This window comes from Rhinolophus sinicus, linkage group LG13, assembly GCF_036562045.2.
Source record: "Rhinolophus sinicus isolate RSC01 linkage group LG13, ASM3656204v1, whole genome shotgun sequence".
NCBI lineage: Eukaryota > Metazoa > Chordata > Mammalia > Chiroptera > Rhinolophidae > Rhinolophus > Rhinolophus sinicus.
The window spans coordinates 60,404,163-60,548,341 of record NC_133762.1 but is presented as its reverse complement, the minus strand read 5'-3'; the positions used below and the strand labels follow the sequence as shown (position 1 = coordinate 60,548,341).

Here is a 144,179-nt window from a genome sequence, read left to right as displayed (position 1 = left end):
ACTGAGCCATCCGGGAGCTCAGTGGCAGCTCAGCTTAAGGTGCCCTGTTCAATCTTAGTTGCAGAAGGTGGAGCCCACCATCCCTTACTGGACTGAAGAGTTGAACCAGCAACCTTGTGGTTGAGAGCCCACTGGCCCATGTGGGAATCCAACCGGCAGCCTTCGGAGTTAGGAGCGTGGAGCTCCAACTGCCTGAGCCACTGGGCTGGACCTCTATTCTTAATTTTTTGAGGAATATCCACACTGCCTTCCATAGTGGCTGCACCAATCTGCATTACCACCAACAATGTATGAGGGTTCCTTTTTCTCCACAGCCTCTCCCACACTTCTTATTATTTGTCTTGTTGATGATAGCCATTCTGACTGGGGTGAGGTGATATCTCATTGTGGTTTTTATTTGTATTTCTCTGCTAATTAGTGATGTTGAGCATTTTTTCATGTCGATTGGCCATTTGTATGTCCTCTTTGGAGAAATGTCTCTTCAGGTCCTCTACCTATGTTTTAATTGGATTGTTTGTTTTTTTGTTGTAGAGTTGTGTAAGTTCCTTATATATTTTGGATATTAGCCCCTTATCGGAGGCATTGTTTGCAAATATCTTCTCCCATTTGGTTGGTTGCCTCTTTATTTTGCCGATGGTTTCTTTTACTGTGCAGAAGATTTTTTAGTTTGATAAAGTCCATTTATTTACTTTAGCTTTTACTTCCCTGCCTTTGAAGTCAAATTGATAAAATCCTCTTGAACCCAAAGTCCATAAGTTTAGTCCCTATGTTTTCTTCTATGCAGTTTATTGTTTCAGGTCCTATGTTTAGGTCTTTGATACATCTGGAGTTAATTTTGGTACACTGGGATAGATAGCAGTCTAGTTTCATTCTTCTGCATATTGCTTTCCAATCCTCCCAGCACCGTTTTTGGTTCCTTTGTCAAAAACTATCTGTCCATATTTATGTGGGTTCTCAATTCTATTCCATTGGTCTGTGTGTCTGTTTTTCTGCCAATACAATGCTGTTTTGATTATTGTTGCCCTGTAGTACAAGCCAAAGTCAGGGAGTATGATACCTCCAGCATTGTTCCTTTTTGTTAGGACTGCTTTGGCTATTTGGGGTCTTTTGTGGTTCCAAACAAATCTGATGATTTTTTTGTTTTATTTCTTTAAAAAATGCCATTGGGATTTTGATGGGGATTGCATTAAATCTGTGTATTGCTTTGGGGAATATGGCCATTTTAACTATGCTGATTCTTCCAATCCATGAGAAAGGAATGTCTTTCCATTTCTTTGTGTCTTCTTCAATTTCTTTAAAAAAATGTCTTATACTTTTCAGCATATAGGTCTTTCACATCCTTGGTTAAGTTTATTCCTAGGTATTTTATTCTTTTTGTTGTAATTGCAAAAGGATTTGTTTTCTAAATTTATTTTTTCTGAGATTTCATAGTTAGTATACATGAAAGCAATGGACTTTTTTACATTGATTTTGTAGCCGGCAACTTTACTGTACTCGTTGATTGTTTCTAATATCTTTTTGGTGGAGTCTTTAGGGTTTTCTATATATAGCATCGTGTTATTTGCAAAGAGTGACAATTTAACTTCTTCATTCCCAATTTGGATGCCTTTTATTTCTTTCTCTTGCCTGATTTCTCTGGCGAGGACTTCCAACACTATGTTGAAAAGCAGAGGTGATAGGGGTAGCCTTGTCGTGTTCCTGAACGTAGAGCAAAGGGCTTCAGTTTTTCACCATTAATTATGGGATTAGCTGAGGGCTTGTCATATATGGCCTTTATTATGCTAAAGTATTTTCCTTCTATACCTATTTTACTAAGTGTTTTAATCATAAATGGATATTGTATTTTCTGAAGAAATTTTTCTGCATCAATTGATATAATAATATGATTTTTGTTTATGTGTTGTATCACAATTATCAATTTGCATATGTTGAACCATCCTTGTGCCCTGGGGTGAACCCTACTTGGTCGTGATGTATTATCTTTTTATGCATTGTTGCATTCAATTTCCTAGAATTTTGTTTAGGATTTTTACATCTGTATTCATCAAAGATATTGCTCTGTAATGTTTTTTTTGTGTGTGTTATCATTACAGTTTTGGGTAGAAGGGTTATGTTGCCCTTATAAAATGAGTTAGGGAGTATTGTCTCTTCAAGTTTTTGGAAGAGATTGAGTAGGACAGGTATTAGATCCTCTTTGAATGCTTGGTACAAGTCACTAGTGAAGCCATCGGGTCCCAGATTTTTGCTTTTGGGAATGTTTTGATTCAGTTTCCTTACTGATGATTGGTCTATTTAGATTTTCCAATTCTTTGTGATTCAGCCTAGGAAGGCTATATGTTTCTAAGAATATGTTCATTTCTTCTAGTTTATTGAATTTGGTGGCATATAGTCCTTCATAGTACTCTTGGATGATGCTTTGTATTTCTGTGGCATCCATGGTAACTTCCCCTTTTTTATCTCTGATTTTGCTTATTTGTATCTTTTCTCTTTTTATCATAATGAGTCTAGCAAAGCGATTGTCAGTGTTATTAGTGTTTTCAAAGAACCAGCTCTTTGTTGCATTAATTTTGTCTATTGTTTTTTTGTTTTCAATTTCATTTAGTTCTGCTCTGATTTTTATTATTTCCTTCCTTCTGCTGACTTTGGGTTTCATTTGCTCTGCTTTTTTTAGTTCTTTAAGGTGGAATGTGAGGTTATTTATCAGGGATTTTTCTTGTTTCTTGAGATAGGCCTGTAATGATATACATTTCCCCCTTAAAACTGCTTTCGTTGCATCCCCCAAATTTTGGTAGGATGTATTTTCATTCTCATTGGTTTCTATTTATCTTTTGATCTCTCCTGTTATTTCTTCTTTGAGCCAGTCGTTCTTTAAAAGTATGTTGTTTAATCTCCACATATTTGTGTTTTTTCCTGCTTCCTTTTTGCAGTTGATCTCCAGTTTCAAAGTCTTGTGATCAAAGAATGTGCTTGGTGTGAGCTCTATTACCTAAGCTGGCTGTTTCATTCTTCATTTCTTTAAATTTGCTGAGGCCAGTTTTATGTCCCAATACGTGCTCTATCTTTGAGAATGTTCCATGTACACTAGAAAGGAATGTATAGTCTGATGTTCTAGGATGAAGTGCTCTATAAATATCAATTATGTCCATTTCATCTTATGTGTCATTTAGAACCGATATTTCATTATTTGTTTTCTGTTTGGATGATCCAGCCATAGCTGCCAATGATGTATTTAGGTCCCCTACTATAATTGTGTTTTGGTCAGTTTCTCCCTTTTGTTCTGTTTGTAGTTCCTTAGTATGTTTTGATGCTTCTTGATTGGGGGCAAAAATATTGATGACTGTTGTTTTCTTGTTGTATATTCTCCTTTATTATTATGAAATGTCCATCTTTGTCTCTTGTTACCATTTTTATCCTGAAGTCTGTTTCATCTGATATCAATATGGTTACACCTGATTTTCTCTAAATACCATTTGCTTGGAGTGTCTGTTTCTACCCTTTCACTTTGAGTCTATATTGTCCTTGTAGCTGAGATGTGTCTTTTGGAGGTAGCATATGGTTAGGTTTAGTTTTTTGATCCAGTCTGCTACTCTGTGCCTTTTTATTGGTGAGTTCAGTCCATTTACATTTAGGGTAGTTATTTATACACGAGAATGTCTTATAATTCTTTCTGTGGTTTTTTGGTAGGATTGTGTCTCGATTGTTTCTTTGCCTTTTTGTCACCGTCTATTATTTCAGTGTGGTGGTACTCTATGATTTTTCCCTCTGTTTATTCTTTTTTTATGTTATATATTTCAGTTCTGGATTTCTTTTGAGTGGTTACCATTAAGCTTATGTAAAAGAAAGGTTTGTAAGTAGAGTATTCCCTTTTCTTCAGCATCCTTACTTTCTCCATTCCCCTGTGCCAGTTCAGACCTTTAGTCTCTTCCCTTTTATTTTTTTTGTTGTCACAAATTATCCCTGTTTATGCTGTGAGTTGATTTCTGTGCTGCAGTAGCAAGTTGTCTTTTTCCTCTTTTTAAAAGTGTTTCCTTTTTCCTTCTTTATCCTGTATGGTATGTTTAAGTGTATAGAGTTCTATTTGGTATAGGGGTTGCCATTTTCTGCTTCTGTCTGTTCATAATACTACTCATGGTTTTGTACTCTTTGCTTTTTTGTTTCAGGTTGAATAGCTTCCTTCAGTATTTATTGTAATGCAGATTATGTGTTGGAAAATTCCCTCAGCTTCTGTATGTCTGGAAAAGTCTTTATTCCTCCTTTATATCTAAAGGATATCTTTGCTGGACATATTAATCTTGGCTCATAATTTCTCTCTTTCAATAGTTTGAATATTTGGTTCCACTCCCTCCTGCCTTTAGAGTTTCTGCGGAAAACTCTAATGATAATCTAATGGGCTTTCCTTTGTAGGTTACTGTCTTCTTTTCCCTGGTTGGCTTGAGGATTCTTTCTTTGTCATTAATTTTTTATAGCTTCCATACAATGTGCCTTGGAGAAGGGCTGTTGGGATTGAGGTCATTAGGTGCTCTATTTGCTTCTTGGATTCGAGGATCTGTTCTTTCCATAAATTTGGGAAGTTCTCATTGACTATTTGTTTGAATATACTCTGTTCCCTTCTACCTTTCTTCTCCTTCTGGTATGCCCATTATTCTTATATTGCTCTTTCTGACGGAGTCAGAAAGTTCTTGTAGAGTTCTTTCATTTCTCTTAACTCTCAAGTAGCTCTCTTCTTCCATCTGTGTCATTTCCAGATTTCTATCTCCGTTGTCACTGATTCTTTCCTCCATCTGGCGAGCTCTACTACCTAAGCTGGCTATTTCATTCTTCATTTCTTTTATTGAGTTCTTAATCTCCAGAAATTCTATTTGGTTCTTTTTTAAAATTTCAATGTCTTTGGTAAAATGTTCACTTTGTTATTTGATTGTGTTTCTGAGTTCATTAAACTGCCTATTGGTGTTTTCTGGCATCTCATTGATTTTTTTCAGAACTGCAATCTTGAATTCGCTGTCATTTAAGTCACATATTTCCATGTCTTTAAGTTCATTTTCTGGAGACTTTTCATTTTCTTTCTGAGTTTTCTTGTTACCTTGTTTATTCATGGCAATTAATGAATTATTATTCCTCTTCCTTGGCATCTATAGGAGTGGGTTCCACAAAAGGTTGATAAGAAGAGGCCTTTCTTTTGTTTTCCAGTAGGTGGTAATAGAATGTTTTATTTTTTCTCTGACTGCATATTTTTATTCTCTCTTACGTTGTTGTGTTATATTTTCTCTGCACTGTTCCAGCTTCTCACACAATGGAGGGATTCCCTGGAAAGCAGGCTTCTCCTCTATGATCAGGTTGCCTGGGTCACAGGGCACCACCTCTGTGGGGGGATGTGGAGGGCTCCTGAAGTTCCGAAGCTCTTCTCGCGCCAGTTTCAGAGCCTATGTGTTTCAGCTGCTCTGTTTACTCCTACAGGTATCCTCTCAGATAGGTGGAGACTGGGGCGGGGTTGGTTGTGAGAGGTGGCCCAGGGCAATGGCAGTGACCACCAGCATAGCCATTCTGGCACCCAAGGCTCCCTCCCCTTCACCAGAACTAGTTGGGCTGCGAGTCTGTGGCTGTGGTCTGCAGTGCTTAGCACTGCAAATATTCTGCTCTTTTTATCTGACACTGCTACTGTTCTGCTTCTAGCCCTGGGAAGGTGGGGGTGGGATGAGCTCTGGGATGGTGGGAAGGGGGAGGCTAGGCTCAGTGCCTATGCCTTCCATCTTCTGCTTGGCAGTGAGGGGTTAAAACACCGTTTTCACCCTTCTTCTGTCAGTCTTTCCTCTGAGGTCTCTGTCATGAGCATTGGGTTCAGTTGTGTTATATGATGATCCCTCAGGTGGGACTGTGGTCCATAAATGGAGCACTGGCAGTCTGAATTATTCCCTTTTCCATGACTGTGGTAGCTCTAGGATGAAGGGAGCTCGAAACTCAGATGTCCATCGGCACTCTGCAACCCACGTTGTGGCCCATGTCTCTGTACTTCCCTCTTCCACCTCCCCTGCTAGCCCAATTTGCCCACCTTTAGATGATTTCAGTTGTGCTTCTCATAGTCTTGCCTGTCTGCTGCCCAGGGAGTCTTTTGTGGAATTTTAGGTGTTCAATTTGTTGTAAATTCCAGGGAATCTTTCAAGAGGCTCACCTCACGCCATCATTTTTGTGATGTAATCTGTATTTGGTAGATTGCTTGCCTCCATTTTGTTTAGTTATTTTTGTTGAGCTTTGTTCTGTTCTTTCATTTGGGACATCTTTCTTTGTCTCCAATTTTGGCTACCTCCCTGTATTTGTGTATATTAGGTAGGGCTGCTTTGCTTCCCAATCTTAGTAGAGTGGCCTTTTGTAGTAGGTGTCCTGTGGAGCCCAGTGGCAAAGTCTCCCTGGTCACCTACGCCATGTGCTCCAGGTTTGTCACTTGTGTGGGTCGTGTGTGTCCTCCTGTTGCAGTTGAGCCTTGGTTGTTGTTTTCATGTTATTGGGAGGGATTGACTCTCAGGCTGATTGTTTGTGAAGACTGGCCATGACTATAATGGAGGAGCTGTTTTGCAGGGGCTAACCCTATGGAGCAGGATTTGCTTCAGCAGGGGTCTGGTGCTTTCCCAATCTACTCTTTGGGTGTGTCATCTGTGGAGGCAAGCAGGTGGTGTTCCAACTAGGTCCAAAGCTGGCCACAGGATATGCCAGCCCTAGGGCCCCCTGGGAGAGGCCCCACCACAGGCCAAGTTCATCCACAGCCTGTGCCCTGCCCAGGGGCACCTGGCATGAGCCACAAAGCAATCCACAGATGGCAGCCATTTATGCTGGTCTTGGAGGTGCCTGGGAGAGGCCAGGCTGTGACATGAGGCCAGCTGCCTCTAGGGTCAGACTTGGGGCTGCTCAGTATGAGGTATGATGTCACATCCCACGCGATGAGAGTTGTGGGGAGAAAGGAGGGTGGCACAGGGTTAAGAAAAGACAGTAGTCATGAATAGAGTTTAATTGGGGAGGCCAAGGGACCCCCAATCTCAAGGCTGGGCACCCCGGATTGGGCCTAGCATCAGCTTTTATTAGTTAGGTGGGGAAGTAAAGGAGATAAAGCTTGTCAATCTCAAGATCTGTGAATTCCATACATCATAATAGGAAACTGATTCAAGTCAATCACCCTTGCCTGCAGGCAGCTGGACCATAAGTCTCAACTTCCCCAAGGGACAAAACCTATATGCATATGAATAGATGGAGAGCACCTCATTGAATCACTTCCCTTGCAGGTTTTGGGAAGGAATGCAGCCACAGAGGCTGAGGCTTTCCTTAGCTTGAGGAAGGTGGGGGGCTGTGCCCACCTCTGTGAACCCCATGGGTTCTCCTGTTGGTCTCCACTCGACTGTGCCTAGCTTGAGTTGTTCCTTCCATGAGGAATCTTACTCGTCATTGACTGTCCAATCATCTTTCTGGGACCAAACAGGGAGGCATAAGGTGCAAACAAAAAGGTTTAGCAAAGTCCCTGAAAGGATCCATCTTACAAACTCTCCTTTCTTTGGGGGCAGATACAAGGAAACAAATGGTTAGGCTGCTGCATGGCTTGCCAAGTATGAGGCTTGCCAAGTCCAGAAGCTGCTAGTTTGGTTTTTGTGAACCTTTGAGAGATTTTAGGAAAGTCCACAGCATGAGCCAAGTCAGGCGCTTTGTATGGGAAAGCCACTGGAATCAGTTTGGGTGGGATTGAAAGTTACGAAGGTCAGGTCTCAGGAAATCACCAGGGTGACATGAATAGTGTTAGCCAGGTTGATGGAGACTCACATATGGTGGCCATCTGCGTCTGCACGCCAAGAGGGGGGAGGGCTCAACAGAAAAAATAATGGATTCTGCCAGCACTTCCTTCTGGGAGAAAGCTGCCCCTCCAGTTCTTTCCCTGAAGCTAGACAATTCAGTTAACCCCCTCCACCCCCTGTATGTCCCTGGTGCCAGAGCGAGTGAATCCATCAGGGAGTAAGTCTGCGAGCAGGCCCTTTAAGTGGAAAACCTGGGACTCCTGCAGCCCTCCATTTCACTCAGCCATAATCCCTGATGGTTTTCACAATCAGAAGTTGTGGGGACTTCTCTCCCTGTTACTGGAACTCTGAGCTGGTGAGCCTGGTGTGGGGCTGGGAACTCTAGCTCCTCAGGGGGAATGTCCACAGCTGAGATATCCCTCCCATTTTCAACTGCCACTTGCAGGTGTGAGACCAGTTCTGTCTCTGCCTGTCCTACCAGTCTCGAGGTGGCTTCTTTTGTATGTTCTTTGTTGTAGGACTTCTGCTCAACTAGATTTCAGGTGATTCACAATGATGGTTGTTTTGTAGTTTAGTTGAAAATTTGATTTGGATGTGAGAGGAGGCTAGCACAGCATTTACCTACTCTGCTATCTTGACCAGCAATTCTGGATGACTTCAGACTTTCAAGTGAAACTCTGATGACTGGCCGTCGAGTTAAAAAAACAACAAAAAAAAAACAAATAAAGGAGAAACACAGGAACTGCTGTTAGTGCAGACACTCTGGTTGGCAGCATCCCGGGCACCTTAACTAGTGTTTCCTCAAATGCGGTGCTTCCACACTGGGCAGTCCAGCACCAATGGAACAGCACCTGCATGTCTATCTTGGCTCCCTCTGCTCCCTGCTGATCTTCATGATTTCACAGATAGTAACTTTGTTGATTATATTTTCCTACAGGGAAACCTGATAATGTGGTTGCACGGGCAGATCAGCCCCTTGGTAGAGCTGCTTTCGTCACATAGTGAGTGAGGAAGCAGCAGCTGCTTCTAGCCCATCAAGGACCTCAGCAGCCCTGGTTGAGGTGAAGTTTAGAAGGGCATATTCTTCCCTCCATCACCCTCATTCTCCCACTTTATAGCTCTGAGATGTTGGACAGGGGACATCATCTTTCCAACCCTCAGTTCCCTCATCTGTAAAATGAAATTAGCTATAGTAATAACAGTGCCTGCCACTATTGTGGCCTTAGATAATAAAATGCAGTAATGTCAATAGACTTATCAGTCCAGAGCCCTACGATGAGGTCTCAGATGGTATTCCCCCAACTCTTCATTGTTTTATTGAAGCATAGTAAACATAAACATGTTCCCAAATTATAAGCATTTAGCTCAAAGTAAAACCTGTATCCACATTGAGGAGAACATCACCAGCACCCTATAATCCCCCATACACCCCACCCACCGGCCCCCCAAGTGTAACCATCACCTTAGCTGCAAGCAGCCAGGATCTGCCTGTTTTTGACCTTCATATAGATGGACTTGCTCAGTGTGCTGCCTTTGTGGGTGGTACCTTTCGCTCAACATGCTAGTGAGGTTCATCCACAGGGTTGTGTGCAGTTGCAGATTGCTTATTCTCCGAGATGTGGATTATGTCACTGTGTATCATGCTATATTCTATTAATCCTTTCTGTTGTGATGGCATTTGGGGCTGTCTTTATTAGTGCTGCTGGGAGCCTGCCCCAGACCTGCAAAATCAGGATCTCCCTGTTAACACAGTCTCTCACCCACGGTCCCTACACTGGTCAACCATCAGTGTAGGAGCTCTGGTTGGGTGCCCAGGAGTCTCCTTGTGTAGAGGTCAGAGCCTCTGCGTCCCCAACTATCTGGATCTCATTTAGATTTATGTCCCCCTTCAGTCCAATTGCTCTGAGCTGCATCTGTTCGCAGTTTGATGGAGTAACACATGGAGGCAAGCACTATCCGATTTTGGGGTGGCAGCAGCACATTTCTGCAGGGAAAGCCCTTAGTTCATACTGATGGGGGCCTCTGCCATCCTGAGTGACAGATGGAAGGACAGGAGAGACCTATTAGTCCTGAGCAGGGCTGGTGGCAGAAAGGTGAGCAGGTTTGGGAGGCAGTTGGCTAGAAGCTGGTGTTTTAGTGAGAGAGACAAGTGTGGGGAGGGCTGGGGGAGCAGCTGCTGAGTGTGGATCTGTGCTGCTGCCAAGCCCACGGACCTTATGAAGGATTCACCTTTAAATAACCCACCTGTGTAGACACTGCCTGCATTCAGTTATAGAATAGTTACAACAGCCCAAAGTTCCCGAGTCCTTTCCCATGCAATCCCATGTGACCCCAGCCCCAGGCAACCATAGATCTGCTCTGTTGTGTGGGTCAGGTTTGCCTCTTCTGGGACTTCTTAGGAATGGAATCGTACTTATATGTGGTCCTCTGTGTCTTGTTTCTTTTGTTCAGCCTAATATTAGTCTTTGGGATTCACCAATGATGTCAGGTATATGAACAGTTGTCCCTTTTTACTGCTGAATCGTGCCCATTGTATGGATGGACCACAATCTTTTCACCACTTGTCTGCTGATGGACATGTAGGTTTTTCCAGTTTGGCATTATTACAAAAACTTCTAGGGAACATCTCTCTAGAGTATTTTTGTGGTGTTGTCTTTTCATTTCCTTTGAATAAATACATATAGGAGAATTGCTGTCTTGTGGTTAAGGATATATTTCACTTTGTGAGAAGTGCCAAACTGTTTCCAAGTGGTTGCACCATTTTTCACTCCATTAGCAGGGGTGAGAGCTCTTTTTATTCCATGTGCTCTCCAACACTTGGTGAAAAGTGAGAATACAGGGACCTTTAGTCACCTGAGGTGTAAAATAGTAAAGTAGCCTCTTGCCAGGATTGGGTTAATTAAAAGTTTGCTGTGTAGTGGGGTTCTCTTTTTTTAAGTTTTTTGGGCTGACAATTGTTAGTAAAGTTACATATCGTAGAGAGCAGGGTTCTTAATGCTTGATGCACGTTAGAACCACCTGGAAAGCTTTTTAAACTTGCCACATTCAGGCCTTATCTCAATGAATTAAATTCAGAATTTTTGGACAGTTCCCAAACATAAGCATTTTTCAAAGCTGAGGTTGAGAACTATTGTTGCAGCAAAGGTCTGCAAGCATCCAAAATACAGAGACATTTTGTAGAGGATGGTGGGGCCTGGTGCCAATGAAACAATGAGCCTCTGAAAGATAGGAACTGGTCCCAAAGCATCCCACTGCCTATAGCATAAGTGCCTGACAAAGTTTTGATTGCTGAGGCATCCATTGCAAAGATATCCACCTGGGATCAACATATTGACAGCTGTATGAGATAGCTAATAGCTAAACAATTAGATAAGGAAGCAGGCGGCATCACTTTCAATGTACTAGGACCACACAGCACTGTCCCTGCTCATCCCAGATGGATCAGATCTTCCTGTTGCCTCTCTGGACTATTCCCTCTGCCTCAAATAATAGCAATTTTTTTCCTGAGCAGGTGTTAGGGAGAAGAGCCAGAGAGGAGGTCCCTCTTCTCACTAATCTGAGTGAAACTCATAAGGGAACAACAAACACTTTCTGGGTCCTCTCCCCACCAGAAACTTCTTCTCAGTCTCATTTGCTGGTTTATCATCATCTTCTAAGTGTTAGGGTGCAGCACTCAGTTTCCATGTCTCTTCCTTTCTTTCCATGCCTTGTACAATCAGAGCCAATCCTGAGGTTGCACATCCCAAGCACTGCTGACACCCCAATTTACACGTCCTGCTCAGATCCCTAAATTTCAGCTTTAACTCTCCACCAGCCAGCTCACTGCCTCCTCTTGGGATAATAGGGTATCTCAAATCAGCAGTCAAAACCAAATGCTTGTCTCTAGTCCCCTCCCCACAAACCTTCTCCTCCATTTCACTAACTGGAAAGGAAAGTCTAGTTTCCTGGTTATTCAGCCAAAACTTTTGTAGAGGCAAAATAATGCCCTCCAAAGAGGCCCATATCCTAATCAATTGAACCTGTGAATGTGTTACCTTATATGACAAAAGGGACCTTGAAGCTGTGTTGAGTTAGGGTCTTCAGATGTGGAGATTATCCCAGGTTATCCAGGTGGGCCTGATGTCATCACAAGGTCCTTATAGGAGGGAGACAGGAGGTTCAGTGTCAGAGTAAGATATGTGATGACAAGGAGCAGAAGTTGGAGTGGTGCAGCCATGAGCCAAAAAATGTGGGTGGCCTTTCGAACCTGGAAAAGGCAAGGAACAGATCCTCCCTTAGAGTCTCCAGAAGGAACACAGCGCTGCTGACATTTTGATTTTAGCTCAGAGGGAACTGTGTCAAACTTCTAAGTTGCAGAACCTTAAGATAATAAATTTGTGTTGTATTACACTCCTAGTTAATGATAACTTGTTATGTAGCAACAGGAAACTAATATGACCTTGAGGTTTCTTTATCTCCTCTCTGTCACTCATTCACACTGACACCTAACCCATCAGCAAAGCCTGTCATTTCTGCCTCCAAAATAGTTCCAGAATTTAATCACTTCTTAATCCACACCTCCTTGTCCCCGTCCTAGTCGAGCCTCTATCATCTCTTGCCTGGACAGGTGCAGTAGCCTCCCAAGGTAACGATGGCTAGTGGTTCCACAATATCCACGTTACACTTTTTTCTTAGGAATAGAACTGATTTTCTTTCTTTCTTTCTTTCTTTTTTTTTTTAAAATTTGAATGAGAGGGCATATGGTGGCTTAGAATGAAAATCTGCATTTCTCAGCCTCTCCTGGAGTTCTGGCCAATAGGAAATACATAGAAGTGTCATATACAGCTCCCAGGAAATATGTTTAAGTGAATAAAATGGGTCCTTCCTCACCCTTTTCTCACACCTGCTGGTTGGAATAGAGAGATGCATAGGCTGGAGCCAAAGCACCACTTGGGAGCATGAGGCAGAAATTTAGGATGGCAGGGAAGCAAGATAAAAGGAAATTTGGAGTCAAAATACCAGCCTTGCTCAGCTTATCTCTGGACTTCATTTACATTAGAGAGAAAAATGTCTATGTTGTTGAAATCTTTCATTTGGGGATTTTGTGCTGGTCCCAATATACACACATATCCTATATGATCTTCCTGCTTATGCCCTTTCCCCAAGCCTGTCGCTATTCCCAGTATGGCAACCAGAGAGATTCCTTAAAACCCAAGCCAATCTCTCCTCTGCTCAAAATCCTCAAATGGCTTCCCTCTCGTACTGACCAAAAGCCAAAATCTATCAAAGCCAACAAGGTCCTGCATGATATATGATATGTGCGCCCTCTCATACCTCACCTACCTTATCTCCTCCTCCTTCCCTCATCTGTTAGTACCTGGGGCAGCCACAGTGCCCTTTTGGCTCTTTATAGAGCCTGCCTTGCTGTTCACTCAATTGGAATGCTTTTCCTCAGACACTGACAGGGCAGGCTTCCTCTTGTAAACTGAAGGTCATCATTGCCAATTCAATATCAACAGGAGTCCCCAATTTGGGGTTCGGTGAGGGGGAGACTTTATTCAGTGCAAACAGCTCAATTGTGAAACAGCACAGCTGTGGGACAGCAGGGGTGAGGTGGCCTGGGCAAGTCAGCCTTGATGTTATCGCACCACTATTGCAGTTCAGTGCTGGTGTTACATCTCGGGCCCTGTAAAGGAAGTCTTCAGTGGAAGTGATACTGCACTCCACGGAGATGGTGGTGAAGCGGGCTTATATAGAGAAGAGTCCCTGATTGGACCATTCTCAAATGAGAATGTAGCTGCGCAGCTTCAATTGGATGGGAAAAATCACAGTCCTATTGGTAGAAATATCATCCTAGGAGCTCTCTTACAAGGGTTGACTCAGCCAGTAGGAACACAATGCAGGAGACTTGGGAGCCGTCTGTGGCTTTTCACTAAAATGTAGCATGCATGAGGGACCTCTGAAAACAATGGCTGCTAGACTCTTGTTATGAATTTGAGTATAATTAGCCATGAGAAGTCCCTTCTGGCAGGTATGTTCTTTTCAGGGTCAGCAGTCTCTTCATTCTGTCACCTCACCTGAGAGAACTTCCCTGATCTTCCTACCTAAAACAGCTTACACTTCCCCACCCTGCTCTGTCCCAGTGCCTTGTGTTTCTCCATGACTATCCACTGGAGTTCTATATTTGTTGTCTTGTGTGTTATCTCCCTTCCCTCAAAGAGAGTGAAAGTTCTTTCCGGGCTGGACTTGTCCCTGCTTTGTTTATAGCTATGACCTCATTACTGAGAATTGTGTTGGTATGAAACAGGTGCTTGGTAAATATTTGCTGAATGCATGAATGAACAAATAAACTGTTCCAAGATACAGGGTGGGTCCTAGCTTTTTCAGGGAGCGGGAGACAAAAACTTGATATAGTAGAACCATGGTTTTCAAGAAACTTAGTACAACAAAACCTTGGAAAACAGAATGCTTGGAGCTGATCACTATGGGGTCTCATTTTCTGCTTTCCATTGTGGGGTAGAAGGGTGGTGACTTTTAGGACCAATTCTCACTGAGAAAGGATCTTGCAGAGCAGAAGTGTAGCAGACAGATTATTGAGGTATTTTGTTTTTCCTGAAGAAATATTTAGTTCTTCTGGGTTGTGACTCTAAACCAGTGGTGCTCAAGAGGGGTGATGTTACCCCTTAGAGGACATACATCAGTGTCTAAGACATCTTCAATTGCCACAACTGTTGGGGAGGTACTACCCGCATTTAGTGTGTAGAATTCAGGGATGCTGCTAAACTTACTCTAATCACACAGTCCCCCACAAGTAAGAATTACTCACACCCAAATGCTAATAGTGCTGAGGCGGAAAATTGTGGTTTAAATGTATCTTGTGAATACAAGGAGCATTCAAATCATGTTATATTCTGCTGGTACTGGATACAGAATTCTGTGAGACTCTTCAAGCAGGGGAAGTGAAAGTAGGATTATTTAGCTTTCAGCATAGTCAATCCTTAGTTATTTACAGTTGTTTCCATCAATTGATTAATAATCCAACAAACACTTACTGAATAGTCAATATATGCCTGCACACTGGTTAATTACATTCTTATTTCTGTCTCTTCCACCTCCAATCTGCACACCCCATCCCCCACCCTGTCACTAGACTTTTGCAGACTCATCGTACACTGGAAGCTCTTCTAATGATGAACAAATGAATGAATGAATGAATGAATGAATGAATGAGTGAATGAAATGCACATAAGTAGGAAAGGAGACAATATGGAACTCATGGAGGGTCTTAGAGTAATGTGCCTGTACTTGGGTGAGGACAACTCCAGAGGTGGGCTCAGCAGTGAAACCTTTGGCTGTGCATGGGGGACACACAGCATCACCCCGTGTTGGCTTTGTCCATGAAAAATTTCCAGCCCACGAGAAAACTTATAAGAATTTATTTGAGCCAAATCGATGATAATTGCCAGGAAGCAAAATCTCAACTGATTGAGAAAATGCTCCACGAAATGGCGGTTTGTAGCTTATTTTATACATAGAATCAAAGGAGGAGGGTTACATGAAATCTGTTGGTGATAGATTAAGGGGGTGGGAGAAAGCAAAGTGGGGAAATCTCTGGGATTGGATAAAAGTAAATCTGAGAGACAGGTACTTCTTTCACATAGGTGGTACAGGATAGTTAATAGTTCTCATAGAGATGTTAATCAGGGACAAGAATAATGATGAGGGATTCTGGACTTTCCTGCTCTGGTCTGGAAAAAAGGGATTACTGACATTCCAAGGATGTCATATTCGGTGCAAAAAGACAATAGACAGGCTCACTTCAAGTGAAGATTGACTTTATGAAGAAAGCTAAAGATCTTTGGCTAAAGATATGACTTCCTGCCACCTAGTTATGAATTTTTTTATGCTCATACCATCTTATGTGGTTATTTTCAGTCTCCTGAGCTTGTCAGTTTTTATATGTGGCTCCTTTTCCGTCCACAGCTTATTTAATCAGTACTCCGGTCTCTAATTTTATGGGGAAAATCCAAACATGAATTTTTCCCAGTTAATCCCAGACATCAGCTTCTCTTGTTGGAATTCATCTTAAAAGATGAAAAATAAAAAGACGTGATGGTTTGAAAACTCAGCCACTTTGATTCTGATGAACAAAGACTTACATCATAGCAAATCAAGATTTACAAAACAAAGCCTGGCTGGGTGGGGCAGGGACAGGAGGAAGGTTAGGAGCACATTAACAGAGCATGATTTAGCACTGGCTCCCACCCTCACTCAGCACCCTGTGAGTAACCTGATTGGCCATAATTTGATTTTCCAGTACCTTTTAGGAAGCCAACTAATGGGCTTTATGACAGACTCACTCATCCCCTCTGTCTTCTTCCCTTATGCCTTCTAGAGCGTAATGCACCCCATAACACTTTAGACGTCAGAATTGACTGAAATTAGCAGATAAGAATAAGTCTGTGTGGTTAACTTTGCCTAAATTGAATGAAAACCAGCATCCTTCCAGTGCTGGGACCCACCCTGCACACAGCTTTCTGTGTGGGCTCCATTTACAGAGCAAGTGGGCTCGTGGTCTTTAGGTATATTTACATCAGCCTTTCACCTTGGGGGATTAAATGTGCAGCTGGCAAGGGCAGGGGACAGAATGAATAAGCATAGTCAGGCAGGCATGGTGCCTGCAAGATCTGGATGCACCAAGAACACAGGAAAAATTATTCTGGTTTTATACTCTCCCTGTTTTTAGCTTAATTGCTGTTTATTTAGAGGAATAGGGCAGACGGAAAAAAGAAAAAAGGATTGAGGTGGAATTAATTCAAATGTAAGCAGTTTGCACAATAAACCCATCATAAGTTCTTCCTCTGGTTTTAGCACCAGTGTTATTTGCTCTTGTAGATTCTCAGGAGTGCTTGGGCCAGTGTGGGTGGGTTTTCACAGCTGGGCTTAAAACACAAGCAGAAACATTGTAGAAAACTAATGAGGGCCCTTCCAAAAAAAAAAATCTCTCCTGTGGAGGTAGAAAGACAGGTGTGCAGTTTGCATGAGGGTACTTTTCAAAGGAATGTGAATTCTCTTTTCCCAGCAGGGACCTTATTACCAGAGGTGGGTCCTCCTCAGTGAGAAGTCCAGGTTCTTGGTGTCTCGAGCAAAGAATTGAACAAGACACAGAGGAAAAATGGTGAAAAATGTTTATTAGAAGAGACAGTACACTCCAAAGATTTAGGAGTGGGCCAAGTACCAAGAAGAGCAGCTCAAGGTCCTTTGTTAGTGGGGATCTGGTGGTCTTATTTCTTTTCTCTGATGGGCTATTCTCCTCCAGATGCTGACCACTTGATTGACACCTGTGATTGATGAGTGGCTATTACCTCATCCCCTTAGACTGCACATGTCTCTTCCCAGAGTTCAGTCTGTAATAATGGTATTAATGAGACAGGTTAGTTAGCATGTCGTTAGGTAAACAGTGAGGTCCCTGGTGGAATAAACAAAGACAGTCATATCCTAAAACTCCAGGTTTTGAAATCACTCCTTTGCTCCAAGACAAAATGTAACAATGCCTTGAGGTTAATCATAAAATTCCTTTTGACCTGACAAACAGAGTAGATCTGATAGATAAGAATGGGTTATTTTGCTAATGCTTTCAGGATGGGCAAGCAGAACAAACCTAGTAGAGGAATTTCTTTAGAAGGTGCCATTCCCCTTCCCCAAACAGGCAAAGGAAGGCATAAAAGTAAGAGCTTTTGTCTCAGTCACTGGGCAACCCCATTCCGGACAGCCTCCTGCTTGGGAGCTCTGACCCTTTGCTTTCAATAAGTTCTCCTCTTTTTAAAATTCTTCGCCTCTCCTGGGCCCGTGTTTACATTCTTCGGTCTCATGAGACACGATCCCCGCACTCACTTGCTCAAAAGTCCCCTACATCATTTGGGGACGCACAGAGAAATAGTCCTACTTCATTAATGAACTTAACAGCATATGTATGATATTATAATGATGATATAATGAGGCTAGGGTGAGATGGAGGTCTCTGTAGCCCTCTACTGTGCAGGACCCGTCTAATTTATGGTCTGTTAGTTTTCTCACAGTGGCTAATGGGCAGATAATGGAAGAATTCGAGGGGTCTACAGGCAATGCTCCCCATAGATTGTGTTGAACATGTAGGAATGCAGAGACTCCATTATCTATCTCTAACTGCCTGCCTTATTTTCCCTAAGAGATGTGATCCTTATAAATCTCTGTGGGGAGTTGAGGGATAGGAGGTCTCTATTTTCTGTATCTGATTCAAGCTGAGAAGGGGGGTAGAGCTGTCCATACCTAATGGGGATTAATGAAACTCTCACCCTATCTGTTCTTAAATAAAAAGGTCGAAAAGAGACGTGATCAAAATGGTGGCGTGAGGTGAGCTTCTGTAAATCTCCCCAGGAATTTACAACTAATTGAACAACTATAACTCCACAAAGGACTTCCTGCACAGCAGACAGGCAAGAAGAAGAGGTTCACTACTGAATTCACCTAAAGGTGGGCAAATTGGGTGAGGGGGGAGGGAGAAGTGCGGAGATGGAAACAAGCGGGCACGACGCAGACCTAGCTGAGTGCTCCGAGCTCGCTGCATCCCAGAACTACCACAGCTGTGGGAGACAGAAGAACTCGGACTGCTAGGGCTCTGTTTATCACCCACAGGGCTGAGGGGACAGCATATAACACAGCTGAAACCAACGCTCATGGCAGAGACCTCGGAGAAAAGACTGAGGGAAGAAGGCTGAAAATGGTGCTTTAAGCCCTCACTGCCGAGCAGAGAACAGAAGCCTTAGGCACTGAGACTAGCTGCCTCCTCCCTATGCTCCCAGAGCGTGCCCCGTCCCCATCTGCCTGGTGCTAGAGCAGGAAAGTGGCAGTGTCAGATCAAAAGAACAGAATATGTGCTGTTCTGAGAACTGTGGACTGCAGACACAGATTCGCAGTCCAACTAGTTCCGGCAAAGGGGAGGGAGCAGTGGAAGCAGGATGGACTGTGGTGGTGGTCACCGCCATTGCTCTGGGCCACCTCTCACAACTTACCCCACCCTTGGCCCCACCTATCTGGGCGGATCCCTGCAGGAGTAAACAGAACTGCTGAAATACACGGGCTCTGAATCTGGTTAAAGAAGAGCTTTGGAACTTCAAAAGCTCTCCGCATACCCACACGGACTGGGGCCTGTGACCCAGGCAAACTATTAACAGAGGAGAAGCCCGTCTCCCAGGGAATCCCCCCATTGTGTGAGAAGCTGGAATAGTGCCGAGAAAATAGCACTACCGTGTGAAAGAGAATAAAAGGCTGCAGTCGGAGAGAAAATAAAATATTGTACAAACAAGTACTGGAAAACAAAAGAAAGACCTCTTCTTATAGACCTGTTGCAGAAGCCACTCCTGTAGATGTCTAGGAAGAGAAATAATAAATCAGTAATTGCCATGAATAACCAAGGCAACAAGATAGCTCAGAAAGAAAGCGAAAAGTCTCCAGAAAAGGAACTTAAACATATGGAATTATGTGACTTAAATGACGGAGAAATCAAGATTGCAGTTCTGAAAAAACTCAACGAGATGCAAGAAAACACAGAAAGGCAGTTAAATGAACTCAGAAACACAAAGAACAACATGAGCATTTTACGAAAGAGATTGAAATTTTAGAAAAGAACCAAATAGAATTTCTGGAGATTAAGAACTCAATAGAAGAAATGAAGAATGAAATAACCAGTTTAGGTAGTAGAGTTGACCAGACGGAGGAAAGAATCAGTGACATAGAAGATAGAAACCTGGAAATGACATGGATGGAAGAAGAAAGAAACTTGAGACTTAAAAGAAATGAAAGAACTCTACAAGAACTTTCTGATTCCATCAGAAAGAGCAATATAAGAATAATGGGCATACCAGAAGGAGAAGAAAGAGAGAAGAGAACAGAGAATATATTGAAACAAAATGTTGATGAGAACTTCCCAAACTTGTGGACAGAACTGGATCCTCAAATCCAAGAAGCAAATAGAACACCTAGTTACCTCAATCCCAACAGGCCTTCTCCAAGGCACATTGTATTGAAGCTGTCTAAAATCAATGACAAAGAAAGAAACCTCAAGGCAGCCAGGGAAAAGAAGATGGTAATCTACAAAGGAAAGCCCATTAGAATATCATCAGATATTTTTTTTTTTTAATTTTATTTTATTAAATTTATTGGGGTGACAATTGTTAGTAAAATTACATAGATTTCAGGTGTACAATTCTGTATTACATCATCTATAAATCCCATTGTGTGTTCATCACCCAGAGTCAGTTCTCCTTCCATCACCATATATTCGATCTCCCTTACCCTCATTTCCCACCCCCCACCCCCCACCCCCCTTACCCTCTGGCAACCACTAAACTATTATCTGTGTCTATAAGTTTCTGTTTCTCATTTGTTTGTCTTGTTCTTTTGTTGTTTTTGGTTTATATACCACATATCAGTGAAATCACATGGTTCTCTGCTTTTTCTGTCTGACTTATTTCGTTCAGCATTACACTCTCAAGATCCATCCATGTTGTCACAAATGTTCCTATATCATCTTTTCTTACCGCCGAATAGTATTCCATTGTGTATATATACCACAACTTCTTTATCCATTCATCTATCGAAGGACATTTTGGTTGTTTCCATGTCTTGGCCAACGTAAACAAAGCTGCAATGAACATTGGAGCACACGTGTCTTTATCTCTAAATGTTTTCAGATTTTTTGGGTAGATACCCAGGAGAGGGATTGCTGGGTCATATGGCAATTCTATTCGTAATTTTTTGCGGAACCACCACACTGCCTTCCATAACGGCTGCACCAGTCTGCATTCCCACCAACAGTGTATGAGGGTTCCTTTTTCTCCACAGCCTCTCCAACATTTGTTACTATTTGTCTTGTTGATGATAGCCATTCTGACTGGGGTGAGGTGATATCTCACTGTGGTTTTGATTTGCATTTCTCTGATGATTAGTGATGTTGAGCATTTTTTCATATGTCTATTTGCCATTTGTATGTCCTCTTTGGAGAAATGTCTCTTCAAGTCCTCTGCCCATTTTTCAATAGGGTAGTTTGTTTTTTTGTTGTTGAGTTGCATGAGTTCCTTGTATATTCTGGAAATTAGCCCCTTATCAGAGGCACAGTTTGCAAAAATCTTCTCCCATTCAGTTGGTGGCCTCTTTATTTTGTCAATGGTTTCTTTTGCTGTGCAGAAGCTTTTAAGTTTCATATAGTCCCATTCGTTTATTTTAGGTTTTACTTCCATTGCCTTTGGAGTCAAGTTCATAAAATGCTCTTTGAACCCAAGGTCCATAAGTTTAGTACCTATGTTTTCTTCTATGCAGTTTATTGTGTCAGGTCTTATGCTTAAGTCTTTGATGCATTTTGAATTAACTTTGGTACATGGTGACAAATAGCAGTCCAGTTTCATTCTTTTGCACGTGGCTATCCAATTCTCCCAGCACCATTTATTGAAGAGGCTGTCTTTGCTCCATTATATGTTTTTGCTTCTTTGTCAAAAATTATCTGTCCATATTTATGTGGTTTTATTTCTGGGTTCTCAATTCTATTCCATTGGTCTATGTTTCTGTTTTTCTGCCAATACCATGCTGTTTTCATTATTGTAGCCCTGTAGTACAAGCCAAAGTCAGGAAGTGTGATACCTCCATTATTGTTCTTTTTTCTTAAGATTGCTTTGGCTATTCGGAGTCATTTGTGGTTCCAAACAAATCGGATGATTTTTTGTTCTATTTCTTTAAAATATGCCATTGGGATTTTGATGGGGTTTGCATTGAATCTGTATATTGCTTTGGGTAATATGGCCATTTTAACTATGTTGATTCTTCCAATCCATGAGCACGGAATGTCTTTCCATTTCTTTGTGTCTTCTTCAATTTCTTTCAAAAATGTCTTATAGTTTTCAGCATATAGGTCTTTCACATCCTTGGTTAAGTTTATTTCTAGGTATTTTATTCTTTTTGCTGCAATTGCAAAAGGAATTGTTTTTTGTATTTCTTTTTCTGAGATTTCATTGTTAGTATATAGGAAGGCAATGGACTTTTGTGCGTTGATTTTGTAGCCGGCAACTTTACTGTATTCGTTGATTGTTTCTAATAGCTTTTTGGTGGAGTCTTTAGGGTTTTCTATATATAGCATCATGTCATCTGCAAAGAGTGATAATTTAACTTCTTCATTCCCAATTTGGATGCCTTTTATATCTTTCTCTTGCCTGATTGCTCTGGCAAGGACTTCCAACACTATGTTGAAAAGCAGAGGTGATAGGGGACATCCCTGTCGTGTTCCTGAACGTAGAGCAAAGGGCTTCAGTTTTTCTCCATTAATTATGAGATTAGCAGAGGGCTTGTCATATATGGCCTTTATTATGTTAAGGTATTTTCCTTCTATACCCATTTTATTAAGTGTTTTAATCATAAATGGATGTTGTATCTTGTCAAATGCTTTTTCTGCATCAATTGATATAATCATATGATTTTTGTCCTTTATTTTGTTTATGCGATGTATCACATTGACGGATTTGCAGATGTTGAACCATCCTTGCGCCCAGGGGATGCACCCCACTTGGTCATGATGAATAATCTTTTTACTGCATTGTTGTATTCTATTTGCTAGAATTTTATTTAGGATTTTTGCATTGGTATTCATCAGAGATATTGGTCTGTAGTTTTCTTTTTTTGTGCTGTCCTTACCAGGTTTTGGTATCAGGGTAATGTTGGCCTCATAAAATGAGTTAGGGAGAAGTGTCTCTTCTTCAATTTTTTGGAAGAGTTTGAGCAGGATTGGTATTAGATCCTCTTTGAAGGTTTTGTAGAATTCACAAGTGAAGCCATTTGGTCCCGGATATTGCTTTTGGGAAGGTTTTGGATGACTGATTCAATTTCGTTACTGGTGATCGGTCTGTTTAGATTTTCCAGTTCTTCATGGTTCAGCCTTGGAAGGCTATATGTTTCTAAGAACTTGTCCATTTCTTCTAGGTTGTTGAATTTGGTGGCATATAGTCCTTCATAGTATTCTTGGATGATCCCTTGTATTTCTGTGGCATCCGTGATAACTTTCCCTTTTTCGTTTCTGACTTTGTTAATTAGTGTCTTCTCTCTTTTTATCTTAGTAAGTCTAGCCAAGGGTTTGTCAATTTTGTTAATCTTTTCAAAGAACCAGCTCTTTGTCACATTAATTTTTTCTATTGTCTTTTTGTTCTCTATTTCATTTAGTTCTGCTTTAATTTTTGTTATTTCCTTTCTTCTGCTGACTTTGGGTTTTATTGTTCTTCTTTTTCTAGTTCTTTAAGGTGTAACATGAGGTTATTTATTTGGGAGTTTTCTTGTTTCTTGAGATAGGCCTGTAATGAGATAAACTTCCCTCTTAAAACTGCTTTCGGTGCATCCCAAAAATTTGTTTCTATGTATCTTTTTTTTTGTTATTATTAAATTTATTGGGGTGACAATTGTTAGTAAAATTACACAGATTTCAGGTGTACAATTCTGTATTACATCATCTATAAATCCCATTGTGTGTTCACCACCCAGAGTCAGTTCTCCTTCCATCACCAAATATTCGATCCCCTTACCCTCATCTCCCACCCCCACCCCCACCCCCTTATCCTCTGGCAACCACTAAACTATTGTCTGTGTCTATGAGTTTCTGTTTCTCATTTGTTTGTCTTGTTCTTTTGTTGTTTTTGGTTTATATACCACATATCAGTGAAATCACATGGTTCTCTGCTTTTTCTGTCTGACTTGTTTTGCTCAGCATTACTCTCTCAAGATCCATCCATGTTGTCACAAATGGTCCTATATCATCTTTTCTTACCACCGAATAGTATTCCATTGTGTATATACACCACAAGTTCTTTATCCATTCATCTATCGAAGCACATTTTGGTTGTTTCCATGTCTTGGCCACCGTAAACAAAGCTGCAATGAACACTGGAGCACACGTGTCTTTATCTCTAAATGTTTTCAGATTTTTTGGGTAGATACCCAGGAGAGGGATTGCTGGGTCATATGGCAATTCTATTCGTAATTCTTTGAGAAACATCCACACTGCCTTCCATAACGGCTGCACCAGTCTGCATTCCCACCAACAGTGTATGAGGGTTCCTTTTTCTCCACAGCCTCTCCAACATTTGTTATTATTTGTCTTGTTGATGATAGCCATTCTGACTGGGGTGAGGTGATATCTCATTGTGGTTTTGATTTGCATTTCTCTGATGATTAGTGATGTTGAGCATTTTTTCATATGTCTATTTGCCATTTGTATGTCCTCTTTGGAGAAATGTCTCTTCAAGTCCTCTGCCCATTTTTCAATTGGGTTGTTTGTTTTTTGTTGTTGAGTTGCATGAGTTCCTTGTATATTCTGGATACTAGCCCTTATCGGAGGCACTGTTTGCAAAAATCTTCTCCCATTCAGTTGGTGGCCTCTTTATTTTGTCAATGGTTTCTTTTGCTGTGCAGAAGCTTTTAAGTTTCATATAGTCCCATTCGTTTATTTTAGCTTTTACTTCCATTGCCTTTGGAGTCAAGTTCATAAAATGCTCTTTGAACCCAAGGTCCATAAGTTTAGTACCTATGTTTTCTTCTATGCAGTTTATTGTGTCAGGTCTTATGCTTAAGTCTTTGATCCATTTTGAATTAACTTTGGTACATGGTGACAAATAGCAGTCCAGTTTCATTCTTTTGCATGGCTATCCAATTCTCCCAGCACCATTTATTGAAGAGGCTGTCTTTGCTCCATTGTATGTTTTAGCTTCTTTGTCAAAAATTATCTGTCCATATTTATGTGGTTTTATTTCTGGGTTCTCAATTCTATTCCATTGGTCTATGTGTCTGTTTTTCTGCCAGTACCATGCTGTTTTGGTTATTGTAGCCCTGTAGTACAAGCCAAAGTCAGGAAGTGTGAAACCTCCATTATTGTTCTTTTTTCTTAAGATTGCTTTGGCTATTCGGGGTCTTCTGTGGTTCCAAACAAATCTGATGATTTTGTGTTCTATTTCTTTAAAAAATGCCATTGGGATTTTGATGGGGATTGCATTGAATCTGTATATTGCTTTGGGTAATATGGCCATTTTAACTATGTTGATTCTTCCAATCCATGAGCACGGAATGTCTTTCCATTTCTTTGTGTCTTCTTCAATTTCTTTCAAAATGTCTTATAGTTTTCAGCATATAGGTCTTTCACATCCTTGGTTAAGTTTATTCCTAGGTATTTTATTCTTTTTGCTGCAATTGCAAAAGGAATTGTTTTTTGTATTTCTTTTTCTGAGATTTCATTGTTAGTATATAGGAAGGCAATGGACTTTTGTGCGTTGATTTTGTAGCCGCAACTTTACTGTATTCGTTGATTGTTTCTAATAGCTTTTTGGTGGAGTCTTTAGGGTTTTCTATATATAGCATCATGTCATCTGCAAAGAGTGATAATTTAACTTCTTCATTCCCAATTTGATGCCTTTTATTTCTTTCTCTTGCCTGATTGCTCTGGCAAGGACTTCCAACACTATGTTGAAAAGCAGAGGTGATAGGGGACATCCCTGTCGTGTTCCTGAACGTAGAGCAAAGGGCTTCAGTTTTTCTCCATTAATTATGAGATTAGCAGAGGGCTTGTCATATATGGCCTTTATTATGTTAAGGTATTTTCCTTCTATACCCATTTTATTAAGTGTTTTAATCATAAATGGATGTTGTATCTTGTCAAATGCTTTTTCTGCATCAATTGATATAATCATATGATTTTTGTCCTTTATTTTGTTTATGTGATGTATCACATTGATGGATTTGCGTATGTTGAACCATCCTTGTGCCCCGGGGATGAACCCCACTTGGTCGTGATGAATAATCTTTTAATGCATTGTTGTATTCGATTTGCTAGAATTTTATTTAGGATTTTTGCATCGGTATTCATTAGAGATATTGGTCTGTAGTTTTCTTTTTTTGTGCTGTCCTTACCAGGTTTTGGTATCAGGGTAATGTTGGCCTCATAAAATGAGTTAGGGAGTACTGTCTCTTCTTCAATTTTTGGAAGAGTTTGTGCAGAATTGGTATTAGATCCTCTTTGAAGGTTTGGTAGAATTCACTAGTGAAGCCATCTGGTCCCGGACTTTTGCTTTTGGGAAGGTTTTGGATGACTGATTCAATTTACATTGGTGATCGGTCTGTTTAGATTTTCCAGTTCTTCATGGTTCAGCCTTGAAGGCTATATGTTTCTAAGAACTTGTCCATTTCTTCTAGGTTGTTGAATTTGGTGGCATATAGTCCTTCATAGTATTCTTGGATGATCCTTTGTATTTCTGTGGTGTCCGTGATAACTTCCCCTTTTATGTTTCTGATTTTGTTAATCAGTGTCTTCTCTCTTTTGATCTTAGTAAGTCTAGCCAAGGGTTTGTCAATTTTGTTAATCTTTTCAAAGAACCAGCTCTTTGTCACATTAATTTTTTCTATTGTCTTTTTGTTCTCTATTTCATTTAGTTCTGCTCTAATTTTTGTTATTTCCTTTCTTCTGCTGACCTTGGGTTTCACTTGTTCTTCTTTTTCTAGTTCTTTAAGGTGTAACATGAGGTTATTTATTTGGGAGTTTTCTTGTTTCTTGAGATAGGCCTGTAAAGAGATAAACTTCCCTCTTAAAACTGCTTTCGCTGCATCCCAAAAATTTTGGTAGGATGTATTTTCATTGTCATTTGTTTCTATGTATCTTTTGATCTCTCCTGTAACTTCTTTTTTGACCCAGTTGTTCTTTAAAAGTATGTTGTTTAATCTCCATGTATTTGTGTTTTTTTCCCGCTTTCTTTTACAATTGATATCCAATTTCAAAGCCTTGTTATCAGAGAATATGCATGGTATGATTTCAATCTTCTTAAATTTGTTGAGACTGATTTTATGTCCCAATATATGGTCTATCCTTGAGAATGTTCCATGTACACTAGAAAAGAATGTATAGTCTGATGTTTTAGGATGAAGTGCTCTATAAATGTCAAATATGTCCATTTCATCTAATGTGTCATTTAGGGCTACTATTTCGTTGTTTATTTTCTGTTTGGATGGTCTATCCATAGCTGTCAAAGATGTATGTAAGGCCCCTAGTATAATTGTGTTTTGGTCAATTTCTCCCTTTAGTTCTGTTAGTAGTGCTTGGTGTATTTCAGTGCTTCCTGATTGGGGGCATAAACATTGATGACTGTTAAGTCTTCTTGTTGTACAGTCCCCTTCACCATTATGAAATGTCCATCTTTGTCTCTTGTTACCTTTTTCACCTTGAAGTCTGTTTCATCTGATATCATTATGGCTACACCCGATTTTCTCGGGTTACCATTGCTTGCAGTGTCAATTTCCACCCTTTCACTTTGAGTCTATGCTTGTCCTTGTAGCTGAGATGTGTCTCTTGGAGACAGTATATGGTTGGGTTTAGTTTTTGATCCAATCTGCTACTCTGTGCCTTTTTATTGGTGAGTTCAGTCCATTTACATTTAGGGTGATTATTGATATGTGAGGATTTCCTGTCATTCTATCTTTAGTTTTCTGGTAAGGCTGTGTCTCCATTGTTTCTTTGCCTTTTTGTTGTTGTCTATTATTTCTGTGTGGTGGTATTCTATGATGTTTCCTCTGTTTCTTCTTTTATTTCAGTATATATTTCAATTCTGGATTTATTTTGAGTGGTTACCCTTAAGTTTATGTAAAAGAAAGTTTGATATTTAGAGTATTCCATTTTCTTCAGCATGCTTACTTTCTCCATTCCCATATTCGGTTCAGGCCTTTACTCTCCCCTTTTTAAGTTTTGGTTTCCACAAATTATCCCTGTTGATGGTGGTCGAATAGCCTCCTTTAGTATTTCTTGTAGTGCAGGTCGTGTATTAGAAAATTCCCTCAGCTTCTGTATGTCTGGAAAGGTTTTATTCCTCCTTCATATCTAAAGGATATCTTTGTTGGATATATTATTCTTGGCTCATGATTTCTCTCTTTCAATAGTTTGAATATTTGGTTCCACTACCTCCTGGCTTGTAGAGTTTCTGCTGAAAAATCTGATGATAATCTAATGGGCTTTCTTTGTAAGTTACCGTCTTCTTTTCCCTGGCTGCCTTGAGGATTCTTTCTTTGTCGTTGATTTTAGACAGCTTCAATACAATGTGCCTTGGAGAAGGCCTGTTGGGATTGAGGTAACTAGGTGTTCTATTTGCTTCTTGGATTCGAGGGTCCAGTTCTGTCCACAAATTTGGGAAGTTCTCATCGACAATTTGTTTGAATATATTCTCTGTTCCCTTCTCTCTTTCTTCTCCTTCTGGTATGCCCATTATTCTTATATTGCTCTTTCTGATGGAGTCAGAAAGTTCTTGTAGAGTTCTTTCATTTCTTTTAAGTCTCAAGTCTCTTTCTTCTTCCATCTGTGTCATTTCCAGGTTTCTATCTTCGATGTCACTGATTCTTTGCTCCATCTGGTCAACTCTACTACCTAAGCTGGTTATTTCATTCTTAATTTCTTCTATTGAGTTCTTAATCTCCAGAAATTCTCTTTGGTTCTTTTTAAAAATTTCAATCTCTTTCGTAAAATGCTCATGCTGTTCTTTGATTGAGTTTCTGAGTTCATTTAACTGCCTATCTGTGTTTTCTTGTATCTCGTTGAGTTTTTTCAGAACTGCAATCTTGAATTCTCTGTCATTTAAGTCACATATTTCTGTATCTTTAAGTGCCTTCTGGAGATTTTTCACTTTCTTTCTGAGCTATCTTGTTGCCTTGGTTATTCATGGTGATTACTGGTTTACTATTTCTCTTCCTAGACATCTACAGGAGTGACTTCTGCAACAGGTTGATAGGAAGAGGTCTTTCTTTTGTTTTCCAGTACTTGTTGGTAGAATGTCTTATTATTTCTCCAACTGCAATTTGTTTTTCTTCTCCCACACGGTAGTGCTGTTTTCTCTGCACTATTCCTGCTTCTCACACAATGTGGCGATTCCCTGGGAGACGGGCTTCTCCTCTGTTAATAGTTCGTCTAGGTCACAGGGCGCAGTGTCCCGGTGGGTATGCGGAGAGCTTTTGATGTTCCAAAGCTCTTCCAGCTCCTGATTCAGAGCCCGTATGTCTCAGCAGTTCTGTTTACTCCTGCAGGGTTCCACCCAGATAGGTGGGGTCAGGGGCAGGGTAAGTTTTGAGAGGTGGCCCAGAGCAATGGCGGCGACCACCACCCCAGCGGTCCTGCTTCCACAGCTCCCTCCCCTTTGCCGGAACTAGTTGGGCTGTGAATTTGTGTCTGCGGCCCACAGTTCTCAAAACAGCAAATTTTCTGTTGTTTTGATCTGACACTGCTACTGTTTCGCTTCTATCACTGGGCAGGTGGGGGCGGGGCGAGCTCTGGGAGGGGTGGGAGGGGGCTTCTAGTCTCAGTGCCTAAGGCTCCGTTCTCTGCTCGGCAGTGCGGGCTTAAACCACCGTTTTCAGCCTTTTTCCCTCAGTCTTTTCTCCGAGGTCTCTGCCGTGAGTGTTGGGTGCAGTCGTGTTATATGCTGTCCCCTCAGCCCTGTGGCCACAAGCGGAGCCCTAGCAGTCCGAGTTCTTCCCTCTCCTGCAGCTGTGGTAGTTCCGGGAAGCAGCGAGCTAGGCGCACTAAGCTGGGTCTGCGTCCTGCGCCCGCGTGGCTCCGTCTTGGCGCACTTCTCCCTTTCCTCCTCCCTCCACTCGCGCGAATCTCCCACCTGTAGGTGATTTCAGTGGGTAGTGGGCCTCTTCGTCTTGCCTGTCTGCTGTGCAGGGAGTCCTTTGTGGAGTTTTTGTTGTTTGATTCGTTGTAAATTCCAGGGGAGCTTTACAGAGGCTCACCTCACGCCGCCATTTTTTGGGAAGTATCATCAGATTTTTCAAAAGAAACTCTGCAAGCCAGGAGAGAGTGGAACCAAATATTCAAACAATTGAAAGAGAGAAATTATGAGGCAAGAATAATATATCCAACAAAGATATCCTTCAGATATGAAGGAGGAATAAAGACCTTTCCAGACATACAGAAGCTGAGGGAATTTTCTAATACACGACTTGCACTACAAGAAATACTAAAGGAGCCTATTTGACCACCATCAACAGGGACAATTTGTGGAAACCAAACCACATAAAGGGGGAGAGTAAAGTCCTGAACCGGAATATGGGAATGGAGAAAGTAAATGTGCTGAAGAAATTGGAATACTCTAAATATCAACCTTTTTTTTTACGTAAACATAAGGGTAACCACTCTAAAAGACTGCAGAACTGAAATATATGCTGTAATAAAAGAAGAAACAGAGGGAAACATCATAGAATACCACCACACAGAAATAATAGGCAACCAAAAAGGGCAAAGAAACAATGGCGACGCAGCCTTACCAGAAAACTAAAGATAGAATGACAGGAAATCCTCACATATCAATAATCACCCTAAATGTAAATGGACTGAACTCACCAATAAAAAGGCACAGAGTAGCAGATTGGATCAAAAAACTAAACCCAACCATATGCGGTCTCCAAGAGACCCATCTCAGCTACAAGAACAAGCAGAGACTCAAAGTGAAAGGGTGGACATTGACACTCCAAGCAAATGGTATCCAGAGAAATTCAGGTGTAGCCATACTGATATCAGATGAAACAGACTTAAGGGTGAAAAAGGTAACAAGAGACAAAGATGGACATTTCATAATGGTAAAAGGGACTGTAGAAGAAGAAGACCTAACAGTCATCAATATTTATTCCCCCAATCAGGGAACACCGAAATATACCAAGCAACTACTAACAGAACTAAAGGGAGAAATTGACCAAAACACAATTATACTAGGGGACTTAAATACATCATTGACAGCTATGGATAGATCATCCAAACAGAAAATAAATAATGAAATAGCAGCCCTAAATGATACATTAGATGACATGGACATAATTGACATATATAGATCACTTCATCCTAAAACAGCAGACTACCCGTTTTTTTCTAGTGTACATGGAACATTCTCAAGGATAGACCATATATTGGGACATAAAATCAGCCTCAGCAAATTTAAGAAAATTGAAATCATACCCAGTATATTCTCTGATCACAAGGCTTTGAAATTGGATATCAACTGTAAAAAGAAAGCAGGAGAAAACACAAATACATGGAGATTAAACAGGAAACTTTTAAAGAATGATCAGGTCAAAGAAATAATTAAAGGAGAGGTCAAAAGACACATAGAAACAAATGACAATGAAAATATATCCTACCAAAATTTTTGGGATGCAGTGAAAGCAGTTTTAAGAGGGAAATTTATCTCATTAAAGGCCTATCTCAAGAAACAAGAAAAATCCCAAATAAATAACCTCATGTTACACCTTAAAGAACTAGAAAAAGAAGAACAAGTAAAACCCAAGGTCAGCAGAAGAAAGGAAATAATAAAAATTAGAGCAGAAATAAATGAAATAGAGAACAAAAAGACAATAGAAAAAATTAATGTGACAAAGAGCTGGTTCTTTGAAAAGATGAATAAAATTGACAAACCCTTGCTAATATCCGAAATATACAAGGAACTCATGGAACTCAACAACAAAAAATCAAACAACCCAATTGAAAAATGGCCAGACATTTCTCTGAAGAGGACATACAAATGGCAAATAGACATATGAAAAAGTGCTCAACATCACTAATCTTCAGAGAAATACAAATCAAAACCACAATGAGATATCACCTCACCCCAGTCAGAATGGCTATCATCAACAAGACAAATAGTAACAAGTGTTGGAGAGGCTGTGGAGAAAAAGGAACCCTCATTCACTGTTGGTGGGAATGCAGACTGGTGCAACCGTTATGGAAGGCAGTGTGGAGGTTCCTCAAAAAATTATGAATAGAATTACCACATGAACCAGCAATCCCTCTCCTGTGTATCTACCCAAAAAATGTGAAAACATTTATAGATAGAGACACGTGTGCTCCAATGTTCACTGCAGCTTTGTTTACGGTGGCCAAGACATGGAAACAGACAAAATGTCCTTCTATAGATGAATGGATTAAGAAGTTGTGGTATATATACACAATGGAATACTATTCGGCGGTAAGAAAAGATGATATAGGAACATTTGTGACAACATGGATGGATCTTGAGAGTATAATGCTGTGGGGACAGAGCCCCAGAATGTAGTTTACAGGCTCTCGGCCTCACGTGGAGGAGTGCTGGCTCGGGTAGTAGATGGCCGTCAGCTGTGGCTGATTGGCCGTCAGCTGTAGCCAGTTAGCCAATTAGCCGCCAATATAACTGCTGTGGCTACGCTAGCAGAGAGAGAGGAGAGTGAAAGAGAAGAAGAATGGGGGCTAGCAAGAAGATGGCAGCTGGGCTGGCAAGTGTGGATGGCGGTTTGCGGACAGTGTGGATCCAGCCTCCATTGAGAGTATAGTGCCTCCAGAGAGAATATAGTGGTATGACTCCCCTACCTATGGCTCCGTGGGTGTTCCTTTTTGGCCTCACCATATCCTGCGTTCTTGTATGGGGAGCGGGAGCAGAGACCCCGCAGGCCGCCCTGCACGACAAATGACGCAGCAAGCAGGGTCCCCCGCACAACAAATGCTAAGCGAAATAAGTCAGACAGTAAAAGCAGAGAACCATAAGATTTCACTGATATGTGGTATATAAACTGAGAACAACAAAAGAACAAGACAAACAAATGAGAAACAGAAACTCATAGACACAGATAATAGTTTAGTGGTTACCAGAGGGTAAGGGGGTGGGGGGTGGGATATGAGCATAAGGGGGATCAAATATATGGTGATGGAAGGAGAACTGACTCTGGGTGGTGAACACACAATGGGATTTATAGATGATGTAATACAGAATTGTACACCTGAAATCTATGTAATTTTACTAACAATTGTCACCCCAATAAATTAAAAAAAAAATCCTCTATAAAAAAAGGTCAAGGTGCACTGGGAGCTTTGCTGGGACATAATTCGTACCCTGATGGCCCCTAGATGAGGAGAGACAGACATTAGTTAATAAGTTAAAAGCAGTTCCTCCAGGGATGGGACTCAAATCCTATTTATCTTAATTTCACCCAGGGGTTAGGTATGGACTGCCCTGGAGGAGTGTTAAAACCCTTTTGGTCTCTGGGATAGTGTTTGTTTATCTAAGAGTTAGGTCTGGAATAGCTTGGGGGAATGTTGGGCTATAGTGATTACAGTTAACAAGCATTTAAGTAGTCATCTGAAGCAGGGGTGAGAAACATTTTGCGATTTATTCTAGCAACAATCTTTAGTTTCTGATTATGAAACTAATTTGAAGAGTGATTAAAACCAGGGGCTAAGGAGCTAAGAAAGAAACTAGGGGAAAGGAGACTTAAATTTTCTATAGTGAGAGGACTTAAAACTTTTATAGTGAGGGAGCTCTCCCATATCACCCTCACCCCTGCAAACCTGGTTCTGTTCTCAGACTTGCTTGGGTCTGACCAATCTCGAGTGAGCACAGAGAAGTCTGGAAACCAGGAGAACCTTTACAAAATATTTTGAGACGTTCAATAAGAGGGTAGGATCTGAGTTACTAACAAATAGGAAAGAAGGGTGTGGGGACAGAGCCCCAGAAAGCAGTTTCCAGGCTCTCGGCCTCACATAGACAGGTGCTGGCTCAGGTAGTAAATGGCCATCAACTGTGATTGCATGGCCATCAGCTGTGGCTAGTTGGCTGTCAGCTGTAACCAGTAAGCCATTGGCCACTAATATAACTGCTGTGGCTACGCTAGCAGAAAGAGAGAAGGATGGGGGCTAGCAAGAAGATGGCGGCTGGGCTGGCAAGCGTGGATGGCGGTTTGCGGACAGTGTGGATCCAGCCTCCAGTGAGAATATAGTGCCGCCAGAGAGAATATAGTGGTATGACTCCCCTACCTATGGCTCCGTGGGTGTTCCTTTTCGGCCTCACCATATCCTGCGTTATGTGGGGAGCGGGAGCAGAGACCCAGCATGGTCTCCCGCACGACAAATGGCGCAGCGAGCAGAGTCTCCCACATGACAAATGGCGCAGCGAGCAGGGTATGGTGCCGGCCAAAGCTCTCCGAAGGACGGTGGAGCAGTTTGTGTGTATGAACACTCAGTCTCAGGAAGACCAGGAGGAGCAGCTGCCGGAGAGCTGGACCCCCGTGGAGGGGTGGGAGGACGTGGACTGTTCTCCCACCAGCACAGGAAAAGCCATGCAGCTGCTAGAGAGATGGAGCCCTGTGGAGAGGTGGAAAGATGTGGACGGTTCCCCAACCAGCACAGGCCGGAGAAAGCGAAGGTTATTGCAGCCCTGTGGGCTGGGGAAGTTCCTGCTCAGGCAGCCTGCATGCAGGACTTATAGTCCCAGAAGGTAACACTGGCTGAGTCCTCCGTGGGAGATGAGGGTGAGGTCCAGGTCGTCCCTCACCCCCAGGACAGCCCTGGCGAATGACTATGGACTATGGGGAATTGCCTTCCGTCCCTAATTTAATGGACAGCTTGACTGTTTGCTTGGGAACATACCACCATGTAGTGGAACTGGGGGATATTTGCTTTTGTGTCTTGACTGGCCGCCATTGAGAATATGTAAGCACCTTGATTGTGAGTCGCTGTTGTTCCAGCAGGGTACCCTCAGAGGCCCAGAGAGAGTGGCAGTGCCCTGAGAGCCCTGGTCGAGCCCAGGAAGTGTGGCTGTGCCCACAGAGAGTGGCAGTGCCCTGAGAGCCCTGGCTGAGTCCAGGAAGTCTGGCTGAGCCCTGAAGATACCCTGGCTGTGCCCAGGAAGTCGGGCTGTTCCCAGAGGGAGAGTGGCAGTACCCTGAGAGCCCTGGCTGTGTCCAGGAAGTGTGGCTGTGCCCACAGAGAGTGGCAGTGCCCTGAGAGCCCTGGCTGAGTCCAGGAAGTCTGGCTGAGCCCTGAAGATACCCTGGCTGTGCCCAGGAAGTCGGGTTGTTCCCAGAGAGAGTGGCAGTGCCCTGAGAAACCCTGGCTGTGTCTGGGAAGACAGGTGGTATCCTAAGAAGTCCAGGAAGTCTGGCTGTGCCCAGAAGCACTGGTGGTGCCCTGAGAAATCCTAGCTGTGCCTGGGGAAACTAGTGGTACCCTAAGAAGTCCAGGAAGTCTGGCCATGCCCAGAAGTACTGGTGGTGCCCTGAGAAACCCTGGCTGTGTCCGGGAAGACAGTTGGTACCCTAAGAAGCCCAGGAAGTCTGGCTGTGCCCAGAAGTTTGGTGGTGCCCTGAGAAACCCTGGCTGTGTCCGGGAAGACAGGTGGTACCCTAAGAAGTCCAGGAAGTCTGGCTGTGCCCAGAAGCACTGGTGGTGCCCTGAGAAACCCTAGCTGTGCCCAGAGAGCCTGGCTGTGTAGGATATTGCATTCACCTCCAGGCTCCTCGCACAGGGCCCCTTGCGGAAGACGCTTGTCGCGTAGATTGTGAGGCGAGAGCCTGTAGGGGTGGAGTGTGGGGACAGAGCCCCAGAAAGCAGTTTCCAGGCTCTCGGCCTCACATAGACAGGTGCTGGCTCAGGTAGTAAATGGCCATCAACTGTGATTGCATGGCCATCAGCTGTGGCTAGTTGGCCGTCAGCTGTAACCAGTAAGCCATTGGCCACTAATATAACTGCTGTGGCTACGCTAGCAGAGAGAGAGAAGAATGGGGCTAGCAAGGAGATGGCGGCTGGGCTGGCAAGCGTGGATGGCGGTTTGTGGACAGTGTGGATCCAGCCTCCAGTGAGAGTATAGTGCCGCCAGAGAGAATATAGTGGTATGACTCCCCTACCTATGGCTCCGTGGGTGTTCCTTTTCGGCCTCACCATATCCTGCGTTATGTGGGGAGCGGGAGCAGAGACCCAGCAGGGTCTCCCGCATGACAAATGGCGCAGCGAGCAGGGTCTCCCACATGACAAAGGGTCAACCTGACCTAGTTAAAATTGTTATAAAATAAACACAATACCTTTTCCTCAGGTCAAACAATGCCCACAGGAGGAGCTTGGCAGCTGAGAAGAGTGAAATCAATGAAGGAACCAAAAAACCCAAGCACTTGATCCTTACTTCTTTCCTTCTTTCTTTCCTTCCTTCCTTCCTTCCTTCCTTCCTTCCTTCCTTCCTTCCTTCCTTCCTTCCTTCCTTCCTTCCTTCCTTCCATCCTTCCGTAGACAAAAATGGGGCTGTTAAGCCATATTTAGGCTGGGAGCGGCAACTTTATCTTAAAAGCCATCTTGTCTTGATCCTGTCTTGCTTTATCTCCTAGGGGCCTGTGATCAGTGGGCCTGGGAAGTATGGACGACAACCTGGGGCCAGGGTGTGGAGCTGGAGGGCTTGGTCCTGCCCTGAAATGCTTTGTCAATGAAAATCCCCTGAAGCATTGAAGGGGAAACAGCCTTGTCTACCCCCTCCTATAAAACTCCATACCCCTCTTTACTCGGGGAGGTTATGGTCTTTTCCTTCTGCTCTAGCCTGACCTCCCGTAGCTCAAACATGCCAAATAAATTCTGATAGACCAATCTTGGTCATCCACGACTCATTCCTCCAGCCATGCCTAACAATTTGGTGGCCATACTGGAAGCCGCCTTCATCTATCCTTCTGTGGATGACTTAGGTAAGACTTCCCTCTTTCACCCTTCTGCTCGGTCAGATTTGCCCTCCACCGTACATGAGGGAACCAACAGTGGGATGCCCTGCCATTTTCCCTTGTCCTTAATTAAGGGGGTCTAGACTTTACCTTCTTTTGCCCCTCTATTCTCTCCCTTCATTACTATGGGCTCCGACTCCTGCTCTTAACCCAAGGACTCTCCTTTGGGGATCCTCTTGGGCCACATTAAGAGAGGACTCTATCTCATTTTTTAGGCTAAACACCTTATTTCCTTTACAACTGTGGCCTGGCCACGATATAAGCTTGATAATGGATTACACTGGCCACCTCCCGGAACTCTTGACCTTGATATTTTCCGAGATTTAGACAACCATCTCAGCCGGCAGGGTAAATGGAGTGAGGTCCCCGATCTCCTGGCTTTCTTTGAGCTGTATTGTGACATGTCCCATTTCCCACCAAAGGGCAAATAACGCCTCTTAGGTTCAGCATCAACCTCTTCTCCCTCTGCTCCGGATCCCCCTGATGTTTCCTCTCCTCCCCGACCTCTGCTAGTTCAACTTCCTCCACCGTATCGACTCGCTGCCTCAACGTCACCACCTGATACTGCCTGCTCCTGACCTTTCTTCCCCTCCTCATACCCGATCCTGGCCACCTTATGCACCCCTAGACATCCAGATGCCTCTCAGTGCTGAAGGTCCTGTTAGGGTCCATGTCCCTTTCTTGATGACGGACCTGAGTCAGACTGAATCCAAGCTGGGCTTCTTTTCTTCTGGTTCCTCCCGCTTTACTAAAGAGTTCAAATACCTTATCCTTAGCTATGACCTTACTTGGCGGGAAATCTGTTATTCTCTCCACATGTACTAACTCTGAAAGGGATCGTATCATTTGAAAAGCTAGGGAAATAGCAAACTCCATGCATCGCCAAAATAATGGCACCTATCCCCGTGGGGAGACAGCCATTCCTACCCAGGATCCTAACTGGAATTACCAGACTCACCGCCAGCCCAACCCTGACTGCCTAAAGAGACCATATGGTTAATTGTCTCCTTCAGGGCATGAAGGCAGCCATTTAGAAAGGGGTCAATTATGAAAAAGTAGGGAAGTCTACCAGGACTGCCATGAGAACCCCCCTGTTTTTTTCTCCCGCCTTTCAGAAGCCCTACAAACCTATGGTAACATTAATCCTGACTCTCCGGATGGCAGATGCATTTCATCTCCCAGTCGGCCCCTGATATTCACAGGAAGCTGCTGAAACAAGAGAAGGGTCCTCACACACCCCAAACAGATCTTTTAGAACTGGCCTTTAAGGTCTTAAACAATCGAAGAAAGGAGCGTAGACAGGCCCATACCCAGGCCTTAGAGATGGTTGCTGCTGCAATTTCCCAGGCTGTTAGGCTGAGCTGGACCCAAAGGAAAGAACTGGGACCCCAATGTTCTGCACAGCCTAATCAACCAGCTACCTGCTTTAAATGTGGCCTTGGGACACTGGAGTTGCTCTTGCCCTAACCCAAGGCCTCCTACTAAGTCTTCCCCCCTATGTGGCCATGGGGGCCACTGGAAGTCAGATTGCCCTCCAGCCCCTTAAGACTCAGGAACATCCACTTCCCGGCCCTGGCCAGACACCACGCCTGCCACGGCATCAGCAGATGGAACTAACCTTTCCCTCCTGCGGATCCTCGGCACCGATGAAGAATGAAGGGGTCCAGTCTTGTTACAGACCTCCACCTCCACCATATGCATGACGGAGCCACGGGTAACTCTCCTAGTTGCCGGTAAGGCCATTTCTTTCCTTCTAGACATGGGGGCCACTTATTCGGCACTACCTGAATTTTTGGGCAAATTCTCTCTCTCTCTCTCTCTCTCTCATCTCGATTGTGGGGGCCGCTGGGATACTTTCTCACCCCATGGTTACCCCACCCCTTTTATGCTCCCTAGAGGGACACCCTTTCAAGATTCTCCGCCTTGCTTCTTTCCCTTACTTCCGTTGTACACTGCAGGGGCCACCAAAGGGGCTCTGGCCTTGTTGCCATTGGTAACAACAAGGCTGATATGCAGGCACGCCTGGCCACCCTCCTCTGTTGTCTAGAGCCTGATACCAGTCAGGGAGGCATTTGGGAGGGCCCCTGGCTAACCGGAAAAACCACCCGGACTATCCACGTCCCTCCTCCCTATTGTCTTTTTCTGCCTCTGCAGCACCCCTCCCCCTCACCCCCTCCAACTTTCCTCAGCCCATTTTGCTTCCCTTACTTAGGTAAATCTTCCCTCTTTCACCCTCCAACTTGGTCAGATTTTCCATCCGATACAAGACCTAGCGCTAGGCCTGACCATATCCCGGGGCCAGGCCCCACAGTCAGCATTCGGCAGGGATGCCTGCCCCATTCTGCACCCTTCCCCTCCATGGGACCTCAGGAAACTGACAGTGGGACGCCCTGCCATTTTCCCTTGTCCTCTGGGTGATTAAGAGGGTCTAGAAATTACCTCCTTTTGCCCCCTATCCTTTATCCTACACTTCTCTGATATCTCCCCTGCCTTGGACATGGGGACTGGGAAGACAATTTTTTTTTAAATTTATTGGGGTGACAATTGTTAGTAAAATTACATAGATTTCAGGTGTACAATTCTGTAGTACATCATCTATAAATCCCATTGTGTGTTCACCACCCAGAGTCAGTTCTCCTTCCATCACCATATGTTTGATCCCCCTTACCCTCATCTCACACCTCCCATCCCCCTTACCCTCTGGTAACCACTAAACTATTGTCTGTGTCTATGAGTTTCTGTTTCTCATTTGTTTGTCTTGTTCTTTTGTTGTTTTTGGTTTATATACCACATATCAGTGAAATCATATGGTTCTCTGCTTTTTCTGTCTGACTTATTTTGCTCAGCATTACACTCTCAAGATCCATCCATGTTGTCACAAATGTTCCTATATCATCTTTTCTTACCGCCGAATAGTATTCCATTGTGTATATATACCACAACTTCTTAATTCATTCATCTATCGAAGGACATTTTGGCTGTTTCCATGTCTTGGCCACTGTAAACAAAGCTGCAATGAACATTGGAGCACACGTGTCTCTATCTATAAATGTTTTCAGATTTTTTGGGTAGATACCCAGGAGAGGGATTGCTGGGTCATATGGCAAGTCTATTCGTAATTTTTTGAGGAACCTCCGCACTGCCTTCCATAATGGCTGCACCAGTCTGCATTCCCACCAACAGTGTACGAGGGTTCCTTTTTCTCCACAGACTCTCCAACATTTGTTACTATTTGTTTTGTTGATGATAGCCATTCTGACTGGGGTGAGGTGATATCTCACTGTGGTTTTGATTTGCATTTCTCTGATGATTAGTGATGTTGAGCATTTTTTCATATGTCTATTTGCCATTTGTATGTCCTCTTTGGAGAAATGTCTCTTCAAGTCCTCTGCCCATTTTTCAATAGGGTAGTTTGTTTTTTTGTTGTTGAGTTGCATGAGTTCCTTGTATATTCTGGATATTAGCCCATTATCGGAGGCACAGTTTGCAAATATCTTCTCCCATTCAGTTGGTTGTCTCTTTATTTTGTCGATGGTTTCTTTTGCTGTGCAGAAGCTTTTAAGTTTCATATAGTCCCATTTGTTTATTTTAGCTTTTACTTCCATTGCCTTTGGAGTCAAATTCATAAAATACTCTTTGAACCCAAGGTCCGTAAGTTTAGTACCTATGTTTTCTTCTATGTAGTTTATTGTGTCAGGTCTTATGCTTAAGTCTTTGATCCATTTTGAATTAACTTTGGTACATGGTGACAAATAGCAGTCCAGTTTCATTCTTTTGCACGTGGCTATCCAATTCTCCCAGCACCATTTATTGAAGAGGCTGTCTTTGCTCCATTGTATGTTTTTAGCTTCTTTGTCAAAAATTATCTGTCCATATTTATGTGGTTTTATTTCTGGGTTCTCAATTCTATTCCATTGGTCTATGTGTCTGTTTTTCTGCCAATACCATGCTGTTTTGATTATTGTAGCCCTGTAGTACAAGCCAAAGTCAGGAAGTGTGATACCTCCATTATTGTTCTTTTTTCTTAAGATTGCTTTGGCTATTTGGGGTCTTTTGTGGTTCCAAACAAATCTGATGTTTTTGTTCTATTTCTTTAAAATATGCCATTGGGATTTTGATAGGGATTGCATTGAATCTGTATATTGCTTTGGGTAATATGGCCATTTTAACTATGTTGATTCTTCCAATCCATGAGCACAGAATGTCTTTCCATTTCTTTGTGTCTTCTTCAATTTCCTTAAAAAATGTTTTATAATTTTCAGCATATAGGTCTTTCACATCCTTTGTTAAGTTTATTCCTAGGTATTTTATTCTTTTTGTTGCAATTGCAAAATGAATTGTTTTTTGTATTTCTTTTTCTGAGGTTTCATTGTTATTATATAGGAAAGCAATGGACTTTTGTACGTTGATTTTGCAGCCAGCAACTTTACTGTATTCGTTGATTGTTTCTAATAGCTTTTTGGTGGAGTATTTAGGGTTTTCTATATATAGCATCATGTCATCTGCAAAGAGTGATAATTTAACTTCTTCAGTCCCAATTTGGATGCCTTTTATTTCTTTCTCTTGCCTGATTGCTCTGGCAAGGACTTCCAACACTATGTTGAAAAGCAGAGGTGATAGGGGACAGCCCTGTCGTGTTCCTGAACGTAGAGCAAAGGGCTTCAGTTTTTCACCATTAATTATGAGATTAGCAGAGGGCTTGTCATATATGGCCTTTATTATGTTAAGGTATTTTCCTTCTATACCCAATTTATTAAGTGTTTTAATCATAAATGGATGTTGTATCTTGTCAAATGCTTTTTCTGCATCAGTTGATATAATCATATGATTTTTGTCCTTTACTTTGTTTATGTATTGTATCACATTGATGGATTTGCGGATGTTGAACCACCCTAGTGCCCCGGGGATGAACACCACTTGGTTGTAATTAATAATTTTTTTAATGCATTGTTTTATTCGATTTGCTAGAATCTTATTTAGGATTTGCATCTTTATTCATCAGAGATATTGGTATGTAGTTTTTGTGCATGTGTGTGTGTTGTCCTTACCAGGTTTTGGTATCAGGGTAATGTTGGCCTCATAAAATGAGTTAGGGAGTACTATCTCTTCTTCAATTTTTTGGAAGAGTTTGAGCAGGATTGGTATTAGATCCTCTTTGAAGGTTGGTAGAATTCACTAGTGAAGCCATCTGGTCCAGGACTTTTGCTTTTGGGAAGGTTTTGGATGACTGATTCAACTTTGTTACTGGTGATCGGTCTGTTTAGATTTTCCGGTTCTTCATGGTTCAGCCTTGGAAGGCTATATGTTTCTAAGAACTTGTCCATTTCTTCTAGTTTATTGAATTTGGTGGCATAGAGTCCTTCATAGTATTCTTGGATGTTCCTTTGTATTTCTGTGGTGTCCATGATAACTTCCCCTTTTTCGTAATTAGTGTCTTCTCTCTTTTTATCTTAGTGAATCTAGCCAAGGGTTTGTCAATTTTGTTACTCTTTTCAAAGAACCAGCTTTTTGTCACATAGATTTTTTCTATTGTCTTTTTGTTCTCTATTTCATTTACTTCTGTTCTGATTTTTGTTATTTCCTTTCTTCTGCTGACCTTGGGTTTCACTTGTTCTTCCTTTTCTAGTTCTTTAAGGTATAACATGAGGTTATTTATTTGGGAGTTTTTTTGTTCCTGGAGATAGGCCTGTAATGAGAGAAATTTCCCTCTTAAAACTGGTTTTGTTTCTCATTTGTTTGTCTTGTTCTTTTGTTGCTTTTGGTTTATATAACACATATCAGTGAAATCACATGGTTCTTTGCTGGGTGATGAACACACAATGGGATTTATAGATGATGTAATACAGAATTGTACACCTGAAATCTATGTAATTTTACTAACAATTGTCACCTCAATAAATTTAATAAAAACAACAACAACAACAAAAAAAAAAAACTGCTTTTGCTGCATCCCCAAAATTTTGGTAGGATATATTTTCATTGTCATTTGTTTCTACGTATCTTTTGATCTCTCCTCTAATTTCTTCTTTGACCCAGTCCTTCTTTAAAAGTATGTTGTTTAATCTCCATGTATTTGTGTTTTTTCCTTCTTTCTTTTTGCAGTTGATATCCAATTTCAAAGCCTTGTGATCAGAGAATATGCATGGTATGATTTCAATCTTCTTAAATTTGCTGAGGCTGATTTTATGTCCCAATATATGGTCTATCCTTGAGAATGTTCCGTGTACACTAGAAAAGAATGTATAGTCTGATGTTTTAGGATGAAGTGCTCTATAAATGTCAATTATGTCCATTTCATCTAATGTGTCATTTAGGGCTGCTATTTCATTATTTATTTTCTGTTTGGATGATCTATCCATAGCTGTCAATGATGTATTTAAGTCCCCTAGTATAATTGTGTTTTGGTCAATTTCTCCCTTTAGTTCTGTTAGTAGTTGCTTGGTATATTTCGGTGCTCCCTGATTGGGGGCATAAATATTGATGACTGTTATGTCTTCTTGTTGTACAGTCCCCTTCACCATTATGAAATGTCCATCTTTGTCTCTTGTTATCTTTTTCACCTTGAAGTCTGTTTCATCTGATATCATTATGGCTACACCTGATTTTCTCTGGGTACCATTTGCTTGGAGTGTCAATTTCCACCCTTTCACTTTGAGTCTATGCTTGTCCTTGTAGCTGAGATGTGTCTCTTGGAGACAGCATATGGTTGGGTTTAGTTTTTGATCCAATCTTCTATTCTGTGTCTTTTTATTGGTGAGTTCAGTCCATTTACAGTTAGGATGATTATTGATATGTGAGGATTTCCTGTCATTCTATCTTTAGTTTTCTGGTAAGGCTGTGTCTCCATTGTTTCTTTGCCTTTTTTTGTTGTCTATTATTTCTGTGTGGTGGTATTCTATGATGTTTCCCTCTGTTTCTTCTTTTATTACAGTATATGTTTCAGTTCTGGTTTTTTTTTTGAGTGGTTACCCTTAAGTTTATGTAAAAGAAAGTTTGATATTTAGAATATTCTATTTTCTTCAGCACGCTTACTTTCTCCATTCCTGTATTCCGGTTCAGGCCTTACTCTCCCACTTTTTGAGTTTTGGTTACCACAAATTGTCCCTTTGATGGTGGTCGAATAGCCTCCTTTAGTGTTTCTTGTAGTGCAGACCGTGTATTAGAAAATTCCCTCAGCTTCTGTATGTCTGGAAAGGTCTTTATTCCTCCTTCATATCTAAAGGATATCTTTGCTGGATATTTTATTCTTGGCTCATGGTTTCTCTCTTTCAATGGTTTGAATATTTGGTTCCACTCCCTCCTGGCTTGTAGAGTTTCTGCTGAAAAATCTGATGATAATCTAATGGGCTTTACTTTGTAAGTTATTGTCTTCTTTTCCCTGGCTGCCTTGAGGATTCTTTCTTTGTCGTTGATTTTAGACCGCTTCAATACAATGTGCCTTGGAGAAGGCCTGTTGGGATTGAGGTAATTAGGTGTTCTATTTGCTTCTTGGATTTGTGGATCCAGTTCTGTCCACAAGTTTGGGAAGTTCTCATCGAAGATTTGTTTGAATATATTCTCTGTTCCCTTCTCTCTTTCTTCTCCTTCTGGTATGCCCATTATTCTTATATTGCTCTTTCCGATGGAGTCAGGAAGTTCTTGTAGAGTTCTTTCATTTCTTTGAAGTCTCAAGTCTCTTTCTTCTTCCATCTGTGTAATTTCCAGGTTTCTATCTTTGATGTCACTGATTCTTTCCTCCGTCTGGTCAACTCTACTACCTAAGCTGGTTATTTCATTCTTCATTTCTTCTATTGAGTTCTTAATCTCCAGAAATTCTATTTGGTTCTTTTTAAAAATTTCTAACTCTTTCATAAAATGCTCATGTTTTTCTTTGATTGTGTTTCTGAGTTCATTTAACTGCCTATCTGTGTTTTCTTGCATCTCGTTGAGTTTTTTCAGAACTGCAATCTTGAATTCTCTGTCATTTAAGTCACATATTTCTGTATCTTTAAGTGCCTTTTCTGGAGATTTTTCACTTTCTTTCTGAGCTATCTTGTTGCCTTGGTTATTCATGGCAATTACTGGTTTACTATTTCTCTTCCTAGACATCTACAGGAGTGGCTTCTGCAACAGGTTGATAGGAAGCGGTCTTTCTTTTGTTTTCCAGTACTTGTTGGTAGAAGGTTTTATTTTTTCTCCAACTGCAGCTTACATTTCTTCTTCCATATGGTACTGCTATGTTTTCTCTGCACTATTCCAGCTTCTCACACAATGAGGTGATTCCCTGGGAGATGGGCTTCTCCTCTGTTAATAGTTCCTCTAGGTCACAGGGCGCAGTGTCCCGGTGGGTATGCGGAGAGCTTTTGATGTTCCAAAGCTTTTACAGCTCCAGATTCAGAGCTCGTATGTTTCAGCAGTTCTGTTTACTCCTGTAGGGATCCACCTAGATAGGTGGGGCCAGGGGCGGGGTGAGTTGTGAGAGGTGGCCCAGAGCAATGGCGGCGACCACCACCACAGCCGGTCCTGTTTCCACAGCTCCCTTTCCTTTGCCGGAACTAGTTGGGCTGTGAATTTGTGTCTGTGGTCCACAGTTCTCAGAACAGCAAAGATTCTGTTCTTTTGATCTGACACAGCTACTGTTCCGCTTCTAGCACCGGGCAGGTGGGGGCGGGGCGAGTGTTGGGAGGGTAGGGAGGGAGCGGAAGGCTGGTGTCTTTACAGATGCCAGAGCAGATAAGGGGTGGGGGAAGGAGAGTGGTCGAAACCAGACCAAGCAAGGGAGAGAAACAGAATAGTTGTATAAGTGTGTATGAGACAGAGAGAGAGAGAGAGAGAGAGGTCTGAAAAATAGGAATCTGGGTGTGTGTGTTTCTGTGTAAGAAAGGGGAAGAGAAAAAAGCCTGAAAGAAAGGATAAAAAGGGAGACAGACCCCACTTTCCCCTGAAAAGACCCCAATCTCACTGCCATGTGGTCAGCACCCACAGAACCGAGAGTCTGGTTGGGGAGGGTAAAACACCACTTTCCATTCTCTGTTTGTGCTTCTCCTGTGTCTGGGGTTTGTCTTCTGGATGCCTGCATCCTCTTCAAGAGTCACCTCATGAGCCCCCACCCCTGTGGCTCTGAGAGGCGAGACAGTTTGAAGTGTCAGAATGAACACTCTTTGGTCCCTCTGTTGAGGATATCATTAAGGACAAAATTATAGCCTCCTGCCTGCCACCTTTTGCCGTCATTTCCCGAGGGCTGTGCCTCTGGGCTCCCCGAGTTATCCCTATAGCCCCCAGCCCCATGGAGTTTCAGAGTGAATCCACTTGGGGAGCAGATTAGAAATCTCCATTGAGCTTGTTTATCCCCCGAAACATGTCTCCAGATCTTGAGAGATTGAAAAAGCCACCAGAGCATGCAGAGGAAAGGGGGTGTCAGGGAGCTGCTGTAACTGTGGCCCCCCCTGGGAGACTGACATGGTGGTCTGGACTGCGTACATAGATGTTTGCCTCCTTCCGGAACTTTCCAATGTTTTTCTTACAGCAAATCTGCTTGGTGACGCCACACTTCTTTGTAAGCTCCTCCTTAGCCTCCTCACTAGGATATGGGTTACTCAGGCGGGAGTAGAAACGCTCATTTAGGACCTCAGTGGCCTGTTTGCTGAAGTTGTAACATTTTCATATGGAATCCAGGAAGTGGGAACCCAGGATCATCTGGATGATGCTGAACTTTTAATGGATGATATTCACCACACCCTCCATCTCCTTGGGTGCGACAGGCCGTGTGTGGCTCTGCCCCCTCAGTAGGTTCATGACATGGGTCATGAACTCGTTACATGCCGCCTTATACTTCTTCAGCTCTGAGTGGTAGATATGGCATCTCTGGGCAACTTTGCTGTGATAATCCAAGTGTTTGATGGAGTTGTCAGGGGAACCACCACTCCCAGAAGCTGCAACTGGAAACCCTCCACCCCTCATTTCTTAGGCCCAGCCACACTGTCTGCCAGAAGGGTCTTATCTAAGCACATCAATTGTGGGTCCACAAGCTGCCTCCTGGAAGCTTTGAAAGCTAAGGCTGGTTTTCTCCTTGATTTTATGCAGGACGCTTAAAAAAGCATTTGGTGGCAGTTCAGGGCATGTGTTTGGACTGAGACCAGGGTGTTCCAAGATTTGTGACTGAGAAGCCACAAGTCCAAAGAACACACCAGGTGGCTGAATGCAGAACATAGGTTTATTGAGACTTACAGACAGGAGAGACTCTCTGGTGGTGGCAGGCCAGAGGGATACACTCTGCACACAAGCAGAGAAGAAGCAAGATTATATAGGCACAGCAAAACAAAGAGCGTTCCATGCAAGAAATCATGCGGCAGGCCCTACAGGCCTGCTTTCATGCACACAGTGTCCTGAGTAGCCGGAGACCTTGACTGCTGCCAGCTTATCTGCCTGTGAGCCAGGTCCCGATAGCATGGTTCTTGGCCTGGGCCTCATTCAGGTCCTGGTTGGTGATGGCCATTATCTGCTGAAGAATGTCCCTGATGTCTTGCTTCCCTTGGCCTCCAGGGACCCCTCACACCACTATTCCCACTGGGGTCTCTGCCTCTGGGAGGTTTGCCAGGACTCCAGGCTCACCACCCACAAATCCCGGGATCCCTTAGGCCCCTCCTGGAGGGGGTGGCCCCAATAGCTGCTCATCCATATTTGGGGGGGTTCCTGAGATCCCCTCCATGCTCCGCCCCTCCCCCCACCTGGTTACTAATCCCTCCAAACTCACTGAGGCTGCTCCTTTCACCCAATCACCACCCATCTTTCCCTTTCCCAACTCCCCTTAGGGGGGTTCACGCTGGCCATGAAGGGATATCTGGAGTATCAGTGAGACAGGTAGTACCAGGTAGACACAGGGAGGTCCCTGGTAGAATAAACATAAGACAGACATATTCTGAGACTTCAGGTTTTGAAATCACTCCTTCTCTCCAGGACAAAATGCAATAGTGCTTTGAGGTTAATTATAAAATTCCTTTTGGCCTGACAAACGGAGCAGATCTCACAGATAGGAGTGGGTTATTTTGCTAATTCCTTGGGGATGGGCAAACAGAACAAACTTGGGAGACTAATTTCATTAGAAGGTGACTGTCCTCTTCCCCAAAGAGACAAGGGAAGGCATAAAAGTAAGAACTTTTGCATCAGTCACTGGGCACCCCCATTCAGGATCCCCTCCCGCTCAGGAGCTGTGACCCTTTGCTTTCAATAAACTACCCTCTTAAAAACAAACAAACAAAAAAAACCAAACAACAACAACAAAAAACTCTTCACCTCTCCTTGGTCTGTGTGTGGGGACAGAGTCCCAGAGAGCAGTTTCCAGGCTCTCAGCCTCGCGTGGGGGGTGCTGACTCAGGTGGTGGTTGGCCATGAGCTGTAGCCGGTTGGCCAATCGGCTGCTGATGTAACTGCCATGACTGCGTTGGTTGGTTGGTGGGGTTGGCAGGTAGAAGAAAAGCAGATGGTGGGTTGTAGATCATGTGGATCCTACTTCATGTGTCTCGCCGGTTGCCAGCGAGACTACAGTGGTATGACTCCCCTATCCATGGCTCCGTGGTTGTTCCTTTTTGGCCTCACCATATCCTGCGTTCTTATGTGGGGAACAGGAGCTGAGGGCCCGCATGACACATGGCGCAGCGAGCAGGGTGTGGTGTCGGCCAAAACTCTCTGAAAGGTAATGGAGCAGCTTATACGTATGAAAGCTCAATTTCAGGAAGCCTGTGAGGAGCAGCACTGGGAACAGGAGGTGCAATCCTTTGGCAGAAATGTTACACCTCAGTGAATTGGTGGGTCTCTCAAGCCTCCGGAAGGCACTCCACCCTGTTGGCTGTGGCGGGTGTCACCTTCCTTTTGGTGGTCCGCTGATGCCATGGGCTCCTAGAGCTGTGGGCATCTGACGCCAAGCCCTCCACCGAATCAGACACCTGGCACAGTGAGCAGGATTCCGACCAAGTAGGAATGGAGTCTGACTCTGGGCAGGAGGACATGTGGCCCCCACACAGTGTGTGGTACCCAGATGCCACTGTTCTCAGGAGCTGGACCCCCAAGGAAGGGTGGGAGGACATGGATGGCCCTCCGGCCAACATGGAGAGGGCCCTGCAGGTTCTAGCTGAGCAGTTGCCGGAGAAGGCAAAGGGTACAGCTTGCCATGTGGGCTGGATGTTCCTCACTGCTTTGCGTCGTAACATGGAGGACGCGCTTAATGAAATAGCTCATGGGCAGGACCAGGAGCCCCGAGGGCAAGCGCTGGAAGCTCGGGACTGCTGGTTGGAGGAGGTTCTCACCGCGGTGCATCATAACTCGGAGGAAGCACTTGCTGGAATAGCCCAGGTGTGGGACCAGGTGTCCCGGTGGGAGGTGCTGGAAGTTCGGGTCCGCTTGTTAGAGGAAGAGCCCCTCAGTGGAGACTCTGAGGCAGAGGCGGACATTGCCAGTGGAGACAATGTAGCTCCCAACCCCCAAGCCCGGCCCATTATGAAGCAAAAGGTAAGGCATGAACAACATTTGGGCCCCCGGGGCATTGCTGCCGGTAACCCAGCTGTGACCGAGTTCACAACCTACACCCCTTACACTCCCACTGAGTTGCAGGAGCTGTGGAGGCAGTACAGACAGTGCCCTGGAGAGCCAGTCTCGGCTTGGCTACTACGTTTATGGGATGCGGGGGCAGACAGCATTCTCTGCTCCCCAAGTGAAATGGAAAAGCTAGCCTCCGTGACAGGGCATCTGTCCCTGAGACAAAGGTTACAGAATTGCCATAGGTTGGCCCAAGACCAGGGCAACCACACTCTAATGGAGTTGCTCACCGCTGCGGTACGCACAGTATGGGACAGGCTGGCGAGATGCCAGACACGGTGAGTAAATGACAATCATACACTGAACTTACTCAAATCATCTGTGAAATGGGTATGAGACTGTCCTGCGGAGCGGCCTGTGGGGTCTCAGCTCCTGCTCCCCACATAAGAACGCAGGATACGGCTAGGCCAAAAAGGAACACCCACGGAGCCATACGTCGGGGAGTCATACCACTATAGTCTCACTGGAGGTTGGATTCACACGACATGCAAATTGCCGTCCACTTCTCTCTGCCAACCAACTCGCTATCTGCAATCTGCGCCTGCTAGCTCAGCCACCATCTTCTTGTTAGCCCCCATTTTCTGTGAGTGTAGCCTCGGCGGTTATATTAGTGGCCAATGGCTCACTGGTTACAGCTGACAGCCAACTAGCCACAGCTGATGGCCATTCAATCACAGTTGATGGCCACTTACTACCTGAGCCAGCCCTTTTCCACATGAGGCCGAGAGCCTGGAAACTGCACTCCTGGCTCTGTCCCCACACTCCACCCCTAGAGGGTCTCAGTTCACAATCTACGTGACAAGTGTTTTCCGCAAGGGGCCCTGTGCGAGAAGCCTGGAGGTAAATGCAATATCCTGGACACAGCCAGGCTCTCTGGGCACAGCCAGGGTTACTCAGGACACCACCAGTCCTTCTGGGCACAGCCAGACTTCCCGAGCACAGCCAAGGCCTCACAGGGCACTGCCACTCTCTCTGGGCGCAGCAGACTTCCTGGACACAGCTAGGGCCTCTCAGGGCACTGCCACTCTCTCTGTGCACAGCCAGACTTCCTGGGCACTGCAGAGACATGCTATCTTCAACTCTAATATGTGGGGGCCAGATGACGAGTGTTTTACAACCAAGTGCTTTACAACCAAGGATCCCTGCAAGTGCTTTTGGATCCTGGGTTGCCATTCTTGCACCCTATGTGGGACGGCAGATCCATGACATTACAACTGCCATGGCCACACTAGGTGATGTTGAAAGCCGGAGGCAAAGGAAGTTAAGACAGGAGGTCTGAGAAGTTAAGACTTGGAAACCCAAGTCAAAGGTAAGGGGGCGAGGTCGTGGGCCTCAGAGAGTAACACGCACGCAGATGTGGTGTGATCTCTTGGCAGCAGGGGTCGATTAGGAAAAAATAGACCAACAACCCAAAGCACTCTTGCTGGAACTTTGGAACCAGTTGCGTCTGGAACAGCAAAATTCTGGCAAAGCCTAAAGGAGAAGTCTGGGAAAGCGTGACCCATGTCCCTCCAGGACTTCATGTGGCCGCTTGAGGCCGACTCCTTTCGGCTTGATTAGGGATGGGGCCAAGGTACCCAGTCAGAGGGGATGAGCAGGGACCAGAGGCCCCACGTGGGACTGTCCATACATTGGTCCCCTTCTAATGTACAGAGGGTTTTGGCCCTAGTTGACACTGGCACAGACTGCAGTCTCATTTATGGGAACCCAGAACTGTTCCCTGGACTAGCAATCTGCGCTGATGGCCACGGGGGAAAGACTGTGACAATAAAAGCTGTTTCCTTACCACTGGGTATAGGAAGGCTTCCCCACTGTACCTACACGGTGTATGTCTCCCCCATTCCGCAATGTATTCTAGGAGTGGATGTGCTACATGGCCTTAGTTTGGAGACGTCGGTAGGAGAGTTCCGTCTCCGGATCCGGGTGGTGAAAGCAGTGACATGTGGGCATGCTCACCACCCTCCTCAAGTGTTGCTGCAGCCCTGGTGTGTGGTTACGGTGTGACAGTACCGCCTGCCAGGAGGGCAGGAGGAGATTGGTCGTAGAATATTGGAATTGGAGAAGGCACATATTTTGAGGCCGATGCACAGTCCCTTTAAATCTCCAGTATAGCCTGTCAAGAAGCCAGATGGGAACTGGAGAATGACTGTGGACTATAGGCAGTTGAATAAGGTGACGCCACCTTTGCATGCTGTGGGTCCTTCAATTCATGATTTAATGGATCATCTGACTGTCCTCCTGGAAATGTACCACTATGTAGTGGACTTGGCAAATGCTTTCTTCACCATTGACATTGCACCTGAGTTTCAAGAGCAGTTTGCTTTTACTTGGGAGGTTGGCAATGGCCTTTTCAAGTCCATCTGCAAGGATACTTGCATAGCCCCACTACCTGCCACGGGCTCGTGGTCCAGGATTTGGCACGGTGGGATTGCCCATCCTCTGTGGCCTTGTTTCATTATGTTGATGATATTTTACTAACATCTGATTCTCTTTCAGATTTGGAGCAAGCAGCTCCCTCTCTTCTCCGCCACCTGAAGTCATGTAGCTGGACAATGAATGAGGAAAAGGTCAAGGCCCTGGCTTATCTGTCAAGTTTTTGGGTGTTGTGTGGTTGGGTAAGACAAAGGTCATACCTGAAGCGACTATTGATAAGATACAAGCATTTCCCCGGCCTACCAACGTCTCCCAACTGAAGACCTGTTTGGGTCTGCTGGGGTTGGTATGTGTTTGTACCCCCCATTTAGCACAGACAGCAAGGCCCTTATATTCCATGGTAAAAAAGGGGGGCTCATGGGAGTGGACAGAGGCTATAGAGTAAGCCCTTTGTTACCACAAATGGGCAGTGCAACAGGCAAAGGCTCTACAAGTAGTACACCCTGGTCACCCGTTTGAACTTGATGTTCATGTAACCCAAGAGGGGTACGGTTGGGGCCTCTGGCAACAGCAGGAGCATCTCCGGTCACCAGTGGGATTTTGGTTCCAATTGTGGAAAGGAGCAGAAGTCTGCTACTCTCTAATAGAGAAACAGCTGGCTGCTGTGTATGCAGCCCCAGTGGCCCTAGAAGCCATCACAGGAACGGCATGGGTGTTGGTTCGAACAACCTAACCCGTCCAGGGGTGGGTCCTTACATGGACCCAAGGACCCAAAAACGGGGTGGCACAGACCACTACTCTCGCCAAGTGGGGTGCCTACTTGGAGCAATGTAGCACCCTTTGTTCAAGCCCTTTGAGCACAGAGCTACAGCAAGTTGTGGGGCCTGTGGAGCTTGTAGCCCAGGCTGAGCCAAGCGCTCTGCCTAGAGGGGAGGACTTGGAGCCCTCGCCCTACAGAGAAGGACAGCCCCCAGTACCTGAAGATGCCTGGTATACTGATGGTTCTAGCCGGGGAGCTGCAGCTGTTTGGGCGGCTATTGGTATGTAGCCCAAAATAGACACCATTTGGTTTGATACTGGGACGGGCCAGAGTAGCCAGTGGGCTGAATTACGGGCTGTATGGATGATAATCAGCCACGAGCCTGGGCTCCTAGTTATTTGTACTGATAGCTGGATGATGTTCCGGGGCCTAACGTTGTGGTTCCCTACGTGGAAACACCAAAACTGGTTGGTAGGACACCGTCCACTGTGGGGTCAAGCCATGTGGCAGGACCTCTGAGACCTAGGACAGAAAAAGAAGGTGACCCTAATGCACGTCACAGGTCACTCTCCTTTAGTGTCCCCAGGTTATGATGAAGCAGATGCCCTAGCATGGGTCCGATGGTTAGAATGGGCCCCACCACTGATGTGGCCCATTGGCTGCATAGGAAATTGCAGCACAGCATGCTGGAAGCTGAATCATGTGGCAGGTGAGCAGATGTTGGGGTCTGCCTTTGAAATGGCAGGAGATAGCAGATGCCTGCTATGACTGTGCTGTGTGTGCCCAGGGCAGCCCCCAACGGTGGAAGCTCTCCTGGGAAACACAGCAGATTGTGAGAGGGCAGGTGCCCCTTACTTGCTGACAAGTGGATTACATTGGATCTCTGCCTAAGGTCCACAATGTGATGTATGCATTCACAGCAGTGGACACTGCTATGGGGTTGATATTTGCTTGATCCATCGCTGTGGATCAGCGACATACAGTGCTGCTCTTACACGGCTGTGTGCCTGCCCTCTATGGGTGCCCGCAAGTCATTGAAAATGACAGGGGTTCTCATTTTATGGGGCAAGAAGTCCAGCGCTGGGCTGACAGGATGGACGTACAATTGTTGTTTCATACCCCTTACAATCCACAAGCAGCTGGCATGATTGAATGCTACAACGGCCTTTTGAAGCAAGGCCTCCGGGTGTCAAAACACCCTCCCACGATGCGTGACTGTGCCTGGTGTCTGTGGGACGTCTTGAGAATCCTGAATGGGAGACCACAGAAGGGAGGGCCTGCACAAGTAGAAGCTCTGCTACATCGAAAGGCTCGCAGCTCCCATTCAATTACAAGTTACCACAAGAGAGACTCTGTTAAAGCCAGGCTACAGCAGTAATGGGAACATTTTGCTGCCAGCACCCACATGCTTGAAACCAGGGGAACGACAGCAATGGACTTGGCCCTGGTAGGTCAAAAGCCCCCACTGTCAGTGGTTGCACCTGATAGCCCCATGGGGGGCTGGTTTGACCTATGATTTGCAAGTGACGCCAGAGGTTGTGGCCGAGTGGCCACTGCAAGTGACTGTAGTATACGGAAGTCCCAATGCCGGGACGATTTTTCGGGGAACCTATATGCTCTCGCTATGGCCTATTATGTGGTCCACTGTTCTGCTACATGTTGAAACTATGCAAGGGACCCCAAGCACTGCCATAAAGGTCTGGTACCACAAACCGGGAAGGTGCCAGTGGCAGCGACCCTCCTTTCCCAGGACAAAAAGCTAGCATGTATCCTGCCAGATGGAAGGGATTTGCCATTGTTGGTTCCTGTGACTACTATTTCTTTCCACCCATAGGTGCCTATGGGCTAACATGATAGTGGATGGGGCCCTCACTTTTAATGGTGTCGCAAATCAGTCATCTTATCAGATCGGCATGGAACTGCCCATTAGTCAGCCCCAGTTGCCAAGGAAAATTCGCTGCTCCAAGTGGCAATGGCTATATAAGTAGACATTGAGGGACGCCCCTGGTACATTATTTGAACTGGACTTAAACTTTTTCTCATGAGCTGGGTTCCTTGCACAGGGCTCCTCATGAAGGATGCTGGTTGCGTGGAGAGTGAGGCGAGACCCTGGAGGCTTGGAGTGCAGGGACGGAGTCCCAGAAAGCAGTTTCCAGGTTCTCAACCTCACATGGAAAGGTGCTGGTTTGGGTAGTAGATGGCATCAGCTGTGATCAGATGGCCATCAGGTATAACCAGTTAGCCATTAGCCCTTAATATAACTGCTGGGGCTATGCTAGCAAGTGCGGATTGTGGCTAGCAAGTGGGGTTGGCAGGGAAGCAGATGGTGGATTGCAGATCATGTGGATCCTGCTTCTTGTAACTCCAACCCAATCCAGCTGCCAGCGGGACTATAGTGGTATGAACCCCCTATCCATGGCTCCATGGGTGTTCCTTTTTGGCCTTATCGTATTCTGTATTCACCCACTGAGAGAGGGACCAGAGATGAATTACAGAGATTAATAGCATTCATTCTGGAGTCCCTCAATTCTCTCTTAAACTTGGCCAATTACCTAACAGAACTTTTGAAAAATGTTGACACATGGGTAGCCATTTTCCTTGGCCAGATAGGAACCTCTGTGTGTGGCCCAGGGAGCTGGTCTACTTTAGGAGCTCCAGGGGTTTCTAATGAGCAAGTTGGTTGAGAACCTGAAATTAGTACACAGGTTCTTAAAGTGAGGTCCCAGGCCATCAACATTGTAAAGGTGAAATTTGGTAGATCAATAATGTAATTAAACTTAGCTAGTTTGCAGATTGAGGCATCCTGATATTCAGCTGTTTCCTCTTTGTTTCTCCTCCCACTGATTAACTGAAGAACTCAGTTTTTTTTTCTCCCCTTTTTCAAGGCTATCCCATACATTGTTAATTAACAAATATCCTAACCTGAAAAGAGCAGCTTCTTTAATCCTCAGGCTCCAGATGTTGGGACCCAAGATCACAACTCCCTAGCAGTTTTTCTACAGACAGTTATGGACAATGAGATTTACGATAATATTGAGGCAGACCTGAGGCCTCAGAAGATGCCAGGAGACAACTTCTCAACTATTAGCTCTGAGGCCTGCTTTCCTTTGTTCCTTTCCATTTACCTGCCTATAAAACCTCTCAATCATTTTGGCTCGGGGAAGGTGGTTTTTTTAGACGTGAGTCTGCCATCTTCCCTAGCTGCCAGTATCTAGAATGGATGCTTTTCTCCTCACCAACACTTGTCACTCTAAACGCTTGTCAGTTTTTGTTTTTGTTTTTTTATTTGACTCTTTAAGTAGCTGGCAGCAAGCGGCATCAAACCTGAATTCGGTAACAACCTCACCTGGAAAATTGTTGGAAATAAATTTCTCAGGCTTCCGTCCAGAACTGCTGAATCCGAAACTTGGGGTGGGGCCCAGCCATTTAGGTTATAATGTGCTCTCCGGTGCATGTCAATGCACACTCAAGTTTTTAACCACCTGTCGTGTGGGAGACCCTGCTCGCTGCGCCATTTGTCATGCAGGGCTGCCTGCCAGGTCTCTGGTCCCGCTCCCCACATAAGAACGCAGGATATGGTGAGGCCAAAAAGGAACACCCACGGAGCCATAGGTAGGGGAGTCCTACCACTATATTCTCTGTGGCGGCACTATACTCTCACTGGAGGCTGGATCCACACTGTCCACTAACCACCATCCACGCTTGCCAGCCCAGCCGTCATCTTCTTGCTAGCCCCCATTCTTTCTCCTCTTTTCTTTTTGCTAGCATAGCCACAGCAGTTATATTAGTGGCCAATGGCTCACTGGTAACAGCTGACGGCCAACTAGCCACAGCTGATGGCCATGCAATCACAGTTGATGGCCATTTACTACCTGAGCCAGCACCTTTCTATGTGAGGCCGAGAGCCTGGAAACTTCTTTCTGGGGATCTGCCCCCACACTCCACCCCTATAGGCTCTCGCCTCACAATCTACACGACAAGCGTCTTCTGCGAGGGGCCCTGTGAGAGGAGCCTGGAGGTGAATGCAATATCCTGAACACAGCCAGGCTCTCTGGGCACAGCCAGGGTTTCTCAGGGCACCACCAGTACTTCTGGGCACGGACAGACTTCCTGGACTTCTTAGGGTACCACCATTCTCCCCGGACACCACCAGGGTTTCTCAGGGCACCACCAGTGCTTCTGGGCACGGCCAGACTTCCTGGGCTTCTTAGGGTACCACCTGTCTTCCCGGACACAGCCAGGGTTTCTCAGGGCACTGCCACTCTCTCTGGGAACAGCCTGACTTCCTGGGCACAGCCAGGGCATCTCAGGGCTCAGCCAGACTTCTTGGACTCAGCCAGGGCTCTCAGGGCACTGCCACTCTCTCTGGGAACAGCCCGACTTCCTGGGCACAGCCAGGGCATCTCAGGGCTCAGCCAGACTTCCTGGACTCAGCCAGGGCTCTCAGGGCACTGCCACTCTCTCTGGGAACAGCCCGACTTCCTGGGCACAGCCAGGGCATCTCAGGGCTCAGCCAGACTTCCTGGACTCAGCCAGCGCTCTCAAGGCACTGCCACTCTCTCTGGGCCTCTCAGGGTACCCTGCTGGAACAACAGCGACTCACAATCAAGGTGCTTACATATTCTCGATGGCGGCCAGTCAAGACACAAAAGCAAATATCCCCCAGTTCCACTACATGGTGGTAAGTTCCCAAACAGTCAAGCAGTCCATTAAATTAGGGATAGAAGGCAATTCCCCATAATCCATAGTTATTCGCCAGGGCTGTCCTGGGGGTGAGGGACGACCTGGACCTCACCCTCATCTCCCACGGAGGACTCAGCAAGCCTTTCCTCTTGGGACAAGTCCTGCATCTGGGCTGCCTGACCAGGAACTTCCCGGCCCACAGGGCCGCAATGACCTTTGCTTTCTCCGGCCTGTGCTGGTTGGGGAACCGTCCACATCTTTCCACCTCTCCATGGGGCTCCATCTCTCCAGCAGCTGCATGGCTTTTCCTGTGCTGGTGTGGGAACCGTCCACGTCCTCCCACCCCTCCACGGGGGTCCAGCTCTCTGGCAGCTGCTCCTCCTGGTCTTCCTCAGACTGGGTGTTCATACGCACAAACTGCTCCACCGTCCTTTGGAGAGCTTTGGCTGGCACCATACCCTGCTCGCTGCGCCATTTGTCGTGTGGGAGACTGTGGGGACAGAGCCCCAGAAAGTAGTTTACAGGCTCTCGGCCTCACGTGGAGGAGTGCTGGCTCAGGTAGTAGATGGCCGTCAGCTGTGGCTGATTGGCCGTCAGCTGTAGCCAGTTAGCCAATTAGCCGCTAATATAACTGCTGCGGCTACGAAGGAGAGCCGAGGAGAGTGAAAGAGAGTCGTCGGTGGGTTGCAGACAAAAGGGACAGCAGGTCGCACGTCCAGTGAACCCAGCCTCCAGTGAGACCGTAGTGGTATGACTCCCCTACCTATGGCTCCGTGGGTGTTCCTTTTTGGCCTCACCATATCGTGCGTTATGTGGGGAGCGGGACCAGAGACCCTGCAGGCCTCCCCGCACGAAAAATGGCGCAGCGAGCAGGGTATGGCGCCGGCCAAAACTCTCCGAAGGCTGGTGGAGCAGTTTGTGCGTGTGAAAATGCAGTCTCAGGAGGCCCATGAGGAGCGACACCGGGAACGGGAGGCGCAGTCTGCCTGGGAGACTCGAGCCTCCAGCTGGCACACCACCTTCTTGGCCATAGAAGGCGTTGTCCTACTTTTGTTGATCTGCTGTGGTCTTAAGATCCGAGGGTGGTGGACAGCTTACAAGGAGGCCTCCACCCACTCAGACACCTGCCACGGTGAGCAAGATTCCGACCAGGTAGGAATGGCGTCTGACTCTGGGCAGGAGGACGTGTGGCCCCCACACAGTGTATGGCGTCCGGTGGCCACTGTTCTCAGGAGTTGGACCCCCAAGGAGGGGTGGGAGGACATGGATGGCTCTCCGGCCAGCATGGAGAGGGCCCTGCAGGCTCTGGCTGAGTGGTTGCTGGAGGAGGAGAAGGTTGCGGCCGGCCGCGTGGGCTGGATGTTCCTCAAGGCCTTGAGTCTCAACATAGAAAATGTGCTTAATGCAAGGGCCCAGGTGCCTGACCAGGTGTCCTGGTTGGATGCGCTGGAAGCCCGGGTCCGCCTGTTAGAACAGGGGCCCCAAGGTGGAGACTCTGAGGCAGAGGAAGCAAGTGGAGAAAATGTACCTCCCAACCCCCAAGCCCGGCCCATCATGAAGCACAAGGTAAAGCATGAGCAACCTTTGGGCCCCGGGGGCGTTGCTGCTGGCAACCCAGCTGTGACTGAGTTCACTACCTACACCCCATACACTCCCACTGAGTTGCAGGAGCTGGGGAGGCGGTACAGACAGTGCCCTGGAGAGCCAGTCTCAGCTTGGCTGTTACGTTTATGGGATGAGGGAGCAGACAGCATTCTCTGCTCCCCAGGCGACATGGAAAAGCTAGCCTTCGTGACAGTGCATCCGTCCCTGCGACAAAGGTTACAAAACTGCCATAGGTTGGCCAACAACCAAGGCAACCATTCTCTAATGGCGTGGCTCACGGCTGCGGTACGCACCGTATGGGAACAGGCTGGCGAGCTGCCAGACACTGTGAGTCAATGGCAGTCATATACGGAACTTACGCAAATAATCCGTGAAATGGGTATGAGACATGCTATTTTTAACCTCAACATGCAGGGCCCAGATGAGCTTTTTACTGCCAGCATGAGAGATCTGGTTTTGGATACTGCACCTGCGAGTGCTTTTGGATCCTTGGTTGCTATTCTTACACCGTATGTAGGGCGACGGATCCATGAAGTTACAACTGCCATGGCCACCCTAGGGGATGTTGAAAGCCGGAGGCGAAGGAAGTTAAGACAGGAGGTCTGCACAGTTGAGACCTGGAAGCCCAAACCAAAGGTAAAGGGGCGAGGTCGCGGGCCTCAGAGAGTAACACGCGCACAGATGTGGCGTGATTTTGGGGCAGCAGGGGTCGATAGGAAGAAAATAGACTGACAACCCAATGCACTCCTGCTGGAACTTTGGAAACAGTTGCGTCCGGAACAACAATTCCGGAGAAGCATAAAGGAGGAGTCTGGGAAAGCGCGACCCGTGTCCCTCTAGGACTTCATGCAGCCGCTTGAGGCCAACTCCTTTCAGCTTGATTAGGGGTGGGGCCAAGGTACCCGGTCAGAGGGGATGAGCAGGGACCGGAGGCCCAACGTGGAACTGTCCATACATTGGTCCCCTTCGAATGTACAGAGGGTTTTGGCTCTAGTTTACACTGGTGCTGACTGCAGTCTCGTTTATGGGAACCCAGAACTGTTCCCTGGACCAGCAATCTGCATTGATGGCTACGGGGGAAAAACTGTGACTGTGAAAGCCGTTTCCTTACCACAGGGTATAGGAAGGCTCCCTCCTCGTACCTACAAGGTTTATGTCTCCCCCGTTCCGGAATATATTCTAGGGGTGGACGTGCTACATGGCCTCAGCTTACAGACGTCGGTAGGAGAGTTCCGTCTCCGGATCCGGGTGATGAAAGCGGTGACATGCGGGCATGCTCACCACCCTCCTCAAGCGTTGCCACAGCCCTGGCGCGGGGTTACAGTGCGACAGTATCGCCTGCTAGGAGGACAGGAGGAGATCGGTCGTACAATATTGGAATTGGAGAAGGCACATATTGTGAGGCCAACGCACAGTCCCTTTAACTCCCCAGTATGGCCTGTCAAGAAGCCAGATGGGACCTGGCGAATGACTGTGGACTATAGGGAGTTAAATAAGGTGACGCCACCCTTGCACGCTGCAGTGCCTTCAATTCATGATTTAATGGATCGCCTGACTGTCCGCCTGGGGACATATCACTATGTAGTGGACTTGGCCAATGCTTTTTTCTCCATTGACATTGCACCCGAGTGTCAAGAGCAGTTTGCTTTTACGTGGGATGGGCGTCAGTGGACTTTTCAAGTCCTTCCGCAAGGATACTTGCACAGCCCCACTATCTGCCACGGGCTTGTGGCCCAGGATTTGGCACAGTGGGATCACCCATCCTCTGTGGCCTTGTTCCATTATGTTGATGACATTCTGTTAACCTCAGATTCTCTTTCTGATTTAGAGCAAGCAGCTCCCTCTCTTCTCCACCACCTGAAGTCATGCAGCTGGGCGGTGAATGAGGAAAAGGTCCAAGGCCCTGGCTTATCTGTCAAGTTTTTGGGTGTTGTGTGGTCGGGTAAGACAAAGGTTATACCTGAGGCAATCATTGACAAAATACAAGCCTTTCCCCGGCCGACCAAGGTCTCCCAACTGCAGACGTATTTGGGTCTGCTAGGATATTGGCAGGCGTTTGTACCCCATTTAGCACAAATGGCAAGGCCCTTGTACAATATGATAAAAAAGGGGGCCTCATGGGATTGGACTGAGGCTATAGAGCAAGACTTCGTTGCCACGAAACGGGCAGTGCAGCAGGCACAGGCTCTGCAAGTAGTGGACCCCGTCTGCCCATTTGAACTTGATGTTCACGTAACCCAAGAGGGGTACGGATGGGGCCTCTGGCAACGGCAGGAGCGTCTCCGGTTGCCAGTGGGATTTTGGTCCCAATTATGGAAAGGAGCGGAGGTCCGCTACTCTCTAATAGAGAAACAGCTGGCTGCTGTGTATGTAGCCCTAGTGGCCACAGAAGCCATCACAGGAACGGCACGCGTGTTGGTTAGAACAACGTATCCTGTCCAGGGGTGGGTCCGTACGTGGACCCAGGGACCCAAAACGGGGGTGGCACAGACCACCACCCTCGCCAAGTGGGGTGCCTACTTGGAGCAACGTAGCACCCTTAGTTCAAGCCCTTTGAGCACAGAGCTACAACAGGTCCTGGGGCCTGTGGAGCTTGTAGCCCAGGCTGAGCCAAGTGCTCTGCCTAGAGGGGAGGACTTGGAGCCCTCGCCCTACAAAGAAGGACAGTCCCCAGTACCTGAGGATGTCTGGTTTACCGATGGTTCTAGCCGAGGGGCTGCAGCTGTTTGGACGGCTATTGGTGTGCAGCCCAAAACAGACACCATTTGGTTTGATACTGGGACGGGTCAGAGTAGCCAGTGGGCTGAATTACGGGCTGTGTGGATGGTAATCAGCCATGAGCCTGGGCCCCTAGTTATTTGCACTGACAGCTGGGCGGTGTTCCGGGGCCTAACGCTGTGGCTGCCTACATGGAAACACCAAAACAGGTTGGTGGGACGCCGTCCACTGTGGGGTCAAGCCATGTGGCAGGACCTCTGGGACCTAGGGCAGAAAAAGGAGGTGACCTTAATGCATGTCACAGGTCACTCCCCCTTAATGTCCCCAGGTAATGATGAAGCAGACGCCCTAGCACGGGTACGATGGTTAGAGCGGGCTCCTGCCACTGATGTGGCCCACTGGCTGCATAGGAAATTGCAGCACGCTGGAAGCTGAACCATGTGGCAGGTGAGCAGACGCTGGGGCCTGCCTTTGAAATGGCAGGAGATAGCAGATGCCTGCTATGACTGTGCCGTCTGTGCCCAGGACAGCCTCCAAAGGCGGAGGCTCCCCTGGGAGACACAGCAGATTACGTGAGGGAGGGTGCCCCTCACTCGCTGGCAAGTGGATTACATTGGACCCCTGCCTAAGGCCCGCAATGCGATATATGCATTTACAGCAGTGGACACTGCTATGGGGTTGATGTTTGCTTGGCCCTGTCCGGCTGCAGATCAGCGGCATACAGTGGTTGCCCTTACACGGCTGTGCACCCTCTATGGGCGCCCCCAAGTCATTGAAAGTGACAGGGGTACCCATTTTACGGGGCAAGAAGTGCAGCGCTGGGCTGCCAGGATGGACGTGCAATGGTTGTTTCACACCCCGTACAATCCACAAGCAGCTGGCATGATTGAACGTTATAATGGTCTTTTGAAGCAAGGTCTCCGGGTGTCAAAACACCCTCCTACGATGCGTGACTGGGCCTCGTGTCTATGGGACGTCCTGAGAGTCCTGAATGAGAGACCAAGGAAGGGAGGGCCTGCACCAGTAGAAGCTCTGCTACATCGAACGACTGCTCCCATTCAATTACAAGTTACCACCAGTGAGACTCTGTTAAAGCCAGGCTACGGCAGAAATGGGAACATTTTGCTGCCAGCACCCACATGCTTGAAAGCAGGGGAACGGCAGCAATGGACTTGGCCCTGGCAGGTCAAAAGCCCCCACTGTCGGTGGTTGGGTCTGATAGCCCCATGGGGGGCTGGTTTGACTCATGATTTGCAAGTGACGCCAGGGGTGGTGGCTGAGTGGCCACCACAAGTGACTGTAGTATACAGAGTTCCCGATACCGGGATGATTTTGCGAGGAAACTATGTGCTCTCACTATGGCCTATTATGGGGTCCCCTGTTCTGTTACATGTTAAAACTATGCAAGGGACCCCAAGCACTGCCATAAAGGTCTGGTACCACAAACTGGGAAAGGTGCCAGTGGCAGCAACCCTCTTTTCCCAGGACAAGAAGCTGGCATGTATCCTCCCAGATGGAAGGGATTTGCCATTGTTGGTTCCTAAGACTACCGTTTCTTTTCGTCCGTAGGTGTCAGTAGGCTAATATGGCACAGGGACCCTCGCGGAAGACGCTTGTCACCTAGATTGTGAGGCGAGAACCTGTAGGGGTGGAGTGTGGGGACAGAGCCCCAGAGAGTAGTTTACAGGCTCTCGGCCTCACGTGGAGGGGTGCTGGCTCGGGTGGTAGATGGCCGTCGGCTGTGGCTGGTTGGCCGTCGGCTGTGGCCAGTTGGCCAATTGGCCGCTGATATAACTGCTGCAGCTATGGAGGAGAGTGGAGGAGAGTGAAAGAGAGTCGTCGGTGGGTTGCAGACAAAAGGGACAGCAGATCGCACGTCCAGTGAACCCAGCCTCCAGTGAGACCGTAGTGGTATGACTCCCCTACCTATGGCTCCGTGGGTGTTCCTTTTTGGCCTCACCATATCGTGCGTTATGTGGGGAGCGGGACCAGAGACCCTACAGGCCTCCCCGCACGACAGAGACCCTGCTCGCTGCGCCATTTGTCGTGCAGGGCTGCCTGCTGGGTCTCTGCTCCCGCTGGATCCACACTCTACGCAACAAGCGTCTTCCGCGAGGGGACGCTTATGTGCTCCCCACATAAGAATGCAGGACATGATGAGGCCAAAAAGGAACATCCACGGAGCCATAGGTAGGGGAGTCATACCACTATATTCTCTCTGGCGGCACTATACTCTCACTGGAGGCTGGATCCACACTGTCCGCAAACCACCATCCACGCTTGCCAGCCCAGCCGCCATCTTCTTGTTAGCCCCCATTCTTTCTCCTCTTTTCTTTTTGCTAGCGTAGCCACAGCAGTTATATTAGTGGCCAATGGCTCACTGGTTACAGCTGACAGCCAACTAGCCACAGCTGATGGCCATGCAATCGCAGTTGATGGCCATTTACTACCTGAGCCAGCACCTGTCTATGTGAGGCCGAGAGCCTGGAAACTTCTTTCTGGGGCTCTGCCCCCATACCACCACTCTAGAATATGCATTTTACAGATGAGACAATTGAAGGCCAGAGGTTGAAGGACTCTGATCACATCACACAACCAGCCAGTCACAGAATTAGACTCAGAATCCAGACCCGTTGCCCCATCCATTTTCTCTACTACCGTACTCTGCTTCCCTTCCATATAACTCAGTTCAGGTGACACACATCTCAGGGCAGCAAGGCTGCATTGTACTGATGAGCATTTCCCTACCACCTCTCCATGCAAACACTCATTCCCTTGCCCAGGCAGAGCTGGCCAGCAGGCAATGCAAAACAAACAGGCAAATAAGCCAAATGAATAAAAAGAGGCTTGGGGACCAGTGGATTGTTCACTTGTTGATGGCAAGTCTGGTTGCCAGACCCTAGGTATCATTCTCAGCTGGAAGAACAATACACAGAGCCAGAGCATCATGCTGCCAAATCTGGTGATGGCTTTAATGTGGAGGACAGCTGGACCATGCATTTTTAATACTTTGTAAATCCAAGCTTCTCCTGGAGGGAGCAAAGGAAGTTATTTAGAATAACAAAAGTTGTTTAAGGATGACATAGTGATATCTCTCATAAAAAGAAAAAGAGAATTTTGCCCATAGAAAGCTAGTTGGCTGTTTTATCCAGAAGCATTATCAGCTATAAAAGGCAATCGTAGAGCATGTGTATCAGACTGCTTTGCCTCTCTAAGCAGAAGGAGCAGAAAGAACAGCAGCTGAGGTTCCAACTATGCTGAGAAGACCTTCCATTTGGGATGCAGAGTCATGGGGCAAAGGCTTAGAGGAGGCCTGGGGGTGGGAGTTGGGGGTGGGCAGGGCTGGGCCAAGTCCCTGTGCTCTGTGGCAGGGCCTCTCAAACTGGGATGTACACACCAATAGCCTGGGGAATCTTGTAACAATGCAGATTCGGATTCCTGAGGTCTAGGGTCTGGCACAGGATTCTGAATTTCTGACAAGCTGATGGATGTAGTTCATGTTTTGGTTCATGCACATTTTGGGTAATAAGTTTCTAGAGGATACACTAAATATGTAAGAACTCCATTGTCCCCTGTGGGGATCAAACATATATCTAGCAGTGTGGATGTCAAGTGGCCCCAGATCTGGATCTCTAGGAGAGGAAGAAGGATAGGAGTGGGGTAGAAAAATTATAGGAAAATGGCCACAGTAGAGGGAATTAAGGCAGAGACCATAACAAAGCCAGAGGAAATAACTTTAATAGCTGGCTAATAGATTCAAGCTGCAGGATCAGCCAGAGTAATTGCCTCAGGTGTAGAGGGAGAGGGTCATTCAGCTTATAAAAAAGACATTCAAGCTGAAAAACCCACCTGAATTATCAGCCCAGGTACAGGGAAGGGAGCCAATCAGCTCACTGAGCCCGCCAAAATTGACTGCCCAAGTATAGAAAACCAATCAGCTTTAACTCAGAGCTATTGTTCCCAGCACAGCCCAGCCAAAGGGCATTTCATTGTAATCCCCCCTCTCTGCGGATCTGTGGAGAGCTTTCCTCTTGAGCTTTTTGTCTTACGCTTTTGCAATAAAACTGCTTCAGCTTAAACCTGGCCTCTCTGGATCCACGGTTCCATTCCTCAGTAACGGTGGGATCATGTTCCTGGGAAAATCCTAAACAGGAGGAGTAGGCTGCAGACGGAGCATCAGGCAGGTTCCTCCTTTTTTTGTCAGATGGCGTCAAATCAAAACAAATCCAGATTTAGGTGAGGAGGGATTTCATTGGAAAAGACTACTGCAATAAGGAGTGGGAGTGGGGGGCATTGCAATAGGGAGGTGGTCAGATTGTGAGGTCTGCATGTGTCTCAAAGGGCCGGCAGAGGAATTTTTTCTGAAAGGAAGGAGTGAGCAAGGCCAGAAGAACCTGTATGGGGCAGTGAGTGGGATGAGCAGGTGGCAGGAGAGGACAGTGAGCAGGAAGTGTCTTCTTTCAGCCAACTCTCAGGAGGGCCTGAAGGAGGGGTGTTAGGGATGGGTTGTCCACATTCTGATGTGGGCTCAGGCTGAGGTGGACCCCAAGTTCAGGGGCCTGGTTTTGTGAAGGGGAAAACTTAACTAAAGTTTGGATAATTCACGTTAGCATGTCTTTTGTCTAGATTGGTTGGTGGTGACAAGCAATTCAACTAACCATTTATAAGGCAAAGAATGGGAATTTGGAGAGTCTGTGTGTGGACTTGTTATAGGTAAACAAGGAGGGCATCTTGTGTGTTTTATCTAAGTTAAGTAGGGTTGAGTGGTTTTTTGCAGTGAGCATTTCCAGAAACAAATGGTGGGGCATTTCTTAACGGTGAAGCCCTGGGTTTAGGTAAGCTTAGCATTGTCAGTGCCCATGGATGGGCATCTTTATTATGTGTCCTTCCAGTCAGTGTAATCTTTAAAGAGTTAAAAATGAGGTTCCTACAAATGTAGAATGAACACAAGTCCAATATTGTATTTAGCTCATTAGTAAGGGAATCAGTAAGATGATGGAGATGCTTCAAAAAGAAGTAGAGAACCAGGTTCCAGACCACCAGAAAAAGCATCCTGGGTTACGTTTGCTGGCTTAGGGCTACCCCTGCTTGGTTAATGGCCTATGGGGCAATAAAACTGTATTATTTGGGATTATTTTTCTATAGGACAGAAATTATATGTATCTGTACTAGATGTGATCTCTAACTGATCATGTAATTTAGATTGTTTAGCATAGATTTGTTTCCCTAGGTAACTAAAGAATCCTTGGGTGGTCTTGTTAAATATCATACCAGTATTATAATTAAAAGCCATGCCACCCACTTTTTTTTTTTTTTTTTTTTTTTTGCCTTATTTCCATATTTTAAGTATTTTCCTTAACATCTCCAAGAATTTATAGAGGGCCTGCTTCTGAGTTGTCCTGTTCAAAGCATATCCACACTGTAGCCTTGTTCCAGGAAAGCATTACAATCAATGAGAACAGGCCCTGTTTTTCATACCCATTGATAGCAGAGTGGTGATCATGCTATTTTGCTGTATGGTGCCACTGAATTTTCCACAAGGACTATTTTGGGAAACTTTAAAGTATTAAGAGGGAAAAGAGCCTGTTTCTATTAACATTACCCCATAGAGCAAAAACAGTTTAGTAATCTTCAAAACAAAAATATTTTTTCTGGGGGCTGAACAATATAAGTTAACAGTAATGTGTTACAGCTCTGATGAGAAGTGCTGCCAAATGGCACTGTTAGTAATTCTCCTGCCAACCAGAAGCCCTTGTTTGCACACCCAGATGAGCCCACATTTCCTGAAACCATCAAAACCTACTTTAATTAGTCTGTTAATAGAAACTTGTTTTGAGCCTAGTTACTCTTGGCCTCTAATTTTTGCCTTCAGTCTGTTAACTCAGTCGAACATCACATAGCAGAAGGAATCCAGGGGTTTGGTTAACAAAAATAAGCTGATTTACCAGGTTTTCACAATCATATTGAAAAACAGGAATCAGTTCATAGTCTTTCCAGTTTAAAGTGGGAACAATATAATGTTTGTCCTTGGCAAATCCTTAGGTTTTCTAAACAATTTAATTGACCATGTTATTTATAGAGAAGTTTGTTTTGTTCTGTTTTGTTTTTTTGGTTTAATTGATGAGAGACAATGATGCTCCCCTGAGTAACTGAACTCAGTTCTATTAGGTATGGAGAGATGTACATGTAAGATATTTTCACCAAAGGAAGACAAATGAAACAAAGAAGAGAGAACATGGACTTTGCATCATCATAAAGATGACAGACAAGTGAGAAGGGGTGAGAGGGAAGAAGAGAGTGGTTTAGAACTTTATCTCTAGCTTGTTCATCCTCATCAGTCACACTATTTTTCCTTTATGGCACCTCTCTCTCTCTCTCTCTCTCTCTCTCTCTCTGTCTCTGTCTCTCTCTCTCTCTCTCTCTCTCTCTCTCTCTCTGTATATATCTATATCTATATCTATATATATATATAGATATATAGATATAGATCTATATAGATATAGATCTATATATAGATATATAGCTATATGTAGTCATCTGTCTGTCCTCACCTACTCTGCCCTAACTGGAATGTAAGTTCTGTGAGGACAGACATTTTTATTATTTTATTAGTGCTGTTGAGACTATGCCTGATACATAGCAGGCTTTCTATGAATATTTGTCATATACTCAGGAAAAGAAGGAATGAGTGAAGTCCAGTTCTCTGGAGTAGGAAAGTAGAGCTGGAAGTAACCATATAGAGCTCTGGGGATGGGCAGAAATCTTGAGGAGCTCATGGGAACTGGGGCTTGAGCTGATACTTGGGCTATACATTGAGTTGTTTTTATTGAAAAGGAAAAATTTTATTCATAAACCTGAGATGACCCTGGGCATTCTGAAACCAGTGCCCCTTTCCCCACCACTCCTCGCCCCTCTGTCTCCTCTACTGGACAGCTGGGAGTGCACTGCGTTCCACACTGTTTCCTGCCATTCAACTTTCACACCTTCTCCTTCTGTCTGGAATAATCTTTCCCTCCTCATCTGCTTTAGAAGATCTCTTGTTCAGCCTTCAAAACCTAGCTGTGAATGGCCCTTTTGACCCTTCCTAAGTGGCTACCACACTCCACTTTTTGCCACACCTTCATTCTGCATCTTTGGCTATTAGGTAATACTACTCTGATAACAATTCTACTGCAACTGATGGTGAAAAACCCAGCTGCCACTTAACAAGCACCTGCTGTGTGTTGGGTACTGTGCTATGTCCTTGACATATATCCCCTGTGGTTCTCAGAATCCCCTCCCAACATGAGGTAGCCAACCTAGAGACATTCGAAAGATGGAGAAACAGGTTCAGGGAGATGGAAAACTTATGAATAGAGGCAACACGGCTTGCAGGCAGGATCTGAAGATGTGTCTGACCACAAAGAATATACTTAAAATGTGATAACACTAAGTTACATTACCACTAGTCTCCTCACCTGTTGGGATAGCTGCCATTAAGACTAACTCTAATAGATGTCATCAAATTGGTGGCATGAGGTGAGCCTCTGTAAACCCCCCCTGGAATTTACAACTAATCGAACAACAATAACTCCAAACAGGACTCCCTGCACAGCAGACAGGCAAGACAAAGAGGCCCACTATTGAATTCACCTAAAGATGGGTGAATTGTGCGAGTGGGGGAGGAGGGAGGGAGAAGTGTGGAGATGGAGCCAAGTGGGCACAGGACACAGACCTAGCTCAGTGCTCCGAGCTCGCTGCATCCTGGAACTACCGCAGCTGCAGGATAGGGAAGAACTCGGACTGCTAGGGCTCTGCTTATGGCCCACAGGGCTGAAGGGACAGCATATAACATGGATGAACACAACATGCACGGCAGAGACCTCTGAGAAAAGACTGAGGGAAGAAGGCTGAAAACGGTGGTTTAAGCCTCACTGCTGAGCAGAGAACGGAAGCCTTAGGCACTGAGACTAGCCGCCCCCTACCTACCCTCCCAGAGCTCGCCCTGCCCCCACCTGCCCAGCGCTAGAAGCGGAACAGTAGTAGTGTCAGATCAAAATAACAGAATATTTGCTGTTCTGAGAACTGTGGACAGCAGACACAGATTGACAGCACTACTAGTTCCGGCTAAAGGGAGGGAGTTGTGGAAGCAGGACCGGCTGTGGTCGTCGTCACCGCCATTGCTCTGGGCCACCTCTCACAACTCACCCCGCCCCCGGCCCCACCTATCTGGGCGGACTCCTGCAGGAGTAAACAAAACTGCTGAAATATACGGGCTCTGAATCTGGTGCAGGAAGAGCTTTGGAACTTCAAAAGCTCTCCGCATACCCACACAGACACTGTGCCCTGTGACCCAGACGAACTATTAACAGAGGAGAAGCCCATCTCCCAGGAAATCCCCCAATTGTGTGAGAAGCTGTAACAGTGCAGAGAAAACATAGCACTACTGTGTGAGAGAGAAAAAAAAGCTGCATTCAGAGAGAAAATAAAACATTCTACCAATAAGTACTGGAAAACAAAAGAAAGACCTCTTCCTATCAACCTGTTGCAGAAGCCACTCCTGTAGATGTCTAGGAAGGGAAATAATAATCAGTAATTGCCATGATTAACCAAGGCAACAAGACAGCTGAGAAAGAAAGTGAAAAGTCTCCAGAAAAGGAACTTAAACACATGGAAATATGTGTCTTAAATGACACAGAATTCAAGATTGCAGTTCTGAAAAAACTCAACGAGATGCAAAAAAACACAGAAAGGCAGTTTAATGAACACAGAAACACAAAGAAAAACATGAGCATTTTACGAAAGAGATTGAAATTTTAAAAAAGAACCAAATGGAATTTCTGGAGATTAAGAACACAATAGAAGAAGTGAAGAATGAAATAACCAGCTTAGGTAGTAGAGTTGACCAGATGGAGGAAAGAATCAGTGACATCGAAGATAGAAACCTGGAAATTACACAGATGGAAGAAGAAAGAGACTTGAGACTTAAAAGAAATGAAACAACTCTACAAGAACTTTCTGACTCCACCAGAAAGAGCAATATAAGAATAATGGGCATACCAGATGGAGAAGAAAGAGAGAAGGGGACAGAGATATATTCAAACAAATTATTGATGAGAACTTCCCAAACTTGTGGACAGAACTGGATCCTCGAACCGAAGAAGCAAATAGAACACCTAATTACCTCAATCCCAACAGGCCTTCTCCAATGCACATTGTATTGAAGCTATCTAAAATCAAGAACAAAGAAAGAATCCTCAAGGCAGCCAGGGAAAAGAAGATGGTAACCTACAAAGTAAAACCCATTAGATTATCATCAGATTTTTCAGCAGAAGCTCTACAAGCCAGGAGGGAGAGGAACCAAATATTCAAACTATTGAAAGAGAGAAATTATGAGCCAAGAATAATATATCTGGCAAAGATATCCTTTAGATATGAAGGAGGAATAAAGACCTTTCCAGACATACAGAAGCTGAGGGAATTTTCTAATACACGGTCTGCACTACAAGAAATACTAAAGGAGGCTATTCGACCACCATCACCAGGGACAATTTGTGGCAACCAAAACATAAAAAGGGGGAGAATAAAGGTCTGAACTGGAATAACGGAATGGAGAAAGTAAGCGTGCTGAAGAAAATGGAATATTCTAATATCAAACTTTCTTTTACATAAAGTTAAGGGTAACCACTCAAAAACAAAAATCCAGAATTGAAATATGTACTGTAATAAAAGAAGAAACAGAGGGAAACATCATAGAACACCACCACACAGAAATAATAGACAACAACAAAAAGGCAAAGAAACAATGGAGACACAGCCTTACCAGAAAACTAAAGATAGAATGACAGGAAAACCAAACATATTAATAATCACCCTAAATGTAAATGGATTGAACTCACCAATAAAAATGCACAGAGTAGAAGATTGGATCAAAAAACTAAACCAAACCATATGCTGCCTCCAAGATTCACATCTCAGCTACAAGGACAAACATAGACTCAAAGTGAAAGGGTGGAAATTGACACTCCAAGCAAATGGTACCGAGAGAAAATCATGTGTAGCTATAATGATATCAAATGAAACAGACTTCAGGGTGAAAAAGATAACAAGAGACAAAGATAGACATTTCATAATGGTAAAGGGGACTATACAACATGAAGACATAGCAGTCATCAATATTTATGCCCAAAAATATACCAAGCAACTACTAACAGCACTAAAGGGAGAAATTGACCAAAACACAATTATACTAGGTGACTTAAATACATCATTGACAGCTATGCATAGATCATTCAAACAGAAAACAAATAATGAAACAGCAGCCCTAAATGACACATTAGATGACATGGACATAGTTGACATATATAGAGCACTTCATCCTAAAACATCAGACTATACATTCTTTTCTAGTGTACATGGAATATTCTCAAGGATAGACCATATATTGGGACATAATATCAGCCTCAGCAAATTTAAGAAGATTGAAATCATATCGAGCATATTCTCTGATCACAACGCTTTGAAATTGGATATCAACTGCAAAAAGAAAGCAGGAAAAAATACAAATACATGGAGATTAAACTACATACTTTTAAAGAAAGACTGGGTCAAAGAAGAAATTAGAGGAGAGATCAAAAGATACATAGAAACAAATTACAATGAAAATACATCCTACCAAAATTTTGGGGATACAGTAAAAGCAGTTTTAACAGGGAAATTTATATCATTACAGGCCTATCTCAAGAAACAAGAAAAACCCCAAACAAATAACTTCATGTTACACCTTAAAGAACTAGAAAAAGAAGAACAAGTGAAACCCAAGGTCAGCAGAAGAAAGGAAATAACAAAAATCAGAGCAGAACTAAATGAAATAGAGAACAAAAAGACAATAGAAAATTTAATGTGAGAAAGAGTTGCTTCTTTGAAAAGATTTACAAAATTGACAAACCATTGGCAGGACTCACTAAGATAAAAAGAGAGAAGACCACCAATTAACAAAATAAGAAATGAAAAAGGGGAAGTTATCACAGACACCACAGAAATACAAAAGATCATCCAAGAATACTATGAAGGACTCTATGCCACAAAATTCAATAACCTAGAGGAAATGAACGAGTTCTTGGAAACATATAGCCTTCCAAGCCTGAACCATGAAGAACTGGAAAATCTAAACAGACCGATCACCAGAAACGAAATTGAATCAGTCAACCAAAACCTTCCCAAAAGCAAAAGTCCGGGACCAGAATGCTTCACTAGTGAATTCTACCAAACCTTCAAAGAGGATCTAATACCAATCCTGTTCAAACTCTTCCAAAAAATTGAAGAAGAGACAGTACTCCCTAACAAATTTTATGAGGTCAAAATTACCCTGATACCAAAACCTGGTAAACACAGCACAAAAAAAGAAAACTACAGAACAATATCTCTAATGAATAAAGACACAAAAATCCTAAACAAAATTCTAGCAAATCAAAGACAACAATGCATTTGAAAGATTATTCATCACGACCAAGTACGGTTCATCCCCGGGGCACAAGGATGGTTCAACATACGCAAATCCATCAATGTGATACATCACATAAACAAAATGAAGGACAAAAATCATATGATTATATCAATTGATGCAGAAAAAGCATTTGACAAGATACAACATCCATTTATGTTTAAAACCATTAATAAAATAGGTATAGAAGGAAAATACATTAACATAATAAAGGCCATATATGACAAGCCCTCAGCTAATCTCATAATTAATGGTGAAAAACTGAAGCCCTTTGTTGTACATTCAGGAGCAGGACAGGGCTCTCCCCATCACCTCTGCTTTTCAACATAGTGTTGGAAGTCCTCGCCAGAGAAATCAGGCAAGACAAAGAAATTAGGCATCCAAATTGGGAATGAAGAAGTACAATTGTCACTCTTTGCAGATAACATGATGCTATATATAGAAAACCCTAAAGACTCCACCAAAAAGCTTTTAGAAACAATCGACAAATACAGCAAAGTTGCTGGCTACAAAATCAACGTACAAAAGTCCGTTGCATTCCTATATACTAACAATGAAATCTCAGAAAAAGAAATACAAAAAACAATTCCTTTTGCAATTGCAGCAAAAAGAATAAAATACCTAGGAATAAACTTAACCAAGGATGTGAAAGACCTATATGCTGAAAAGTATAAAACATTTTTGAAAGAAATGGAAGACACAAAGAAATGGAAAGACATTCCATGCTCATGGATTGGAAGAATCAACATAGTTAAATTGTCCATATTACCCAAAGCAATATACAGATTTAATGCAATCCCCATCAAAATCCGAATGGCATTTTTAAAGAAATAGAACAAAAAATCATCAGATTTTTTTGGACCACAAAAGACCCCGAATAGCCAAAGCAATCTTAAGAAAAAAGAACAATACTGGAGGTATCACACTCCCTGACTTAACTTGTACTACAGGGTTACAATAATCAAAACAGCACGGTATTGGCAGAAAGACAGACACATAGACCAATGGAATAGAATTGAGAACCCAGAAATAAAACCACATAAATATGGACAGATATTTTTGACAAAGAAGCTAAAAACATACAATGGAGAAAAGACAGCCTCTTCAATTAATGGTGCTGGGAGAATTGGATAGCCACGTGCAAAAGAATGAAACTGGACTGCTATCTGTCCCCATGTACCAAAATTAATTCAAAATGGATCAAACACTTAAGCATAAGACCTGACACAATAAACTACATAGAAGAAAACATAGTTACTAAACTTATGGACCTTGGGTTCAAAGAGCATTTTATGAATTTGACTCCAAAGGCAATGGAAGTAAAAGCTAAAATAAACGAATGGGACTATATGAAACTTAAAAGCTTCTGCACAGCAAAAGAAACCATCGACAAAATAAAGAGGCAACCAACTGAATGGGAGAAGATTTTTGCAAACAGTGCCTCCGATAAGGGGCTAATATCCAAAATATACAAGGAACTCATGAAACTCAACAACAAAAAACAAACAACCCAATTGAAAAATGGGCAGAGGACCTGAAGAGACATTTCTCCAAAGAGGACATACAAATGGCAAATAGACATATGAAAAAATGCTCAACATCACTAATCATCAGAGAAATGCAAATCAAAACCACAATGAGATATCACCTCACCCCAGTCAGAATGGCTATCATCAACAAGACAAATAGTAACAAGTGTTGGAGAGGCTGTGGAGAAAAAGGAACCCTCATACACTGTTGGTGGGAATGCAGACTGGTGCAGCCATTATGGAAGGCAGTGTGGAGGTTCCTCAAAAAATTATGAATAGAATTGCCATATGACCCAGCAATCCCTCTCCTGGGTATCTACCCAAAACATCTGAAAACGTTTATCCATAAAGACACGTGTGCTCCAATGTTCATTGCAGCTTTGTTTACGGTGGCCAAGACATGGAAACAACCAAAATGTCCTTCGATAGATGAATGGATAAAGAAGTTGTGGTATATATGCACAATGGAATACTATTCGGTGGTAAGAAACGATGATATAGGAACATTTGTGACAACATGGATGGATCTTGAGAGTGTAATGCTGAGCGAAATAAGTCAGATAGAAAAAGCAGAGAACCACCAAAACAGCAAAAGAACAAGACAAACAAATGAGAAACAAAAACTCATAGACACAGACAATAGTTTAGTGGTTACCAGAGTGTAAGGGGTGTGGGTGGTGGGAGATGAGGGTAAGGGGGATCAAATCTGTGGTGATGGAAGGTGAACTGACTCTGGGTGGTGAACTCACAATGGGATTTATAGATGATGTAATACAGAATTGTACACCTGAAATCTATGTAATTTTACTAACAGTTGTCACCCCAAGAAATTAAAAAAAAAAGTAGCTGTGGTACATTTATACAATGGAGTATTACACAGCCATAAAGAATGAATTCTTACCATTTGCAACCATGTGGATGGACCCAGAGAACATTCTGTTAAGTGAAGTAAGTCAGATAGAGAAAGACAAATACCATATGATCTCACTTATATGTGGAATATGAAGAAAAGAATAAATGAATGAACTAATCAGAAACAGTCTCAGAGAAATAGAGAAAAAACTGAGGGTTGCTAGATGGGGGTGGGGGGTGAGGGGATTAGAAAGCACAGTCGGTAACCACAAGATCGCCACAGGGATACATAAGTCAATTGGGGAAATGTAATCGATAATATAAAGATTTTGTAGGGCATCTGATGGACACTTATTCCATTAGGGAGACCACCTCAGGGATGATGTAGATGCATGATCACTGCACTGTACACCTGAAGCTGGAGCTGGACAATAATGAATGTCAACTACAATGATATATATTTACAAGAAGTGGAATAAAGCATTAGGAATAGAGACAGTGGAAATGTAATGGGTATATGTGATGTCAGAGGGGTAGTAGATGGGGGGAGATGGGCTATCACTGTGTGAGGGATATAAATGATAAATGTCTAACAATTACATTATTTTGTACACCTGAAACTAATAAAAAAATGTTAAAAAAAGATTAACTCTAAATCCACAGGTTCTTACCCCACTTATTCTCGTAGGACATTGGCTCCCTTAAAGCTCCTGTAGGATTTCTGGTGGGTCTTGGAGCATCCTTCACATTTGCTGATTAACTTATCAAATCCCATGGGCTATTACTGTTTCCTGCCACACACCTGCTGAGTTCGATGGGTTCTATCTTATGTGGGCGTGTCTGGATTGGGTCCTGGCTGTTGGGACCCAGGTTTCCACCAGGTGTCATGCTTTCTCTTTCTAGGCACTGCTCCCTGCACTTGGCCTGTGGTCTCTGGGAGAGAGCCTGCAGCTGCTTCAGGCACCTCCCCCTGTGTTTCACTCTGGGAAGGAAGGCCTCAAATTCATGTTTATTTCATCCTCATATTTTAGAGTAAAACCTCTTTTCCATTTTATCCCCTCACTGCTGATTTCTATAAGACTCATACACACGCCCCTGGGAGTGTCATGCCAGACTATCCCAACCTTGCCACAATGAATGGAGAGCTCCTTCCCCCAGTGGGTGAAGTATGGTTCCTGGGTGTGCTCACTGGCCCAGGTGCTCCACCCTTGGGAAGGACATCCCCCAACTAGCACATCTGATTGCTTAGACTTACGTGGTACAGCTTGAGTGCACACACAGAAAAGGCAGAGAGGTTTCTGGTGAGTTGGTGCCACAGGGTGGCTGACCCAGCACCCAGGTCCTCAGCCTTGAGTGAGGCTGCTGTGCATGTTTACTCCAGCCTGTTGCAGAGCGCACAGCCTGCTTTATCTGTGTAGGGATTGCACAGCACCAGGCCTGCACAGTATCCTTAGTGAATGTTTGCCCAGGGAATAAGTGAATGGGGCACAAACAACTGAATTATGTGTCTGGTAGCTTCGTACTAGGTCTAACATTGAGGCTTATTTTACTTTGATGTGCTGTTATTTTTTTAAGTACATAACAATTTTTAAAAATACACTACGTGTAGATTATGAATTAGAAAAAGAATAGATCATGTCTGAGTTTCCTTTTGGTCTAAGTAGAATTTACAACAAGTCCACAGGTTTCTTGTCAACAACTGCAAACAAGCTAAGACATGAATCTATTTGTCAGTCAATCATGACTCAGCCAAGGATCACTCAGAACTTTTGGAGTTGATTCCTGGATTGTACAAATATGCTGTGCTCATACAACGGTCTTTACAACAAAAACATCCCTTTTCTTCTATTGATTTCTAACGGAATTACAGAGTGATCAGCAAGTATTTGTACATGAAACCCACCCTTTGGTATCTGCTGAGCTTTGCTCTATGGCTTCAAATATAGTCAGATTTCATTTAAGTTCTGGTTGGCTTTGAGGAAGTAAATAAGGTGCTTTGATGCTCCCAGAATTGTCGTTTGGAATCTCAGCCCTCTCTCCAGGACTCCCTGCCCATGTAGACCCTTGTGCTGTCCCCTCTCTCTTTCCCTTGCCTCTTGTAAGGCCATCCTTGGGAAAGGCTCAATTTGCAAATTGTCTGCAACTTCTTTGAGGTCATGTGGTAGACATAGCTATCATCAGGTCCAGCTGTTATAAAGAGAGTTAATGTTCAAATTAAAAAATGCCACCGATTGAGCTCTCAGAGTGCTATGTCCATTAGATTGAGAACCAGCGTACCTGTAATTGTCAACCCAGTTGAGAAGCAATAATCCTGTTAATAATAATAGTCAAAATAAATTCCTGCCATTTGTATAGCATTTTATTCTCCACAAAGCATTCTGCACTCATTTGCTTCTTGGCCCCTTGCCACAAATCTGTGATGTCTGTATACTCTTGCCTTAGGAATCATGGATTCTCTTGCTAGCCCTGCAGCCTCTATTCTGCTCACCAGCATCCATCTGTGGAGCACACATGGCTTTGACATAAGACATAGAAAATCTGGTTTTGATTCCAGGTTGAATGCTAAACTAGCTTTCTGACCCTGGGCAAGTCTTTTGGGAGTTTTGCTTCTTCATCTGAAATTTAAAGCAATTGGATCGAATTGATAATTTTTCAAATGAAATATTCTCAATATATGAAACAAACTGCTTGGACTGATGCATGAAGGAACTGGCCTGGAGTCCTCTTTATCTTCTCTCCCCTCTGCCCTCACCTTTCGTAGAATCCTCTCAGCATTGCTACACCCCCCGCCCCAGGACTCCATGGAAACACTTGACCTCATGATGTGTAAGTTTCTGTTCACTCTAACATTTTGTGACACTTTGTTTCCTCCTATGTAAAAGAAAAAGGGTTGGATTCGTTTGTGTCGAAGAATTAATTAATGTTTGTGTTGAAGAATTAATTAATGTTTATGGTTCAATGCCAGGGGTGCAGAGATGCTTAGCAAAATGAATGGCTAAAGGCCTAGACTTCTCCACCCAGGGGAAGGAGTTTCCTTCCATGGGTACTAAGACAGTCAGGTGTGGGTGGTTATTTTGGTAGTATTCTGAATATTGGGCTGTCCCCTACTGATTCCTGGGCAGATTGTGTTTTCACAGCATCAACTTACATAAAGCTTTCCTTTCATGCCACAAATAGTCCCAATGGCGACTAAGCAAAGAAAAGGTCACTCCATAAGGAGATTCTGTTATATGCATAGTCACAGATTTTTTTTTTTGAATTGTTACCAGCAGCAGGAAAGCTCCATCTTAAATTACTTCCTTTCGCCTAGGAAAGACTGTTCTTATTCTTAATATAAAAACCCATTCTGTTTCTGGGCAAGACAGAGTAAGAGGGACTGGATTTATACTCCCACCTCAAAAATAAAAACCAGACAAAACATTTGAAATGACAATTTTCAAGACAGTGGATGGACATCAGGCAATGGAGGAGAGTAATCCATGAGAGACAGGAAACAAATGAGGCAAGCCTTATTATTGCCCTAATTCACTGTCTTGAGAGGGTTTCAAAGCCATGGTACAAAAAGTGGGGAAGCCAGCTGGAGTCTCATGGGTGCCCTAACTGAACAGACAGATCTGAGAATCTAGAGAGACCAAGGTGGTTAAGTTTACAGGACAGAGTATCAGAGAGGAGAGACACACACACACATAGAGAGAGGGAGCTTTAGGGATGAGAGGGTCCCCATCAAATATTCAGCTCATGCATAAGAAAAATACCAGAGGCTGGGGAAAGAATTGAATGAAAGGATTAGAGTGAATAGTGCCTGATGCTTATACGGGCCTGGAAACAGTGCCTATTCTCATCAATAGGATTTGAAAATCCCACAAAGTTCATTGGTGTATCTTTGAAGAAATGACTGTGAAAGTCCTTTGGCCACTATAAATAAAGTTGCGATGAACATTGGAACACATATATCTTTACAGATACATGTTTTCAGATTTTTTGGGTAGATACCCAGGAGAGGAATTGCTGGGTCATATGGTAATTCTATTATTATTATTTTTTTTGAGGAATCTCCACACTGCCTTCCAAAGCGGCTGCACCAATCTGCATTCCCACCAACAGTGTATGAGGGTTCCTTTTTCTCCACAGCCTCTCCCAACACTTGTTATTATTTGTCTTGTTGATGATAGCCATTCTGACTGGGGTGAGGTGATATTTCATTGTGGTTTTCACTTGCATTTCTCTGATAATTAGTGATGCTGAGCATTTTTTCATATGTCTATTGGCCATTAATGTTCATTGCAGCTTTATTTAAGGTTGCCAAAACATGGAAACAACCAAAGTGTCACTCGGTAGAAGATTGGATAAAGAAGATGTGGTGTATATACACAATGGAATACTATTCTACCATAAGAAAAGATGAAATAGAGCCATTTGTGACAACATGGATGGATCTTGAGATTATAACGCTAAGCAAAATAAGTCAGACAGAAAAAGTCAAGAACCATATGATTTCACTGATATGTGGTATGTAAAACTGAAAACAACAAGACAAACAAATGAAGAAACAAAAATTCATAAGCACAGACAATAGTTTAGTGGTTACCAGAGGGTCAGGGGAGTGGGGGACGGGTAAGGAAGGTAAAAGGGATCAAAATATGGTGATGGAAAGAGAACTGACTCTGGATGTTGAACACATATTATGTGATATATAGATGATGTATTACAGAATTGTACACCTGAAACCTATGTAACTTTACTAACAATTGTCATCCCAATAATCTTTAATAAAAAAAAGCGAAAGTCCTTTGCCCACTTTTTAATTGGATTGTTTTTGTTGCTGCAGCTATTGTTGAGTTATGGGAGTTCTTTATATATTCGGAATGTCAATCCCTTATTAGATATGTGATTAGCAAATATTTTCTCCCATTATGTGGATTGATTTTCACTCTACTGAGAGTCACCTTTCAGTGCAAAAGTTTTTAATTTTTAAAAGTTATTGTTTTCCAGTTACAGTTGACATTCAATATTATTTTATATTAATTTCAGGTATACAGAATAGTGGGTAGACATTTATATAATTTGTACAATAATCCCCCAATTAGTCTAGTACTCCCTGGCACTAAACAGTTTTTGAAACATTATCGACTATATTCCCTATGTTGTACTTTACATCCCCATGACTATTTTATTTATTTATTTATTTATTTATTTATTTATTCATTCATTCATTCATTCATTCATTCATTCATTTATATTAGTTTCATGTGTAAAAAATAGTGTAATAGTTAGACATTTCACCCCTCACATAGTGATACCCGCCCCCTCCCCCCCGTGACTATTTTGTAACTACCAATTTGTATTTCTTAATCCCTTCACCTTTTCACTCAGCTCCCCAATCCTCCTCCCCTCTGGCAACCAACAGTTTGGCCTCTGTATCTGTTTCTGTTTTGATTGTTCATTTATTTTGTTCTTAGTTTCCACATATAAGTGAAATCATATGGTGTTTGTCTTTCTCAGTCTGACTCATTTCACTTAGCATAATACCCTCTAGGTCCATTCATATTGTCACAAACGGTAAGATTTCATTCTTTTTTATGGCTTTTTTATTCTTTTCCACTGTGTGTGTGTGTGTGTGTGTGTGTGTGTGTGTGTGTGTATCACATCTTCTTTATACAGTTTTCAATTGTGGGCACTTAGGTTGCTTCCATATCTTGGTCATTATAAATAGTGCTGCAATGAACATAGTGGTGCATATATCTTTTTAAATTAATGTTTTATTTCTTGGTATAAATACCTAGAAGTAGAATTACTGGATCATAAGGTAGTTCTGTTTTTAATTTTTTGAGGAATCTCCAAACAGTTTTCCATAGTGGCTACACCAATTTGCAATCCCACTGACAGCGCACAAGTGTTCCCTTTTCTCCACATCCTTGCCAACACTTGTTTTTTGTTGATTTATTGATGATAGCCATCCTGACAGGTGTGAGGTGGTATCTTATTGTGGTTTTAATTTCCATTTGTCTGATGATTAGTGATGTGCATAATTGTTTGGAATAGTTTGAAAAAGATAGGTGTTAATTCTTGTTTGAATGTTTGGTAAAATTCACCTGTGAGCCATTTGGTCCAAGACTTTTGTTTGTTGGGAGTTTTTTTATTACTGATTTGATTTCATTAATAGTAATAGTTGGTTCAGATTTTCTGTTTCTATGTGATTCATTCTGGGAAGATTGTATTTGCTAGTAATTTATTCATTTCTTCCAGGTCATCTAATTTGTTGGCATATAATTGTTCATAATATTTTCTTATAATCCTTTGTATTTCTGTGGTGTCAGTTGTCACCTCTCCTCTTTCATTTCTGATTTTATTTATTTGGGTTCTTTCTTTTTCTGGATGAGTCTGGTTAAAGGTTGGTCAATTTTGTTTATCTTTTGAAATCTCCTGATTTCATTTATCTTTTGTATTTTTTTTTTTTAGACTGTACTTTCTTTATTTCCACTCTGATCTTTATTATTTCCTTCCTTCTACTCACTTTGGGATTTGTCATTCTTTTTCTAGTTCATTTAAGTGTAGGGTTAGATTGTTTATTTGAGACTTTTCTTGTTTCTTAAGGTAAGCCTGTATTGCAATGAATTTTCCTTTTTGGACTAATTTTGGTGTGTCCCATAGATTTTGGGTTGTTTTCATTTTTGTTTGTCTCAAGGTATCTTTTGGTTTCTTCCTTGATCTCATTGTTGACTTATTCATTATTCAGTAGCATGTTATTTAGCCTCCATGTGTTTGTGTGTTTTTGACTTTTTTCTTGTTATTGATTTCTAGTTTTATACCATTTTGTTCAAAGAAGATGCTGAATGTGATTTCAGTTTTCTTAAATTTATTGAGACTTGTTTCATGGCCTAACATGTGGTCTATCTGGGAAAATGTTTTATATGCACTTGAAAATACTGAGGGACAGCACTGCTGCTTTGGGGTGAAAGCCTCTAAAAATATCAATTAAATACATCTGGTTTAGTATGTCATTTAAGGCCACTGTTTCTTTGTTGATTTTTCTGTTTGGAAGATCTCTCCATTCATGTCAATGGAGTGTTAAAGTCCCTTAGTATTACTGTATTACTGTCAATCTCTCCTTTTATGTCAGTCAATATTTGCTTTATATATTTAGATGCTCCTGTATTGGGTGCATAAATGTATACAAGGGTTATATCTTCTTGTTGGATTGATCCCTTTATCATTATGCAATGTTTCTCTTCATCTCTTATTATAGCCTTTGCTTTAAAGTCTATTTTGTCTGATACAGATATTGCTCCCTCAGATTTTTTTCTCATTTCCATTGGTGTGAAATATCTTTTTCCATTCCTTTACTTCCAGTCTATGTGTGTATTTCAATCTGAGATGGGTCTCTTGTAGCTAGCATATGTATGGGTTTTGTTTTCTTATCTATTAAGCTACCCCATGTCTCTCTCTCTCTCTCTCTCTCTCTCTCTCTCTCTCTCTCATTTAGTTTAGTTTCAGGTGTACAAAACATGTAATAGTTAGACATTTATACCCCTCACAAAGTGATAACCTCCTCTCCCAACTTACTACCCCTCTGTCATCATATATAGCTGTTACAATTCCATTGACACTATTTCCTGTGCTGCTTTCCACATCCCGTGACTATATATTAAATTACAGTTGACATTCAATATTATTCAGTTTTGTCTTCAGGTGTACAGTGCAGTGGTCAGGCATCAACACTGTCGAAGAAGTGGTCTCCCTAATAAGACAAGTGCCAATCTAACACCCTACAAACTCCTTATAACATTATTGATTATATTTCCCAAACTGTCTTTCTTTCATATTCTCGTGGTAATATTGTGGTTACTAATTTGTACTTTCTAATCCCTTTACCTTGTCCCTCATCACCCTCCCACCCATCTAGCAACCATCAGTTTTTTTCTCTATATCTCAGAGACTATTTCTGTTTAGTTTGTTCATTTATTCTTTTCTTTACATTCCACATATAAGTGAGATCATATAGTATTTGTCTTTCTCTGTCTGACTTATTTCACTTAGTATAATACTCTCTAGGTCCATCCTTATCATTGCAAATGGTAAGATTTCATTCTTCTTTATGGCCAAGTAGTGGAATAATTAATATATTTGTACTGTCCATACTACCTAAAGGCAACATATAGATTCAAAGCAATTCCTATCAAACTAGCAATTACATTTTTCACAGAACTAGAACATATAATCTTAAAATTTATATGGAACCATAAAAGACCCTGGATAGCCTCAGCAATCTTGAGAAATAAGAGCAAAGTGGGAGGTATCACACTACCTGACGTCAAATCATACTACAAGCCTACAGTAATCAAAACAGCATGGTACAGGCATAAAAACAGACACATAGATCAATGAAACAGAATGGAGAACCAAAAAATAAATCCATACCTATATGGTCATTTACTCTCTGACAATGGAAGCAAGAATTACATTGGGGTAAAGACAGTCTATTCAATAAATGACGCTGGGAAAACCAGCAGACACACACACACACACACACAATGCAACTGGACCACCTTCTTACACCATATACAACCATAAATTTAAAACGGATTAAAGACATAAATGTAAGATCCGAAACCTAAAACTCCTAGGAGAAAATATAGGAAGTAAATTTTCAGACATTACCCTTAGTAATATTTTTACTGATATATCCCCTTGGGCAAGGGAAGTAAAATAAAAAATAAACATATGGGATTACATAAACTTAAAAAAATTTTTTCACTGCAAAGGAAACCATCAATAAAACAAAAAGGCATCCTACTGAATGGGAGAAGATATTTACAAATGATACATCTGATAAGTGGTTAATATCCAAAATTTATAAAGAACTCATTCAACTCAACACCAAAAAAACCCTAAATAACCCAATTGAAAAATGGGCAGAGGACACAAAGAGACACTTCTCTAAAGAGGACATAGAGATGGCAAACAGACATATGAAAAAAATGCTCAACATCACTAACCATTAGAGAAATACAAATAAAAACCACAATGAGATGCCACCTGACTCCAGTCAGAATGGCTATCATCAATAAATCAACAACAAGTGCTGGCAAGGATGTGGAGAAAAGGGAACCCTCATGCACTGTTTTCGGGATTGCAGATTGGGACAGCAACTATGGAATAAGTATGGAGGTAATTCAAAAAATTGAAAATGGAACTACCTTATGACCCAGAAATTCCACTCAGTTATCTATCCAGAGAAATCCAAAATGCTAATTTGAAAAAATATATGCAGCCCTGTGTTTATTGCAGTGTTAATCACAATAGCCAAGAAATGGAAATAACCAAAATGCCCATTGGTAGACAACTGGATTAAGAAGCTGAGGTACATTTATACAATGGAGTTTTACTCGACCATACCCTATGTCTTTTGATTGGAGCATTTAATCCATTTACATTTAAAGTGATTATTGATAGATACATAATGATTGCCATTTTATTATTCATATTTATGTTCTTCCTCACCCCCCTTCTTAAAGACATCCCTTTAACATTTTTTTGTAATACAGTTTGGTGGTGATAAACTCCTTTAGCTTTTTCTTGTCTGGGAAGCTCTGTATCGTTCCTTTAGTTTTTAAATATTGGTCTTGCTGTATAGAGTAGTCTTGGTTGTTAAGACCTTGCTTTTTGTCACTTTGAATATTTTTTGTCACTCCCTTCTTGCCTGCAAATTCCCTGTTGAGAAATCAGCTGACAATCTTATGGCTGTTCCCTTGTAGGTAACTAACTGTTTTTCTCATACAGTTTTTAGGATTCTCTCTTTGTCTTTAATCTTTACTATTTAACATGATGTGTCTTGGTGTGGGCTTGTTTGGGTTCATATTGAATGGGAGTCTCTGCAATTCCTGGATTTGTAAGTCTATTTACTTCAACAGATTAGGAAAGCTTTCAGTCATTATTTCTTCAAATAGGTTTTCAATCCCTTGCTTTCTCTCTTCTTCTGGTACCACTTGATGCAAATGTTGTCATGCTTGATGTCCTCCCAGAGATCTCTTAAACTATCCTCATTTAATTTTTTTCTTTTTTCTTTTCCAATTAGGTGTTTTCTGCTATGTTGTCTTCCAAATCACTCATGCAGTCCTCTGTTTCTTCTACTCTGCTGGTAATTCCTTCTAGTGCATTCTTCATTTCGGTTATTGTATTCTTCATTTATGACTGGTTCTTTTTTTATGGTTTCTATGTCTTTATTTTATGGTTACTATCGTTTTTGAAGTTCTCACTGAGTTCATCTGTTCTTTATTTAAGTTCATTAAATATCCTTATAGCCATTGTTCTGAACTCTGTATCTAGCATGTTGCTTGCCTCCATTTTGTTTAGTTCTTTATCTAGACTTTTCTCCTGTCCTTTCATTTGGGATGTATTTCTCTGTTTCCTCATTTTGGCTGCCTCTCTTTGTTTGTTTCTATGTATTAGGTAGATCTGCTGTGTTGCCAAGTCTTGGCGGGGTGGCCTTATGTAGTAGGTGCCCTGTGGCAGAGTCTCCCTGGTCACCTTCGCCAGGTGCTCCTGAAGTGTCTCTTGTGTAGGTTGTGTGTGCCCTTCTTGATTGCTATTGGTGCATGAGTGTGTGGGATTGACCCTTATGCTGACTGACTGTGGTGTTTGGTGATGTCCACAGCTTGTGGGCTTCTGTTCAGGGGTCTTAGCCCACAGAGCAGTATTTGCCCCAGCAGGCTCTGGTGCCTGCTGAGACTGCTCTTTGGGTGTGCCCCTTGTGGGGCTAACTGGGTGGTACTCTGCTGTGGTCTGATGTCAACCTCAAGGAATATTGACTTTGGGGCCTCTTAGCAGGGGCTCTGCTGTTTTGATCTGACACTGCTACTGTTTCGCTTCTAGCACCGGGCAGGTGGGGGCGGGGCGAGCTCTGGGAGGGGAGGGAGGGGGCGGCTAGTCTCAGTGCCTAAGTGTCGTGCGGGGAGGCCTGCAGGGTCTCTGGTCCCGCTCCCCACATAACGCAGGATATGGTGAGGCCAAAAAGGAACACCCACGGAGCCATAAGTAGGGGAGTCATACCACTATAATCTCTCTGGCGGCACTATACTCTCACTGGAGGCTGGATCCACACTGTCCTCAAACTGCCATCCACGATTGCCAGCCCAGCTGCCATCTTCTTGCTAGCCCCCATTCTTCTCTCCTCTCTTCTCCTAGCGTAGCCACAGCAGTTATATTGTGGCCAATGGCTCACTGGTTACAGCTGACGGCCAACTAGCCACAGCTGATGGCCATGCAATCACAGTTGATGGCCATTTACTACCTGAGCCAGCACCTGTCTATGTGAGGCCGAGAGCCTGGAAACTACTTTCTGGGGCTCTGCCCCCACACTCCACCCCTACAGGCTCTCGCCTCACAATCTACGCGACAAGCGTCTTCCGCGAGGGGCCCTGTGCGAGACGCCTGGTGGTGAATGCAATATCCTGGACATAGCGAGGCTCTCTGGGCACAGCCAGGGTTTCTCAGGTCACCACCGGTACTTCTGGGCACGGCCAGACTTCCTGGACTTCTTAGGGTACCACCTGTCTTCCCGGACACAGCCAGGGTTTCTCAGGGCACCACCAGTGCTTCTGGGCACGGCCAGACTTCCTGGACTTCTTAGGGTACCACCTGTCTTCCCGGACACAGCCAGGGTTTCTCAGGGCACCACCAGTACTTCTGGGCACGGCCAGACTTCCTGGACTTCTTAGGGTACCGCTAGTTTCCCCGGGCACAGCTAGGATTTCTCAGGGCACTGCCACTCTCTGTGGGCACAGCCACACTTCCTGGACACAGCCAGGGCTCTCAGGGCACTGCCACTCTGTGGGCACAGCCACACTTCCTGGACTCAGCCAGGGCTTTCAGGGCACTGCCACTCTCTGTGGGCACAGCCACACTTCCTGGACACAGCCAGGGCTCTCAAGGCACTGCCACTCTCTCTGTGCCTTTCAGGGTACCCTGCTGGAACAACAGCGACTCACAATCAAGGTGCTTACATATTCTCAATGGCGGCCAGTCAAGAGACAAAAGCAAATATCCCCCAGTTCCACTAACAACAGTTCCCAAACAAACAGTCAAGTGGTCCATTAAATTAGGGATGGAAGGCAATTCCCCATAGTCCATAGTCATTCACCAGGGCTGTCCTGGGGGTGAGGGATGACCTTGACCTCACCCTCATCTCCCACGGAGGACTCAGCAAGCGTTACCTCCTGGGACTACAAGTCCTGCATCCGGGCTGCCTGAGCAGGAACTTCCCCAGCCCACAGGGCTGCAACGACCTTCGCTTTCTCCGGCCTGTGCTGGTTGGGGAACCGTCCACATCTTTCCACCTCTCCACGGGGCTCCATCTCTCTAGCAGCTGCATGGCTTTTCCTGTGCTGGTGGGAGAACCATCCACATCCTCCCACCCTTCCCTGGGGGTCCAGCTCTCCGGCAGCTGCTCCTCCTGGTCTTCCTCAGACTGAGTGTTCATACATACAAACTGCTCCACCGTCCTTTGGAGAGCTTTGGCCGGCACCATACCCTGCTCGCTGCGCCATTTGTCGTGCAGTGAGGCCTGCAGGGTCTCTGGTCCCGCTCCCCACATAACGCAGGATATGGTGAGGCCAAAAAGGAACACCCACGGAGCCATAAGTAGGGGAGTCATACCACTATATTCTCTCTGGCGGCACTATACTCTCACTGGAGGCTGGATCCACACTGTCCTCAAACCGCCATCCACGCTTGCCAGCCCAGCCGCCATCTTCTTGCTAGCCCCCATTCTTCTCTCCTCTCTTCTCCTAGCATAGCCACAGCAGTTATATTGTGGCCAATGGCTCACTGGTAACAGCTGACGGCCAACTAGCCACAGCTGATGGCCATGCAATCACAGTTGGCCATTTACTACCTGAGCCAGCACCTGTCTATGTGAGGCCGAGAGCCTGGAAACTACTTTCTGGGGCTCTGCCCCCACACTAAGGCTCCATTCTCTGCTCGGCAGTGCGGGCTTAAACCACCGTTTTCAGCCTTTTTCCCTCAGTCTTTTCTCCGAGGTCTCTGCCGTGAGCGTTGGGTTCAGCTGTGTTATATGCTGTCCTGTGGGGGCAGAGCCCCAGAAAGTAGTTTACAGGCTCTCGGCCTCACGTGGAGGAGTGCTGGCTCGGGTAGTAGATGGCCGTCAGCTGTGGCTGATTGGCCGTCAGCTGTAGCCAGTTAGCCAATTAGCCGCCAATATAACTGCTGTGGCTACGCTAGCAGAGAGAGAGGAGAGTGAAAGAGAAGAAGAATGGGGGCTAGCAAGAAGATGGCAGCTGGGCTGGCAAGCGCGGATGGCGGTTTGTGGACAGTGTGGATCCAGCCTCCAGTGAGAGTATAGTGCCGCCAGAGAGAATATAGTGGTATGACTCCCCCATCTATGGCTCCGTGGGTGTTCCTTTTTGGCCTCACCATATCCTGCGTTCTTGTATGGGAAGCGGGAGCAGAGACCCCGCAGGCCTCCCCGCATGACATGTTCCCTCAGCCCTGTGGAGCTCAGGTGGAGCCCTAGCAGTCTGAGTTCTTCCCTCACTCGCAGCTGCAGCTGCGGTAGTTCGGGGAAGCAGCGAGCTCGGCGCACTGAGCGAGGTCTGCGTCCTGTGCCCACGCGGCTCCGTCTCCGCGCACCTCTCCCTCTCCTACTCCCTCCACTCGCGCGAATCTCCCACCTGTAGGTGATTTCAGTCGGTAGTGGGCCTCTTCGTCTTGCCTGTCTGCTGTGCAGGGAGTCCTTTGTGGAGTTTTTGTTGTTCGATTCTTTGTAAATTCCAGGGGAGCTTTACAGCGGCTCACCTCACGCCGCCATTTTTCCGGAAGTCGCAATACCATTTGTTGAAAAGACTCCTTTTCCCTTTGAATGGTCTTGGCACACTTCTCAGAAATCATTTGAATATATATATATATATATATATATATATATATATATATATATATATTTGATGATTTATTTCTGGACTCTGTATTATATTCTATTGGTCTATAGGTTTGTCTGTATGCCAGTACTGTTTTAATTATTGTAGCTTTATAGTAAATTGTTTTGAAATCAATAGTGAGACTTCCAATTTTGTTCTTTTTCAAGATAATCTTGACTGTTCATGGATTCTTGAAATTCATATAAATTTTAATGTGTATTTTTCTATTTCTGTAAAAAATGTCATTGGGATTTTTACAAGGATTGCATTGAATCTGTAGATCACTTTGGGTAGTACTGGCATTTTAAAACCACTAAATCTCCTAATCCATAAAGTATACAAGTCATTCAGTGTACAAGTATTTTACCTTCTCGGTTAAGTTTATTCCTAAGTATCTTATTCTTTTTGATGCTATTGTAAAAAAAAAAAAATCATTTTCTTAATTTCCTTACTGGAATTTTCATTGTTAATGTATGGAAATGCAACAGATTTTTGTATGTTGATTTTATATCCTGCAACTTTGCTGAATTCATTTTTCAGTTTTAAGAGATTTGTGTGTATGTGTGGAATATACGGGATTTTCTACATGTAAGATTTTTTTTTTTGTCTTCGAACACAGATAATTTTATTTCTTCCTTTCTAATCTGGGCAATCTCTCTCTCTCTCTCTCTCTCTCTCTCTCTCTCTCTCTCCATCCTAATTACTCTGGTTAATACTTGCAGTACTAGGTTGAATTAAAGTGGTGAAATCGGGCATCTTTGTCTTCTTCCTGATCTTATGGGAATAGCTTTCAGTCTTTCAAGATTGAGTATGATGTTAGCTGTGGGATTTTTATGTGGCCTTCATTATGTTGTAATTTCTTTCTATTCTTAGTTTTTTATGAGAATTTTTATCATGAAAGACAGTTGAAATTTGGCAAATCTTTTTTTCTGCATCAATTTAGATGATCATATAAATTTTCCCCTTTGTTTTGTTAATGTTGATTTTTGTTATGTTGAACCATCCTTTCATTCCAGGAATAAATCCCACTACTCATGGTGTATAATCATTTAATATGCTGTTGAATTCAGTTTACTAATACTTTTTGAGGATTTTTGCATTAGTGTTTATAATAGATATTGGTCTGTAGCTTTTTCTTCTTATACTGTCTTTGTCTGGCTGCATATCAGGAATATGCTGGATTCATTGAATGGGTTAGGAAGAATTCATGCCTCTTTTTTGAAAGTTGGAGAAGGATTAGAAGTAATTATTTAAATGGTTGGTAGAATGTACCACTGAAATCACCTAATACGCTTCTTTGTTGTTGGGAAATTTTGTTTATCTCTTCAATCTCCTTACTAGGTATAGGTCTATTCAGATTTAATATTTGTTATGATTCAGTCTAAATAAGTTGTGTATTTCTAGGAATTTTCCCATTTCATCTAGATTATCCAACTTGTTGATGTACAATGTCCATAATACTCTCTTATAATCCTTTTTTTAAAAAGTAGGTAATGACGTCCCCTCTTTCTATATTTAGTTATTTGAGTCTTTTCCTTTCTTGTAGCTAAATATTTGTTAATATTATTGATATTTTAAAAGAACCAACTCTTGGTTTTACTGATTTTTCTCTATTTCTTCTCTATTTTATTTATTTCTGTTCTAATTTTATTTCCTTCCACCTGATAGTTTTGAGTTTAGTTTGTTCTTCTGTTTCTAGCTCTTTGAGGTGTAAAGTTAGGTTGTTGATTTGAAATTTTCTTTTTTAATGTATTTGCAAATATAAATTTCCCTCTTTGTACTGCCTTCATGGCAAATAAGTTTTAGTATATTGTGTTTTCCTTTTCACTGATCTCAAGATATTTTATAATTTACCATGTGATTTCTTCTTTTAACCATTGGTTGTTTAAGAGTATGTTGTTTAATTTCCATATATTTGAATTTTCCATTTTTTTTCCCTGCTATCAATCTCTAGTTTCATTCCATTGGAAAAGATACTTTGCATGATTTCAACCTTAAAAAAAATTTATTAAGATTCTTTTTATGGCATAATGTATGGTGTATCCTGGAGAATGTTTCATGTGCGTTTGAGAAAAAGATGTATTTTCTGCTCTGGTTGAATGCAGTGTTCTGTATATGTCTGTTAGTTTCAACTACTGTGTTTCCTCGAAAATAAGACCTAGCCGAACCACCAACTCTAAAGCATCTTTTGGAGCAAAAATTAATATAAGACCCGGTCTTATTTTATTTTAAGAACAGGCCATATAATATAATACAATATAATATGATATGATATGATGTGATGTGACGTGACGTGACGTGACGTGACGTGACGTGACGTGACGTAATGTAATGTAATGTAATGTAATGTAATGTAATATAATAATATAATATAATACCGGGTCTTATATTAATTTTTGCTCCAAAAGACGCATTAGAGCTGATGATCTGGCTAGGTCTTATTTTTAGGGAAACACTGTATTCTATAGTTCAAGTCCTCTATTTCCTTACCTATCTTCTGTCTGGTTGTACTAAAAGTTGAAGTCTACTATTATTTCAGAGCTGTCTCTGTTTTTCCTTCAATTCTGTCAATGTTTGCTTCATATATTTAGGAGCTCTGGTGTTTGATGCCTACGTTCATAACTGTTATATATTCTTGGTGAATTGGCCCTTTTCATTATTATATAATGTCCCTCTTTGTCTCTTGTAACATTTTGACTAAAATTCTATTTTGTCTGATATTAGTGTAGCCATCTCTGTTCTCTTTTGGCTACTATTTGTATGGAATATTTTTTTCCCTATTCTTTCAACTATGCATTTACTTAGATATAAATTGAGTCTCTTGTAGACAGCATATAGCTAGACTTTGATTATTTTTATCCATTATGCCAATCTATTCCTTTTTTTTTAAATTAAAGTTTATTGGGGTGACAATTGATAGTAAAGTTACATAGATTTCAGGTGTAGAATTCTGTATTACATCATCTATAAATCCCATTGTGTGTTCACCACCCAGAGTCAGTTCTCCTTCCATCACCATATATTTGATCCCCCTTACCCTCATCCCCCACCCCCCACCCCCGCCCCCCTTACCCTCTGGCAACCAGTAAACTATTGTCTGTGTCTATGAGTTTCTGTTTCTCATTTGTTTGTCTTGTTCTTTTCTTGTTTTTGGTTTATATACCACATATCAGTGAAATCACATGGTTCTCCTCTATTTCAGTCTGACTTATTTCGTTTAGCATTATAATCTCAAGATCCATCCATGTTGTCACTAATGGTCCCATTTCATCTTTTCTTACCATCAAATAGTATTCCATTGTGTATATATACTACAACTTCTTTTTTTTTTTTCATTATTGTAAATCTTTTATTTTTTTTTCTTTAATTAAATTTATTGGGGTGACAATTGTTAGTAAAATTACATAGATTTCAGGTGTACAATTCTGTATTACATCATCTATAAATCCCATTGTGTGTTCATCACCCAGAGTCAGTTCTCCTTCCATCACCATATATTCGATCCCCCTTACCCTCATCTACCACCCCCCAACCCCCGACCCCTTACCCTCTGGCAACCACTAAACTATTGTCTGTGTCTATGAGTTTCTGTTTCTCATTTGTTTGTCTTGTTCTTTTGTTGTTTTTGGTTTATATACCACATATCAGTGAAATCACATGATTCTCTGCTTTTTTATCCATTCATCTATCAAAGGACATCCATGTCTTGGACACCATAAATAAAGCTGCAATGAACTTTGGAACACACGTGTCTTTATGGATAAATGTTCTCAGATGTTTGGGTACATACCCAGCAGCGGGATTGCTGGGTCATACGGTAATTCTAGTTGTAATTTTTTGCGGAACATCCACACTGCCTTCCATAGTGGCTGCACCAGTCAGCATTCCCACCAACAGTGTGAAGATTCCTTTTTCTTCACAGCCTCTCCAACATTTGTTACTATTTGTCTAGTTGATGATAGCCATTCTAGATGGAGTGAGGTGATATCTCATTGTGGTTTTTACTTGCATTTCTCTGATGATTAGTGATGTTGAGCATTTTTTCATATGTCTATTTGCCATTTGTATGTCCTCTTTGGAGAAATGTCTCTTCAAGTCCTCTGCCCATTTTTCAATTGGGTTGTTTATTTTTTTTGTTGTTGTTGTTGAGTTGCGTGAGTTCCTTGTATATTTTGGATATTAGCCCTTTATCGTAGGCACTGTTTGCAAAAATCTTCTCCCATTCAGTTGGTTGTCTCTTTATTTTGTCGATGGTTTCTTTTGCTGTGCAGAAGCTTTTAAGTTTGATATAGTCTGATTCATTTGTTTTAGCTTTTACTTCCCTGGCCTTTGGAGTCAAATTCATAAAATGCTCTTTGAACCCAAGGTCCATAAGTTTAGTACCTGTGTTTTCTTCTATGCAATTTATTGTTTCAAGTCTTATACTTAAGTCTTTGATCAATTTTGAATTAATTTGGGTACATGGTGACAGATAGCAGTCCAGTTTCATTCTTTTGCACGTGGCTTTCAAATTCTCCCAGCACCATTTATTGAAGAGGCTGTCTTTTCTCCATTGTATGTTTTTTGCTTTGTCAAAAATTGTCTGTCCATATTTATGTGGTTTTATTTCTGAGTTCTCAATTATATTCCATTGGTCTACATATCTGTTTTTCTGCAAATACCATGCTGTTTTCATTATTGTTGCCCTGTAGTACAAGCTAAAGTCAGGGAGTCTGATACCTCCAGCACTGTTCTTTTTCTTCAGATTGCTTTGGCTATTCGGGGTGTTTTGTGTTTCCAAACAAATCTGATGATATTTTGGTCTATATCTTTAAAATATGCCATTGGGATTTTGATGGGGCTTGCATTAAATCTGTATATTGCTTTGGGTACTACGGCCATTTTAACCATGTTGATTCTTCCAATCCATGAGAAAGGAATGTCTTTCCATTTCTTTGTGTCTTCTTCAATTTCTTTCAAAAATGTCTTATAGTTTTCAGCATATAGGTCTTTCACATCCTTGGTTAAGTTTATTCCTAGGTATTTTATTCTTTTTGCTGCAAATACAAAAGGAATTCTTTTTTCTTTTTCTGAGATTTCATTGTTAGTATATAGGAAAGCAATGGACTTTTGTACGTTGATTTTGTAGCCAGCAACTTTACTGTATTCGTCGATTGTTTCTAATAGCTCTTTGGTGGAGTCTTTAGGGTTTTCTATATATAGCATCATGTCATCTGCAAAGAGTGATAATTTAACTTCTTCATTCCCAATTTGGATGCCTTTTATTTCTTTCTCTTGCCTGATTGCTCTGGCAAGGACTTCCAACACTATGTTGAAAAGCAGAGGTGATAGGGGAGAGCCCTGTCGTGCTCCTGAACGTAGAGCAAAGGGCTTCAGTTTTTCACCATTAATTATGAGATTAGCAGAGGGCTTTGCTTGTCATATATGGCCTTTATTATCTTAAGGTATTTCCCTTCTATACCTATTTTATTGAGTGTTTCAATCATAAATAGATGTTGTATCTTGTTAAATGCTTTTTCTGCATCAATTGATATAATCATGATTTTTGTCCTTTATTTTGTTTATGTGATGTATCACATTGATGGATTGGCGTATGTTGAACCATCCTTGTGTCCCAAGGATAAACTCCACTTTGTCATAATGAATAATCTTTTTAAGGCATTGTTGCATTCGATTTGCTAGAATTTTGTTTAGGATGTTTGCATCTGTATACATCAGAGATATTGGTCTGTAGTTCTCTTTTTTTGTGTTGTCCTTACTAGGTTTTGGTATCAGGGTAATATTGGCCTCGTAAAATGAGTTAGGGAATACTGTGTCTTCTTCAATTTTTGTAAGAGTTTGAACAGGATTAGTATTATCCTCTTTGAAGGTTTGGTAGAATTCACTAGTGAAGCCCTCTGGTCCCAGACTTTTGCTTTCGAGAAGGTTTTGGATGACTGATTCAATTTCATTACTGTTGATGGGTCTGTGTAAATTTTTCAGTTCTTCATGGTTCAGCCTAGGAAGGTTATATGTTTCTAAGAACTTGTCCATTTCTTCTAGATTATTGAATTTTGTGGCATATAGTCCTTCATTTTAGTCTTGGATGATCCTTTGTATTTTGAGGCATTGGTGATAACTTCCCCTTTATCATTTCTGATTTTGTTAATTAGTATCTTCTCTCTTTTTATCTTAGTCATCCTAGCCAAGGTTTTATCAATTTTGTTAATCTTTTCAAAGAACCTGCTCTTTGTCACATTATTTTTTCTATTGTTGTTTTATTCTCTATTTCATTTAGTTCTGCTGATTTTTATTATTTCCTTTCTTCTGCTGACCTTGGGTTTCTTTTGTTCTTCTTTTTTTTAGTTCTTTAAAGTGTAATGTCAGATTATTTATTTGGGATTTTTCTTATTTCTTGAGATAGGCTTGTAATGATATAAATTTCCTTCTTAAAACTGCTTTCACTGCATCCCCAAAATTTTGGTAGTATGTATTTTCATTGTCATTTGTTTCTATGGATCTTTTGATCTCTCCTCTAATTTCTTCTTTGACCTGGTCATTCTTTAAAAGTATGTTGTTTAATGTCAATGTATTTGTGTTTTTTCCTGCTGCCTTTTTGCAGTTGATATCCAATTTCAAAGCCTTGTGATCAGAGAATATGCTTGGTATGATTCCAATCTTCTTACATTTGCTGAGGTTAGTTTTGTGTCCCAATGTGTGGTCTGTCCTTAAGAATGTTGCATGCACACTAGAAAAAACTGTATAGTCTGATGTTTTACGATGAAGTGCTCTATAAATATCAGTTATGTCCATTTCATCTAATGTGTCATTTAGGGCTGCTATTTCATTATTTCCTGTTTGGATGATCTATCCATAGCTGTCAATGATGTATTTAGGTCCCCTAGTATAATTGTGTTTTGGTCAATTTCTCCCTTTAGTTCTGTTAGTAGTTGCTTGGTATATTTCGGTGCTCCCTGATTGGGGGCATAAATATTGATGACTGTTATGTCTTCTTGTAGTATACTCCCATTTACCATTATGAAATGTCCATCTTTGTCTTTGTTTTCTTTTTCACCCTGAAGTCTGTTTCATCTGATATCATTATGCCTACACCTGATTGTCTCTGGGTACCATTTACTTGGAGTGTCAATTTCCACCCTTTCACTTTGAGTCTGTGCTTGTCCTTGTAGCTGAGATGTGACTCTTGGAGACAGCATATGGTTGGGTTTAGTTTTTTGATACAATCTGCTACGCTGTGCCTTTTTATTGGTGAGTTCAGTCCATTTACATTTAGGGTGATTATTGCTACGTGAGGATTTCCTCTCATTCTATCTTTAGTTTTCTGGTAAGACTGTGTCTCCATTGTTTCTTTGCCTTTTTGTTCTTGTCTATTATTTCTGTGTGGTGGTATTCTATGACTTTTGCCTCTGTTTCTTCTTTTAGTACAGTATATATTTCAGCTCTGGATTTCTTTTGAGTGGTTGCCCTTAAGTTTATGTAAAAGAAAGTTTGATATTTGGAGTATTTCATTTTCTTCAGCATGTCTACTTTCTCCATTCTCATAATCCGGTTTTGGCCTTAGTCTCCCTCTTTTTATGTTTTGGTTTCCACAAATTGTCCCTTTTGATGGTGGTCGAATAACCTCCTTTAGTATTTCTTGTAGTGCAGGTCGTGTATTAGAAGTTCCCTCAGCTTCTGTATGTCTGGAAAGGTCTTTATTCCTGTTTCATATATAAAGGATATCTTTGCTGGGTATATTATTCTTGGCTCATAATTTCTCTCCTTCAATAGTTTGAATATTTGGTTCCACTCCCTCCTGACTTGTAGAGTTTCTGCTGAGAAATCTGATGATAATCTAATGGGCTTTCTTTTGTAGGTTACCGTCTTCTTTTGCCTGGCTGTCTTGAGGATTCTTTCTTTGTGGTTGATTTTAGACAGCTTCAATACAATGTGCCTTGGAGAAGGCCTGTTGGGATTGAGGTAATTAGGTGTTCTATTTGCTTCTTGGATTCGAGGATCCAGGTCTGTCCACAAGTTTGGGAAATTCTCATCAACTATTTGTTTGAATATAATCTCTGTTCCCTTCTCTCTTTATTCTCCTTCTGGTATGCCCATTATTCTTATATTGCTCTTTCTGATGGAGTCAGAAAGTTATTGTAGATTTCTTTCATTTCTTTTAAGTATCAAGTCTCTTTGTTCTTCCATCTGTATCATTTCCAGGTTTCTATCTTTGATGTCACTGATTGTTTCCTCCATCTGGTCAACTCTAAGCTGGCTATTTGATTCTTAATTTCTTTATTGCATTCTTAATCTCCAGAAATTCTATTTGGTTCTCTTTAAAATTTCAATCTCTTTCATAAAATGCTCATGTTGTTCTTTGATTGTGTTTCTGAGTTCATTAAACTGCCTTTCTCTGTTTTCTTGTATCTCGTTGAGTTTTTTCAGAACTGCAACCTTGAATTCTCTGTCATTTGAGTCACATATTTCCATATCTTTAAGTTCATTTTCTGGAGACTTTTCACTTTCTTTCTGAAGTGTCTTGTTGCCTTGGTTATTCATTGTCATTAATGATTTACTATTTCTGTTCTGAGACAGCTACATGAGTGGGTTCTGCAACAGGTTGATAGGAAGAGGTCTTTCTTTTGTTTTGCAGTACGTTTTGGTAGATTGTTTTATTTTCTCTCAGACTGCAGCCTTTTTTCCTCTCTCACACTATAGTGTTATGTTTTCTCTGCACTATTCCAGCTTCTCACACAATGGGTGGATTCCCTGGAAGGCAGCCTTTCTCCTCTGTTAACAGTTTGCCTGGGTCATAGGGCATCACATCCCTCTGGGTATGCGGAGAGGTTTTGAAGTTACAAAGGTCTTCCTGCACCAGATTGAGAGCCCCTGTGTTTCAGCAGTTCTGTTTACTCCTGCAGGGATTCGCCCTGATAGGTGGGGACAGGGGTGGGGTGAGTTGTGAGAGGTTGCCCAGAGGAATGGTGGTGACCACCACCACAGCCCGTCCTGCTTCCAAAGCTCCCTCCCCTTTGCTAGAACTAGTTGGGCTGCAAATCTGTGTCTGTGGGTCACAGTTCTCAGAACTGCAAATGTTCTTTTTTTTTTTTTCATGTGATACTGCTACTGTTGTGCTTCTAGCACTGGACAGGTGGGGGCAGGAGGTGCTCTGGGCAGGTAGAGAGGGAGCAGCTAGTCTCAGTGCCTAAGGCTCTGTTCTCTGCTCAGCAGTGAGGGCTTAAACCACCATTTTCAGCATTCTTCCTTCAGGCTTTGTTCTGAGGTCTCTCCCATGAGCGTTGGGGTCAGCCATGTTATATGCTGTCCCCTCAACCCTGTGGGTCATAAACGGAGCCCTAGCAGTCCGAGTTCTTCCCTCTTCTGCAGCTGTGGTAGTTCCTGATGCAGCAAGCTCGGAGCACTGAGCTAGGTCTGTGTCCTCTGCCCGCACGGCTCCGTCTCTGCACTTCTCCCTTTCCTCCTCCCCTGCTGGCACAATTTGCCCACCTTTAGGTGAATTCAGTAGTGAGACTCTTCATCTTGCCTGTCTGCTGTGCAGGGAGTCCTTTGTGGAGTTATAGTTTTTCAATTTGTTTTAAATTCCAGAGGAGATTTCCAGAGCCTCTCCTCATGCTCCCATTTTGATAACATCTTCCCCTATGTCTTTTGATTTTAGAGTTTAATCCATTTAAAAGAAAATACTAATAGGGCAGAACTTACTTTTGTTACTTTTTATTTTTTTTTATGTATGTCTTATAGCTTTTTAAGAAATCATTATTTTCATTATTACCTTTTTGTATTTGGTTGATATTTTTTGGTAAGGATACATTTTGATTTCCTTCCCATTTTCTTTTGGATATATTCTATAGATTTTTTTTTTGAGGCAACACTGTGCTTTCCTCCTCTCATGACCACATCAAAATTAGAACTAAACTACAGAATAATTATCATAGGTAATTGCCAGAAGTCTAGTTGAACCAAAGGCCTAAACTGAGAGCATACAAAAGAAGCCACCTCAAGACTGTTAGAAGGGGCAGAGATGCAAAATGAGCTGGTCCCACACTTGCATATGACCATTAAAAATTGGGAGAGATATCTTGGCTGGTAGGTCTTCCCCCAGGGGACCAATGGTCATGGAACCACACCAGGCTCCCAGCCGAGGATTTCAGTGCCAGGGAGAAAGATCCCCATAACATCTGGCTGTGAAAACCTGCAGAGATTGTGGCTGAATGAGATGGAGGGTGGCTGGAGTCCCAGGTGATCCTCTTAAAGAGCTCACACATGGACATACTCACTGATGGCCTCACTTGCTCTGAGCTCCAACACTAGCACAGCAGCTTGGAAATTGCCAGGGACATACGAGGAGGAACTGAGTTGTCTGGTTTCAGGGCCAGGGCTGGATTGGGAGAACTGAATTGTCAGCCTTCAGGTTAAAGGCTGGGGGGTGGGCAGCTTTCTCCTGGATGGAGGAGCTGGTGGAAACCATTTTTCTTTGTTGAGCCATCCCCCATCCTGGCATGCAGACATGGGTGGCTCCCATATATAAGTCTCCATGAAACTGGCTAACACTGTTCATTTGTCCCACCCTGGTGATTCCTTGAGATCCTGCCCCATCCAACTTGTGAACCCACCCAAGCCACTTCCAATGACTTTTCCATTCAAATGTCCTGTCTTGCCTCATGCTCCAGACTTTCCTAAAATCTTTCAAATATTCACAAAACCCAAACAAGCAGTGTCTGGCTTTGGCATGTCTCAAATCTCTGTGTGAGTAGCTCTAAGCCCAGAAATATTGACAGCTGGCCTTTGTTTGTGCCTTGGCCTCTTGAGGCACCTCCAAGCATGTGTGGCCATCTGTGGATTGTTTTCTGGCTCATGCCAGCAGCCCCAGGCTACAGCTGAACTTGGTCTACAGTGGGGCTTCTCCCAGGAGGCCCCAGGGCTGGCATGCTTGGCAGCTAGCTTCAGACCCAGCTAAACTGGAACATCACCCAACCTCCTCCAATAATGACACACTCAGTCGGCAGACTCAGCAGGCACCAGAGCCCTGCTAAAGTGAATCCTTCTCTGCAGGGTCAGCCCCTGCACAACAGTTTCTCCACTGTAGTCACAGTCAGTCCTCACAACCAACTAGCACAAGGGTCAGTCCCTCCCATCGACATGCAAACAGCAACCAAGGCTCAACTACAACAGGAGGACACACACAACCCACACAAGGGACAAACCTGAAGCATGTGGCTCAGGTGACCAGGAAGACTTTACCACTGGATCCCACAGCACCTACCACATAAGAACACACTATTAAGACTACTGTGAAAACCAGCAGAGATTGTGACTGAGTGAGATGGAGGGTGGCTGGAGTCCCAGGTGATCCTCTTAAAGAGCTCGCACATGGACATACTCACTGATGGCCTCACTTGCTCTGAGCTCCAACACTAGCGCAGCAGCTCGGAAAGTGCCAGGGACATATGAGGAGGAACTGAGTTGTCTGGTTCCAGGGCCAAGGCTGGAGTGGGAGAACTGAATTGCAGCCTTCAGGGTAAAGGCAGCCCTACTTAATACATAGAAACAAACACAGGGAGGCAGCCAAAATGGGGAGACAAAGAAACATGTCCCAAATAAAAGAACAGAACAAAGCTCCAATAAAAGAACTAAACAAAATGGAGACAGGCAAACTACCAGACACAGAGTTCAAAACACTGGTTATAAGAATGCTCAATGATCTCTGGGAGAACTTCAACAAAGAGATAGAAAACATTAAAAAGAATGAGTCAGAAACAATATAATACAATAACTGAAACAAACAATATATAAGAGGGAATCAACTATAGATAAGAAAAGCAGAAGACTGAATCAGCAATTTAGAAGATAAGGTAGCAGAAAACACTGAATCAGAACAGCAAAACGAAAAAAAAATGCAAAAATATGAGGAGAACTTAAGGGGCCCCTGGGACAACATCAAACACAACAATCATAGAAGTACCAGAAGGAGAAGAGAGAGAACAAAGAATTGAAAACCTATTTGAAGAAATAATGCCTGAAAACATTCCTAACCTGGCAAAGAATATAGATACAGAAGCCCAGGAAGCACAGAGAGTCCCAAACAAGATGAACCCAAAGAGTCCCACATTAAGACACATCATAATTAAAATGCCAAAGGTTAAAGGCAAAGAAAGAATCTTAAAAGCTGCAGGAGAAAAGCAGTTAGTTACCTACAAGGGAGCTCCTATGAAACTATCAGCTGATTTTCAATAGAAACTTTGAAGTCCAGAAGGGACTGGCATGAAATATTCAAAGTGATGAAAAGTAAGAATCTCCAAAAGCAAGATTACTCTACCCAGCAAAGCTGTTATTTAGAATTGAAGGACAGATAAAGAGCTTCCCATACAAGAAAAAGCTAAAGGAGTTCATCACCATCAAAACGGAATTACAGTGAATCTTAGAGGGACTTCTTTATGAAGATAGGAAAAAAAAGATAAAAAATAATAATAATAAAATGGCAATAACTTCATATCTATCTACAATTACTTTATATGTAAATGGATTAAATGCTCCAATCAAAAATTAGGTTGGCTGAATGGATAAGAAAACAAGAGCCTTACATATGCTGCCTACAAAAGACTCACTTCAGAGCCAAAGACACACACACACTGAAAGTAAAGGAATTGGAAAAAGATGTTTCATGAAAATGAAAAACAAAAACAAAAACCAAAACTTGGGGTAGCCATACTTATATCAGACAAAATTTACTTTAAAACAAAGACTACAACAAGAAATAAAGAAAGATCCAGTAATCCCACTTCTGGGTATTTATCTGAAGAAACCCAAAATGCTACCTCTAGGGGACATGTGCATTCACATGTTCATTGCAGCATTATTTACAATGGCCAAGATGTGGAGGCAGCCGGGTGTCCTTGATGAATGAATAGATGAAGAACAGGTGGGACATACAAGTTGTGATCAATAACTATGGTGAATGTTTAAATTAAAAAAATATATATTACAGTAAGACACATTGCAATTAACCCCCTTCAAAATACTCCCCCTTATCCCACCATTCTTGCCACTTTCTAAAGCAGTTCTGGAAGTCTTCTTTCATGAGTGTCTTTAGTTCTACTCTCATGGTGTCACGTCTCGATGTCCTGAATCATTTTGACTTTAGAGAAGAGCCAGAAGTCCCACGGTGCCAGATCTGGTGAACAAGATGGATGAAGACACACCATAATGTTTTTATTTGACAGAAATTTCAGTATATCAGAAGCGAAGTGTGACACAGAATGTTGTCATGATTGGGAATGATTTACGGCACACTTTAAATAAAACACACCTTCTCGCACCTGACTGACTTCACCGAACAAGTTGAAACTTGTCACACACTGTTACTAAGATTCAACATGCCACTTCCCCTATTGAAGATCCCTGCCTTTCCATTGGATGGGACTGGGCAGCAGCATTCACCGTATTTTGTGATCACAATGGAAAGGCTCCGTGTCAAACATCACTTCTAGTATAGCAATTTCTGTCAAATAAAAACATTATGGTGTGTCCTTATCTACCTTATTCACCAAATCTGGCACTGTGTGACTTCTAGCTCTTCCCCAATGTCAAAATGACCATGAAACGTAACCATTTTGAGTCAATGTCAGATATTGAGGCAGCCATGACAACGCAACCAAAGACACCCATGAAAGCATACTTCCAGAACTGCTTCAAAAAATGGCAAGAATGATGGGATAAGTGTGTTCAAAGTGAGGGGGAGTATTTTGAGAGGGATTAATGGCAGTGTGTCTTTTACTGTAGTAATTTTTTTTTTTGTTTAAATGTTTCATCATGTTGTTTGATTACATCTCATATATACAATGGAATATTACTCAGCCATGGAAGGGAATGGATTTTTGCCATCTGCAGCATCATGGATGGACCTGGAGGATATTATGCTGAGTGGAATAGATCAGACAGAGGAAGACAGATACAATATGATTTCACTTCTATATGGAATCTAAAGAACAAAATAAACAAACAAACAAAACAGAAATGAACTCATAGATACGGAGAACATTTTGACAGTTGCCAGATGAGAGGGGTGTTGAGCTTGGGAGAAAAAGAGGAAAGGATTAGGAAGTACAAATTAGTTATTATACAGTAGTTGTGGGGATATAATATATAGCATAAGGAATGAAGTCAATGATATTTTAATAACTATGTATGATGTCAAATGGATACTAGATTTATTGGGGGTGATTGATGGGAGGGGATTTGGGGGCACGGTGAAAAAGTGAAGGAATTATGAAGTAGAAATTGGTGGTAACAAAATAGTCATAGGGATGGAAAGTAAAGCATAAGAAATGTAGTCAATAATATGGTAATAACTATGTATAGTGCCATGTGGGTACTACAGTAGTCAGAGGGATCACTTCTTAAATTAGAAAATGCCTAACCACTATGCTGTACACCTGAAATTAATATTAAATAATATTGAATGTTAACTATAATTGAAAGATTTAAAAAAGTGTGAAAGGTGAAGGTGAATGAGAGGTTCAAACATATGTCATGGGGATGTGATGTACAGCATAAGGAATATAGTCAATAATATTTTGATAGTGTGGTACAGTGTCAAATTGTTGCTGGACTTATCATGGTGAACAGTTCTCTAGGCATATAAATGTTGAATAATATTTATTCTACATTTCAATATACACCTGAAACTAATCAATATTGCATGTTAGCTATAGTTTAATAAAAATATTTTTAAAAATAATGAAGTTAGAGTCAATAATGTTGAGAAATAACAAATTATGTAGAGAATTCTTGAACTATAGGCTAATTTGACTCATATTTGCCATATGCACAATAACAAAGAGGATGAAAAGATGAGTAAAAGGAAGTCCTTTTTCTGCTTTCGATGTGGTTAGGGAGTATAAATTAAAAAGGAGATATTAAAAAAAAAAGACTCTGCTCCTTTACATTTCCATCACTTTCTGTTATTGATGTTACAAATTATATTTTTATATATTTTGTATTAACACAGATTTATAATTGTTTTCATGTTTTTGTCTTATAAATCCAGTGGAAGGATAAAAAGTGGAACTACAAAACCAAATTTTAGTAATACTGTTTTTTTTTTTTTTTATTTGTTCATGAATTTATCTTTACAGGGGGAATTTATATTTTTTCATGGCCTCTAGATGCTCTTTAATGTTCTTTCATTCCTACGTGAAGTACTTCCTTTAGCATTTCTTTTAGAGCAGGACTAGTGGTAATGAACTCCCACACTTTTTGTTTCCTGGAAATGTCTTAATTCCTCCCTCATTTTTGTAAGATATAGAATTCTCAGTGGATTTTTTTTTCTTTCAGCGCTTTAAATGTATCATCCCACTGCCTTTTGGCCTGCAAGATTTCTACTGACAAATCCACTGAAAGTCTTATTGAGGACATCTTGTATGTGATGAGTTGCTCATCTCTTGCTTCTTTCAAGATTCTCTCTTTATCTTTGGCTTTTGACAATTTGAATATAATGTCTCAGTGTGGGTAACTTTAGATTTATTCTACTTTAAGTTCATTGAGCTTCTTGAATTTGTAGATCCATGTTTTTCCTCAAACTTGGAAATTTTTTGAACATGATTTTATCAGCTAATCTGTTTGCCCTGTTCTCTCTCTCTCTTCTACTTCTGGGATTCCCATGTGTATATTGGTCCATTTGATAATGCCTTATAAATCTCTCAGGCTCTGTTCACTTTTCTCATTTTTTTGTTTTTGTTTTTGTTTTTATTTTTTGTTCCTCAGACTTGATGATTTAAAATGACATGTATTCGAGTTCACCAATTCTTTATTTTGCTTTTTTGAGTCTGTTGTTGAACTTCTCTAGTAAAATTTTCACTTCAGTTATTGTATTTTTTCAGCTCTAGATAAATGCTTTTAAAATAATTATTTATTGGTTGATTGATAGTCTCATTTTGTTCATAGTCATTTTTCTCATTTCCTTTAGTGTTTTGTCTCTGTCTTCTTTTAGTTCTTCTAGCATGTTTCAGACAGTTATTTTAAAGTCTTTGTCTAGTAAGTCTGATGCCTATGTTTCTTCAGGGGTGGATTGTGGAAATTGACTTAGTTTCTTTGCATGGACCATGTTTTCCTGTTTCTTTGTATGTCTTGTGATATATTGTTGAAATTCTATCATTTGACAAAATGGCTACCTCTCCAAATCTTTACAGATTGGCTCTGTACAGAGAACTTTAGTAATCAGCCTGGTGTGAAAGCTTATAGTCTTCTCAGGTCTTTTCAAGGCACGTTTTCTCCCTCAGCCTTTTCAATTATCTCTATATATACGACTTTTAAAAAATATCTTAATTTCCCTAAGAGTCTTACCCCTGCTTCTTCTTGGGGCCATAGCTTTTCTATTATATTCGTCTATCAGTAACATCTTGCCCTACTTATCTGCAGGACAGTAGCCCCCCTGCATATTTTATAATCCATGCCCACTGTCTTCCATGACTTTTCCTAACCTGAGTTAGGCTGTCTGAGGTCTGAGTTAGATGAAATAGAGGCCAATCTTTCAAGTAACCCCAGACAGATTAGAAAACTGCAAATTAAGTACACTTTGCTTTCTTCAGTTCAAGTAAGGGAACTGGGGACTGGTCCACCACATCCTCTAAACTGCTCTGTACCATAACAGGATGGGTGTCGGACAAGAACAAGTAAAACCATCACAAACTTTTCTACCATTTTAAATGTGCCTTTTTCTTTATTGAATGTATGCTTGTTTGTTGTAGATCTTTGATTTCTAGATCACCTATAAAATTATTTTTACCTGTTTCTATTTGTTTACTTAATGTTTCTGTGGGGGAACAAAGGCCTGGAGCTTCCTAATCTGCCATCTTGCTGATGTTGCTCCATCGGAATATCACCATATTTAAACCTCATACTAACCCTATGATATAGCCACTGTTGTTTGCCTCATTGTATAAACAGGAAGCCAAGGCCCCAAAATTTAATTAACTAACTCCCAGTCTGGAAGCAACTAAAGTGCAAAACGGAATTCAGATCAGGCAGCCTGGCTTCAGAGTTCACATTCTGAACTTTTCCACACTTCATAGAGTTCACATTCTGAACTTTTCTTCATATTGGTGTGTTCTCTCTTCTCATCAATACTGGAAATTAGACCATGTAAGGGCCCTGATGTCAGGCAATTCACTTGGACTTAGAATTTTAAATTGGTTCTTGTTACTTATAATGCTACCCTAAAAACAATATCTTGCATTATATTACATATCATTTTTCCAATATGCTTGCATAGGTCACACAGGGGAGGGTATGAAATGATTTTTTAGTAGCTACCTCATTATAAGAGTCTGCAGTGGTGTTTTCAGTGCTCCCAGGTTCTGTTCACCCTCCAGGTCATACAGGGCCTGTTTACACTGATGTGCAGAGTGTTAAATGAAATGGATTATGCAAAGTGCTTAGAAACAACCTGGACAAACCCTAAGCCTCTGAGTAGATCAATATTATTATTATTGCCTCCTTCATGACTTTCTCTACCATGCCACAACAATGTACACCGAGGCCTCCACCCAATCGAATGCTTGGTGCGGCGAGCAAGATTCCGGCCAGGTAGGAATGGCATCTGCCTCTTGGGCAGGAGGACAGGTGGCCCCCACAGAGTGTGTGGTGCCTGGTGGCCACTGTTCTCAGGTGTTGGACCCCCAAGGAGGGGGGGAGGACATGGATGTCTCTCCAGCCAGCATGGAGAAGGGCCTGCAGGTTTTCGCTGAGAGGTTGTTGGAGGAGGCGAAGGCTACAGCCCACCGCATGGGCTGGATGTTCCTCATGGCCTTGAGTCTCAACACGGAAAATGCGCCTAATGAAATAGCCCAGGTGCTGGACCAGGTGTCCTGGTTGGAGGCTCTGGAAGCTAGGGTCCGCCAGTTAGAAGAGGGGCCCCACAGTGGAAACTCTGAGGCAGAGGCGGAGGAAGCGAGTGGAGACAATGTAGCTCCCAACCCCCAACCCCGGCCAATCTTGAAGCAAAGGGTAAAACGTGAGCAACCTTAGGGCCCTGGGGGCATTGCTGCAGGCGACCCAGCTGTGACTGAGTTCACGACCTGCTCCACTTACACTCCCACTGAGTTGCAGGAGGTGGGGAGCCAGTACCCACAGCACCCTGGAGAGCCAGTCTCGACTTGGCTATTACATTTATGGGATGAGGAAACAGACAACATTCTCTGCTCCCCAGGCGAGATGGAAAAGGTAGCCTTTGTAACAGTGCATCCGTCCCTGTGACAAATGTTGCAGAACTGCCATAGGTTGACCCAAGACCAGGGCAGCCACACTCTTATGGAGTGGCTCACTGATGCGGTATGCACAGTATGGGGACAGGCTGGCAAGCTGCCAGACACTGTGAGTCAATGGCAGTCATATATGGAACTTACTCAAATCATCTGTGAAATGGATATGACACATGCTATTTTCAACCCTAATACGCGGGGGCAGGATGACAAGATTTTTACAGCCAGAATGAGAGATCCAGTTTTGGATACTGCATCTGCAAGTGCTTTTGGATCCTTGGTTGCCATTCTTACTCCCTATGTGGGGTGGTGGATCCATGAAGTTAAACTGACATGGCCACCCTAGGAGATGTTGAAATCTGGAGGCAAAGAAAGTTAAGACAGGAGGTCCGAGCAGTTGAGACCTGGAAGCTCAAATCAAAAGTAAAGGGGAAAGGTCGCGGACCTCAGAGACTAACACGCACACAGATGTGGTGTGATCTCGTGGCAGCAGGGGTCGATCAGGAAAAAATAGACTGACAACCCAATGCACTCTTGTTGGAACTTTGGAAACAGTTGAGTCTGGAACAGCAATTTTGGAGAAGCCTAAAGGAGAAGTCTGGGAAAGCGTGACCCTCCAGGACATCATGTGGCCGCTTGAGGTTGACACCTCTCAGCTTGATTAGGGGTGGGGCCAAGGTACCCGATCAGAGGGGATGAGTGGGGACCGGAGGCCCCACGTGTAACTATCCATACATTGGTCCTCTTCTAATGTGCAGAGGGTTTTAGCCCTAGTTGACACTGGAGCACACAGCAGTCTTGTTTATGGGAACCCAGAACTGTTCTCCTGACAAGCAATCTGCATTGATGGCTACGGGGAAAAGACTGTGATGGTAAAAGCTGTTTCCTTACCACTGGGTATAGGAGGGCTTCCCCCTCTTACCTACAAGGTGTATGTCTCCCCCATTCCGGAGTATATTCTAGGGGTGGACATGCTACATGGCCTCAGCTTACAGACGTCACTAGGAGAGTTCTGTCTCCGGATCCTGGTGGTGAAAGCGGTGACACGTGGGCATGCTCACCACCCTCCTCAAGTGTTGCTGCAGCCCTGGCTTGTGGTTACAGTGTGACAGTACTGCTTGCCAGTAGGACAGGAGGAGATTGGTCACACAATATCGGAATTGGAGAAGGCACATATTGTGAGGCCAATGTATAGTCCCTTTAACTCCCCAGTATGGACTGTCAAGAAGTCAGATGGGGATTCTTGGCACGCGGACATCATCAAAATAGCGGTGTGAGGTGAGCCTTTGTAAAGCACCCCTGGAATTTACAACTAATCGAACAACAATAACTCCACAAAGGACTCCCTGCACAGCAGACAGGCAAGACGAAGAGGCCCACTACTGAATTCACCTAAAGGTGGGTGAATCGTGCGAGCGGGGGAGGAGGGAAGAGAGAAGAGTGGAGACTGAGCCGAGTGGGCACAGGACGCAGACCTAGCTCACTGCTCCCAGCTCGCTGCATCCCGGAACTACTGCAGCTGCAGGAGAGGGAAGAACTTGGACTGCTAGGGCTCTGCTTATGGCCCACAGGGCTGAGGGGGCAGCACATAACACGGCTGAACCCAATGCTCACAGCAGAGACCTCAGAGAAAAGACTGAGGGAAGAAGGCTGAAAACGATGGTTTAAGCCCTCACTGCCCAGCAGAGAACGGAAGCCTTAGGCACTGAGACTAGCCGCCCCCTCCTTACCCTCCCAGAGCTTGACCCGCCCCGACATGCCCGGTGCTAGAAGCAGAATAGTAGCAGTATCAGATCAAACGAACAGAATACTTGCTGTTCTGAGAACTGTAGACCCCAGATACAGATTCGCAGCCCAACTAGTTCTGGCAAAGGGGAGGGAGCTGCAGAAGCAAGACTGGCTGTGGTGGTGGTCACCTCCATTGATCTGGGCCACCTCTCACAACTCACTCCTCCCCTGACCCCACCTATCTGGGAAGATCACTGCAGGAGTAAACAGAACTGCTGACACATATGGGCTCTAAATCTGATGCAGGAAGACCTTTAGAACTTCAAAAGCTCTTCACATACCCACAGGGACACTGGGCCCTGTGACTCAGGCGAACTATTAACAGAGGAGAAGCCCGTCTCCCAGGGAATCCCCCCATTGTGTGAGAATCTGGAATAGTGCAGAGAAAATATAGCACTACTGTGTGAGAGAGAAAAAAAGGATGCAGTCGAAAAGAAAATAAAACATTCTACCAACAAGTACTGGAAAACAAAAGGAAGACTTCTTCCTATCAACCTGTTGCAGAAGCCACTCCTGTAGATGTCTAGGAAGAGAAATAATAAATCAGTAATTGCCATGAATAACCAAGGCAACAAGACAGCTCAGAAGAAAGTGAAAAGTCTCCAGAAAAGGAACTTAAACACATGGAAATATGTGTCTTAAATGACAGAGAATTCAAGATTGCAGTTCTGAAAAACTTAATGAGATGCAAGAAAACACAGAAAGGCAGGTTAGTGAACTCAGAAACACAATCAAAGAACAACATGAGCATTTTATGAAAGAGATTGAAATTTTAAAAAGAACCAAATAGAATTTCTGGAGATTAAGAATGCAATAAAAGAAATTAAGAATGAAATAACCAGTTAAGGTAGTAGAGTTGACCAGATGGAGGAAAGAATCAGTGACATCGAAGATAGAAACCTGGAAATTACACAGATGGAAGAGGAAAGAAACTTGAGACTTAAAAGAAATGCAAGAAATCTACAATAACTTTCTGACTCCATCAGAAAGAGCAATATAACAATAATGGGCATACCAGAAAAAGAAGAAAGAGGGAAGGGAACAGAGAATATATTCAAACAAATTGTTGATGAGAATTTCCCAAACTTGTGGACAGAACTGGATCCTCGAATCCAAGAAGCAAATAGAACACCGAATTACCTCAATCCCAACAGGCCTTCACCAAGGCACACTGTATTGAAGCTGTTAAAAATCAACGACAAGGAAAGAATCCTCAAGGCAGCCAGGGAAAAGAAGATGGTAACCTGCAAAGGAAAGCACATTAGATTATCATCAGATTTTTCAGCAGAAACTCTACAAGCCAGGAGGGAGTGGAACCAAATATTCAAACAATTGAAAGAGAGAAATTATGAGCCAAGAATAATATATCCAGCAAAGATATCCTTTAGATATGAAGGAGGAATAAAAACCTTTCCAGACATACAGAAGCTGAGGTAATTTTCTAATACACGACCTGCACTACAAGAAATACTAAAGGAGGCTATTTGACCACCATCAACAGGGACAATTTGTGGCAACCAAAACATAAAAAGGGGGAGGGTAAAGGCCTGAACCGGAATATGGGAATGGAGAAAGTAAGAGTACTGAAGAAAATGGAATACTCTAAATATCAAACTTTCTTTTACATAAACTTTAGGGTAATCACTCTAAAAAAATCCAGAACTGAAATATATATTGTAATAAAAGAAGAAACAGAAGGAAACATCATAGAATACCATCACACAGAAATAATAGACAAAAACAAAAAGGCACAGAAATAATGGAGACACAGCCTTAGCAGAAAACTAAAAATAGAATGACAGAAAATCCTCACATGTCAATAATCATCCTAAATGTAAATGTATTGAACTCACCAATAAAAAAGGCACAGAGTAGCAGATTGTATCAAAAAACTAAACCCAAACATATGCTGTCTCCAAGAGTCACATCTCAGCTACAAGGACAAGCATAGACTCAAAGTGAATGGGTGGAAATTGACACTCCAAGTAAATGGTACCCAGAAAATATGAGGTGTAGCCATAATGATATCAGATGAAACAGACTTCAGGGTGAAAAAGATACAAGAGACAAAGATGGACATTTCATAATGGTAAAGGGGAATATGCAACAAGGACACATAACACTCATCAATATTTATGCCCCCAATCAGGGAACACCGATATATACCAAGCAACTACTAACAGAACTAAAGGGAGAAATTGACCAAAACACAATTATACTTGGGGACTTAAATATATCATTGACAGCTATGGATAGATCATCCAAACAGAAAATAAATAATGAGATAGCAGCCCTAAATGATACATTAGATGAAATGGACATAATTGACATATATAGAGCACTTCATCCTAAAACATCAGACTATACATTCTTTTCTAGTGCACATGGAACATTCTCAAGGATAGACCATATATTGGGACATAAAATCAGCCTCAGCAAATTTAAGAAGATTGAAATCATACCAAGCATATTCTCTGATCACAAGGCTTTAAAATTGGATATCAACTGCAAAAAGAAAGCAGGAAAAACCATAAATACATGGAGATTAAACAAACTTTTAAACAGCGACTGGGTCAAAGAAGAAACTAGAGGAGTGATCAAAAGATAGATAGAAACAAATGAAAATGAAAATGCATCCTACCAAATTATTTGGGATGCAGCGAAAGCAGTTTTAAGAGGGAAATTTATATCATTACAGGCCTAGCTCAAGAAACAAGAAAAATCCCAAATAAATAACCTCATGTTACACCTTAAAGAACTAGAAAAAGAAGAACAAGTGAAACCCAAGGTCAGCAGAAGAAAGGAAATAACAAAAATCAGAGCAGAACTAAATGAAATAGAGAACAAAAAGACAATAGAAAAATTAATGTGACAAAGAGCTGGTTCTTTGAAAAGATTAACAAAATTGACAAACCCTTGGCTAGACTCACTAAGATAAAAAGAGAGAAGACACTAATTAACAAAATCAGAAATGAAAAAGGGGAAGTTATCATGGACACCACAGAAATACAAAGGATCATCCAAGAATACTATGAAGGACTATATGCCACCAAATTCAATAACCTAGAAGAAATGGACAAGTTCTTAGAAACATATAGCCTTCCAAGGCTGAACCATGAAGAACTGGAAAATCTAAACAGACCGATCACCAGTAAGGAAATTGAATCAGTCACCCTAAACCTTCCCAAAAGCAAAAGTCCGGGACCAGATGGCTTCACTAGTGAATTCTACCAAACCTTCAAAGAGGATCTAATACCAATCCTGCTCAAACTCTTTTAAAAAATTGAAGAAGAGACACTTCTCCCTAACTCATTTTATGAGGCCAACATTACCCTGATACCTGGTAAGGACAACACAAAAAATAGAAAACTACAGACCAATATCTCTGATGAGTATACATGCAAAAATCCTAAACAAAATTTTAGCAAGTCAAATACAACAATGCAGTAAAAAGATTATTCATCACAACCAAGTGGGGTTCATCCCCTGGGCACAAGGATGGTTCAACATCCACAAATCCATCAATGTGATACATCACATAAACAAAATAAAAGACAAAAATCATATGATTATATCAATTGATGCAGAAAAAGCATTTGACAAGATACATCATCCATTTATGATTGAAACACTCAATAAAATTGGTATAGAGGGAAAATACCTTACCATAATAAAGGCCGTATATGACACGCCCTCAGCTAATCTCATAATTAATGGTTAAAAACTGAAGCCCTTTGCTGTACGTTCAGGAACACGATAGGACTGTCCCCTATTACCTCTGGTTTTCAACATAGTGTTGGAAGTCCTTGCCAGAGCAATCAGGCAAGAGAAAGAAATAAAAGACATCCAAATTGGGAATGAATAAGTACAATTGTCACTCTTTGCAGATGACATGATGCTATATATAGAAAACCCTAAAGACTCCATCAAAAAGTTATTAGAAACAATCAACGAATACAGTAATGTTGCTGGCTACAAAATCAACGTACAAAAGTCCATTGCATTCCTATATACTAACAATGAAATCTCAGAAAAAAAAATACAAAAAGCAATTCCTGTGCAATTGCAGCAAAAAGAATAAAATACCTAGGAATAAACTTAACCAAGAATATGACGGACCTATATGATGAAAAATATAAGACATTTATGAAGAAATTGAAGAAAACACAAATAAATGGAAAGACATTCGTGCTCATGGATTGGAAGAATCAAAATAGTTAAAATGGCATTATTATCAAAGCAATATACAGATTTAATGCAATCCGCATCAAAATCCCAATGGCATTTTTTAAAGCAATAGAACAAAAAGTCATCAGATTTGTTTGGAACTACAAAACACCCCAAATAGCCAAACCAATCTTAAGAAAAACGAAAAGTACAGGAGGTATCACACTCCCTGACTTTAGCTTGTATTACAGGGCTACAATAATCAAAACAGCATGGTATTGGCAGAAAAACAGACACATAGACCAATGGAATAGAATTGAGAACCCAGAAATAAAACCACATAAATATGGACAGATAATTTTGACAAAGAATCTGAAAACATACAATGGAGGAAAGACAGCCTCTTCAATAAATGGTGCTGGGAGAATTGGATAGCCACGTGCAGAAGAATGAAACTGGACTGCTATCTGTCTCCATGTACCAAAGTTAATTCAAAATGGATCAAAGACTTAAGCATAAGACCTGACACAATAAACTACATAGAATAAAGCATAGGTACTAAACTTGTGGACTTTGGGTTCAAAGAGCATTTTGTGAATTTGACTCCAAAGACAATGGAAGTAAAAGCTAAAATAAACGAATGGGATTATATGAAACATAAAAGCTTCTGCACAGCAAAAGAAACCATCGAAAAAATAAAGAGACAACCAACTGAATGGGAGAAGGTTTTTGCAAACAGTGCCTCCGATAAGGGGCTAATATCCATAATATACAAGGAACTCATGAAACTCAAGAACAAAAAAACAAACAACCCCATTGAATAATGGGCAGAGGACCTGAAGAGACATTTCTCCAAAGAGGACATACAAATGGCAAATAGACATATGAAAAAATGCTCAACATCACTAATCATTAAAGAAATGCAAATCAATACCACAATGAGATATCACCTCACCCCAGTGACAATGGCTATCATCAACAAGACAAATAGTAACAAGTGTTGGAGAGGCTGTGGAGAAAAAGGAACACTCATACACTGTTGGTGGGAATGCAGACTGGTGCAGCCGTTATGGAAGGCACTGCGGAGGTTCCTCAAAAAATTACGAATATAATTACCATATGACCCAGCAATCCCTCTTCTGGGTATCTCCCCCAAAAATATAAAAACATTTATCCATAAAGACACGTGTGCTCCAATGTTCATTGCAGCTTTGTTTACGGTGGCCAAAACATGGAAACAACCAAAATGTCCTTCGATAGATGAATGGATACAGAAGTTGTGGTATATATTCACGATGGAATACTATTCGGCGATAAGAAAAGATGATATAGGAACATGTGTGACAATATGGATGGATCTTGAGAGTATAATGCTAAGCGAAATAAGTCAGACAGCAATAGCAGAGAATCATATGATTTCACTGATATGTGGTATATAAACCAAAACCAACAAAAGAACAAGACAAACAAATGAGAAACAAAAACTCATAGACACAGACAATAGTTTAGTGGTTACCAGAGGGTAAGGGGGGTGGGGGGTGGGAGATGAGGGTAAGGGGGATCAAATATATGGTGATGCAAGGAGAACTGACTCTGGGTGGTGAACACACAATGGGATTTATAGTACATCTGAAATCTATGTAACTTTACTAACAATTTTCACCCCAATAAGTTAAAAAAAAAGTCAGATGGGACTTGGCAAATGACTTTGGACTATAGGGAGTTAAATAAGGTGACGCCACCTTGCATGTGACAGTACCTCAATTCACGATTTGATGGATCGTTTGACTGTCCGGCTGGGAACATGTCACTATGTAATGGTCTTGGCCAATGCTCTTTTCTCCATTGACATTGCACCCGAGTGTCAAGAGAAGTTTGCTTTTACTTGGGACAGGTGCAGTGGACTTTTCAAGTCCTTCTTCAAGGATAACTGCACAGCACCACTATCTGCCATGGGCTCATAGTCCAGCATTTTGCACAGTGGGATCACCCGTCCTCTGTGGCCTTGTTTTATATGTAGATGATATTTTATTAACATCTGATTCTCTTTCAGATTTAGAGCAAACAGCTCCCTCTCTTCTCCGCCACCTGAAGTCACATGGCTGGGCGGTGAATGAGGAAAAGGTCTAAGGCCCTGGCTTATGTGTCAAGTTTTTGGGTTTTGTGTGGTCATGTAAGACAAAGGTCATACCTGAGGTGATTATTGACAAAATATAAGCCTTTCCCCCGCCGCCCAACGTCTCCCAACTGCAGACATATTTGGGTCTGCTAAGATATTGGCAGGCATTTGTACCTCATTTAGCACAAATGCAAGACCCTTGTATAACATGATAAACAGGGGCCTCATGATATTGGACAGAGGCTATAGAGCAAGGCCTTCATTGCCACGAAACGGTCAGTGCAGCAGGCACAGGCTCTGTAAGTAGTGGACCCCGGCCGCCCATTTGAACTTGATGTTCACGTAACCCAAGAGGGGTACAGATGGGGCCTCTGGCAACGGCAGGAGCGTCTCTGGATGCCAGTGGGATTTTGGTCCCAATTATGGAAAGGAGCGGAGGTCCGCTACTCTCTAATAGAGAAACAGCTGGCTGCTGTGTATGCAGACCTAGTGGCCACAGAAGCCATCACAGGAACAGCACGCGTGTTGGTTCGAACAACATATCCTGTCCAGGGGTGGGTCCGTACATGGACCCAGGGACCCAAAACGGGGGTGGCAACAGACCACCACGCTCGCCAAGTGGGGTGCCTACTTGGAGCAACATAGTACCCTTAGTTCAAGCCCTTTGAGCACAGAGCTACAACAGGTCCTGGGGCCTGTGGAGATTGTAGCCCAGGCTGAGCCAAGTGCTCTGCCTAGAGGGGAGGACTTGGAGCCCTCGCCCTACAAAGAAGGACAGTCCCCAGTACCTGAGGATGCCTGGTTTACCGATGGTTCTAGCCAAGGGGCTGCAGCTGTTTGGACGGCTATTGGTGTGCAGCCCAAAACAGACACCATTTGGTTTGATACTGGGATGGGCCAGAGTAGCCAGTGGGCTGAATTACGGGCTGTGTGGATGGTAATCAGCCACGAGCCTGGGCCCCTAGTTATTTGCACTGACAGCTGGGCGGTGTTCCGTGGCCTAATGTTGTGGCTCCCTACATGGAAACACCAAAACTGGTTGGTGGGACACGGTCCACTGTGGGGTCAAGCCATGTGGCAGGACCTGTGGGACCTAGGGCAGAGAAAGGAGGTGACCTTAATGCATGTCACAGGTCACTTCCCCTTAGTGTCCCCAGGTAATGATGAAGCAGACGCCCTAGCACGGGTACGATGGTTAGAGCGGGCCACTGATGTGGCCCACTGGCTGCATAGGAAATTGCAGCACGCTGGAAGCTGAACCATGTGGCAGGTGAGCAGACGCTGGGGCCTGCCTTTAAATGGCAGGAGATAGCAGATGCCTGCTATGACTGTGCCGTCTGTGCCCAGGACAGCCCCCAAAGGCGGAGGCTCCCCTGGGAGATACAGCAGATTATGCAAGGGAGGGTGCCTCTCACTCGCTGGCAAGTGGATTACATTGGACCTCTGCCGAAGGCCCACAATGCTATATATGCGTTTACAGCAGTGGACACTGCTACGGTGTTGATGTTTGCTTGGCCCTGTCTTTCTGCGGATCAGCGGCACACAGTGGTCGCCCTTACACGGCTGTGCGCCCTTTATGGGTGCCCCCAAGTCATTGAAAGTGACAGGGGTACCCATTTCAAGGGGCAAGAAGTGCAGCGCTGGGCTGCCAGGATGGACGTGCAATGGTTGTTTCACACTCCGTACAATCTATAAGCAGCTGGCATGATTGAACGCTATAATGACCTTTTGAAGCAAGGTCTCCAGTTGTCAAAACACCCTCCCACGATGCGTGACTGGGCCTCACATCTATGGCACGTCCTGAGAGTCCTGAATGAGAGACCACGGAAGGTAGGGCCCGCACCAGTAGAAGCTCTGCTACATCGAACGGCCGCTCCCATTCAATTACAAGTTACCACAAGAGAGACTCTGTTAAAGCCAGGCTACGGCAGTAATGGGAACATTTTGCTGCCAGCACCCACATGCTTGAAAGCTGGGGAATGGCAGCAATGGACTTGGCCCTGGCAGGTCAAAAGCCCCCACTGTCGATGGTTGGCTTGATAGCCCCATGGGGGGGCTGGTTTGACTCATGATTTGCAAGTGACACCAGGGGTGGTGCTGAGTGGCCACTGCAAGTGACTGTAGTATACAGAGGTCGCGACACCAGGATGAATTTGCAGGGAACCAATGTGCTCTCACTATGGCTTATTATGGTTCCCCTGTTCTGTTACATGTTGAAACTCCACAAGGGACCCCAAACACTGCCTTAAAGGTCTGGTACCACAAACCGGGAAAGGTGCCAGTGGCAGCGACCCTCCTTTCCCTGGACAAAAAGCTGGCATATATCCTCCCAGATGGAAGGTATTTTCCATTGTTGGTTCCTAAGACTACTGTTTCTTTCCATCCGTAGGTTCCTGTAGGCTAATAAGACACAGGGACCCTCACGGAAGATGCGTGTCATGTAAATTGTGAGGTGAGACCCTGTAGGGGTGGAGTGTGGGGACAGAATCTCAGAGAGCAGTTTCTAGGCTCTGGGCCTCACATGGAAAGGTACTGGCTTGGGTAGTAGATGGCCATCAGCTGTGGCTAGTTGGCCATCAGCTGTAACCAGTTAGCCAATTAGCCACTGATATAACTGCCTCGGCTGTGTTGGTTGGTCGGTTGGTTGGTTGGCAGGCAGAGAATCCAACAGCAGGTTGCAGGTCGTGTGGATCCAGACTCCAGTGAAACTATAGTGCCACCAGTGAGACTATAGTGGTATGACTCCCTTATCTATTGCTCCGTGAGTGTTCCTTTTTGGCCTTGCCATATCCTGCGTTCTTATGTGGGGAGCGGGAACTGAGACCCCTCAGGCCGACTCTCATGACATATGGCACAGCGAGCAGGGTCCCCTGCATGACACATATGCACAGCTCCAATCCAAACATGCACTCCTGAACCTCTCTCCCTGTCAGTTTTTGTTTTTTGTTTTCCTTTCTCCTCAGCTCATGTGATTCACTTTGTTCAGGTCATTTTAATCACTATACTATTTCCTAAGTTAAAAAAAATTGGACTGTACTAATAGAAGATAAATTTAAAAACTGCTTTTATTTTTTTAATACAGTTTTTTGTCCCCTTGTTTTTTGGAAGTCTTGGCTTTGCTCGCTGTACCTGCTGCTTTATTTCTTTAGACCTAGCCAGAGAAAATTCCCCTTCCACACAAGATATCTGCAAAATCTGCTGTCTCATGTGCTTATCAAGGGCTGAGATAGCCGCCTACTGGCTAACTGGCCTCACGTTGGTGAAATCCTCAGAGACGTGTGCTTGCAGCTAGAGACAACAGCTTTCAGCTGTTTTTGGCAGCCTTGACTTTCCTTTCCCTGAGCAGGTCATAAATCTCCTGGTAGTGAGCTGCCCTCCTCCTTTGGGAACACAGGACACACAGTGGCAGCTTGAGGTCCCATAGCTTCCAAGAGATATGAACAAAATGTGGCAGGAGGGTCTGGCAAGTGCCATTTTGCCCCTGCACAGTTGTTTCCTCTGGTCTATCGTGGTCTCATCCCTCAGGAGGACTTCTGCCTGTGTTATCTTTCCTGTGGTTGTGCTCCTCACTCCAAGCATGCAGGCAGTAGTCCTCTGAAGATAGACAACTTCAATGTGGCTGAAATTAGGGGTTTTCTTGAGCCTTTGTAACTCATGATTGTGTAAAACGAGGACCTGGAGTTACAATTCCTTGCAGTATTTCAAAGCTGTTAGGCCTTCTCAGCAAGTCTGGGGCCAAGGAGAAGCAATCCATATCCCCATCATCCCACCCCTGCCATCCCCCACTCTCTGCTCTTTTGCTCCCAGTTAAACATGACTAGGGAATCTGAGACCTGGCTGCTGACAGGAGGCACATTCACACTGGCACCAGCCGGAGACTGCGGGTTCTTGATCTCACTCCCAGGGGCAGACCGCAGTTCCGAACATTACATTCTTTCTGACCTGCCTTTATCCTCACAAGACTGGGTGCTGCCCCTCTAATTCCCCCTTGCCCTCCCAGAGGTCTCTGTTTCTTTTTAAATCCTTCCTTTCTTTTACCTTCCGACCCAGAAGAAGGAATACTGGCAGTGCAGTTGTGCCCCTCAGTTCTCTGGTGTCAAGCCCCACCCTTTGATCTTTGCCTCCACCGGGGAAGCTCCAGCCATTCCATCTGCAAGCAAACCTCCCACATGCAGACCAAACATGCACACACAGCACACATACCACATGCACATGCACACAGTACACATGGACACACACAAACCCAGCACACACTCACATCAATACAGGGGAATAGCACACACAAACATATCACATACCATACATATACTCACATCATCTACACTACACTTCCCCCAAATACACCACACATATACTCACATCACACACATTGCACGCACACACACGACACACAAACTCAATCACATATTACATACACAAACTCATACCCACATATCACATTCCCCCACAAACACACAACACACACATACCACATACCATATACACAACACACATAGCATACATACCACACAAACATATCACATGCCACACTCCCCCCCCACAAAACACACATACCACACAAACACACATATAACACAGACCCACACACCATAGTCCCATCCATACCACATATACCACAAACACATATATACTCAAACACAGACCCACACACAGATACCACACAGTCACACACACTCCCACCCCAGGCACAGACCACATGTGACAGCCAGCCTTAAGACGAAGATCTGTGGGGTTGAAATCTGAAGGAAGCCGAGAGATCACTGTTCACGGCTGGCTCAGAGGAGGGGAAGGCAGCTTGGCAGATTGCAGCAGCAGCAGTTCTGTCCTGCCCTATCTCCTGGGCATTTCTTGCTGCTCCTCTTCCCGAGGCCTTCCTGGCACCACTGGAGCCTGCTCAGCCTGGACATGACCAGGGGCCCTCAACTAGAGAGACGAATCTGTGGCTAATATCCTGCCTTCCCATTTGTTCATGTGTCAATTTGGAGACACATCCTACCTCTTTCCTCAGAGGATCCCAGCAAGACAGCCCCACCTGCTCCCAGGGGGTTACCATCTCATGATGTTCCCAGCCCTGGGCTTTCTTCCTTCTTGTCTTAACCCCACACATCATACTCTTCCCCTGCTTCCTGGGACCAACCCAAATACATGTGTTTCCCTGGCTTGTGTTGGGTCTGTTTCTAGGGGTAATTCTGACAGAGCTCACGTGGCTCACTGTGTCGGCTCTGCTGTGTCTCAGACTCTTCCAGTGGTGGCTTTCATCTCTTTTCCAACACCAGGTCCTGTCCTTGACCTCTTGTCTTAGGGGCTTTGTTTCTGTTTCCTGGAGTATGAGTTGAATAGTGCCCCTCAAAAAAAGACACGTTGAAGTCCTAACCCCCAGTTCCTCAGAATGTTACCTTATTTGGAGTAGGGTCTTTATAGAGTAATCAAGTTAAAATGAAGTCATTAGAGTGAGGCCTAATCCTAAAGGGTCCTTATAAAAAAGGAGAAATTTAGACACAGAGACAGATAGTCATAGAGAGAAGACAATGTGAAGAGACACAGGTAGAAGATGGCCACCAGGTCACCAGGTGCTGACACCTGGGTGTTTGCCTGTCCCTACCTGGAGCATCAGATCTGGGGACACAAGCGCACTGCATGTGTTCTTCATTCCTACATAACCTAACCTGACTGCAGGTGCACAGAAAAGTTTCTATGGGTGATTGACTAGTGATTCACATCATGATGTGAAGAGGGAATAAGAGCCTCCATGCTTGCCTGAGGCCTGTGCGATGCAGTGGAAATGCCCGTGCTTGCTCTCATTCTGGAGGTGTGTGTGACTGGCGGGGAGATGCGGTCTAGGCAATGACACTGGATGTTCCTTAGTCTTCTCCCCTGTGAGATATAAAGTAATTCCTGCCTTCCATGCTGTAACCCAGGGCAATTCTGAAAACCCTTGAGTAGGTAAAGCATCAGCCAGGACAGTCACGTGGCTTTCAGCTTGACTGGTCATCCTAAGGGCAGTGTTTCTCAAAATTCCAGAAGCCCTTGGAATCGCCCAGTGGTCCCCTGTGTGGTGAAAAGAACATGGACTTCGAGGCCAAACAGAGTTCAAATTCCAGACCTGCTGCTTCCTAACTTTTTACATGAACAATGGCGATGGGGCTACATAACCACAGAGAACTTATTGTGAGTCCTTGGCACAATGTGGGCACTAAGTGATTAAAATTTAGCGTTGTCACCAATAAATGGTAATACTAAGGTAAATGAACAAAAAAAACCCCAAACATTTAACACTTAAATGTACTTGTCAATATCCTAAAATGCTACAGTAGCTGCTAGTGATCTGGACATGAAGCAAAGGTGGTAAAAAGGACAGAAGAGAAAACTCACTAGGCCACAGAAGTACCAGGGGAAATACAGGTGGGAATTTCAGAAAAGCACCAGAAGGTAGCCAAAGAAAGTCTTCCAGGGGAAAAACCAGGCCTTCAACAATTTTCTCTTCACACCCTTGGCCAGGAAGGCATAGGAAGACTCACTCTCTGACGTTTCTTTATTACAATGGGGTTTTCACCTTGGGGAGTAGAACTGGCCTCGAGATGCCCGAGGGGAGGGTCCTACCCCAAAATGTGGAGGATTTTTTCCATCCTCTCTTGTGTCAAGCTGGGCCCTGGGTAACTGACTTCAGGTAGAATCCTGTTGTCTTTTTCTTTCCTTTTTCCTTTAACAAACATGTGGGTAACAGCTCATCTGGGCCCCAATGGTCCAGGAAGGAGGTCCAACTCATCAGTTGTTTACAGCTGCTACATCTGTCTCCTTGTCTGGGAACACAGAGGCTGTCTTCAGTCACCTTCAGGAAGGACTCTGCAAACAAAGGTATCTCTTGTCCAGGAAAGAAGGGGATGCCCTGGCCCCCAGGTATCTCACGGTCCCCACAGAGCCCTCTGGGTTCTGGGCAGGGCCTGGTCTGAGTTTCCTGGTGTGGGCTGGACTTTTGGGTGGCTCTCAGGGGAACAGTCCTCAAAATCTCACTCAATGCAGTGATGGAGCCACAGCATGCTGTCTGTGGTCCAGGATTTGGAGAGAGAGACCGAACGAAGGGGCTGGGCAATAAGCAGAAGGCTGCTCCCAAGTCCCACACACTATGCCCCGGCATCTGCTATGGTCCCGAACCTTTCTTCTGACCCTCACTGTGAGCTGGCTGTTCTCCTGGAAAGGTTTGTCCAGGCAGCTGCCAACATGCAGGATGGAGATTCTACGGATATCACCTCTAGAGCAGACTACATGCCGTTTTACCTAAAAAGAAAAAAATAAAATGCGAAAAGCAAAGCAGATCACCTGTTCTTGGCTTATTACAATTTCTATGACTGTGCTCTCAGTGGGGCTGCTCACAGGCTCAGGCCGGGTCACCTCTGAAGAGGACCTTGAACCTGTGGTCACTTGTGTCCTCGTAGAACCTGGATAGCTCATAGGTGTCATCTTTTCCTATGTAGAGTTGTTTGTCCAAGCCCTCTGCTCCTCTTGGTTGTGGACAATTTTGGTATGTACCATGCCAAATTTAAGCCCAACACCATCATGGAGCTCTTCTTCTACACCAAGAAGCATGCTCAATGTAGAACAAACACTTCTCTCAGGGAGGGCTGGTCTCATTGCCAACTGTCCACCACAGCAACTTGAAGCACAAATGTAGTTCCATGCCCACAGATGGGGATGGTGCTAGGAGAACCTTCCTGGAAGACTTGATGGCAGCATTGGGTTTTGAGGGATGACTAGGTGTTTGGAGAGGGGAGAGAAGGAGTGTGGAAAGGGAGAAGCAAGACATTCCGGGGAGGACATATAGCATATTCAATGCCACGAGACAGACCAGTGAGTTTAGGAAATGAAACAGCTCAGGCTGTAGGAGGGTGTATTATGAATGCATAGATGGGTCTGATAGAGAGTATACATTGGGCTGCCTGATCACCTTTTCCTTACAGGCCTTCTGCAGCCCACCATTCCGCCTTTCACATAACTCAAGTTCCTAGCACACCCCTGTTGGCTGCCATTAAGCCTTCTGGAGTCCTCTCGGTCCAGCCATCCTTAACCTGCTGTATTCTCAACCAGGTTAACTCCCCTCCCTCTCCCAACCAGGCACAATACAGCCAAATCCCTCTACATCCCAAACTATGGATCCCAAGTCAGCCAATACTTGCTCGGGGTATCAGCATTTCTCACCTGTGTTATTTAACCTGATTCTCACATTGATTTCTGAGAAATGAATATAGGGAGCCCTGTGTCCAGGAGAGAAAATGGAGGCTCAAAGATCATGGCTTATTTAAAGCCAGAACCAGTAAGTAGGGAAACTGTTTCTTGCAACCTGATCCGGGGGAAATGTCCAACGTTTCCTCACCACACACACCCACGGGTATTTTAGCATTAATAGAAGGTCACTGTAGGTGGGAAGTATTTTCCTGGCAAGTGAGATGGGTCCTGCAAGTTCAAGTTCAAAGGGCTGAGACCTGGTAAAGATCATGACTAATGTTTTCTGAATACTGAACACCATGAGTACCTTCTCTAATTGCTCCTCATGAGGTGATGATGTGGGGGCTTTATTTCCCAAGTCCTGAGGTAAGAAAGCTGAGGCTTCGCTGACACAATTGATTTACCAGGTGGCCAAGCAGAGGAAGGCGGTGCTTGCTCTGGGCTCTCAGGCCCTGTGCAGCCAGATGCCACAGCAGCTAAGAGAGCCAGGCAGATAAGCAGCTGGATCCTGTCGTTGTTTCCCAGCAAGGCAGAGGAAGAGGAAAAGGACCGCCTCTGCCTGCAATGCTTCTGTGTTCTTCAACACTAGACCAGAGCTAGCCATCTAGATATGCCCTGGCTGGGAGAAAAAAAGCAACTCAGAAACTGTTACTGATCTGACAGGTTGCTAAGGAAAGAGCTGCTCACACCCTGGTGCGCTGGGAGGACTCTCATGTTTTGTCTCATCTTGTAACTCTTTCTTGCTTCACAGGGGCTGAAGACAGCAGACTGGCCCTGTTCAGCCTTCAAAGAACACTGGTCCTCCCTGTTCCCTTCCCCCTCTCTCAGGGGCCTCATTGGCCCTGAACACATTTGAATCATTGGACAATTCAGATACAGTGACCGAATGTTATTGATGGCATAACAATTGACCTTCATTGATAGTGGAATTTTGGAAACATTGACTCTGCATGTTTGAAACTGATTGCTACTTGGCATTCTCCTTCCTAGTTTAAAAATAAACAGAACATATAACAGCTAGTGGGTCTCAGATACCACACAGGCCACGTCCTTACTTTCATAGTTGAGGAAACAAAGGCCCAGATAGCCCACCTGTGATAAAGAGGTGAGAGCTGAAAGTCCCTCTGACCCCCACTCCCGCTGCAATACCACTGGCTGGCTGTGGGGTTCAGCCACAGTGGACTGAGTGAGTGGGTGGATGCAGAGACAGAGAAAGGATGATGCTCCATGGCTCCTGGAAAAGGAGCAGATGGTAGCCACAAGGACTACTCTCAGCTCCTTAAACAGCAGAGGAAACTGTCCTCAGTGGGACCAGGAAAGGTGCATAGGTAGAGTTCTCAGGGAAGCAAACCCTGAGACTGGAATAGCGTGCAGGATGCATCTTAGGCATGTTCCTGGGATACCTGCTGGGAAGGGACTAGAAGGGGCTGTGGTGAAGCTAAGGGACAAGCAGTCCTGTGATGCCAGCTGGCCAGAGGCCCCAGCACACCCTGTAGGGAGCTCTAACACTGGCATGATACTTCAGAGTTGTCCTAGGAAAGGACAACTCATGTGGGCCCCCACATTAATCAGTCTTTGGAAGCCACTTCCCAGGAAGGGGGCCAGATTGGGTGAGGTGGCTTTCTGTAACTGAGGCAACCCCCCAGGGAGCTGACCATGCAAATGAGGGTTCTGGAGCTGGGGGTACACCCTTTATTCCTAAAGGGCATTGAAGGATGTGTCTCAGCATCCTCTGCACCCCATCTCTGAGGCATCAGCATCTCTCAAGATTTGGATCACGTTCTAGTGGGAATTTGGAGCCAGCAGCCTTCCTGCAGATGCTGTGGCAGCCTCCTCACCATCACTCTTTGTTAGCACCACCAATTCTGCCCACCCAGAGTCACAGAATTTTGTATATACTCTCCATTTGCTGACATCCTTCAGGGTGATTGTGTGCCTGATTCTACTGGGAAAGTTGAAGTAGACAGGCCAGGACAGCAAGAAGCCAGTCAGGCTAGGAGCATCCATCTCAAGTATAATTAGCAGAACTGGGCAGTACCCTTCTGCAGCATCCCTGGCAGGAGATCCTGAGTCTCTGCTTGGACCCAGGCAGCAATGGCAAAGCAGAGTACTACACAGAAATCGTCCCACAGGCAGCACTCAAGAGTGAGCGAATATTACCACTGAGCTGCAGTTTGCTCAGCTCTCACATTGGTTCTAGAATTATCCTGTAGGGACAAAGGGAAGTCTGGCCCATTTTTTGTGTGCAACAGTACTCAGATACACAGTCTGAATCTCTGATTCCATCTTGTTTTGTCATCAGAGTCTGTGAGGTGGAAAGTACACTAGAGAGGTAGCTAGGGGCTTGTCATGTACCCTTGCAGGCCAAAGTAAGTTTTCCTGACTTTCCCCCTCTAGTTGTGATGGGAAACCACTGGGGGCTCTTTCTTTTTTTTGTTTTCATCCTTGTTATTTAAATGTAATGTGCATCCAGAAAAGTGCACAAATTAATTGACCTATAGATCACTTTGGGTAGTATTTCAATCTTAACATTATTAAGTCTTCCAAACCAGGAATGTAGGATGTATATTTATTGCTTTAGATTTTTAATTTCTTTCAGCAATCCTTGGTAGTTTTATAAGTCTTGTACCTCGTTGGTTAAATTTATTACCAAGTGCTTTATTCTTTTGGATGCTGTGGTAAATGACAATTTTTAGCTTTATTTACCACAAAAATGTAAAGTTTTCTTAATTTCATTCTCAGTTTATTTATTGATAATGTGTAGAAATACACTGATTTTTGTGTGTTGATTTTTAAATTCTACAATTTTGTTGTGTGTGTTCATTAGCTCTAATAGTTATTTTGTGGGTTCATTAGGGTTTTCTACATGTAATCATCTGAGAATGGAGATAATTTTACTTCTTTCTTTTAGATTTGGACATGGTTATGGACTAAATTCTGTGTCCCCCAAATTTATATGTTGAAGCCCTAACCCCCAGTAGCTCAAGATGTGACTGTATTTGGAGATAGGTCCTTTAAAGAGGAAATTAAGATGAAATGAGGTCATATGGATGGGCTCTAATCCAATCTGAGTGGTGTCTGTATAAGAAGAGGAAATTTGGACCCATAGGATATATGTGCACAGAGGAAAGACACAGCAAGAGAGTGGCCATCTGCAAACCAAGGATAGAGGCCTCAGGAGACACCAAACCTAGCAACATTTTGATCTTAGAATTCCAGCACCCAGAACTATGAGAAATACATTTCTGTTGTTTAACATCTCCAGTCTGTGGTATTCTGTTATGGTTGCCTTAACAAACTAACACAGATACCGTTCTTATATTTTTGAATAACGACATTGACCCTTCAGGAAATTGTGCTTTGTCTTTTTTGTACCCTGAGGATCCAGATCAAGCCAGAGACATGAGTTTCTGAGGCCCTAGAGCAGATAGGGACTGGGGTGTGGCTAACTTTAAGTAAATATTTAATTGATTCTCTGTAAGCTGCAGAGGACCTGCTTTCTTTGATCTGTGATTTCTCACAGGGAATGATCAGCCTGCCCCCAATCCTCTTGCTTACACATCCAGATTCCAGAATGTAGAGAAAAGAATGTGTCTTTCAGAGGGAGAGGTCCCAGTGTTGCACCTCCTTTGATAGTTGCTTCTGCTCCACGGCCTTGGCCAGGTCACAAGCCAGGTCTTTTTAGGGATTTGTCTGCAGAGTTAAGGACCTGAGTAGGATTTTCTGGCAGAGAACTATAGGTCTTACACTCATGTGGGGAGAGAACATTATTCTGGTAAATAGGATTTCCTGGCAGGGCGGGCCGGGTGAGGCAACATCCTGAAGAAATAGAGTCCTCTTCTCTTTTCTTCCTACTGTCCCCAAGCCGAGCCAAGTCTGTCCTTGCCATTTTAGGATAGCTTTGCCCTCCCCTCCCATGACCTCAACAACCCCACACCCACAATGGGTATGGACAAGTTACCTTAATGATAAGGCTCATTGTAATCTTCTTCTCAGCCCCACCCCATCCTCTCTTGTTATTATTTGGTCCTGGTGTTGGCTGTCATTAAAGGGGTGACTGTATTCCCCTTTTGGTTGCCTTACCACTAGGGCTGCTGCCTCCCCCTCTCCCATGCCAGAGAGTCAGGCCTTAGGAGGCCCCAGCCCTGCCTGAACCACTGCCCAGTGGCATTGAACATAAGACATAAAGAAGGGGGTGGGCATCCAACTCTGTTGAAATTGATTTTCATCTTCAGACAAGGCGATCCTCTTCTTGGACCTTCTATGACATTTCCCCGTATGCCTTTGTAGACCACTAAATTATATCTCCAGTGCCATTTTTCTTTCCTGTGAAATGGGTATAATGATATGGCCGACCTATGTCCCATGGGGACCCAGAGGTAGCCAATCCAAGATGTAAAGGCAACATGAAGAAAGGACAGCTTGGGGAATATTTTTTTTTAATTTTTTAATGACAATGTCCCCTTCCAGAGTCATTCCATCTTTGGGTTGAGAAGCTACCTCCCAGCATGGAGACAAAACTTCATGTGAGATCATGCATTGGTACAAGAACAGGAAAAGCCTTTGTATATGTGTCTGAAGGCTAAAGCATTCTGAGCTTCTGCTGCCTTTTCCTTTAGACTGAGTCAGCCCTCAATTTCACTGTGGCTTGTCCATCCATGACTCATATTTAGGTTCACAATTCTTCTCTGGCTCAGGAGTTTGACTGTAAGAGCTGTATCTACATTTATGTTGCCTCAGTTTTCACGTCTATAAAACGGGGGTGCTAGTACCCATTTCATGGTGTTATTCTGAAGATGAAATGAAATAGTGGTTACAGATGTTCTAGGAAATTCATCCTAAGAAAATAATGAAATAATTATGTACAAGAATGTTCACCAAAGAACAGTTTATTAGAAAGAATAATCAGAAATAGTCTAAATGTTTAGTACTAAGGAATTGTTACAGCTATACATCCCATTGTAGGATGCCAGGATGTGGTCCTCACAAATGATGCAGATGTACTTTCAATAACATGAAAGGTTGTTCACAAGAGGTTGTAAATTTATTTAACAAATAGACTGTGGAATACTTTCTTTAGAATAGTCTTTGGTAGAGTGGCCACATTAGTCAGGCTAATCATTGCTTTCCTACCCAAGTATCTCTCCCCTTGCCCATGTTCCAGTGGCCAGTTTTGTGTCAGGATCCCTGTCTTAATCATGTTGATCAGACCAGAAGTGGGTAGCTGAACAAAGATGAGCCAACCAGAGTTGTTCTTTTGAGAAGAGAAACAGAGTCCTGGGAAGCAGACAGTGCTGAGCATGAGTGCTCTTGGGTATGATCACCTGGGGACAGAGGCAATTGGAGAAGTACAGAAAAAAGATCCACAGCCACAGGGAGAGACAGAGCGAGGGAGACAGAGAGAGCATGAGAATGGCCACCTGAATCCTTGTCATCATCATGGAACTCAGCTGTATCTCCTCCCAACCTTATCACCAAGAGATGCCTTTGTGTCCTGCTGAGAAAATTCCTTTTTGGTTGACATAGTTTCTGTTCTTTGTAACCAAATCATGGCTGACAACAGAATGATCCATGAACATGTAAGGTTAAAATGCTTATTGTTGGGTACATATTTCATATAATTTAAGTTATTTTTCTAAACTTTTCAATATTTTCTACACTGATTATTCATGCATTAGTCGTTTTTAAAAAATAACAGAAAGAACATACGCTTAGAAAATATATCAGCAGCTTTTTATAAAGTTAAACTTTAACTTACCAACAATTCAACTTTGAGGTATTTGCCTGAGAGAGAGGGAAACATGTGTCCACACAAAGACCTATACTCAAATGTCCACATCAGTTCAGTTCACAATGGCCCCAGCCTAGAACTGGCCTCGTGTCCATTTTAATGAATACACTAACTATGGTACATCATACAGTGAGATATTACTAACAATAAAAAGGAATGACCTACTGAGGGTGCAACACCACAACATTGACCAAAAGAAGCCAGACACAAAGGAAAAACATACTGCATGTTTCCTTTCATGTGAAATTTGGAGTAACTGAAACTCATGCATGGTGGCAGAAAGCAGATCAGCGGTTTTTTTTCTTGGGTGGGGTGACTTCGGTGATTTCAAAAGGATGTGGGGAAACTTTTGGGTATGATGAAAATATTCAATGTCTTATTTGGGCTGGTGGTTACGCTGGAGTATACGTGGTATGATCAAAACATATGGTGAATGTTTAAATTTAAAAAAATTACTACAGAAAAAGACATATTGCCATTAATCCCTCTCAAAAATACCCCCTCTTGCTTCAAATACACTCATCCCATTGTTCTTGAAATTTTCTGAAGCACTTCTGAAAGTCCTCTTTCATGAGTGTCTTTAGTGGCGCTATCATGGCTGCCTCCATGTCCTGAATCATTTTGACTCTGGGGAAGAGCCAGAAGTTGCACGATGCCAGATCCGGTGAATAAGGTAGATGAGGACACACCATAATGTTTTTATTTGATAGAAATTGCTGTACCAGAAGTGATGTGTGACAAGGAGCCTTTTGGTTGTGATCACAAAATACGGTGAATGTTGCTGCCCAGTGCCATCCAATGGAAAGGCAGGGATCTTCAACAGGGGAAGTGGCACATCGAATCTTAATAACTGTGTGTGACAAGTTTCAACTTGTTTGGTGCAGTCAGTTGGGTGTGAGCTACAGTTGAGAGAAGGCGTGTTTTAAAGTGTGCTATAAATCACCCTCCATCATGACAATGCTCCATATCACACATCACTTCTGGTATACAGCAATTTATGTCAAATAAAAACATTATGGTGTGTCCTCATCCACCTTATTCACCGGATCTGGCACCATGAGACTTCTGGCTCTTTGCCAAAATCAAAATTATTCAGGACATTGAGGCAGCCATGACAGTGCAACTAAGGAAAATTGCAAAAGAGAACTTTTAGAACTGCTTCAAAAAGTAGCAAGAATGATGGGATAAGTGTGTTCAAAGCAAGGGGGATAAATGGCAATGTGTCTTTTACTATAATAATTTTTTTTATTTAAACATTCACTACATTGTTTGATCACACCTCATATGTTTGTCAAAACTCATTGAATTGTACACTAAATCATCTAATTTATTGTATGTAAATAAAACCTCTATAAAGTTGAAAAATTAATTACAAACTAAAATAAAGCAAAACACCATGGGGAGGGATACATTTGGTCATTATTAGTTGTTAAAATACCTTAGCATGAATTCGTTGAGCATGGATGAACTAGTCACACGTGGCCCAGGACAGGTGAACAGTGCTCAGGATGGAGTTCAAGAATGGAGGGAGAGTCATTCTCAAGATGCAAAGGGAAGGGGTCAGTGTCATTGTCATGAGTGGTTCTGGGCCACTGAGCAGGTCAGAGGAAGATTGTGAAGAATATTGCAAGTATGGAGAGAAGCCTGAGGATAGGAAGTAAGACCTTCCACATGCTATGCAGTACATGGTGTCAGTTTCCACCTGTATCCCCTCCCTCTCACCAGCTCAGGGCAAGCAGGCTGGTTTGGCTTCTAATTGCCAGAACCTTGTATCTCTGTGCCTGAGGGCTTACCTAGGCTGTGGAAGTCTACTGGTATACAAGAGAAAAGTATGGGGGAATTAACACTCCCATCTCCTAGAAGCAGACCTCACAAAAGACTCAAGGGGTGGGGTGACTCTGAAACGCATGTTTACACTGGCTCCTAATGTTCCCAGAGGGGTTGAGCCTCAGTTGCCCACAGTGGTAACCTGATTGTCAGCATACCGTGTTTGGCCCGCCTTCCCTTCCCTGTCTGGCTTTCCTACTTCCCTACTCCTTTATCCTGTAATCAGATAACCTACTTACACTCACATCTTTGTCCTGGGTCTGCTTCTGGGAGGACTCAAACTGGAGCACATCACCAACTTTGGCTTTCTTTGCCCTTTCTGGTGTATCTCAAGACATGGCCTTGTGGGAGGCTGTTGTGGACTGAATATTTGTGTCCCCGCAAAATTCAACCAATGAAACCTATTCCCCCAAGGAGGTGGGGGCTTTGGGAAGTGATTAGATCATGAGGTTAGAGGCCTCATGAAGGGGATTAGTGCCCTTACAAAAGAGATCCCAGAGAGCTCCCTTGTTCCTTCTACTATGTGAGGTTACAGAGAGAAGACAGCCATTTAAGAACCAGGAACACACCAGAAACTGTATCTGCTGTCATCTTGATCTTGGACATCCAACCTCCAGAACTGTGGCTGAATTTCTGTTGTTCATATCCACTCAGTTTATGGCACTTCGTCATGGTAGCTGGAACTGACTAAGAAGGGGTATTGCCACTTCCAGCTGTCTGAGGTTGTTGCTGTGACAGCCAGTGTCCTTACTATCTTCTGCTCTAACAACTGCTTCTCAGGGCCACTTCTTATGGTTTAGAGACTCAAAGATCTTAGGTTCTTTCATCGCACCGCAGATCTGTGATACAGAAGTTTGTAACTCCACGGGGAATCCATATGTCCAGCTGGAGTGTCTCTTGCAGGGGCACTGGGAGATTCTGCCCTCTGAGGGCCCTCATTCCGATGAAAATTGATTTCAGTTAGGTACTGCTGTTAAGAGTTATGCAAAGAGGGGAAAGGGCCTAAATGTCCTTCAGAGGAGCAAGTCTGCTGAGACGGAATTGTGGAAGTAGTTTGCAGCATTTAACAAACATGAGAATGCAAACCACAACACAAACCAAAACAAAACAAAACCTCCCCTGAAGCTGCCAGACATCTAAGGACTACCAGTTCCCCTTCTCTTGGGTTGCAGAACCATGATAGCCTGGGAAAATTCTGTTTGTGAAGATAGTACATCGCAGCGTTTGTTCCTTGGGGTGACAGGTTAAGTTTCCTCCTGTAAGCCAGCACATTCACACTCCAGATGTCAAGATGTGATTTGTTTATCTTTGGTAGGGAGAGTCAGTGACATCTAAGCATGCCAGATGTTTTCTGCTTGTACTTCTCAGTTAGTGTTTTCTAAAATGAAATTTCTAGAAAAGTAAAACCAAGTGGTGGCTGAAATCCTATGTGATATATTGTTCATGAATTTGACTTTTCTGGGCCACTTGAACTTCCCCCCTGCCTTCTCTGTCCCTGCTGTCCCTCTGTCCCTGGCCTGGTCACTGTGGCCAACCTGGCAGTATTCTGCCCACCCTCAGAGAGCTCTACCTGACTTGCCACGTCATGTGGGCATCTCTGCTACCATGGGCTCTTCCCAGAGTCATGGGAAGCTGAGCTGTCATCACACCAGGTGATTCACACCCCAGGAGCAGCAGACAAGGCCTAAGGAAGACTGTCAGTACACAACTAGCATCCTCGCCCGTGGCTGGGGTAATGTTTAAGCTCAGGATTTACAGAGTTGCTAGAGTTTCTTTAGGGATTAAGCCCATTACCCATCTCATACTGCTGGCTTGCTGGCCTCCATCACTGGCCGCCTTCCTCATTGCATCACTCCATCCACTTCCCTCCCACTGTACCTGTACCTCCCAAAGAAACTGCTGTTCACAGTCCCTGAGTCAGATTTGGGGGAACCAAAGCAAGGCACACTACTTCAATTTAGTTTCTAACACCTAGGATCAAACACCTGGATGGGAAAAGAACAAAGCTCTTTGTTTAGTGCTAGGACCACTCTTTACCTGTCCCCATGCTTCCTTACCAACCTCACTTCACAGTCTGCATCCTCACAGTGTTCCTGACACCCACCCCTTGAAGCCCTCCTGCTCCCGCCTGCCTCTGCATTCTGCATACCCCTTTTGTCAACAAGAATGAATGCTCTTGGCTTAGTGGACCCAACTCAAGGGACTTCTCCTTGTGTGACCTCCTCTAATTTCCTCCAGAGTTCCTGTTGGTTCCTCTGTGCTTCAAGAGCTTTCAGCATCTCAGTACAGCACAGGTACCTGTGGTGTTGTATTCCTGGGCTCACAGTGAGCCCCCTCCACCAATGCCTTATGGATTGGGCTGTCTTCGCTCACTGTGACATGGTCTTATTCCTCATATACCTTTGGTGGTAACGAAAAGGGCTGACTCCCAATAGCATTTTATTTTAAAGGAAGAATAAGCAAATGGATACATTTGTATTCTGTTCTCCATGGAGTTACCAGAGTAACCTTCTTCTTTTTTTTTTTTTTTAATTAAATTTATTGGGGTGACAATTGTTAGTAAAATTACATAGATTTCAGGTGTACAACTCTGTATTACATCATCTACAGAGTAACCTTCTTACAGCACAACTCAGCTCCTGCCTTTGCCCATCTGCTTATAACTTGTCAGCACACTGATGCATAACCAGTAACTATGAGGGATGCCATGACCTGGCCCCTGGCCCACTGTCCACAGGTTTTCCTATCATGCTCCCTGGCACTGCTCCACTGACCAAACCTATTTTCCTTTTGTTCTTGGCACACACGGGCCCAACCAGCCTTCAGGGTCATTGTACTCCCTGTCCTTCCCATAAAGAAAGCCCTCTCCAGAGTCTGCACAGCTGGCTCCACCCTAACACAGGGAGAGAGGTCACTCTTTTCCTGGCCACCTTGCCAAGAAGATGCTCACCCCAGCCTTAGTCACATAGCCCTGTGTGATGTGAGCATCAGAGCCCACCTGCTTCCTTGTTTAGTTGGTTGTTTGCTTGCTATCCATATCCCCACTAAAATGTAAGCCCATGAACCTGGGGACTTCATTTGTCATCTCTACATGTCTATTCCCAGCACCCACCACAGTGTTGGCTTGGAACATGGAGGGGCCGTTAGTACCTGAATGCATGTTGGTTTTCAATTTGCAAAACCCTCCGTGCATCCAGAGATAAAACGTAGCCACATTGACATGAATGTTACACTCAGGTCCCATTGTCTGGCATCCTTAGGTTATTAATGAAATGTTCCACACTGTTGAAGTTTAGAAATTTAAGTACATTTGTAAAAGTCAAGTGCAGTTTCCAAACATTGTCCTAAAATATATTAGTCACAGACATCTCAGTCTTCAAGAAATAAGTGTGCTGCACAAATGTCAACTTTTTCCTAAGTGATCAACTTCAGGCAAACATCTTTAGCATTGCTAGTCATGGACTGGAGAAGGTCAATGGTCCCCGGCCCCAACTCACTCAGGTATCAGTGCCAGTGAGCAGAGGTCGCTGGGTAGCCTCTGGAGCTAGATCTCCTGTCTCCACCATAACAGGAGCTGTTGGAACAATGTGCGAGGATGTGAGCACACTCCAGCAATGCCCCTGAGTTGCTCCCCTCTGCCATGAACACCATGACTCACAGCCCCCAATCTGATACATGGATAAAGCACCCAGCCCTCACTGTCAAAGTCATTTTCTCCTTGCTGGGAAAGGCCACCTCAGGTTTGTTCTGATGAGAAATTTCATATCCCTTTCTTTTCAAAGACACAGAGTGCTGCAAACTCAGTTGAAAAATAGTTTTGAAACGCTCCGCATTGAGGCTGAGCATTACAGTGAGGAGTAACACAGAAGAAAAGGCTGGGGCAGAGGTGGCACAGGAAATAGGAATGGGAAAAACAGAGGAGGAGGAAGGGAGAGAGGCAAGGAGAGAGGAAGAGGAAAGGAGAAAGGAAGGGAGATGGAAGCTGGGAAAGGTCATTCTTCTCTTCTAAAGAGAAAAGTCATGAGCCACAATCACATATGTATTTTGGCCATGAAAGATGGATAAAGGAAAACTATTTGTTTATCAGCTATATCAGGAAAGTGTGCTCTCGTTCTCACAGCTGACAGGTTTTCCCTGGAAAATGTCCCAAATAGACAGAACTAGCAGGGGCATAAAACACTCAGAGAAGCCAGTGTCTCACCCCTCAGGCAGACCTTAAGCCACAGCCTAGGAGAGGAGATGGCCCTCATTCATCCCGGCCAGCTGACAAATGACAATCTGTGAAGTGTGACGGGCCAGCCGCCACGAGTCGATGGGTTCCCGAATGGGGGAGTGGGAATGAATAAAAGACACTTTCACATATGATGGTGATCTCGGACTTCAGTGATCCTGAAGACACTAAGTTTATTTTACTGCACCCATATAAGCAGTTTGAGCACGTGCAAGTATGTATTAACATAACAAATGTAAATTCTTTAGCTTTCACATAGAGGATACAACATTCACCGAAACTCTCACAAGTAGTTATCTTATCAATTGCCCTGATAGGCATCAGCCTTCTGTGTCTGGGAACTGGGCTGCTCCCACCAAATTCCTCAGCAGCTTACAAGCTCAAGCTCCCCTCAGGTGCAGGCAGAGACAATTGCCTCAGGGGGAGGAAACAGGTAGCATAAACCGAGCCATTCTGCAAAGCTCAGAGTTTCCTGTAACCATGGCTCCCCACAGTGAAGGAGACATTTCTGTAAGGCCCAGTGCCAGGACAGCAGCTGCCAGCTCAGGGCAGCAGCTGCCATGTTTGGGGGTGAAAGCTAGCGACAGCTCAGTGCTGCACAGGAGCCTGACAGTTTCCCCAGGATGGGTTTTAGAATTGACTGGTTTGAGTTTCCTTTCTCTACTCTTCTTATTGTTCTGCCACCAGACAGGCTCCAGAAAGCATAGGAAGAAACAAGGAGAGTCAAATTCCGTCGAATGCAGGGGGTGAAAGGCTAGACCTTGCCGTCCCCAGTAATCATGGAGACTGTAATCTGCTTGAGGTCCTGCTCCCGCAGCCTGTATATCACCTGGCTGCCACCACTCAGCCTTCAGGTTCCTCCCAGTCCAGCTTAGAGGACACTTTAGAACTGCAGGGCCATGCTCTCAAACCTTGTTGGTACTTATCAGAATCATCTGCATTAAATCCAGATACCCAGGCTTTACCCCAGGCCCAAGAAATCAGAGTCTCTGGGGGTCGGGCTTGGGTATGAGCATTTCATAAATCTTACCAGATGATGCTGGCATGCAGACAAGGCTATTGTGGAAACAGACTGTGACTCTGCAGGAAAGAAGAACTGAGATGGCCTTTCTAAGTTACCAACGCATCCCCGGGGCTCTGTTCACGTCACCTCTCTAGAGTTTCTCAAGTCTACCTGCCATCTCCATCCTTATCCATACCAGTGCTCTCCACAGGCTTGGACCTGGCCTTCCTCTTGGTTTTTCTGCTTTGCTCCCTGTGTCCAACAACTTCACCACCATTTATGCCCCTCCCCCATCTCAGTGCTTAATCAACTTCAACGCCTTCTTGCTTTCAGGACAAAAACAAAACTGGTGAGAATGGCCTGCAGGCTCTGGCCTCCCTCACAGCCTCTCTCTGGTCCACTCTCTTCCTCCTGCAATGACAATGACCTTTTTTTTTTTTTCGGTAAGTCAGGTGTGCCAGCCTCATCTGACTCGGGAGGCTGCACACGCTGATGTCCATTCCCAACACTCCATTCAACCCTCAAGGCCATTCCTCCTTCCAATTTCAGTGCAGCACCACCTCCTCCAAGAAGCATTTCCTGACCACCATCCCTCCAACCACTCACAGAAGATACACTCCTTGACATGGGCCTCACACTTTTCTCACTCTGTGTGTGTGTGTGTGTGTGTGTGTGTGTGTGTGTGCATGTGCATGCATGCTAACACAAATATATAGCTGACTTTGTGACCAACATTGTCCTCCTCTCTCAGCTGCCAGGAGAGATGGCATGGTGCCTGTTTGCCTGCCATTGTATTCTGAGTACTTTGCGTGGAGCCTGGCTCATGGTAGATACTCAATATTTGCTGAGTGAAGCATGATTTCTTCTACCTGACCTGGTGAAAAGATGTTCACTGTCTGCCTCCCCATCCCTGAACCACCCTGTGGGTCTGTCTGGGCTTCCACTCCCAAGCATTTCTTCCTGGATACCTCCCATTGCCCACAGGGCTCACAGGTATCCTTCGGGCTGCTGGCCTGGAGTCTGGAGGCATCACTGCTACTTCTTCACAGCCGCCAGCCTGGTGGGCTGAGGGCAATATGTGCTTTCTAGTGAGGACACTGAGCTCATGACACTTGTGGAGCTCCCCTTGGGACTGGCCATCAGATTTGTGGCTTGTTCTTTGGAATCTGCAACTTGGGCTTGGTCTTTATGTTTGAAGCCTGGATCTATTCTTTTGGAAACTGTTAAATATGTAATTGCATGTCAAAAAGGGGGTTAACACTGTTTGACCATAAAGGATCTGAGGTTTGTAAATGGGTGCAGAAGTGATTCCAAAGTGAAAAGTCGTAGCATGTGCTCCATGATTTCATTTGTTATTCGACAACCTTGCTGTGGAGGAAACAAGCCACACTTGGTGAGTGTGACCACCACCGGCTGGTACTTGTTGGCTCTTCTGGCACCCACTCTGTTCCCCTCACAAGAGGACACCTGCCCAAGACCCAGTGGTTTCTACATGGGTCAGCCAACATTGCTTTCTCCTCCTGCTCTTTGTCCTCCTCCTCCTCCTCCTCAGACAAGGCCTTCGTCATCTTTCAGGGAGGGCAGGTGGACATTAGGTCTTGGGGGAGAGAATGACCCCCTTCTTGCCTTGTGGCTATGTTCCTAGAGAACGCTCCAGGCTCTCACCTGTTGATTTCCTAGGGCTCTGTGAGGCCTGGCCAGCAGAGGGCAGGGCCCCCACGTCTGGGATTCAGGAGGTGAACACACTAGTCTCTCAGGTCCTTTGCTCTTCTGTCTCACTTTTCCAGGCTGTACAAGCCACAGTGCAGAAGGGGCCTGGTTGGAGCTTGTAGAGGTGCAGTGACCCCAAGGGAGTTTCCCAGCAGTGGCTCCCTACCCAGAGGGAGTCCCACAAGTAGGGCTCCTCTGAGCTGGGTACCCAGATGTCCCTCTGCTGCTGCTTCTGCCATCAGTCCTGGCCCTAGGTCCAGGCCTTTCTGTCCCAGGAACAAACCAGGGCCCACCTGGATTACATATCTGTCTGTGGGTGGCAGAGGCTGGGAGCACCCTGAGGCCTAAGGAGAGAGCCCCAGATCTAGTCTCCACGCCTGCAGTGGCATGGGGGTCGGGGAGCAGCAGTCTTGGCAACTGCATGTTTAATTGACACATGCTCTTGAGTACCTACAACATACCAGCCACAGAACCAGGTACTGAGTGAATAAAAATATTCAGGCCCATTCCTTGTGCACCATGCTGTCTGGGGGCACTGACATTCAACAAATACTTGCATGAATTATTCAAAATTACTAATGTGATGAGCAGTGAGTAACAAGAAAGCCTGCTGTGAAAGAATCACTGGGGGTTCTACCTGCTCAGGGGCTGGGGGGCTGGTCAATGAGACTCTCCTCCTTTTAAAGGTAAAATGCCAGGGCTTGACCTCACTTGTCCCAAGATTAACACCTCTGTGCCAACTGTCCTTTCTGTAGATCTCCTGGCTATACCCTCCCTGCAGAGCAATTGTGTCCACCTTCCAAAGCCTGATTTAAGACCCTTTTCTGCTGTGAAGCTGCTTCTCCACACCTGCAGCCATTTCAGTTCCAGGGAGGCTCCCTTCACTCGATTGTTACCATTTCCAGCACTGTCTTCTGGTGATGTCACATATGTTACTCTGTTTTCTGCATCTGGGGTATGAACTCCTTGAGGAAATGTATTCTGTGTTGAGAGGGTCAGTATGTCGCAGGATTATCCAGTCACTCAGCTGCTTATGCACCAGCCCAGCTCCAGCCCTGAGAGTCACATGGGTGAGCCCGGTAGAAGCCAAGACAGAGTTAAATTTGCACAGATTTTATTAAGGGAACAACCTGTGCAAAGGAAAATGTGGGAGGAGCTGGGATAGCTGGGTGCCATCATCTCAGCCTGGGGTTAAGGCAGGCTGGGTCTGCCCAAGGCAAACATCTGCCCCAATGTCACATGTTTGCACAGACATTTCCTGTGTTCCTGCTCACATGCTACTATTGCTCAAGAATTTCCAACTGCACAGTCATAATGTGTTCACCCTCTGTCTGAATCTCTGAAATTTGAAGAAAGAGTAAGTCCCTACTTTGTGAGCTACCAGTCTGGTGGTATGGAGGCTCCCTTGCTTCAGCGCAGGGTTTCAGGAGCTGGAGATGGCACCTTGTGCCTCCTACACTTGGCTTGTTTGTCTTCATTCATCCATCTCTCCTTCCACACCTGCTAAGGTGCCAGCTGAGGTGGCTTGAGGCATGTGTGGCACAAAGGCAAACTGAAACCCTGAGGACACTTACTTGGTGTTATAGCCTTCTCCACGAGTTTCCACAGGCAAAAACCCTGGAGCATCCCATCCCACAATCCTAAGACCTGTTAAAAAGCACAGTGAAGACTCAGAATTGTGCAGCTTTCAGAGTCTCAGAGAGGTCTTCGAGGGGTTACACTCATCCCCAGGAAAGGAGTGCGGGAAGAAACTCGGAAGAAACCCCTGGTTGGCATGTGTGAGCATTGGCTTTTCTTTGCAGAAATCTGCAGAGCTTGACCAAGGAAGTGTTATGGCAACAAGATTTATTCACATGAAAAATGACACTTCCAAAATGCATCCCCCTGCTCTTCTCTCCCAGATACATCACCTAAGAAGGAGAATTCTGAATGTTATGTCTCAGCCTCATCCCTTGCTTTCTCCCCAGGAGGGTTCTCTGTTGGGCAGTCAGGTTTGGGATGTAGATGTGGAGAAGACAGACAAAGATGAACCTGGGTGAACAGGAAGATAGGAAGGGAAGGCTTGCTTCTTGATCGGCCTCTGAGCCTTTCTTGGTTTGAAGAATTCAGGTAATGGATAGAGAGGAGAGACAACTTCTCAGCCACTGAAGAATGCTGACAGAGGCAGACAGATTAAAATAGGATAGACCGAAAGGCTGGAAGTAATGAGTTTTTGCATTTAAAGTGCGAAGCTACAGAATTCTGGAAGAACAAGAAAATCGAATAGAATTTTGTCATGCAGTGTTAGGCGGGGTCTCTGCTCCCGCTCCCCACATAAGAACGCAGGACATGGTGAGGCCAAAAAAGAACACCCATGGAGCCATAGATAGAGGAGTCATACCACTATATTCTCGCTGGCAGCTGGGTTGGAGACACAAGAAACAAGAGCCACACGATCCTCAACCTGCTCTCTGCTTTTCTGCCAACCAACCTCACTTGCTAGCTGCAATCCCCCGTGCTAACTGCAATTCGTGCTTGCCAGCCACCATCTTCCTGCTAGCCCCCATCTGCTGCTAGCGTAGCCACAGCAGTTATATTAGTGGCCAATGGCTCACTGGTTACAGCTGATGGCCATTCAATCACAGTTGATGGCCATTTACTACCTGAGCCAGCACCTTTCCACGTGAGGCCGAGAGCCTGGAAACTGCACTCCTGGCGCTGTCCCCACAAATTTTAAGAAGTGTTCCCCTGGTTTGTAAATTGAATCTCCTTTAACATTCTTCCAGACAGTTGAGTGACAATTGAAACTAACTTTTCATACTTTTGTTTTGGGGACTGTGCTTATTTCACTGGGCCACGTGAAGCTCCAATTTATATTTGGATTATACACACAATATAGAAAGAAATGTAGCTCAGAAATTTGCTTTTAAGGAAACAGCTGAGATATATTACAACATGTAAATATATTGACTCAATTGTTCATTCACCTATTAAGCATACATATCTATCTCACAGATATACTAAAATTCAGTTTTACTCCATTTACTGACTCATTCATTCTCGTCTCCTAGTCAAAGGTATTTGTACTCTAGTTATCTTCAAAAGACATTCTGACCATGCCAAGGAGGTAAGTCTCTCTGCTTTAAATTCCACGGTGACACCTGCTACAGAAATAAATCATAAAAAGAGATACTCTTTCCTCATCTGCTGCAAACAGTCCCAAAGTGTATCCTGTCCTGTCAAATTTAAGCTGCTTTCCAGAGGGACACTGTCAGCTTTGGGTGAGACGAATGTAGACCAGTATTTCCTGGCACTTGTGGACAGCTCAGCTGCCCAAGCAGCTGAGAGTTGATGTGCCAGGGAAAGTAAAACTGTTGACAAGATGTATGAACCTCCCTGGCTCCCTTTTGGTGCCTAATTACCCAAAGGCAAGGCCAACGATGGGGACTGTAACTTGTCCTTAGGAAACAATCTTAGGAGTGGCTGTCCCCTCCTCTGTCCCCAGGCCAGGGCTCCCCACCCTACCCCAGCCTTCTCCTCTCCTAGGCTTGATTGCCCCCTCAGCTGGGAATGGATTCCTTCTAAGCAACCCCTCCCAGCGCACTGCCCACACTTCCTAGGCATTTCCCTTCTCTAAATGAGGCCTCGCCCCCTTCCTGTTTTCATGGTCACTAAGGACTCCAATTTGGGGGATAGGAATGTTATATTAAACCCTTCTCTTTGTCTTCACCCTTGCTACCTGACTTAGTTCTAGATCCAGTCCATGAGAGCAAGAACTGCCTCAGGTGTTTAAAAGATGGGGAGTAGTACACCAGGTTCTCATTCCAGTCCTTGTTTTCAGAAGGTCTCACAGTGCTCTGGGACCCTCATCTTCTAGTCCAGCATAAACTTTGCAGGGTTCAGAGAGGGCTACACCCAGGAAAAAGTAGCAGGTAATATATCACCATAAACACAAGTCACTTTTAACAAGAAAACAGTTTAATGGCCTCCAGCCTCAGGTATTAAAATGAAACTGAAAAAAAAAAAAAAAGTAAATAAGTGTGATTTTTATTTATTAGGTTATGTTCTGCCTTTAAAGCACAAACATTGCCAAAAGCAAACTTTGGAGATTCATGCATTGTAATTGTCCCACATTTTTTGGTAGCACTGCTAAGTGTTGTCCCAAAATGTTGCACTGGTGCAATGCCAGTTTTCCAGAATTGCTTCAATGCCTGGTAGAGAATTACAATAGCTGATTTCTTACCCAGAGACACAGCTGGGGGTGGGTGCAGTGGAGGGGTCTGCCTCCAAAATTTGGTCTCTGCTTTCAAAGAGGGTTATGAATGTGTTGATGTAGGAAGTAGGGCACATCCCTGAAGAGCAGCTTTTGATGCTTTCTGAAGGCCCAGGGCAAAAATGGACCTTTTTTCCACTTTTTTCCTCCTCATACCTACAAGGTTTATGTCTCCCCCGTTCCGGAGTATATTCTAGGGGTGGACGTGCTACATGGCCTCAGCTTACAGACATCGGTAGGAGAGTTCCGTCTCTGGATCTGGGTGGTGAAAGCGGTGACACGCGGGCATGCTCACCACACTCCTTAAGTGTTGCCACAGCCCTGGTGCGTGGTTACAGTGCGACAGTACCGCCTGCCAGGAGGACAGGAGGAGATTGGTCGTACAATATTGGAATTGGACAAGGCACATATTGTGAGGCCAACGCACAGTCCCTTTAACTCCCCAGTATGGCCTGTCAAGAAGCCAGATGGGACCTGGTGAATGGCTGTGGACTATAGGGAGTTAACTAAGGTGACGCCACCCTTGCACGCTGCAGTGCCTTCAATTCATGATTTAATGGATCGTCTGAATGTCCGCCTGGGGACATATCACTATGTAGTGGATTTGGCCAATGCTTTTTTCTCCATTGACGTTGCACCCGAGTGTCAAGAGCAGTTTGCTTTTACGTGGGATGGGCGGCAGTGGACTTTTCAAGTCCTTCCGCAAGGATACTTGCACAGCCCCACTATCTGCCACGGGCTCGTGGCCCAGGATTTGGCACAGTGGGATCACCCATCCTCTGTGGCCTTGTTTCATTATGTTGATGACATTCTGTTAACCTCAGATTCTCTTTCTGATTTAGAGCAAGCAGTTCCCTCTCTTCTCCGCCACCTGAAGTCACGTGGCTAGGCGGTGAATGAGGAAAAGGTCCAAGGCCTGGCTTATCCGTCAAGTTTTTGGGTGTTGTGTGGTCGGGTAAGACAAAGGTTATACCTGAGGCAATCATTGATAAGATACAAGCCTTTCCCCGGCCGACCAAGGTCTCTCAATTGCAGACGTATTTGGGTCTGCTAGGATATTGGCGGGCGTTTGTACCCCATTTAGCACAAATGGCAAGGTCCTTGTTCAATATGATAAAAAAGGGGGCCTCATGGGATTGGACAGAGGCTATAGAGCAAGACTTCATTGCCACGAAACGGGCAGTGCAGCAGGCACAGGCTCTGCAAGTAGTGGACCCCGTCCGCCCATTTGAACTTGATGTTCACGTAACCCAAGAGGGGTACGGATGGGGCCTCTGGCAACGGCAGGAGCGTCTCCGGTTGCCAGTGGGATTTTGGTCCCAATTATGGAAAGGAGCGGAGGTCCGCTACTCTCTAATAGAGAAACAGCTGGCTGCTGTGTATGTAGCCCTAGTGGCCACAGAAGCCATCACAGGAACAGCACGCGTGTTGGTTCGAACAACCTATCCTGTCCAGGGGTGGGTCCGTACATGGACCCAGGGACCCAAAACGGGGGTGGCAACAGACCACCACCCTCGCCAAGTGGGGTGCCTACTTGGAGCAACATAGTACCCTTAGTTCAAGCCCTTTGAGCACAGAGCTACAACAGGTCCTGGGGCCTGTGGAGCTTGTAGCCCAGGCTGAGCCAAGTGCTCTGCCTAGAGGGGAGGACTTGGAGCCCTCGCCCTACAAAGAAGGACAGTCCCCAGTACCTGAGGATGCCTGGTTTACCGATGGTTCTAGTCAAGGGGTTGCAGCTGTTTGGACGGCTATTGGTGTGCAGCCCAAAACAGACACCATTTGGTTTGATACTGGGGCAGGCCAGAGTAGCCAGTGGGCTGAATTACGGGCTGTGTGGATGGTAATCAGCCATGAGCCTGGGCCCCTAGTTATTTGCACTGACAGCTGGGCGGTGTTCCGGGGCCTAACGTTGTGGCTCCCTACTTGGAAACACTAAAACTGGTTGGTAGGACACTGTCCACTGTGGGGTCAAGCCATGT

General features: G+C 43.8%; 1 pseudogene; it reads right to left on the bottom strand.

Moving 5' to 3' along the window:
- Window positions 1–45,731: 45,731 nt before the first annotated feature.
- Window positions 45,732–137,806, bottom strand: LOC109438470 (pre-B-cell leukemia transcription factor 2; annotated as a pseudogene).
- Between the last annotated feature and the right edge of the window lie 6,373 nt (window positions 137,807–144,179).